Source organism: Pinus tabuliformis, chromosome 5_2, assembly GCF_031772625.1.
Source record: "Pinus tabuliformis cultivar Carrire ecotype Pingquan chromosome 5_2, CPIR1, whole genome shotgun sequence".
Classification (NCBI taxonomy): domain Eukaryota; kingdom Viridiplantae; phylum Streptophyta; class Pinopsida; order Pinales; family Pinaceae; genus Pinus; species Pinus tabuliformis.
The window spans coordinates 976,891,909-977,036,087 of NC_142306.1; the positions used below are offsets into that span (position 1 = coordinate 976,891,909).

Below are 144,179 nucleotides of genomic sequence, written 5' to 3' on the forward strand. Positions count from 1 at the left end.
TAGGCACTGCAAACCTTTTAGAGGCCTCCAAATGAAAAATAAAGACCACCATTGGATTCATAAGGAAGTAAACATGAAATTTTGACTATTGGCACACCAAAATTGGGCAATTTGATAGGGAGAAATGGCCAAAAACACCTCAAAATCACATTTCTGCCCTCTTTTTCAGCTAGGTGTTGCGCAGAGGAGAAGTATTGGGAGATTGATTTTTTTAGGACCAAATCTTATCATTTTTTGGAACAAAGTACACTTTTGGAAACTAGATGGGACAAGCTTTCCAATGAGCTATCCTGAGCTCAATTTGGACATCGGTAACCCCTTCAAAACACAACTGGAAGATGGCGCTACGCATAGACCAAAGGTGTTGCGAATAGACCACTGGCACTACGCATAGACCAAAGGCATTGTGCGTAGACCAGTGGCACTGCAATATGACCAATTGCCTGATTTTTCACTGTTTTTCTCCAGATTTTATTTTCATCCTTGGAAATCAATTTTTTACTGATGTAATTGATGTTGTAAATGTAATTGTGGTCTTTTACTATTACCTAGGAGTAAATACATTAGGTAAATAGACTTCATCAAGTCAAATGAATTAGTTTCAATGTAATTAGGGAGGAGTCACTCAGAGCTCCCTACACTCTAGGTATCGGTTCATACTTTTGTGGATCTCTTCCTCAACTTAGGGATTCGACCCCTGAGGATGAGAGAAGGTTGTTTTGATGTCTATATCTTCCATTTATTCACTCTTTTCAGAGGTTGGACTTATTTGGATGTTGTATTAGTGATCAGAGACACTATTGTATCATATTTCGACCGGTTTTAATAGATGAGTTGAAGTTATTTCTTTGGGATACATGTGGTATGGATGTTTACCATTGTTTCTTCTTTGTTATCATTTGTATGAATGTTTTGTAAGCTCATAAACCATGTCATGTCTATTATATGGTAATTTTCAAGTTGATAGGAAAAATACATGCTTGTTTATGCTCTGTTTTGGGAAAGTTATCATAATTTGTCCATTTTTCTTTAGTTTAGGAAGAATCATCTCATATGCTCTTACTAACTACTCATTAGTCTTAAACCATCTCACCAAAACACCTTTTAAGTGATAAGCCTCCTTCCTACCTTACCCCTTTGAATGTATGCAATCATATCTTATTTTCCCTGACCTAGCCCCTTTGACCTAATATCCTCATCCAACATAAACCCACCAAATCAAATCAAAACAAACCTTTGCACTTTATACCTATCCTAAAACCCTAATCCATCCAACCCTCTTGGTTGTGATTCTATGGAGAGAGACCTCTTCGACTTGGTAGGGCTAGCTACCAAGTCAAAAGGTTGGTTTGTGGTTACCTCAACTGGACTCTTCCTCAGCCTCGGAGATCTGGATTAGTGATAACAGTTGGTCGCTCCCTTGCCCATAGCATAAGAGCAACTATGACCCAAGAGTCCTAAAATAATAATGGAGCCCAGGGACACGCTGTCTGAGTGGCTAACTTGTCTTTTGAGGGTTCTATTGATGATGTTTGATGTATGTATGGTCTGTTTTCGTTGCTTCCACTTCCTTAATGTGACTTAGGAGGTTGAATCATATCATAGTGGTATCTCGTCACATGTTTACCCCGATTGGTTGGTTGATTGGGTAGATGTGGGAGGAGGGTGTTACAGAGTGGTATCAGAGCATGGTTCACCCCACAGACTGGATGGGTTATGGGTTGGTCATGCATGCATGTCAATTGTATGTGTGTCTCTTACACTTATATACTTATTTTAATTGCTTGATATCGAATTAGGGTTGTGTTATGGTTATCATCAAGAATTTGTTATTGATTTCATGAAATGTATTTGAAATGAGTATGTGACAGACTATGTATGGATTATATGTCTCTTACATGTTGATTTCATGAAGCCTACTTACATCCTTGTATGTTAGGTTACATTTTTGAATATTTTGATTACATGCATCAATATTGTAGGTTGATTACAAGAACTAATCGATTATGTTCGACTACATGGAGTTATGCGTATTTGTAATTGGTTTGGAATTACTTATGCATACTATTGTTGCATGTGGTAACGTGTACAATGGAGTAATGGTTGTTGTCATACATGAGGTCACAACATGCATTGTTGATATGGCCTTTCATTGATGACTAGATCTTAGTTAAAATAATGTTTATGAGTTGATACATTTACTCGCGTATGTCTATATGTTGTTATGATTATGTTATACATGTATCACTCTAATTTCGTAATCTTCCAGACAAGTATCATCCCCAAGCTATACTAAGGTATGTTGGTTTTTTGCGATTTGGTTTATCTGACATATTATGCCTTGCAGTAAGAAATATCAAATGGATAGCAAGATGGTTGACTACTGAGACTCTCCCTACGAATCCAAAGAGTAGTATGGTGTTGGGAAACCTTATGAATTGGTAGTTACATTGAGAAGTTTAAAGGAGGAGATAAGGAGTTGTAAGGAAGATAATGACAAAATCATATAGTCATGGGAAAATTTAGCAGAGGTGAATTCAGTAATACTTCAGAGCTTGTCAGATTTGCAGTGATAAGGACCACTACGGATCAGTCATGAGAAGGAAGATAGAATTAATGGGGAATATGGTAGTAGATCACATGGTGTTCATTGATCAGATAGAGATGATACAGTTAGAGATGGCAGATTATTGGACACTCTGGAGAGGAGGAAGGATAGACAAAGATATGATTCTAGTTTTGATTCATATAGGGCACTATGATCGTCATCAGTATCATCCTTATAGGAGGAATGATAGGGGATACTTGCTGGATGAATTTAAGAAGGCAAAGCCACCTACTTTTGATGAAGAGATAAAGAGATCAAGATGCAGAGGCATGGCCTCTTGGTATGAATAAATTCTTCAGGTTGCATGACTACTCAGAGAACATGAAAGCTAGAGTGGCTCCTTTCAGTCTTAAAGGTAAAGCAGGCATCTCGTGGGAAGATGTGAAGAATGTCAGAGATGTAGATGAGGAAGATCTAACTTGGAGTGATCTTGAGCAGTTATTAAAGAAGAAGTATCTGTTAGAGAGATACTTCGATGACAGGGAAAAATAATTCTATGAACTAAAAATGGGATCCATGACAGATGATGAGTACACTAGTAATTTCTTGGAACTGTTGAGGTATGTGCCTTACCTCAAGGAGGAGAATGCTAAGATTTAGAGATTCATTAATGAACTATCGGTTGCATTCAAAGACATGACTAAATTCGATGAACCTAGCTCATTGGAGGAGGTGATTCCAAAGTTAAAACATTGCTATGAACAATCAAAGCGCATAACTGAGACTAACCTAGAATGGAGAGATAATGTAAAGAATAAAGGAAAATGGGATAAAAAGTGATCAAGGCCACAGGGTATAGACAACAAGGAGAATGTCTCACCACTTAAGAGGTTCAATGCATCAGATAGAGGACAGGGACATTGAGATGAAGAGAAGAACAAGGATGGAGGTTAGAAGCCCATAGAGTGTTGGACTTGTGGCAAATATCATCGCAGGGAAGTTTGTCCGTAGAATTAGGGTGGTAGACCCTATATATACAGTGCACAGGAGGCAAAGACTGTTGGAGATGTTGGCTAGAGCATTCCTTGTATCTATGCAGGCATTGACAACAAGTAGGCAAAACATTAGGCATCTATCATTGAGATGGACGGTAAGCTTTGTGATCAAGTAATTTCTATTTTGATTGACCCTGGATCTAATTATAGCTATGTTAGTCATGATTGGTGGATAAGTGTGGTTTTAGTAAGGAATTGCATGCAGAATCTTGGTTACTATAGTTGGCTACAGGTACGAAGAAGCGAGTTCATCATTGGGTAAGAGTTGCGTATTTGACTTAAATGGTATGCCTACAGAAGCATTTGAAATGTTGGACAAATGATACATTAGGCCAAGTGTATCACCTTGGAGTGCACTGGTCTTGTTTGTGGGGAAGAAAGATGGTACCTTCAGATTATGCATTAATTACTGGTATTTGAACAAAGTGACTATTAATAACACATACCATTTGTTGAGGATTGATGACTTGTTCGACCAGTTGAAGAGAGTAACAGTGTTCTCGAAGATTGACTTGAGATCCTGATACCATCAAGTATGCATCAAAGAGAAGGATATATACAACATTGCATTCAGGACCAGGTATGGGCATTATGAGTTTATTTTCATTCCATTTGGCTTAGCGAATTCTCCATCTATGTTCATATGTTTGATGAATAATGTGTTGCATCCATATTTGGATAAGTTTGTTATTGTGTTCATTGATGATATACTGGTATATTTTAAAAATGAGGAAGAGCATGTCGAGCACTTAGTAACATTGTTGAGGTTGTTGAGAGAGCATCAATTGTATGCTAAGATCAACAAATGTAGTTTCTTTCAGGCGAAGGTACACTACTTGGGACATGTTGTCTCCAAGGAGGGCATTCCAGTAGATCTAGAGAAGATAAGGGCCATCATGGAGTGGGTAGCTCCTAAAAGTGTGGATGAGGTGAGACCTTTCATGGGTTTGGCAGGATACTATAGGAGGTTCATCAGGAACTTCTCGCAGATTGCTTACCCCATCACATCATTGCAAAGGAAAGGTAAGTTTGAATGGACTGAAGAGTGTGAGGCTAGCTTTGAGCAGCTTAAGCAGTTGCTAATGCATGCACCAGTACTATAGATTGTAGATTCGGATAAGGAATTTGTGGTATGCACAGATTCTTTCAAGAGAGGTCTTGGTGGAGTCCTTATGCATGACAGAAAGGTGGTATGTTATGAGTCCCAGAAACTAAACGAGCACGAGAAGAACTATCCCACGCATGATATCAAGTTAGCAACGATTATACATGCACTGAAGATGTGGAGGCACTACCTTCTTGGCAAGCGGTTTGTGCTTATGAGTTATCAAATTGGGTACATGCAACAGAAATAAAAACATCAATATGCATTAAAGAATAAAGAGCCAAGTGTAACACTTTTCATGGGAGCGGGAACTCCCAACAATTCCCCAACTTCCTTTATCAAACTGTGATATGGTTTGCAACAAGAAGTATAATATTACAACAGTTGGACAATCACAGAGTGTGCTAGGGAACTCATCCAACATATTTATTTAGTTATGCAGCTCAACCCTACACCTACAACTTGCCCAAAAATGCCAATAATTTTCTCTCCAATAGAACCACTCGGTTTTTCTCAAATAGTCCAGGCTCATTGAGCAAGCCTCGCCTTCTTCCTATGTCCCTTTGCTACATTCTCTGCGTCGTGTGACCTATACTTGGTTTTTCCTGTGATATCGCAGGCTCACCCTTGTGACCTATTCTATGATTTCTTCTTGCTTGGTCGAACTTTCTTGATTTCTCCAACTTGTCGAGATCCCTTTTACGTATGCACATTGTATCTCCTTCTTTTTTTGTGGGCCAACACCCCTTTACTTTTGAGTCGACCATTCTTTCTTGTGTGGGAATCCCTTCATAGGTCGACGGGCCCCTAGGTCGACCTGCCTTTAGGTCATGTGGGCGCCCCTTGTTAGGTGGGCACGCCCCTTCTTCAACGCTCTCTCATTGTTTGCTTCGTGCTACATGCACATCGTACTTCTGTGTTGTCCACTCCACCGCTTCCCTGTCATTGCATCGCCCTTCACTTTCCAACTCTCACCCATTGTGCCTCGTTACCTATCCTGCACACTAAGGTTCTGCCCATCGCTACACCCGGGCACCCAACCTTGGTACGGGCGTGCCCATGGGTGTGGGCTTGGCATGTCAAGTTGATCGCTATGTTATGTGTGCGCACCCTTCATGCGTCCTCTATTATGTTGTGTTGTGTGCATTCGGTGCAGCGCTTGACACCCTGCCCTTAAGCACGCAAGCCCAGGGTGTGCGCCCTTCCAACTTTTGCACACTGCCTTGTGGACCCAGGCACCCTTCATTTGTGTGGGCACACTCGTTGCATGTTTTGCACTCCAAGTCTTCACCAAGTCGTTCCTCGTCGCATGGGTGGGTGCCCTGCCTTGTGCAGTCGTACCTCATCATGCGATCTCCCCAACTCAATTCCATCTCATTTTTTGGCCACTTAAAGTGTCCATGGGTCGTCATGGGCATCCATTGGCCTTGGTACAAACTCGAGGTCCTAATATCCTCCCCCACTTTGAAAATGTTGTCGTCGTCGACAACACCATCTTATCAAACTCCTTTGCTAAGTCTTCCATCCTCATCACAACAATCAAATAGCTTCACCTACGACTTTCTCCATGCCCATAACTTGTCACAAACCTACAAGAACATCATGTGTTAGATCCCCTTGTGTTGGTGTCTATCAAGTAGCTAATCTGACCATAACACCTCCTCCACTAGAACGCATGCATCCTAGCATCATCACAACTGTCATCACATCCTGTTGTCATCGCAATTGTCATCCCTTGCTCCCGTGGAATGTCTTACATAGGACAAATGGGTAGATCCTTTAAAGCTCATCTCAAAGAACATATGGTTGACACCTGTCAGGCCAGGGTAACTACAGAATGGGCAGAGAAAAACTGATTGCATAATTCATTAGCTAACTATCATTTATATACATAAATGGGACGGATCAGTTCATCTTCTTGATGACTGTTCGCGTTCCAGTTCACCCATTCGTTGATGATTAGGTGTCAACATTCCCCCCCTTAATCTGAAGGGATGTTGGTGAGTCCAAGCATCGTTCTGAATCTTTCAAGCTTTTCTCTTCCAAGCGCTTTGGTGAAGATGTCTGCAATTTGCTCGTTTGTGGAACAATGATGGAGATGGATTGTTTTGGCCTCAACATGATGTCGGATCAGATGATATTTAGTATTGATGTGCTTAGTACGATCATGGAACTTTGGGTTCTTGGCCAACTTTATTGCAGAGGTGTTATCAATCATGAGTGGAGTTGATTATATTTGTTTTACCTGCAAATCTTCAATAATTTTCCTAAGCCACACAATTTCTTTCGTTGCTTCAGCTTCTGCCACATATTCTGCTTCTGTTGTGGAATCTGCTGGTACTGATTGTTTGCGTGATCTCCAGGAGATAGCTCCTGATCCAAGACTCATAGCATATCCTGAAGTAGATACCCCAGTTTCTTTGTCTCCATCGAAGTCTGAATCAGAGTATCCAATCAAGTTGAAGTCGTCCACCTGTGTATACTTGATTCCAAGGTCTTGAGTTCCCTTCAAGTACCTTAGAACTCTTTTTGCAGCAGACCAATGTCCCTCACAAGGCTTTTGCATAAACCTGGAGAGGATTCCAACAGCAAATGAAATGTCTGGTCTGGTAGTAGTGAGGTAGATGAGACTTCCTACAAGTTGTCTATACTTTGTTGCATCCTCAAATTCCTTTCCTTCAATAGATGTGAGCTTCAAGTTTTGTTCCATTGGAGTAGAAAGAGGATTGCACTCTGTCATGCCAAATCTGTTTAACAAATCTCCAATGTATTTCTTTTGAGAAAGAAATATGGATTTTGGATGTTGGGTTACTTCAATGCCAAGATAGTAATGAACATAGCCCAAATCAGTCATTTCAAAACTTTTTCCTAATTCTTTCTTTATGGATGCAATATAGCTTTCATTGTTCCCTGTCATTAAAAGATCATCTACATATACCACAAGATATACAACTGTTTTGCCAACTTTCTTGACAAATAAAGTTGCATCATCAAGATCAAAATGATTGAAGTTGAGTTTCAGAAGATGCTCAGTTAGTTTTTCATACCAGGCTCGTGGTGCTTGTTTGAGGCCATACAAGGACTTCACAAGTTTGCATACTTTATGTTCATGTCCTTTCACAGCGAATCCTTCAGGCTGGGACATAAAAACATTCTCTTTTAGATCTCCATTCAAGAATGCAGTTTTTACATCCATTTGATGGACTTTCCAACCGTTCTGAGCAGCTAGTGCAAAGAGTGTCCGGATGGTGGCCCATTTTGTTGTGGGGGAAAAAGTTTCCTCATAATCGACCCCTTCCTTCTGTGCAAAACCTTTTGCCACAAGCCTAGCTTTGTGCTTGTCAAGTGAGCCATCAGCTTTGTATTTGTTCTTGTAGACCCACTTGCAGCCAATTGGTTTGGTTCCAAATGGAGGATCAACCAGCTTCCAAGTGCCATTCTTTATGAGGGCATCATACTCCTTCTGCATCGCTTCTTTCCATTCATCATGAGAAGCAGCTTCTTTGAAGGAAGTTGGTTCAAAATCTGTAGACAAGTTCAATTCACAATCATAAGTAACATCCATATCAACAGGTGAATTAGAGTTATCTACATCACCTCCATCTTGTCGGTTTGTATTTCTGGTTCCTGTTTTTCCAATTTCATCAGGATGAACACTTTCAAGTGTCTTTGTCAGCCACTTTGGGGGACCTTTCTGAGATGGTCCAGGCTGCTCTGTTGATTGAGTTGGGTTTGAATCAAGATTGAGTCTCCCAATTCTATCAATTACATCATTTAAAGCATCATCCGTTGTTGGAGTGTCATGCAGGGGAGATTGTTCTTCAGAAGAAGATTCCACATGTTGATCTAGTATAGGAATCCCCCCTTCAAGAAGTGGAATCTGATTATCAAACTCTTGGAATGATTTCGGCTTTGTGAATCTATCCAAGCGATCAAGTTGCCGCTAAACAACACTGTCAGATTTGGATGATTCAAGAAAAATGACATCTCTAGATACAACAAACTTTTTATTTACTTCATCATAAAGACGATATGCTTTAGATGTGTTTGAATACCCCAGGAAGATACACTTACGACTTCTAGCACCAAGTTTGTTTCTATGTACCTTTGGTATTAAAGCATAACAGGTGGAACCAAAGATCCTTAGATGTTTTACCGAAGGAACATGTCCATACCACAATTCATAAGGAGTTTTGTTTCTTATAGCACTAGATGGACATCTATTCTTTATATATGCAGCACATAGAACAGCATCAGCCCAAAACATTATCTTTACATTTTTGAAGAAAAGCATGGATCGTACCATATTCAAAATTGTTTTATTCATTCTTTCAGCTACACCATTCTGTTGAGGATTATAAGGCACAGTTGTTTGATGTTTAATCCCATGTTGGGGAAGATAGTGTTCAAATTCATTTGATGTATATTCTTTTCCATTATCAGTGCGAATAGACCCAATATGAGATTGTGCATCATTTTCAATCCATTTATGAAAATTCTTGAATGTTTGAAAAGCATCAGATTTGTTCTTCAATAAATAAACCCAACACATTCTGGTGTAATCATCAATAAATGTCATGATATATTTATTTCCATTTGCAGAAGGAACAGGCATTAGACCACATAAATCTGAATGAATGAGTTCAAGCTTCCTACGTGCTCTTGAATGTGAATCATGAAAAGACTGTTTGCTATGCTTTCCTAGAATGCAAGCATCACATTGCTTATGTTTTCTAGGAATTGTAGGCAAACCAGCAACACCATTTTTCTTCAACAAGCGGAGACTATCATAGTTTAAATGTCCAAATCTAGCATGCCATAATAAACTTGACGAAAGTGTACCTTCTTCATGATGAGAAATATATGAGAAATGTTGTGCATGAGCAGAGGTTCCTTGCAGTTTAAGAAGTCTTTCTTCTTCTATACCCCTCATGACAAGTGGGTGGTCAGATGCCTTTCTTACCTCAAGCTTTCCATCAAACATATGAATGGAGTGACCTTGCTGGCGGATGTGGACCAAGGACAGCAAGTTTCTCTTGAGCTGTGGGAGATATAGAACATGATCCAGAAGAAAGTCCGGAAGACCAGGCAGTTTAAGCCTGATTGTGCCAAGCCCTGATGGCTTGATTTTTGACTGATCTGCAAAGTATACTGCTCCATCAACATTGTCAGTAAAATCTTCAAAAAAATCTTTCCTATGAGTCATATGACAGGTTGCTCCTGAATCAAGCAACCAATCATTTTTCGAAGAAGCAAGTGAAGCATTAAACAAATCTTCATTTACTCCAATGTTACATTGTGCCTCAATATAGTGAGCGTATTCAGGTGCTTTACCTTTGTCTGTGTCATCAGTTTTACCTTTCTGCTGGTTTCTTCTCTGCTTAATTTTGTCCCATGGTAGCTTGCATGTAGAAGCATCATGTGATCCATTTCGTTTGCAGCGAATGCAATGCAGATCTGCTTTTTCACCTTGAGAATGTCTGCCCCCCCTGCCTCTGAAGTATCTTCCTCTTCCTCTTCGTCCACCTCTTCCTCTTGTAGAATCTTGAGCAGGATGCTTTTCTTTATGAGCAAGGCAAACAGTCTCTTCAGAAGATTCAGGGACTGTTTTCTTTCCAAAGGCTTTCTCTCTTTCAGCAAACTTTTTCACAAGAGACTCAAAGGTTATGTCTTTAAGATTTCCATTTGCTTGTAAAGACTCAAGATAATTGGAGTAGGTAGGATAGAGTGCTTTGAGAAAGGAAATAAGAGAGATATCCAGCTCAACCTTAGTGGATTTAATATCATGCATTATAGACTTTATTTCAGATGCAAGAGCAAGAGGATCATTATTTTTCAGTTCAAGAGTGAAGAGTTTAATCATGAGCTGAACAACTTCAAGTGCAGAATGTGAATCATAGAGTTCTTTCAGCTTTTGTAAAGCTTCAAAGGCAGTGGAATAGGATGAAATATGACGACTTACTTCTTCATTTACAGATGTTGCGATCAATGCATAGGCTTTGCTGTTCTTGTTTTCCCAAATGACAAGTTCTTTATCTGATGTAGGCTGCACAGGGTCTTTGTCTTCTTCTCCGACACACACTCCCTTCCACAACTCATTGTAGATGAGGGTGTGTTTTACCATCTGGGACCATTCAGGATAGTTCTCCTTTCCAGTGAGAACTATTCCTACCATAGAAATGATTGAATGCATTCTGTAAAAGAATGTCTCTGCTAAAAAAAACTTATGTTGATAAAAAAAACTTCTGCTAAAAAAATCCTTATGCCACAACCTTATGCACTTTATTTTCTTCTAACATTTGATAGAAGCATCAGCATTTCTTATATCACTGCAATATTACTATGTTTTGAAAAATGCGCAATGGATCACTTCAATATATCACTTCATTCTATTAATATGTCACTTCAATATATTAAAAATGCGCAAGGGATATATCACTTCAATATATATATCAATGCAAAACTATTATGAAAGCAGCGCAATATATAAAACTTTTGAATGATACAAATGTTTTGAACAATACTGAACACTTTCAACTATCCCAGCAGCTTCGTGTCAAGAATGCATGGAAAACGACCCTCTCGATCCTTTCCACTCCAAGTATAAGCATCTCTGTGGCATAGATGATATTGCATACTATAATATTCAATGTCTATACAGTTGACAGCTAATAACTCGTTTCAAATACATAGATGATAATGCATACAATAATATCATCTTTATGAATCACATACAATATCTTTATGCAGACCTATCCGAGCCCCCTCAGTAACCAATATCTTTATGCAGATCTATCCAAGACCATGTCAAGGTTATATACACAGAACAGAGATCAAATGAATGGATACCATGTGATGTCCAAGTCGCAACACCTCAGGCAGAGGCTTACCAGGCTGGGGACACGTTATACCTCCTCGCAGAAGGAAATGCGTTGTCTCGTCGGTGCTCATTCACTGGAGCTCTGGAAAAGGGTTACGGCTATCTGAGCATGGCTGTAGTCACGAGATTGACAGTATCTGGCATTTTGGTATCTTTTCGTTTTGGTCGGAAGCTAGCTTCGAGTCTTTGCATGCAAATTATCTCGTCTTCGCGGTGAATATCTGAACAATTCAGGCTCAATTCCAGCGTCTAGAAGCATCTATCGGCTAATAGGGATCTTACGTTACTGCAACCATGCCTTAGGACCGGAAAAAAAATCCTGGAAGCATTGGCGGCCAAGAGAAAGGCCGAAGCCGAGAGCGGAAAAAAGAAAAGGCAGAAAAGTTCTTTGAAGCTCTGATACAAACCGCCTACGAGCTTCTTACTGACAGAATGGAAATACAAGGAGTGTGTTCAACGGTAACCAGCATAACAAATAACGCAGGCGTTCAAACCGGGCAGTGCGCAGTCTCAGGCGTTCATGTTAGTCAGAGAGTGCAGAGATATCTGTCAGAGGAATATCAGACAGAGGCAGAGCAACGCAGGACAGAGGCATTATGGCAAACGTTCAGGCAGAGGCATTATGGCCAGAGGAGTTACAAGGATTCTGGGACCTGTGCTCTGATACCATGTCAGGCCAGGGTGACTCCAGAATGGGCAGAGAAAAACTGATTGCATAATTCATTAGCTAACTATCATTTATATACATAAAGGGGACGGATCAGTTCATCTTCTTGATGACTGTTCGCGTTCCAGTTCACCCATCCGTTGAGGATTAGGTGTCAACACCATAATCACACGGCTAAATCCTTCATCACCGAGCACTCCTGTAAGACCAAGTATCTTATAGTTTTGATAAAACCAAAATCATGGCCTCTGCACCCTTCCTTGCCAACCGAGTCATTAGGGAAGCCCTCGAAATGTAAAAGCATTGTAGCAACTTTAATCGGGATGATGGATATGATTTAAGCCACTCTTGAAACCCTCGATTCATTTCTTGTCCTCTAAACCTCATTCCCTTGTTTCAAGTTCTAACCCCTCTTCAATCCCCCCTGCCATATGTCTTTTTTGTTCCCATTTTAATTAATTTTAATCTTTTAGTTAATTAAAATTTAATTTAAATTAATTATGAAAAAAGAATATATATATATATATATATATAAAATTCAATAATAAATATTAATTTAATTTAATTCAGTGATTTTATTAATTTCCTTTCCTTAGTAGTCAACAAAAAAGAAGAAGAAGAAAAACGAGCAAAAAAAGAAAAATAAAAAAAGCTATTCTTTTAACTCCTTTATTAATTTAACTTTACCAAACTTATTTTACCATTACATTTTCAATAATTATTATAATCCATCATATTTTCAATTCTTCATTATTCCTTTTGACCAAAATTTTTCTTTAATATTCTTTGATTAATATTTTGTTATCCTTTAAATATAATTAGTCATAATAATTCTTTTCACTTATTATAAATTATTCATTAATCTAGTTTTTTCCAATCTTAAAATCATTTCTTTTATTTTTTATTTTTTAATTTAAACTTACCAATCTACTCACTATTATTATTCTATTGATTATTATATTTTCAATAATTATTATAATCTATTATTCATATTTAAAAAAAAAAAAAAAAAAACTTCATTAATTTCTTTTTGACTAATTTCCTTTTATATTTAAAATTCTTTTAATTTCTAACTTTAAATATTTTTGCATTCTCCCTTAAATTAATTTATTTAACTAATTCAATTATATTTAATTTTTATTTATCTAATTAATTGTTTCATTTTAATCAAATACCTTCTTATTTGTTACTATTTTCCTCCTATAACGACTATATTTTATCATCATCCTCTATTTATAGTTGTCCAACACTCTTCTCATCATCAGTAAGCTGCAAGCCCTTGAAGATGGGTGAAGGGTTCACCTGAAACGTTACATTGAGCATAACAAAGATTGTAACACAGCTCTCAGAATTCCTCATTATGAACAACGATCCTGTGAGTTAGTGACCTATATGAATGATATTCATTATGAACAACGATCCTCTGAGTTAGTGGTCTATATAAATGATATTCAGTATTGTCAAACAAAGATTATGGAACAACTAGCCAATATGCCCACGAGCCAATGGCGGACTAATGACGTTTGCATGAACTTGAGGCAAGAATGGCTAATGACGTTTGCATGAACTTGAGGCAAGAATGGAACACGTCGATTTCCATATGCACGAGCGACATGGCCCAATGGTATCTCCACCTATGAGTCCTCCTCAACAACCACCTTGATATGTCGTCCAGAGGACTATTTATTTTGTCTCTTTTCTGGCATGTATGGTTGTCTATCCCTCGAAAATAAAAATTCACTACAAAAAATTATACACTATATTCAGATTCTTCTAACTAATAAATCCGATCAAAATGAAAGTAAGAGATGTCATCTACAAGACTTTTACTTATTTTGTCTCTCTTTTGACATGTATGATTGTCTAGCCCTCGAAAATAAAATTCACTACAAAAAATTTATACACTATATTTAAATTCTCCTAACTAATAAATCTAATAAAAATGAAAGTGAAAAAGTTATTGAAAATCATTTTATATATTATATTAATTTTTTATATTGTATTTTCTTCGTCATAGAATTTTTTTTTAATTAAAATATGGTAATAATTATTTGGCTACGAAATAAAATTTAATAATATAGCTATTTTTCACTTAAAAAAATAAAAAATAATATAAACTAAATCCTTACACATCTCTCAAAACAATGAGAAATTTATTTGAAATCGAAGCCTAGCAAAAACGGAGATGAAATCGAAGCCCAACAACAACCACGGAGATCAATAGAAAAGTAATTAGTGTCTCATTATAATATAAGAATCACCCAAAACGATAAAAAAAATTGAAGCTCTAAAGAAATTTCCAAATTGATTCCTTCCGAGGAGAGTAGTTTTTTTCTTAATTATATCATAAATTTTAAACAAGAGTGTATATGATTTTTGAATTCAAATTTTTGTCATCTATATTTTGAATAATATAAAATATTTATATAGAAATCATATTATTAATATCGAGTTTACGTATTTAGAATTATTTTATGTAGTTTATTGTTAAGACAAGGTTTAAAGATGACAAAAGTCTAATTTTTAGTTTAAAAAAGAATGATTCAAGGGCATATAAGCCATCAAAATTACTGATAATCACATTCTGCTTGGACCACATTAGCGCTTAACATGACTGGATTTTTTCTTATAAAATTTTGAACCAATAACTTTCACATCAAAAAATAACATAATAATACACCCCATTACCTTATATTCTAAACCATAAACTTAATTTAATTTATTATTATTTATTAAAATATAGTTTTATTACATTAAAATATATTCCTTAAAACAAAATTTGTAAAAAATATATATATTTATATTCCACATTTTTAATTTATTAAATTAAAATGATCATTTTATTAGACTAAAACGTTATGCTTTAATGAAATTTATGGTAAACATGTGCTACTATTTTCTTAGTCCACATGGAAATAGGAAGAAAGACAACGTGCCGGGAAAGGCGTGGTCTATTTAGGCTTCAAATTTGTCATAGGGTTAAAACTGGTTTAAATTTTGATAAAAAAAATTTAAAAAATTTTGCCGTAAGAATTTTTTATTCAAATTTTTAATGTTGGAAATGGATTCAGTATTGGATATTCAAAATCTTAAAATTTGACTGCTATAATTGAAAATTACAAAAATTATTATTCATTTTATCGAAATCTACTAAAACTTTTACAATTTTCCGATTTTTTTTTAAAAAGCTAGATAGACTACTCCTTGTAAAATGTGCATTTGTCTAATTAGCAATAGGAATTGCCTGGAAAGTTATGGAAATTCGGGTCATATCTAGAGAAAATCCGGCAAAGATTTTAGTAAATCTAGTTTATAGTTGTTAAACTTCAAAATTTTAGGTGTTTTACATGTTTTTGATGGTGCTGAATCCATTTCCACCATTAAAAACACTATTCAAACACTGCCTCTAGAAAAAATTTTGAAATTTTTTTACCCACGTTTTAACTGTAAAAGCAATTCCTCCACCTCCATAAGTTCCTCCGCCTCCATGGACGACTCCGTAGGTGCCTCCGCCTCCGTAGAATGTTGGTGGGGACGCTGAGTATTAGCGCACATATAAAGATGGTCATGAAAACAGTTCATATTATTGTACGGTCCACGTTAAACGTCTCACGGGGCGGCGCCGGCCTCCAAGGGGCATATTGAGTGCCCGGGCAATTTAGTCACCGAATATCAAAAAGTTTTTGAAATATGTAAAACGTTTAATAATGAGAGCCCCCATTATGAATATTAAATTTAACAGGTGACATCAATTTGAAATTCCAAATTTACCTGTACCAATTAATAGGTTACACACAGAATCATCAAGTTGTATTTAAATAGCTAATCTCAGAATAGTTGCGGGCTCTTCGTTTTTACCAAGCCTGGAATTTGACGTCCGTATTTTTTATTTCAGAACGTATTTGACTGCAGGGAAAAAATCTTCCACGTCAGGTTCTCGTAGACAACGCGTTACGCTGGCAGCTGCACACAGTTTAAAATAAAAAGCTTTAACTGCATCACCATCCCACTGCCTACTACAGGGTACATACCATTGAATAATCCAGCTACCATCTGCCGGGCGCCACTCATAGCCGCTCAAAATTAAAACGACACTTGCAAATTGCAATCTGCTACTGCTAGTCACTAGTGCCGCTGCCGCTGCCGCTGCCGCAGACTGCAGTGCGTATTCTTCCAGCGTATTCTTCCAGGCTCTGCAGTGCGTATTCCTCCAGGCTCTGGTGAAGCTCAAGTTCTAATCTCGGAGGGTTCACTGGCGTTCAGACGTGGATCATGGATGTCAAGCTATAAACAAAGAACCAGCAGACAGGGTAAGTACGGAAAGCGATTTTTTTCATTTTTTCACAATATCACATGTAACGACAGCGACGGTCTGAAAGTGATTTTTTTAATTTTTTCACAATATCACATAATCTGTGTATCACCGTTGGTTTTGATTTGCCAAATTTGCGTGTGTTTGGGCTTGGAATACCGTCTGCGGCATGGCTTTTCTGTAAGGTTTTGTAGGAAGCGTTGTGCGTTATGGAATAATTTTTCCATTCTTTGCTTGTCAGCCACTGTAAAATTGTCAACGTTTTCCATATTGCATTCCAGAACATTGAGGCTGTCTGTTTGACTTAGCGTTACTGTGTGCTGTGGAATAAATTTATAAAAATTGTTAAAATAGAGTTTTATGTGATATTCGCATATTTAGTTACAAAGTAAAACGAAAAGTAAAAAAATACAGAAACGTCATCAAATTTGAAATTCCAGGCCTGGTTTTTACTATGGTTTTACCCCATTCACCTGACAGTGGACACGGCCCAGATTTTGACACCCATAAATTCATACACCATTCTGCAAATTGACATCATCAAATCTTCGAGAAAGGAATATTTTCAAAGCTGTCCGAATTTCTGGGATATTTTGGGGAGCTGCATCCTCGCGACTCGCGAGCGAGCCTATAAGAAAGGCAGGACCATAGGCCCAAATTTATGTGATTTTAAGCCGGATAATCGATTTATCAGAGATGCATTCAAGCATTGTCCACGTCAATTCGAAATGCCTTGCAACCTGCAACAAATGGAGTCGTTTAACGAGGCTAAGGAATTACCCGAATAGCCAAAAGTGCCTGGAATCTAGGCAAAAGAATTTCGGAAAATTTTGTAGACTACGGCGCAACAAATCAGTAGCCCGCCCATTGCCGAGCGGACAGGCGGGAGTACCTCCGATGGCGTCCTCATGCACACTGGGGCGCCACCTGGCGCGGAGGCTCGTTGAGGTTGGGGTCACTGACGTGTTCTCCGTCCCTGGGGATTTCAATCTCACGTTGCTGGACCATCTCCTGGCGGAGCCGGGCCTCAATCTCATCGGCTGCTGCAACGAGCTCAGCGCCGGTTACGCTGCCGATGGGTACGCGCGATCCAGAGGCGTGGGGGCTTGCGTTGTTACGTTCACAGTCGGGGGACTCAGCATCATCAATGCGATCGCGGGGGCTTACAGTGAAAATCTGCCTGTCATTTGTATAGTCGGGGGTCCTAATTCTAACGACTATGGGACCAACCGCATTCTGCATCATACCATTGGGCTGCCAGACTTCAGCCAGGAGTATCGCTGCTTCCAGACGGTCACATGCGCTCAGGTCTCTGAAATTCTGTAGTATGTCACGTTGTACACGTGAATATATAGCACGTTGATTACGTTCTTTGAGTAGGCCGAAGGGTTTTAGAATTTGCAAACTGTGCAGGTTATTGTGAATCACCTGGATGATGCCCAGGAGCTCATTGACTATGCGATTTCCACAGCTCTTATGGAGAGTAAGCCTGTGTATATCAGCATCAGCTGTAATCTTGCTGCCATTCAACATCCCACTTTCAGTGGGGAACCTGTTCCATATTGTTTATCGCCCAGGTAAAAAATTCACTGAATTTCAGTAATGTATCTCCTCTCCGCTTTTCGCATCCTAGATTTTATTTTCTGACATGTTTCGTCTCTCCGCTATAGGAGCGCCATACTTTCCCTAACTGACCTCTCGATTCTAGTGGTGTGTATTATAATTTTTTTGAATAAGGTTCATGGGTTTTACATTTTTTTAATAAGGATCATATCTACTGAATGTTGCTTTTGATGAAGTCGTACTTATGGTTGGTTTTGCTTGTGAGAGGTTGTTTATGTGGTCTGCAATTTCGGAATAGTTTGAAAATCACAGATTTTAAAATTTTTAAAAATTTTGACTGAAATTAAACCATTAAACTTATTCATTTAAATTAAATTTCAAAATATTTTAAAATTTATAATTAATTTTTATATTAAAATTTATTATTTTTTTTTTTTCAAATATATAGAACTTTTAATATTCCATCTCATCAAAATGTGTTAAAAATAAAGCAATTTTATTTAATCAAAATTTCAAAATATTCAAATTCTACCATCAGTTCTAATATTGAAGTTTTTAATATTTCATCTCATTAAAATCACTAAAAATAAAGTTATATATATTTAATTTATTTCTATTAAATTTTTAAAATATTTTAAAATCTACCATTACTTTTTATATTGAAATTTCTAATATCTATTTATTAGGGCATCTAATTTAGATATGTATTAGAAATAAAGCAATATAGATAATACTATGAAATATATTTGATATTATTCACATCAAAATGATTTATTATCTTTTTTTGTAAATTTAAATCTATTAAGTCCAAAAAATTAAATTATATCGTAATATCATTTACTCCAAATTACATCTTTTATAGATTTAGATTTAAAAATCAGGGCGAGTCATGGATTTTACTTTCTTACCCTTCCTCCGACAAACATCAATCTACCTACCTAGGCCATCCAACACAACAAAGAATGATATGTTGCTTCTTCGGATTGTTGAGAGAGTACCATTGCATCTGATTCAAACTCCTAATGTCTCTTTCACTATCATAATGATATGACTCATGATAGCACTTTTGCCCATAGATAGATGGAAAATGTTTTCTCATTGTCCTTTGCTTGGATAACATCCTCTGTTGGAGGTTACTTCAATGCAGCAAGGGAATGCCTATTGTCCTGAGAGGTTGAGGGGTTGGGAGATTGTTGTTGCCTCTGAAAGTTGCTCATCTTTTGACCTGCAGGAATTTTAGACTCTACTGCTACCTTCAACTCTCTCCAACCATGGTAGCTTCATTGCGGTACCTTATTACATAAAACCCCTTTTGAGGAGGGGCACACAATTTGGAGGTGCGCAAGCTTTTGGAAAATTCTACATCTAAATGGTTGGATATATTCCTTTCCTTCGCACATTAGGAAGGTAGTATTTTCGTAATCTAACGGTTGGATATATTCCTTTCCTTCCCACATTAGGAAGGCTTTGTTTGGTAAAACCTCACTAAGGTCCACTTCCACGCATATGCATACATAACTTACAAAACCCTTTGCCAATATGTCACTATCTACTTTGATATACTTGCCAATAGAGTCACTAAAGTCCTCTAGGATCTCTGGCATGATCCAATGAAGAGGAAAGTTTGGGACCCTAACCCAAATTGGAATAGGTAGGCACTTCATGGTTAGAGGATTAAAATCCAAGAACCATGGTTGATTTGAAAGACCTTCCCAGCCCCAAAACCAGGGCCCCAGATCAAAGAACTTATTCTGATTCTCCAAATATTTAAAATAAACCACTAAGTAACCCTTTAAGGAGAAAAGAAGATCTATGTTCTAGGTCCAATTCTGGTAAACCCATTCTTTGAGGGCAAATGATGAAGGCTAGAAGCCATTAAAACAACGTATAATGGCTCAAATTTCAAGATATGTTGATCTTTTCTTATGAATGCTCTCATTCACCTCTAATGTTGGGATATTTGAAGAATGTTCCACCACAAAAGCCAAACCAGAAAGTTCCTTTGCAATATGAGGATTTGGGTCTAGCTTTAGGGCTTCTTTGAAAGACATGGGTCGTGAAGAAGAAAAGGATCTGCCGCCCCTAGCACCTCATTGCGAACCTACAACAAGGGATATAAATGCATCATGTTTAATACTAGAGGCTCTTCGGTCACTTTCCAACTTCAACATCCTCCCTTCCAAGAGGAGTTTGAATGCTCCCACAGGTATACATGTATATTGTTGGATGTAGATGACAACAGAAGCTGTCATATCCTCCGATTTTTCCTTAAAACAAAAACAAAATCCGGTCAAGGATCTAACAAAGATGGAGAACATTTGAAGATCCTCAACCTCCACACCCCTCAGCAGACTCTCTGGTTGGATGCTTTTGTTAAATAGATTTCATACTTAACCAAGCCCCAAATTGACTTGTCTGTTTGAATATTTGACAAACACTTTATCCTTCCTGCAACCAAAAGTTTTACACAACAATCCAACCATCACTGATCTAAGAAGCAATGTGTCAATGACTAGTGGAAGCTATATTCCAGAAACTCTACAGTTTATCCATAATCCGCAATAAGAATCCCTTCTGGAAATTTGACAAACATATTGTAGGAAACCATCCCACCTATATATTTGATCAGTCCAAGTGCACTGAGAAGCACATACCACGCTTGAGAATATGGGCAGGTTGTAAAGAAGACGCTAAAACCTTGAACTTTGTGAAGCCTCAAGCTCCCATTAAGACCAAAACAGGACAACCTAACCAAACTTGTACCAAAAATTCCTCTAATTGCATCAGTGCCATCTCCTCTTCTTGGGCTAAAAATCTTTGCATAATCTGCCATACCCAGACCATAGGCATAGGACTATGGAAGGGAGAGAGACTTCTCCTCATCGACATCCAAATCTCTAGGATTGAATCGATGGAGTTGTTGCAGTTTGCAACATAAACCTTGTATACGATGTTCACCATGTTATATTTCGTCCAAGTATTTGATGATATAAGTGTTTTAGTTGATATAGCCCACGAGCTCATTGACTATGCAATTTCCACAACGCTTATGGAGAGTAAGCCTGTGTATATCAACATCAGTTGTAATCTTGCTACCATTCAACACCTCACTTTCAGTGGGGAACCTGTTCCATATTGTTTATCACCTAGGTAACAAATTCACTGAATTTCATTAATGTATCTCCTCTCCGCTTTACGCATCCTAGAATTTATTTTCTGACATGTTTCGTCTCTCCGCTATAGGAGCGCCATACTTTGATTCACTGCCCTACCTGACCTCCCGATTCTAGTGGTGGGTATTATAATTTTTTTTTATCAAGGTTCATGGGTTTTACATTAATAAGGTTCATATTTACTGAATGTTGCTTTTGATGAAATCGCACTTAGTGTTCGTTTTGCTGTGAGAGGTTGTTTATGTGGTTTGCGATTTCGGAATATTTTTGAAAATGACAAATTTTAAAATATTCTAAAAATTTGACTGAAATTAAACCATTAAACTTATTCATTTTCATTAAAATTTATAATTAATTTTTATATTAATTTCTTTTGGAATATATAAAACTTTTTAATATTCCATCTCATTAAAATGTGTTAAAAATAAAGCAATCTTATTAAGGTTTTATTCATTTAATCAAAATTTCAGAATATTCAAATTGAAGTTTTTAATATTCCATCTTATTAAAACCACTGAAAATAAAGTCATATATATTTAATTTATTTCTATTAAATTTTCAAAATATTTTAAAATCTACAATTACTTTTTATATTGAAATTCCTAATATCCATTTATTAGGGCATCTAATTTAGATATGTTTTAGAAATAAAGCAATATAGATAATACTATGAAATATATATGATTTATTTAACATTATTCACATCAAAATTATTTAGTATCTTTTTTGGTAAATTTAAATATATTAATTCCAAAAAATCAAATTACATCCTAATATCATTTACTCCAAATTACATCATTTACAGATCTAGATTTAAAAATGAGGGCGAGTCATGGATTTTACTTTTTTACCCTTCCTCCAACAAACATCAATCCACTTACTTGGGTCATCCAATACAACAAAGAATGATATGTTGCTTCTTCATATTGTTGAGAGAGTACCATTGCATCTTATTTAGCTGAACCTGTAATGTCTTTTTCGCTATCATAATGATATGACTCATGATTGCACTTTTGCCCATAGATAGATGGAAAATGTTTTCTCATTGTCCTTTGTTGGGATAACATCCTCTGTTGGAGGTTTCTTCGATGCAGCAAGGGAATGTCTATTGTCTTGAGAGGTTGAGGGGTTGGGAGATTGTTGTTGACTCTGAAATTTGTTCATCATTTGACCTGCAGGAATTTTAGACTCTACTACTACCTTCAGATCTCTCCAACCACGATAGCTTCATTGTGGTACCTTATTACATAAAACCCCTTTTGAGGATAGGCACACAACCTAGAGGTGCCCAAGCTTTTGGAAAATTCTGCATCTAAAGACAATATTTTCGTAATCTAATGGTTGGATATATTCCTTTCCTTCCCACATTAGGAAGGTTTTGTTTGGTAAACCCTCACTAAGGTCCACTTCCACACATATGCATACAAAACTTACAAAACCATTTGCCAATATGTCACTATCTACTTTGATATAGTTGTCAATAGAGTCACCAATGTCCTCTAGGATCTCTGGCATGATCCAATGAAGAGGAAAGTTTGGGACCCTAACCCAAACTGAAATAGGTAGGGACTTCATGGTTAGAGGATTAAAATCCAAGAACCATGGTTGATTTGAAAGACCTTCCCAACACCAAAACCAGGGACCCAAATCAAAGAACTTCTTCCGATTCTCAAAATCTTTAAAATAAACCACGGATTAACCCTTCAAGGAGAAAAGAAGATCTATGTTCTAGGTCCAATTATGGTAACCCATTCTTTGAGGGAAACTGATGAAGGCTAGAAGCCATTAAAACAACGTATAATGGCTCAACTTTCAAAATATGCTGATCTTTTCTTATGAATGCTCTCATTCACCTCTAATGTTGGGATATTTGAAGAATGTTCCACCACAAAAGCTAGACCAGAAAGTTCCTTTGCAATTTGAGGATTTGTTAGGTCCCTATTATACTAGTGATTCCCCCATTACTATTGTCGTTGTATCCCTTATTATTATTGTTGTGCCCCTATTGTCCCCATATTGTTATTATTGTGCCACATAGAATCCCTCTATTGTTATTTTTGTGGCTTTATATTATTATTGTTAGGTCGGCTTGGTTATATTGTGACCCCTTAGACTCTTATATATAAAAAGGAGGTTTTGTCATTTGAATCATCGGAGAATAGTTCTTTTGTGTAATGTAAAGGAGGTTGACCCCTCCAAGAGGCTGAATTATAAGGCATTGATCTATATTTTCTATCGTTTTGTGAGCTGGTTTCATAACATTTGGTATCAGAGCTTTGGATTATAGGGTTTCGCTGCTCCAAACAGGTTATCGTGGAATTTGCGCTGTAAATTTTTTTCTGTGATGTTTCAGACACTAAAAAAAAACTCAATTGGGTTGCAATCATTCTGAACCTCGGGTACGAATTTCAAAGATTTTGGTGCTATATTTGCGAAGATATGATCCGAGAAAGTTAGCCTTTTTGCAGCCTCCCGAATTACATTCCAAACAGGTGACCTGGGGAAAATCGTCATAACTTTTGTTTTGAGCATCAAATTGAAATTTCGTAAGAAGTTATAGAAAGAGGACGGACTGTAGTTTCCTGTGTATATTTTTCAGATACTAAGGTCAAAATAGTGACACGTGGCACTTCATACAATTTCTCTCTTCTGAAAAGGTATATAATCAGGTCATCTTCGGAGATTGTGCATAACTCTTTCTTGGAGAATCTAAATTTGATCAGACTGGTGGCATTGGAAGAGGACGTTGTAGAAATTTTGAATAATTTAACACATATTCAATGGAGATTATCCTGATCATGTACTAATGCGGAAAACATACACAATACATAAGCTCCTCTACGTTGATCAAGAATATAGCAGCATCAATAACAATAAAACATCAAGAGCATTCACACATTAACACAGTATGTATCACGGGGAAAGCATCTCGCTAAAAACCCCACACTATCTGTATATTAATGATTGAGTCATGTAACATTACACAGCATAATACTTCTCACAAGTATCTCCACCTCTGTTACACACAGTACAGCTCAGATATGATCTCCAAATCTCTTCCACTGCTTGCCTGCCTCCACTGCTCAATACCTGCTCAAGAACTGATGAGAATTGCTTCCCAAACTCGATTTTCACCTGCAAAATAGTCACTCACTCTTTGTGGACGTGAGCAAAGGCTAAAATGCGGGCCAAATACGTGAGCAAACTCATTGGCACACTCAATCCTTTGATTGTGCAAGATCTGGTGCACAACTATAGTCACAACTGATAGCAATCAGATTCTCTACCACCTGTCCCTGTTGAACTGAACATGCACTGACATGCAACTGAGTTAACTGATGTATTCTTTAGTTGTATTATGAGTTAATAATTAGTTTAACAACTCATCATTAGTCTATCTGCAGTTAGACTAACTACAACCAGTTTAACTAAGTTAAACTGAACACAACTCCATCAACTGTACCTCCAGTCCACTAAACTCTGTAGAAATTTTGAATAATTTAACACATATTCACAGAGATTATCCCGATCATACAATTATAAGCGGAACATGTATAATACATAATCTCCTCTACGTTGATCATCAATTTACAGAAGCAGAAACATTCATAGGCACACATAGAAGCATCAATCAAACTCATAAACACAGTATGTATCCCGGGGAAAGCATCTCGCTAAAAACCCCACACTATCTGTATATTATATTGATTGAATCATGTAACAATACAAAGCATAATACTTCTCACAAGTATCTCCACCTGTTACACACAATACAGCTCAGATTTGATCTCCAAATCTCTCCCGCTGCTTGCCTGCCTCCATTGCTCAAACCTGCTCGAGAACTGATGAGAATAGCTTCCCAAACTCGATTTTACACTGCAAAATAGTCACCCACACTATGTTGGACGTGAGCAACAGCTATAATATCATGAAGATACGTGAGCAAACTCATTGGCATACTTAATCCTTTGATTGTGCAAATCATCATGCACAGCTATAGTCACAACTGATAGCAATCTGATCCTCTAACACCTGTCCCTGCTGAACTGAACATGCACTGACATGCAATTGAGTTAACTGGTGTATTCTATAGTTGCATTATGAGTTAATAACTTGTGAATTAATTAATAACTAATTCACCCAACTCATCTTTAGTCTATTGATCAGTTAGACTAAATACAACCAGTTTAACAAAGCTAAACTGAACACAACTCCATCAACTGTACCTCCAGTCCACTAAACTCAACTCACTTGAGTTCTAACTGAAGTCATGCATGCAACAACTCAACTGACTCATAAGAAAAACCAATTTCCTTCTGACAGCTGCATGTGCCACTTCCGTAGCTCAAACTGAAGTGCTCCAAGAGAATAAGATTAAGTTTATAGTCCAAATATTATTGTGAGATAATAATATTTGACTTTTCTATTTTTGACTTTGATCACTCACACTGTGATCACTCACACTTTCATAAAAAATAGAAGTCCATCTATTTTTCCCAACTTGATCAATCATCCATAGACATGATCCATATGTCTAAAAATAGACATAGTCTAAAAATAGACTTGCGCCAAAAATAGCCTGCGGGCCCACTTAGTGAAGGCGACTCTTTTCACTAAGCTCCATCATCTTGTTGCACTCTCAACAAGCATTTCTTGTTGCACACTTTTCAACACTCCCTCTCAACAAGAAAGGCTTCCTCTCAAACCCGATCCTGTAACTCTGGAATGTTCTCCATGCAACACATTTGGCCGGTCCACTTGCTCTGTCATCAAAGTCTCTAACTGCTATTGCCTCTGTCAACTGAAACTCTGCATCTCTGTGCTCTTCAGTATCTGACTGCTCTAGCCTCTGTCACTTTGATCTCTGACTGCATCCGTGCTGCTGCTGGTTCTATCTCCCAGCATTGCATCCGCACTGCACCTCCCAACTGACCTCCCTGTTGGGATAGAAACATCCTCTGATGCTGAAGCTCTACCTGCTGCTGACAAGTGCTCCCTCTTTGACATCTGCGCTACTGCAACATCTCCATGCATCTCGCACCATTGCACACCTCTCTGTGCCACCTAGCACTGTGCAAAACACTTGTGCCTCTCGCATTGCTACAGCCTGCTAGCTATGCGCTGTCCTGGGATTCCCTGCACTGTTGCTCTCTCTACCGCTCCATCCGCATCTGTCTCTACCCAATCAGTCAGTTCCTGCTACTACACATCGGGGCTCCCGTAGCAAGGTCTCATCCAAGAGGTTGGGTACCTCAAGGATCCTGCCCCTCCTCCTTGGGACGATCAATCCACATCACCCCACCTCCTACCTGGAGGTATGGCTGCATGCGATCCTTCAGCCCACCTGGCTTGAAGTTTCCCCCTACTGGAGGTCTCTGCATGAGTAGATGTCTCTACTCGATCTCCTTTCAGCTTCCCCTGTTGTGGCTCCTCCACAATCTCCTGAAGCTGCTGCACCAATCGTGGCTCCTCCATAATCGTCTGAGACTTCTTCTGGCTCTGCATGTTGAGAGGTAATATACGCTCCCTCTCAACCACCAAGTCTCCATCAATTGCCTCGCTGCTCAAGGCTTTGCATGCATCTTGAACCTGAAGAGCATACAGGTTCTTGACCCGTGAACCCTCCTCATGACAACGAAAGCATCTCACCTTCCACTTGTCAACCTTCTTCCCATCACTGGAAGAATTAGATTCGGAAAGAGAAACCTTCCCCTTCCCCTTCTTCGCCTTACTCGCTAAGGCACAGTTCTCCTCATCATGCATAGATGAAGAACTGTCTCTGGTGCGCCGTCTAATCTCCTCCTGCATCAAATCCGACCATAGTCGTTCCCAATTTGGTAGTTTCTCCCTTCCATTCACCGAGTCCTGGTAGCTATGCCAACTCTTAGGAAGGTCAAGGAGTCCTAGACTCACCATCCTCATCCAACAGTCACCCCCACACTTCCCAGCTCATCTCGACACTGAGTGAACCTCGTGAGATACTGGGGCATACTATCTCCATTCTCAAACTGAATGTTTCTGAGTTTTATCTCTTGCTTTGGAATTAAATTCGAATTCCACCAGCACAAAACTCAACTGCTTCCGATCTAGAATTCGTGAGAACAAATTATTTCTTGTACAGAGATCGACTGTATGGGCATTCACCGGATATTTCACCTTCCAAAAGAAGGATGAATCCAGAGGCTACCTGGCCCGATTACAGACTCTGCCTGAAGAAATAGAATGTAACCACTTCCTGAATAGTAGATCTGATGATCGATCCTCGCTTGATATCCTGTAAAAATCTCTTCTACAAATCAAGCAGCTCCGATACCATGTAGAAATTTTGAATAATTTAACACATATTCACAGAGATTATCCCGATCATACAATTATAAGCGGAACATGTATAATACATAATCTCCTCTACGTTGATCATCAATTTACAGAAGCAGAAACATTCACAGGCACACATAGAAGCATCAATCAAACTCATAAACACAGTATGTATCCCAGGGAAAGCATCTCGCTAAAAACCCCACACTATCTGTATATTATATTGATTGAATCATGTAACAATACAAAGCATAATACTTCTCACAAGTATCTCCACCTGTTACACACAATACAGCTCAGATTTGATCTCCAAATCTCTCCCGCTGCTTGCCTGCCTCCACTGCTCAAACCTGCTCGAGAACTGATGAGAATAGCTTCCCAAACTCGATTTTACACTGCAAAATAGTCACCCACACTATGTTGGACGTGAGCAACAGCTATAATATCATGAAGATACGTGAGCAAACTCATTGGCATACTCAATCCTTTGATTGTGCAAATCATCATGCACAGCTATAGTCACAACTGATAGCAATCTGATCCTCTAACACCTGTCCCTGCTGAACTGAACATGCACTGACATGCAACTGAGTTAACTGATGTATTCTATAGTTGCATTATGAGTTAATAACTTGTGAATTAATTAATAACTAATTCACCCAACTCATCTTTAGTCTATTGATCAGTTAGACTAAATACAACCAGTTTAACAAAGCTAAACTGAACACAACTCCATCAACTGTACCTCCAGTCCACTAAACTCAACTCACTTGAGTTCTAACTGAAGTCATGCATGCAACAACTCAACTGACTCATAAGAAAAACGAATTTCCTTCTGACAGCTGCATGTGCCACTTCCGTAGCTCAAACTGAAGTGCTCCAAGAGAATAAGATTAAGTTTATAGTCCAAATATTATTGTGAGATAATAATATTTGACTTTTCTATTTTTGACTTTGATCACTCACACTGTGATCACTCACACTGTAATCACTCACACTGTGATCACTCACACTTTCATCAAAAATAGAAGTCCATCTATTTTTCCCAACTTGATCAATCATCCATAGACATGATCCATATGTCTAAAAATAGACATAGTCTAAAAATAGACTTGCGCCAAAAATAGCCTGCGGGCCCACTTAGTGAAGGCGACTCTTTTCACTAAGCTCCATCATCTTGTTGCACTCTCAACAAGCATTTCTTGTTGCACACTTTTCAACAAACTCAACTCACTTGAGTTCTAACTGAAGTCATGCATGCAACAACTCAACTGACTCATAAGAAAAACGAATTTCCTTTTGACAGCTGCATGTGCCACTTCCGTAGCTCAAACTGAAGTGCTCCAAGAGAATAAGATTAAGTTTATAGTCCAAATATTATTGTGAGATAATAATATTTGACTTTTCTATTTTTGACAGCGAGTCTAAAAATAGACTTGATCACTCACACTGTGATCACTCACACTTTCATCAAAAATAGAAGTCCATCTATTTTTCCCAACTTGATCAATCATCCATAAACATAGACATGATCCATATGTCTAAAAATAGACATAGCCTAAAAATAGACTTGCGCCAAAAATAGCCTGCGGGCCCACTTAGTGAAGGCGACTCTTTTCACTAAGCTCCATCATCTTGTTGCAATCTCAACACTCCCTCTCGACAAGATATGGATTATCAGCAACCCCTATCCTGCCTCGGTGGTACTCGAATTTGCTCCTGGTGAGAGCCTTCGTCAGAATATCAGCATCCTGATCCTCCGTTGGAATGTACGAAAGTAACATGAACCTCCGCTGCACACAATCTCTGATATGATGGTACCTGATGTCAATATGTTTAGATCTATCATGAAATACAGGATTAGCTGAGAGTTTAATGCAACTCTGGTTATCACAGTAAATCACAATAGGATCCAAATGAGAACCGAACAAACCAACCAGGATCTTCCTCATCCATATAGCCTCGCATGCAGCCAAACTTGCTGCCATATACTCGGCCTCCGCTGAACTGAGTGCCACAGATCTCTGCTTCCTGCTGTACCAAGAAACTGCTGTCGATCCGATACTGAAGACCCCTCCTGATGTGCTCTTTCTGTCTGTTGGGCTCCCTGCCCAATCTGCATCCGTGAAGCCACATAGCTTCACCTCATCCTCCTGTCTGTACCACAAACCATATCCCGATGTGCCTCTCAAGTAGCGCAATACATGCTTGCCCGCCTTCCAGAAGAGCTTGGTAGGCTTAACCATAGCTTGTGAAAGCTGGTTAACTGCATAGCATATATCAGGTCGTGTATTGACCAAATACATTAGCGACCCCACCAACTGTCGATAAACAGTGGCATCCACTTCTTCTCCCGAAGTGGCATCCTCCTTCCTCCAACCTCCAGGAAGAGGAGTATCAACAGGCTTGCAGCCATGCATGTTGAACTTCTCCAGTATCTCCCGAGCATACTTGCCCTGAGAAACAAACAGTCCACCACTGCGCTGCCATATTTCCAATCCTAGGAAATAGTGAAGGAGGCCCAAATCCTTCATCTCAAACTCTGTAGCAAGATCCTTCTTGCATGACAGTATCAACAGCTCATCACCCGTTAGAATCAAATCATCAACATACAGTACAATGATAAGCAACTTACCCTCCACCACAATCTGGTATAGGTTCGGATCCGCCTCGCTCTTGGAGAATCCAAGTCCTGTGAAATAGCTGTCTATCCGTGTGTACCAAGCACGTGGTGCTTGCTTCAACCCATACAGCGCTCTCTTGAGCCTGCACACATGCGACTCGCTGCTGAAGACTTCAAAGCCTTCGGGTTGCTCAATGTACACCTCCTCCTCAATGACTCCGTTGAGGAACGCAGTCTTCACATCCATCTGATGAATGTGCCATCCCATCTGCGCTGAGAGAGCAAGAATCGTCCGTATGGAAGAATACCTTGCGACAGGTGCAAAGGTCTCCTCATAATCGATCCCCTCAATCTGTGAAAAGCCTCGGGCAACAAATCTTGCCTTGTACTTCTCCACACTCCCGTCAGCTGCCTGCTTAACTTTGTAGATCCATCTCGAACCTACCACTGATTTCCCTTCCGGTCTAGGAACAATCTCCCATGCACTGTTTCTGACAATAGAATCATACTCTTCCACCATGGCATCTACCCATGCGGGATCCTCCACAGCTTCCTCGAAAGAGGATGGCTCAGTCACAACACACTTGCTCATAAGAGCCATGTATCCAGTGTACCGATCAGGTGACTGTCTCTGCCTGCGTTGGGCTGTAGGTGGTCCTACAACTTTCTCTGCATCTTGAGCCAGTCGCTCAACTTCTGTCAAGCGCTTTCGCCCTCTGATGGTTGGCGCTGCATGAGTGGTCTCTTCCACTCCATGAACCTCGTCCTGTGGCTGATCCACGTCCTGAAGCTCATCCTTAGGAACTAATAGCTCCTCATCTGCATGCAAGTGTAGCTCCCTCTCAAGCGAACACTTCATGGCTTTCTCCTCCTGAAATTTTATATCCCGTCGCACAACAGTTTTACCACTGTCTGGAAAATACACACGATAGTTGTGGGGCGTATCAGTGTACCCCACAAATATCCCAACCTCTGCAGTCGGTTCCAACTTCTTTCTGGCATCCTTCGTCACATGCATGTAAACGTTAGCACCAAAAATCCTCAAATGAGAAAGATCAGGCTTCTTACCAGAATAAGCCTCCTCGGGTGTACTCATGCCAAGTATCCTATGAGGACAACGGTTCTGCACATAAACTGCTGTATTGCATGCTTCCGCCCACAAGTGAAGGGGTAGGCCCTGATCATGCAACATTGCCCGTGCAGCACCCATAATCGTTCTGTTCTTCCGCTCAGCTACCCCGTTCTGCTGTGGGTTATGGGGAGCTATGAGCTCTCTACGAATCCCTTCTGCCTTGCAGAAATCCTTGAACTCGTCCGAGATGTATTCACCACCATTATCGCTCCTAAGAGCCTTCACCTTCTTCCCCGACTCCTTCTCGACCAGTGCTTTGAATTCACAGAACTTTGAATATGTCTCGCTCTTCTTCTGCATGAAGAAGATCCAGCACTTACGAGAGAAATCATCAACAAAAATCACATAATACTTGTGTTTTGCTGTCGAAGCAACTGAGAAAGGTCCACACACGTCTGTGTGAATTCTCTCAAGGATCGTCGTGGCGCGACTATCCTTCTCGTGAAAGGTGGCTTTCACAAACTTCCCCAAAGTACACCCCTTGCATTGATCTGACTGCGCAAGTGTGCCTTTAGGAAGCCCTGTAGTGATCTGCTGCAGTATCTTCAAGGCTCCATGGTGAAGGTGACCCAATCTCCTGTGCCACAACTCGCCATCATCCCGGCTCACCAATCCTTCTGCCTTGCCTGCCATTGCTGCGCATCCATCTACATGCAACTGATAAAGGTTCCTCACTCGAACCCCTATCTTCCGGGTCTCACCAGTTGTCTTGCTGCGCAGGAAGGCCTTTCCCTCGCTGAAAATAACATCATACCCCTTGTCTTCTAACATCGCCACTGAGATGAGATTCTTCTTCAATCCTGGAACATGCATGACTTCCTTCAATACAAAGGGTTTACCAGACTCCCTCTCAAAGGAAATGGTACCGATACCGGTCGCACTGTATCTACCATCATCGCCCATCTCGATGTGCACTCCAAGATCTTTGTCCTCCAAATCAGAGAACAAATCTCTATCTCCCGTCATGTGAAAAGACGCACCACTGTCCAGAAACCACACTGATCCCATCACACTTGAAACCAAGCATGCGATCAATGAAAAATCAAGCTCAAACTGAGAAGCTAAAGCCTCTCCCCCTGCAGATCCAGCAGCTTGCTTGTTCTTCTTCTTCTGCGGACAATTTGTGGCATAGTGTCCATGCTGGTGACAGTGAAAACACTTCACCTTGGACATATCCTGCTTCTTGCCTTTCGCACCAGACTGAGAAGCTTTCTTGCTCTTCCCTTTCTTTGCTTTGGCAGCCAAAGCACAATTCTCTTCATCAGATACCTTTGATGAAGATCCATTCTCACCTTTATTGTTTCTGAGTTTATCCTTGAGCGCCAGGTCGCTCTTGCTTTGGAATAACATTTGCAATCCGTTGAAAGACATTTTCAACAACACTGTTGCAAAATTCGAATTCCACCAGCAACCAACTCAACTGCTTCCGATCTAGAATTCGTGAGAACACAATATTTCTCGTACAGAGATTGACTGTATGGGCATTCACCGGATATCTCACCTTCCAAAGGAAGGATGAATCCAGAGGCTACCTGGCCCGATTACAGACTCTGCCTGAAGAAATAGAATGTAAACACTTCCTGAATAGTAGATCTGATGATCAACCCTCGCTTGATATCCTGTAAAAATCTCTTCTACAAATCAAGCTGCTCCGATACCATTTAGAAACTTTTTCTACAAATTATCTAGCTCCGATACCATGTAGAAATTTTGAATAATTTAACACATATTCAATGGAAATTATCCTGATCATGTACTAATTCGGAAAACATACACAATACATAAGCTCCTCTACGTTGATCAAGAATATAGCAGCATCAATAACAATAAAACATCAAGAGCATTCACACATTAACACAGTATGTATCACGGGGAAAGCATCTCGCTAAAAACCCCACACTATCTGTATATTAATGATTGAGTCATGTAACATTACACAGCATAATACTTCTCACAAGTATCTCCACCTCTGTTACACACAATACAGCTCAGATCTGATCTCCAAATCTCTTCCACTGCTTGCCTGCCTCCACTGCTCAATACCTGCTCAAGAACTGATGAGAATTGCTTCCCAAACTCGATTTTCACCTGCAAAATAGTCACTCACTCTTTGTGGACGTGAGCAAAGGCTAAAATGCGGGCCAAATACGTGAGCAAACTCATTGGCATACTCAATCCTTTGATTGTGCAAGATCTGGTGCACAACTACAGTCACAACTGATAGCAATCTGATTCTCTACCACCTGTCCCTGTTGAACTGAACATGCACTGACATGCAACTGAGTTAACTGATGTATTCTTTAGTTGTATTATGAGTTAATAATTAGTTTAACAACTCATCATTAGTCTATCTGCAGTTAGACTAACTACAACCAGTTTAACTAAGTTAAACTGAACACAACTCCATCAATTGTACCTCCAGTCCACTAAACTCAACTCACTTGAGTTCTAACTGAAGTCATGCATGCAACAACTCAACTGACTCATAAGAAAAACGAATTTCCTTCTGACAGCTGCATGTGCCACTTCCGTAGCTCAAACTGAAGTGCTCCAAGAGAATAAGATTAAGTTTATAGTCCAAATATTATTGTGAGATAATAATATTTGACTTTTCTATTTTTGACAGCCAGTCTAAAAATAGACTTGATCACTCACACTGTGATCACTCACACTTTCATAAAAAATAGAACATCAAAAATAGAAGTCCATCTATTTTTCCCAACTTGATCAATCATCCATAAACATAGACATGATCCATATGTCTAAAAATAGACATAGTCTAAAAATAGACTTGCGCCAAAAATAGCCTGCGGGCCCACTTAGTGAAGGCGAATATTTTCACTAAGCTCCATCATCTTGTTGCAATCTCAACAGACGTAGAGGGCTACTGTAGGTCGCAATTTCAGACTGGAAGATTTGAAATTACAGAGATACATCAGATGCAATATCGAGCTCCTACAAAGTGGAAAAAGGTGTATAGATTTTTTTAAAATTTTTGCATAAGCTTGGTTTGAAAAATTAGTTTGAAGGAATTCAAAGGGAATAGTGAAGAATTATTAGCATTAATTAATTCCTCGAAGAAAGAAAATGAAAAAACCTAGTAAGCAACCTGAAAGCTCTAGAATGACTCGTGAAGAAGAGGAAGAAATGCAACATGATATATCAAAATTACAAGACCAAGTACAACAAATTTCACTCTCACTAAAGGTAAATGAAGCCAAGATGAATGGCATGGAAGCTAATATGAATGGTATGCAAGTTAAGATGAATGTCGTAGAAGCTAAGATGGATGGCATGGAAGCTAAGATGAATGGCATGGACGATAAGATGGAAGAATTGAAGATAAATTTGAATAAGTTGCTATAAGAAAAGGTCACTAATGGTGAAAGGGTAGCAAAGGAAACTCATGATGAGAACAAAAGAAATGTTAATCATGATTTCATAGACTCTATTGTTGGATTGAAGACCCACCATATTCCAAAAATTGATATGAGGAAGTTTGATGGTAAGGATCCCATAACATGGATACTACAGATGGAGCAATTTTTCGATCTCCATAATGTGCAAAACACACAAAAGGTACGTGTTGCAACTTTATATTTGGAACCAAATCAATTTGTATGGTATCGATGGCTAAGCTCTCGTAAACAAATTTTCACTTGGGAAATTTTTACAAAAGAAATGACAACACATTATGAAGATACAAAAAGCAACACTTTTTTAGCCAATTGATAAGTCTCAAACAAAAGGGTTCAATGATGGATCACATCGAGGACTTCCAAAAATTGAACATAAGGGTAAAAGATATTCCAGAGGAGCATAGGATTGATGTGTTCATAGGGACTTTAAAGGATAATATCCAACATGAGGTTCGCTTTTGGGAACCTGATTCATTGGAGAAGGCATTCAGGTTAGCAAGAAAAATGGAAAGAAAAAGTATGGCAACCAGGAAGCCTACCACTCACAACTATAAAGATGGAAGTGTTGTTGCCCCTAGCCTTCCACAACCTATAAGGTTGACACCAAAACAATTGGAAGAAAAAAGAGTAAAAGGGCTTTGTTACAGTTGTGATAGCAAATACACTAAAGGTCATAAGTGTGCTGAGAAGAAATTATTCTACATAGATTGTGAAGAGGAGGAAGAAAAGGAACAAGAAATGTCAAAAGAAGAGGATATACTCTAGGAACAAACCCTGCATAAAGAAGAAATGAATCCGACCATATCTTGTAATGCATTGGCTGGAATTACCACTCCTCAAACTATCAAGATGGAAGGACATATCAAGAAGAAAAAGGTAATAATGTTGATTGATTCAGGAAGTACCCACAATTTTATTCATTGTAAGATAGCAAAAGAATTGAATTGCTTCCTATATCCGGCACCAAAGTGTCAAATGATGGTTGTAAGTGGAGGAACCATAAATTGCTCTGGAAAGTGCCATAATATTAAGCTATCCATGGGAGAATATGTATTGAATAGCCTGATGCTTTCCATTCCAATGGAAGGTGTTGATGTTGTACTAGGAGTCCAATGGCTACAATCCTTGGGTAAAATAGCTTTTAATTTTCAAGAACTTTTCATGAAATTTTCTATGGAAGGAAAGGAAGTTGAATTAAGGGGTATTGTAGGGAAACCGGGAAAGATAATCAGCTCTAATGGTATGACAAAGCTTCTAAAAAAGGAACAACGACGAGTAATTGCACAATTATGTTTGCTAGATGTTTCCACATCAAAATCATCTATTTCTCAAGATCTCCAAAAAGTCTTGGACAATCATTCCAAGGTATTTGAGACTCCCAAAGGTCTCCCACCTATTCATGATCATGATCATGCTATTCATTTGATTCTAGGAAGTGTTCCTCCAAACATCAGGTCATACAAATATTCCTATGCCCAAAAGAGTGAAATTGAACGTATGGTTGCAGAAATGCTAAAGGCTGGTATAATTCAACCTAGTCAAAGTTCTTTCTCTGCTCCTGTAGTATTGGTGCACAAAAAGGATGGATCATGGCACATGTGTCTAGATTATAGGGAGCTCAACAAGCTCACTATTAAAGATAACTTTCCCATTCCTGTCATTGATGAATTATTGGATGAATTGCATAGATCAATTTACTTCACCAAGTTGGATCTTCGTTCAGGATATCATCAAATCAGAATGAAGACTGAAGACATTCTAAAAACAACATTTAGAACTCATGAGGGTGATTATGAATTTTTTTTCATGCCTTTTGCCCTTACCAGTGCACCTTATACATTTCAAGGTTTGATGAATTCCATTTTCAAACCCTTCCTTAGAAAATTTGTGTTAGTATTTTTTGATGATATACTAATCTACAGCAAGTCTTGGAAGGATCATGTTGAACATGTTGACAGGGTGCTACAACTATTGGAGGAGAAACAATTATATGCAAAAAGCTTCAAATGTTTATTTGGAGTGCAAGAGGTGGAATATCTGGGTCATATTGTATCTCATGAAGGTGTTAAGGTAGACCCTAGCAAAATTAAAGCCATTAAGGAATGGAAAATCACATCCTTAAAGCATCTGCGAGGATTTCTTGGGTTGACAGGGTATTATCGCAAGTTTGTTAAGAATTATGGGAGAATAGTAGCACCTCTAACAACATTATTGAAGAAAGATGAATTTTCATGGACTCCAGAAGAAACAAAGGCATTCAAACATTTTAAAGAGGCAATGTGCCAATCACTGGTCTTAGCTACACCGGACTTCACAAAAACCTTTATTGTGGAATGTGATGCTTCAGGAAATGGAATTAGTGTTGTTTTAATGCAAGACGAAAGACCCATTGCTTTTGAAAGTTGTCCAATCAAGGGAAAGTATTTACACAAAGCTATTTATGAGAAGGAAATGTTGACAATACTACATGCACTTAAGAAATGGCAACCTTACCTAATGGGAAGACACTTCAAGGTAAAAACGGACCATGATAGCCTTAAATACCTTTTAGAACAAAGATTAACCTTTGAAGAGCAACAAAAATGGGTCACAAAGATGTTGGGTTATGACTTTGAAATCATCTACAAAAAAGGGAAGCAAAATGTTGTAGCAGATGCACTGTCAAGAAAGGATGAGGATGTGGAAGCATTGTTGTGCGCCATTTCTATTATCCAACCAAATTGGATAAACAAAGCAAGGGAGGAATGGAAGAATGACGAAGAAGCGTGGGCACTTATTCGAAAGTTACAACAAGATTCTAGTACATCTGATACATTTAGCTGGAAAAATGGTTCGTTATGGTACAAAGATCACTTATACCTCTGTAAGAATTCCCAACTCAAACAAACGATTCTTATGGAATTGCACACTTCTCCCTTAGGAGGGCACTCAGGATTTTTAAAAACTTACTACAGGGTTAAGAAGGAATTTTTTTGGGATGGCCTTAAATTGGATATTCAAAAGTTTGTGATGGAATGTTTGGTTTGCCAACAAAATAAAGTTGAAACAATTAAGATCCCAGGCCTATTACAACTTTTATCCATTCCAAACCAACGTTGGGAGGAGGTTTCAATGGATTTTATCACAGGTTTACCCAAGTTTGAAGGAAAGAGTGTCATCATGGTGGTAGTTGACAAACTTACCAAGTATGCACACTTTTGTGCATTATCACATCCATTTAAAGCCAGTACAGTTTCTACTGCATTTATGGAAACAATTCAAAAGCTACATGGAAACCCAAAGATTATTGTAAGTGACAGAGATCCCATTTTCACTGGAAATTTTTGGACAAAATTATTTTCTTGTCTTGGTACTCAGTTAGCTTATAGCTCATCTTATCATCCTCAATCTGATGGGAAAACTGAGATAGTAAACAAATGTTTGGAAGGATATCTTCATTGCTTTGTATCTGATAAACAGACACAATGGGTCAAATGGTTGCCTTTGGCTGAATGGTGGTATAACACTTCCTTCCATACTACAACAAAAATGACCCCATTTATGGCACTTTATGGATATCATCCACCATCCATCACATCATATTTAAGAGAAAATTCTAAGGTTAGTAGTGGAACATCACATCAAGCATCAACAACAAGTTCTCCAACTCTTAAAGGATAACCTCGTGTTGGCGCAGAATAGAATGAAACAACAGGCATATCAGCGCCGCAGCGAAAGAAGTTTTGATGTAGGTGATTGGGTATTCCTACGGCTACAACCATATAAACAAATGTCCCTCAAGCAAGCTAAGAAGGATAATAAATTATCACCAAAGTATTATGGTCTGTACAAGGTGTTGCAAAAGATTGGTACTATAGCATACAAAATTGGAGCTTCTTGCAGCTTCTCGAGTGCACCCAGTTTTCCATGTTTCATGTTTAAAGAAGGTTATAGGCGACAAGCTCCCAGTTCAAACAATATTGCCAGAACTTGATGAGGAAGGAAAAATTATATTGGAACTAGAAGCAGTCACAGAGACAAGAACTCGACAACTACGAAATCGATCAATTTCGGAGTATCTCATCAAGTGGAAGAACTTATCTGCTGAAGATTCCACATGGGAGGATGAGAATTTTATACAGAAGCATCCAAAACTACTCAAACGTTGAGGATAACACTTTTTTAAAGGAGAGGGGCATGTTAGGTCCCTATAATACTAGTGATTCCCCCATTACTATTGTCGTTGTATCCCTTATTATTATTGTTGTGCCCCTATTGTCCCCATATTGTTATTATTGTGCCCCATAGAATCCCTCTATTGTTATTTTTGTGGCTTTATATTATTATTGTTAGGTCGGCTTGGTTATATTGTGACCCCTTATACTCCTATATATAGAAAGGAGGTTTTTTCATTTGAATCATCGAAGAATAGTTAATTTGTGTAATGTAAAGGAGGTTGCCCCCTCGAAGAGGCTGAATTCTAAGGCATTGATCTATCTTTTTTATCTTTTTGTGAGCTGGTTTCATAACAGGATTTGGGTCTAGCTTTAGGGCTTCTTTGAAAGACATGGGTCATGAAGACCCCTAGCACCTCCTCACGAACCTACAACAAGGGATATAAATGCATCATGTTTAATACTAGAGGCTCTTAGGTCACTTTCCAACTTCAACATCCTCCCTTCCAAGAGGAGTTTGAACGCTCGCATAGGTATACATGTATAGTGTTGGATGTAGACGACAACAAAAGCTATCATTTCCTCCAATTTTACCTTAAAACACAAACAAACTCCGATCATGGATCTAACAAAGATGGAGAACATTTGAAGATCCTCAACCTCCACACCCCTCGACAGACTCTCTAGTTGGAAGCTTTTGTCAAATATATTGCATACTTGACCAAGCCCCAAATTGACTTGTATGTTTGAATATTTGACAAACACTTAATCCTTCCTACAATTAAAAGTTTTACACAACAATCCAAGCATCACTGATCTAAGAAGCAATGTGTCAATGACTAACGGAATCTATATTCCAAAAACTCTGCAGTTTATCCATATTCCGCAATAAGAATCCCTTCTGGGAAATTTGAAAAACATATTGTAGGAAACCATCTCGCCTATATGTTTGATTAGTCCAAGTGCACTTAGAATCACATACCACACTCGAGAATATGGGCATGTTGTAAAGAAGATGCTAAAACCTTGAACTTTGTCAAGCCTCAAACTCCTATTAAGACCAAAAGAGGAAAACCTAACCAAACTTGTACCAAAAATTCCTCTAATTGCATTAGTGCCATCTCCTCTTCCTAGGCTAAAAATCTTTGCATAATCTGCCATACCAAGACCATAGGCATAGGACTATGGAAGGGAGAGAGACTTCCTGCTCATCAACATCCAAATCTCTAGGATTGAATCGATGGAACCGTTGAAGTTTGCAATGTAAACTTTGTATACGATGTTCGCCATGTTATATTTCGTCCAAGTATTTGATGATATAAGTGTTTTGGTTGATATTATAGTTGTTTCATTATTAATATCACTCATTGTTTTGATGGTGTTTCACATTAGTTTTCAACTTCTTCTTCTCTTTTTTTTTAAGGAAATAAAAATGGAACATTAATTTTTACCTTTGTATACCTTTTTTTTCACAAAGCTATCATGCCTTTTAGGGTGGCTATTTAATTTTGAATATGTTTAGTTTTTGTTTTGGAGTATTGTTTGACTTGTAATTGTGCCTTATGATGTATGGACAATCATGCTAAAAACCATTTTTCCATGTTGCATCAATTTCACATTAATATTATTGTCTTTATTTATTTAATTTTGAGTAAGTTTAGTTATATTTTTTGGAGTATTGTTTGACTTGTAATTGTGCCTTATGATGTATGGATAATCTTGCTAAAAACCATATTTCCATGTTGCATCAATTTCACATTAATATTATTGTTTTCTATTTTAGTTAGTGTAGTCACTTTTCAATATTTGTGATAATTGTGAAATATATATGGTTTGCATGGTCAAAATCAAAAATTTTGACAATTTAGAGATTGGCTTTAAAAATAATTTAGATAATTTAGAAAATATAGAAATTTCTTTTAGGTTCTTTGTTCATGATGTGTAGTATTTTATTTCTTCTCCATATTAATATCACTTAGTTGATTTTGAGTTTGATGTTATGGCTTCCTTTAGTACTAATATTATTGACAATTGTCTTATTATTGGCATTAATATTTGCCAAACCTTTTAAAGAGTTTACGTATTAGTTTTTTCATCATTATTAATATATCATTTTGCATTCATATTCACTATATCTATCATTTTTTGCAAAATCTAAATGTCATGGTCACTACAAACATTTGCATGAAATATATTATGATTTATGAATTAGTTTTTAGTTGATTGCCAATATACTAATATGTGATTTGTAAACTTTCATGGATATTCCATTGGAACAATTTGACACAACATATATTATAACATTTCAAAATATTAAACTATGCAAACTAATCTTCCTTATGTTCTAAATTAGTTAATTACTAGCTTTGCTTGAATTTATGAAATCACTGAAATATGAAAATGAGAAAATGAAAGAACAAGCAGGTGTAGACACCATCCACAGAAATGAATACATGATTTATCATAGGAAACAAGATTTATCATGTGAAACCCAATACGAGAGAAACCCTAGCTAGAATGTGAGGTTTATGCTCTTTCTATTTGCTTCAATTATGAAAATGCACATAAAAAGGAACGAGAACTTACTATGGAGTTACGTTTTGACATTGTGGCCTAAATAATTGCTATATATTCATCCTTCTCCTTTGTTATGCTCTTAAAATACCACTCCTAGATGTTTTTCTCTACTTTGGAACAAGTACAATGCTAAAGAATGGAACCCTTTCTCTTCCAAGCAGTGCAATACTTAACATACATTGAAAATTATCTAGTTTTAGGGTTTTGACTTCCTCAACCCTCAATTGGTGATAAGTTTGGATCTTCCAAATCTTCTTGAACGTCCACACATGGTTAACCCCATGTATTTGAGTAATGGGAGCTAATGTGACATCCATTCATATCATGGAAATTAACAAGGTAGGTCAACTTGCAAGAGACATAACTTTTAAATATGAGCTATGATTGAGGTAATTCTTGCACCATTGGAAAGGTCTTGATATGTAGAATAGAATCATGGGGCTCTAGTAGTTTTCAAACCAAAAAGTTTCCATTTGATGCCTCAAAATGGCTCCAAAAAGTTTCATACCACTGTTAAAATGGCCCTTCAATTTGATTCCTCCAATTTTTTTCACCCAAAAATTAAATATAGATGAAAAATTGTATGATGATCAAATTCAAATCATACCACCCCATTTATGGAGGCTTTTGGTCCCCAATATATTTAGAAAATGATGTAAAACAATTTTTGCTCTAACTTCTGCTTGGAGTTCCATTTTTCTTTGCTTGGAAGTTGTTGTTTCAATCAAATTTATCAAATGTCATACCACCCCCATCTTGTATTTCTAAACTTTCTCTAGTTAGTAATAGTGGGTGCTTGCAAAACATGTATTATTACTTTCCTTTATTCTTCACTAGGAATTTATACTCATTAAACACATCTACTCACTTCAAGTTTTATAGAGCAAGAATAATGAGAATAAGAGTGATGACTGTGATAGGTGATAAAGTCAAGGAAGGGGTTTTCTTGTGCCCCAAGAAGGGTCTCAGGTAATGGTGATACCAGATTACTTTTTTCTATTGAATCATAACCAACATCCCCATCTCTTTGAGAACAATGTCCCCCATATTAGCTTCAGATAATTCCGAATCCATATATAGATCAAATGCTTATTGATATAATTCTAGAGCAAAAGAAGCATAGTGGTGCACCTTGTTACAACGTATCTTCAAAACTTTGTCACATGTGGAATGTTGTATTATAAGAGTGTTGAACATAGATCAAATTTTTATCACATGTCTTTGGATGCTTTAGATTGTAACCCCTCAAAAGTTGCACTAAAATCTTGTTGACTACTTTTGTCTACCGCTTTGTCTATGGATAGTGTTGGGTGTGGGATCCCCCAAGGGTAGTTTTGGAGCTAAAAGCCCATATTTTGGCCAAATTTTTTAATCCAAGTGTAAAGACTCCGCATTTTGTGGTCATGGAGTGTGTAGGTGTTAAAGAGTCATAGGGTTGTCTGCCATTATTTTGGAAATGTCATGTCAGTTGTAAGAGATCTACCCATGGTCTGCGGATCATGGGATTGTATAGAAAGAGATAAGATCTAAGTAGTTAGTGGCATCGACATCTAAGAGAGTCATAGCTTTAGAGAAAGAAGTCTAAGTCTTGGGTTGTAGCGTAGATAGAGGCTTTGTAGTTGTGTGCGCAAAGGCCTAGAAGTTCACAGCTGAGTGCGTGGACCCCTGCAACTGAGTGCGTAAGGTAGGTCGAGTCTGTAATTGTCCGGAATTATCAATAAAGAGAAGTATTCTATACTTTCTGTGTCTCTATTTCCTGTTTATGCATGTGTTTATGTTGGGTATGAATTTCACTTATAATTCTTATATGATGCGCGAATGTATGTAAATGTGTTGGTTAAGTGAACGCAAGTAAGAACATCTGTTTACGCGAAGCTAACTAAGATCCGTTAATCAGATAAGTAGAACACTTAGCCTAGTTTGGGAGATATCGCAGTTCACTGCACTAGCAGCATGCGCGAAAACCAATTGTATCATTTCACGAAAGCACTGAAGGGTGGGACAAAGGGCTAAGAAACATGCACGAAGGCAGGTATAGCTGGAATAAACTGACATCACATCCATCTCAAGGGTGCAGAAACTTGGTTCCAATATCTCCCCATACTGTTTCGGGTGAGACTTCAGTCCGCGCATTGTGGGATGATGCCGAAAGGGCCAGTAGTGTAGGGATTTGTTGGCTAAATAACGCTAAACTTGGGTCAAGCCCCCTCAAGCCAACAAATGGTTCTGTTGCTGGGACCAAAATCTGCATAAGAGATGTGTGATGTCGTATCACTGGAATCTAACTAAGAAGGAGATTGGATACTGGTTGGATAGAAAGATCCACGAATATGCGACACAGGAGAACAGAAACCTGTGACTGTTAAAAGAATAGTGGTTGGACCGATACCTGTATAAGAAGATCCACAAAATCTTTTTCGCCTCCTTTCCAGTTGAGTTGTATGAGTGGATCGCGAAGCTAGTAGATAGCCAAGGAAGGTGGAAACTTGACGGTCATATTGTGTGGACCCCAGAGCTAGTGCGAAGGTTAGAAGCATCAGAGGATAAGATCACCAATGCTTTCAATCATTAGCTTGATCACGTCATAGGAGGATTTGTGATTGAATTCGCAGTCGACACCTTAGTCAGCTATAGTGAAGCAGAGCGACGTTTTTTCAAAGGACTGCGAGGTAAGTACATAAAATATTTGAATACTTGGATTAAAATGTTGTTGTGGGAAAAATAGGTTATGCAACTACCTTGATGTTCAAGACTACGTGAAGCAGAAAAACCTACAGGAATGAAGGAAATAAGGGTCCGGAGTATAGCCCCTTGATTTCACCTCCGTGAAGAGACGAAGAAGGAATAGCAAAGGTTTCTCCGCAAAGTGCTATTTAGTTAATAAGACAAGGATTCCCGCGAATACCACCTCCACCCACACACCCTTCGACTTCACCGCCATTGCCTCCAACTTCACCCGTACCACCTCCACCTCCACTGCGATTCAGTATGGCAAATACAGTGAAGTTGCCTTTGTTCAAAGGCTTGGGAAATGAGGACTCGGACCAATTCTGGTTCGTTGTGAGGGCTGTATGGGAAGCTCAAGGTGTTACAGACGATTATATAAAGAAAGCGACACTAGTTAGTGCTCTGCAAGATCGCGCGCTAACCTGGTATATTAAGTACTCTAATGATAACCCGAATGCTGGAGTAGCAGACATCCAAGCAGCACTAAATAGGGAATTTAACAGACCTAAATCTTAGGCGCAGTTGATTGTGGGATTCAAAGGGATCGCGATGCAACTAGGAGAGATGCCTTAGGAACTAGATCAAAGGCTAAAATGTAAAATCTGTGAAGCAAATATGAATTTGACAGATAGACAGCACCGCGAGTGGTTTCTAGCTTAGCTACTACCACACTTAAGGAGTGTGTTGTCGCAACAAAATATAACAACTCAAGAAGAGGCCTTGGAGATTGCCATGAGACTACATGAGACTCCAATGCAGGATCCTAATCTAGGAGTCTAGCAAGGTGGATGAGGAGCTAGTAGAGGTTGAGGATAGTTGATTTGCTACAATTGCGGAGGACCATGACACTATCTCCACAATTTCACTAATCCAACGCGTCCGTCGTGCAATTATTGCACACTGTTTGATCATGAAACAGAAGATTGTCCTACGTTGATAGCTAGGATATGTGAAAAAGTGGCTCTACCGCCTCCCTCGACTCAGAACCTACAGATGATGAGGTCTGAGTTGCGCGAGGAAGATCCGAACATAAATATAGTGCTCCGGAGTGGAATCAAGACAGGAGATGACAAGGGAAAACAGCGAGAAGACAGTACATGGGTTCGCAAAGCCCTGGCAAAAGATGTTGAGTTCAATTTGGAGCGCACTCGTGAAGCCTTCATGGAAGCTAAGAATAGCTTCGATGAGGCCTCCACTTCAGGAAGCAAGGATAAGCCTGAGCCAGAGATGGACCCCTCTATGCTCACAACTTTCCTGGAAACCTATATGAAGTTATTATGCCACAGTAGGGCTGTAAAAGGGCTACAAGAACTCATCAATAGATGCGATGGCACTGTGCCCGGTGAGTCGCGTGGTATGAAAGATTGGTAAGCATAGAACAAGGACGGGACAGGAGATGCAACTGATTGCACCAAATAGGAAAGTATGAAATGGATCAAGTCATTTTGGACTTGGGGTCAAATGCGAATGTCCTACCAAAGCAGACTTGGGAGCGAATGGGGCAAACTGCACTACAATGGTTCTGATTCAGCTAAGGATGGCAAATTAGTAGAAAATCATACTCATGGGGTAGCTGCAGGGGGTGACTGTGGATATTGAGGGAGCGAGCGCATTGGCAGATTTTGTAGTAATAGAGATAGTAGATGACAACAATCCCTACCCCGTGCTCCTGGGAATTGACTGGGCTACTGATATGAATGGGGTAATCAATTTGGAGAAGCGAAATATGATCTTTGAGAAGAAGTCGCTACGCATAATAATACCCCTGGATCCTGCTGAAGGATCGCACTATACGGAACCAGTCCGCGATTATGAAAGTGATGACGATCTTGACTACATCTATAAGATAATAGCGCGAGACCAAGACTGGCTGAATCCCACCGCGGATGGATGGATTACGTGGGATCGTGAGAGTTCCTGCACTTCGAACTCTGACGAAGGAATAGAACGCTGGAAGAATTAGTTACACGAGGTAGCTATGTTGAATTGCAACATGATGACCCGGTCGTTGCGTTGTGTGTCGCCAGAGGTAAGAAATCTGCCTATTTATGATTGTCTAAATGAGGTAGATATCTGTTTGGATGCATTTGAAAGGGAGGTGCTAGAAAAGCAATGCTTCCAAGCCTTGGACTGGGCACTGCATGCTACGCTCGCAAGATGGTGGGTTACACACAAGGGAAGCTTTGATGATTGGTGCGAAAGTAGGAGGATGATGAGAGCATGATTTTGGAAGCCTAAGATGTGACCGATAAACAAGTATGATGGGCAAGATGATCCGTGCGCATAGTTGGCCAAAGTGGAGAACTATTCCACCACTGAGCGCGAGGGGCTAGCTATGGTGTACACTACTTGCTAGGAGGCCACTTTAAGATGTACACGGATCACTCCATGTTGAAGTACTTGGTCAATAAGCCTATGTTGGGGGGGCAAATCTACAGGTGGATCTTATTGTTCCAAGAGTACGATTTTTAAGTTGTTGTGAAGCCTAGACGATTGAACGCGGGACTAGACCATCTGTCGCGCATCGAAACAAGGGAGGAACCTACTAACTTGGAAGAAGGATTACCTGACACGCAACTATTTCCAGTGCATGTCGCAGATGGTAATTTCGAGGATATAATACACTTCCTAACAACTGGAACTGCATCGGAAGGATACTCTATCCAACAAAAGAAGGAATTAGTGGTGCACACGGCAAATTTCTTTGTCATTACTGGGCATCTATATAAGATGGGGACTGATGAGATATTGCGACGGTATGTACCTGAGTTTGAACGAAGCAGCATCCTCGCAGATGCTCATGGGAGCATCGCGGGAGGACACTATGCAGGGAGGGCAACCACGCAGAAGATTCTACGTGTTGGGTTGTGGTGGCCAACCCTTCATCACGCTTGAAAAGCATATTGCAAGGCATGTGATGTATGTCAAAGAACAGGTAGGCCATCGTGGAGGGATGAAATGACTTTGAATCCACAAATGACGTTGCAACCTTTTGATAAGTGGGTAATATATTTTGTAGGACCCATTCAGGCACAAGGGAAGACAGGGGCGAGGAGGTACATTATCATTGCGACCGAGTCTTTGACTCATTGGGAAGAAGTGCAATCGGTGAAGGATTGCACGGGCGCGACAACCATGAAGTTCCTATTTGAGCATGTATTGACGCGATTTGGATGTCCAAGGATCTTGATGAGTGATTGTGGTACACACTCCCTGAATAAGACGATTAATGCACTAAAGGAGGAATTTCAGGTATATCATCAGAAGAGCGCACCTTATCACCCACAAGCTAATGGGATAGTGGAGGCATTCAAAAAAGTGCTTGAAAATGCGTGGACCAAGGTTTTCAATGCTCAACGAAGTGATTGGGACCTATGCATACCTGCAGTATTGTGGGCTTTTCGAACAACATGCAAAAAGCTGACGGGACAAACCCCTTTTAGGCTTGTCTATGGTGTGGAAGCCGTAATGCCCATGGAGTACATTGTGCCTAGTCTACGTATAGCGGCGCTCATGGGTATGATAGATCGTAGAGCCCTGGAAGAGAGGCTCGCGCAGTTGGATGAGATTGAAGAAGAGAGATTTTTGGCTGGATTTCATCAACAGGTCCAAAAGCAGCGCGAAAAAGCGTGGCATGACCAACATATTAAGTTGCGCACCTTTAAGGTGAATGACTTGGTGTTGTTGTATGACAGTAAGTTTGATAAATTTCCAGGGAAATTCAGAATGCATTTGTTGGAGCCCTATGTTATTAAGGAGATTACCGATAGTGGCGCGGTCTAGTTGGTTAAGTTGAATGGAGATCCCTTCCCAGGAAAGGTGAATGGCAATTGATTGAAGCCATACACAAGTGGCTCGGCCATCTGACTATGTGATAGAAGAACAGTCTTAGTGCTCTAGGCAGCTGAAAGGAGGCGTGGGACTATAAACTACATTTCCCGCGTTGGGAAGCTGCACGATTTCAAAACTGCGCAAAGCAGGGAAGTGTCACAGGGTCCACGACAACACGAAGGCAGCCGCGCTACTCGTGGAAATATCACATAGGTCTGCCAGAAAGTGACTGTTAAAGTCATTGTTCATGATTTGATGGTCGGATTGTGGCCAAATGGAGTGGGCGGCAGTTATTTAAGGTGAAATTTATGGGTTAGATTCTTGAAAATCTATTGCCAATATAGCATTAATGGGTCAAATGTGGGGGGAACGGTTGGATTTGAATTCAAAAGGCCCTATAAATCACAGGTGGCTGTCCAGCGAAAAACACTTGGCATTTTGAAAATTCGGTTGTTGCACTATCAGGTGTGTATAGACCGTGCGAATTTTGAGGCTTTGAGATCAAGTTCTGCGTTTGAGAAATCACCAAAGGAGACGCAGGACCTCCTTAATAGACTAATGTCGACACCCACAGAAGCCGCGCAGGAAATTGAGGTAGTAGAAGCTGTCGCAGAGAGTGCCGGAGTGGTAGTCGAAGTCCCTAAATCATCCAGAACATTGAGACCAAAGAAGGATAAGTAGACTATGATACCGGTGCACGTCTCACCAAGAAACCCACAGAGGACCAAGCTCACTTTTCATGAAAAGGGGAAGGCCATTAATCTGGAGGCAGATGAGGAAGAATCTGAAGAAATCCTGGCGGATGAGGAGGATTTGAAAATGGAAGTTGAAACCTAAGGTGCAGACCTTATTACCAGGTTACCAGAATATGTTCCTCCATGCAAGGGCAAAGCCAAGGTGCCAAAGGACATAAACGAGAGCAAGAGCTCCCTGCAAACTCCGTTGCTCTCGGATGACATTGTTTTTGAGGCGCTGCACTTCGGGTGGGTTCCTGTACTATCCCGCATTTATCAACTGAGTAGCTAATGCGCTGATGGATTGACATGACTGCTGGAACGATCGAATTAGAGCCGCGGATATGGCTCAAGGGTGTAGAGAAAGTCAGGTTGCTCAACTTGCTCTGGGTACAACATTACCACTGTGCCCCAGTGACCTTCTTCGTCATCAGGCAGCTGCTCTACTGAAGGGTGTTTGTGGCTGGAGGAGCCCATTCCCATCATAGACCACTTGATCCATCGGATCACACGGTTGCCTTACTCATGAGAGGATCCAGCCAATATATCAAAAGGAAAAGGTGGTGAGTTGGCCCTCGCGGAAACTATGAAGAAGAAATTCAAGTTGGAGAAGAAGAAGCGGGGATATGCCATCTCCAACATTAACAACCCTACAGTTAAGGTAACAATGCAAATATTAGCAGGGAAGGTGATGCGGAAGTGCCACGTGGATGAGGTGCCCATGCTTGTGATTGCATTAGCAACCCAATGCACTGAAGGAGTCCAGTTTAACTAGGAAAATGATCTATGCGGTGAGTTCCTTGTGAACTGTCGCGAGGCACAAGAGCAGGGCAAGACGTTCCACTACACGTGGCTCTTACTGTCGATTGTGCTGGTGGCATGGGAGCTGCCAGAAGAAAACCAATTCCCTTCGATCGCGCTGGACCTTCTAGAGGCAGCGAAGTATGCTTCGCTGTGGGCAACGAAGGACGGGCAGTGTATAAACGAAAGCAAGATCTTTTGGATCTTGATGGAGATGAGTATCCGAATGGGGATTAATCATAAGCCGCAGTTGTTGCCCATAGTATACGCTAGTTTGGAGAGTTCAAATCGGATTTCCACCGTGTCTTTATCAGGGTGCAGAAGGACCCTACAAAGACATGGCATAACTTACCATATCTAACAACTGATGATGTTATCTTTGCAGTCCTTGAGTCTTGGTTGCTGGAGTGGCGCGTTGCAACAGGCTTCGTGGTGGAAATGGACAAGTCTATCGCGTAGCGTAAGAAGGAAGAAACAAAACTCTGAATGGCGTAGCTAGCTGAGAAGCGCAAGAAAGAGGAAGCAAAGGCTAAGACCCAGGTAGCATGTGATGCCGCGAAATTGGCCGAACAACAGAAGATAGGAGGAGAAGAGCGTAAAGGACAGAAGTCACCTTTGCGCAAGACTAAAGTAGAAACAAAGGAGCCAACAAAACAAGGTGGCGCGGACTCGTAGACAATGTCCACCCAACTCAAGCATCAACGACTGCAAGAGAAGGCAGTGCCACGAAAAAAAACCAAGGCGTTAAAGACATCCTTCGACCTAATCAACATCATTGAGGGGGATTTGCACGATATTGGAGAAACAGTGAGGGATGTCACTATGGAGGCCCTCCAACAGTTCAAAGAACAACAACAATTGGTATTAGGGGCTCTCTAGATAGAGCTGCAGGAGTTGCAGGCTCACACTCCACCAGCCTCACGATCGACACTTCAGCTGCCGAAGAGATGTTGCGCATAAGGGTGATCAACATGATACTGCTACCAGATGGGGCACTTACTACATAAAATGAGGCCGACAGGTCCACGGTCAGCAGCCTGAAAGGGGTGGGATTGAATCTAGTCGCACTCCCTCAAGAGACGCTCGACCTCTTGTAGGATGGAGTCACCACGGAACTTAGGGCCCAGGAGAGTCACACTCTACAGGTGATGAGCGAGCAACGCATCAATATTGAGCAGTTGGGCCTGTAGCACAACGAGGCAGTGTAACAAAATAAGCAGATCATGCAGGTTATGGAGGAAGCCTGCCAAATGGTCCCGGAGTTGGACATTCAGGCAGAAGAACCAATTGATGCGCGCGTCCACAAGTTGGCCACAGGTGTGCGTGATGCTCGGATATAGATGGTTAGGATTTAGTTGGAGTTGAACCTACAGATCACAGACTTGTAGTTAAGGGCTCAGCCTTCAACTCCACCAGAATTCAAGGAATAACGTGCCATCGCTGTTACAACAACAATAGCGGCGGTTGACAGTGTAGTAGCAGACTGCACGTGACTCTTTGAATAGTCATTCGAGGTCTTGACCACCCTGTTGTAGGACCCGAATGTAGAGCGCCTGGAGACAGAGGCGCGGGAGCTACAACAAAGGTATGGCGAGGTCAAAGGGACCACGCAGACAGTCGCCCTCACATAGAGGCTCGCATGGAAGCAGGGGCAAAGGCACTTAAGGAACAGGTGGATGTCGCTCAACACAAAGAAGTGGTCCTACAAGCGCACCTACAACCATGGATAGACGAGGCATATACGATCACAGCTTCCATTGAAGGAAAGCTCGCGAAACTGTAGTCAACTCAACAGAAGATTCAGGGTAGCAGTTCAGTGTCAGTTGCCGAGCAGAGAGTGGAAGAAGTCCAGTAGGCATCCACTCAGTGCGTTGCCGAGGTTGCGGTCATCCAAACAGAGCTGGGAGGTCTTCATGCTAAGATCTCCATGCCTGCAGAGTGAATTGAGGGCGAGTCACAATGTTTGTGTTGGGGATCGGTTGGGCATGGGATCCCCCAAGGGTAGTTTGGGGCTAAAAGCCCATATTTTGGCCAAATTTTGTAATCCAAGTGTAAAGGCTCTGCATTTTGTGGTCACGAAGCGCGTAGGTATTAAAGAGTCATAGTGTTAAGTTATGGTATGTTCTATGCTTATAACAGTTTACTTCTTTTTCTTATTATATTCCACCGATTAGCAATCACATGTACATAAAGTAAAGTGCAGATAGAACATTAAACGATCGACAGAAAATAAGCCAAGACAAGAGACACAAGATGTGGCGGCTAGCTAGGGACAAACCCCACAATGTGTGGGGAAACCCTTTGATCAAATCTTCTTTTATCTTCAATAATTCAGCAGAGAGAAATAGTACAATAAATCTGATTCATATCAGCAGTAGCAAACCCTAGATCAGTAGCATTAGCATTAGCGGCTTCATTATCAAACTAGGGCAGACCATATCTCACAAACCGACCGTCGGATTGACTTCATTCCACCACCAAAAATTTCGGCTTCCAGAGGAGGTTCAGATGAACCTACAGTGCAGTTCAGATGAGGAGATCTTCTAGGCCACGCAAGTCAATCTTTACTTCTGCAGTTGCAGCTTCAGTTTCAGCAGTTTCCGGCTTCAAACTAGGGCAGTCGATATCTTGCAAACCGTTCGTCGGATTGACTTCATTCCACCACCAAAAGTTGCGGCTTTCAAAGGAGTTTCAGATGAACCTACAACGTAGTTCAGATGAGGAGATCTTCTAGGCCACGCAAGTCAATCTTTACTTCTGCAGTTGCAGCTTCAGTTTCAGCAGTTTCCGGCTTCAAACTAGGGCAGTCGATATCTTGCAAACCGTTTGTCGGATTGACTTCATTCCACCACCAAAAGTTGCGGCTTTCAAAGGAGGTTCAGATGAACCTACAACGCAGTTCCAAAGAGGAGATCTTCTAGGCCACGCAAGTCAATCTTTACTTCTGCAGTTGCAGCTTCAGTTTCAGCAGTTTCCGGCTTCACATGTGTGAGAGAGAGAGACCCATTTCAACGCAGTAGAGAGAGAGAGATGTGATGAGATGAGTGAGTCCAAATGAGGAAAAGTCCTCTTATATTTATACACAACGTTGGTGGGTGAATAGATGCGACTGTTGGGCTTCTGAGCCTACATGAGTTGTAGGTCGGCTTGATAATAATTCCATAATCAAAATAAATTCATATCTCCATGAATACTTATCGGAATTGGATGATCTTTATATCAATCCTACACCTCTCGATGAGAGGAATCTAATAAAAATATTATTAGCCATGAATAAGATGACTCACATGAAGTTTTGCCCTGGTTGCCAATTTTAACACTCCCTCTCAACCATGGAGAACTTCATCTGCAATCTGTCTATCGGTCGTTACTATTCATCCATCAAATGCACTGCCCTGTACAGCCTGACACTTGCCCTACTCTGCTCTATTCTCCCTGTTCTGCTTTGTCTTGTTCTGCCCTGCACTGATCTGTACTGTTTTGCTCTGTTCTGCTCTGCTCTTGCATTGTTCTGTTCTGCTCTGCTTTTGTCCGAATTATAAAGAAGAAGAAATGATCGAGGATGTATCATACTGACTCAAATTCAGTCTCAGAGAATGTACCACTGGTCCCAGACCAGTCTCAACCAACCCGAAGTTAGCATCATAGTGAGTACAACTCCACTGGTCCTAGACCAGTATCATCCTCCACTGACTCAAAGTCAGTCTCAGAGTATGTACCACTGATCCTAGACCAGTCTCAACCGACCCGAAGTCAGCGTCATAGTATGGTACAACTCCTACCACTGGTCCCGGACCAGTATCATTGATCCCAGATCAATGGAGGTCATCCTAGGGTAGGGAGTACGGTAGTTACAATGATGCATCCATCGGTACTACTATGGTCCCTAACTTCATTTCCTTGCTCATTGATCAGATGAGAGGTACTTCCCATGAGTCCCAGACTGCATGGGTAGGATGCCTCGACAGGAGAACTAATCAATCCTGTCCTCACAGGAGAACACATCAATCCTGCTACAATTGCCATGGAGAACACATCAATCCAGGCTGCCATGGAGAACACATCAATCCAGGCCTCACAGGAGAACTAATCATCCTGCTACACAGGAGAGCGAATCATCCTGTTCCACAAGAGAGCGAATCATCTTGTCCCACAAGAGAGCGAATCATCTTGTTCCAGTGTGCACCACCAGGGGAGGGTGAGTCACCTTGTGGTCATATGTTGCTCCAGTAGGAACTGCAAGCCCTCAGAGCTCCCAGAGCTCAATGTATGGAACATGCAGGACCCTTGTACAAAGGTTTCTTGTCGACTCCAAGTTGCTTGGGAAAATCACAGATTAGATCTTTCCTTGGGGCTTTGACAAGGTGTATCAACCTGTACATCATCTTAATGCGATGGAGCCTCCTTGCTCATCAAATTACCATATCCCAAATGATGTCTATTTGCTGGAGCAATCGAAGAATATAGGATTCCTCAATAATCGAATCCCACCTCTGGTTGTTATAGAGAATCACAGTGGTATCCAATGTAAATCCAAACAGCTCACTGAAGAGCTTTCGCAACCAGACTGCCTCACACGAGGTCATGCTAGCAAAAATATATCCTGATTCGACGGTGTTCAAAGCCACCGACTTCCGCTTCCTGCTCATCCAGGATATCGAAGCAGATCCCAAGGTGAAACAGCACCCGGAAGTGCTCTTACGGTCCACCACACTGCCTGCCCAATCAACATCAGTATATCCAAGTAGTCTCACATCTCTGACAGTGTATCTTAATCCATGAGAGATAGTGTCTTGAAGACATATCAGAAGATTCCTGGCATCAATGCAATGAGGCTCAACCAAATATGAGCTCACAGTGCTAACTGCGAAGCATATGTTCGGACGGAGGTTCACCAAGAACATCAATGTGAATGAGTTTTTGAAACTCAGAGGCATTTCCCAAGTTTGGTCCGACATCACTACCATATAACTTCTAAAAGTTAAGATCCTCGAGGTAGTCACAGGCTTGCAGTCCATCATACCGAATCTTTCCAATATGTTTACCACATATTTTCCTTGAGATAGGAAAATATCCCTTGGCTTCTGCCACACTTCAAGTCCTTGGTCCTTCATTTCAAATTCAGAAGCCATCTCCCTCTTACATTTGTGAATGAGAGGGTTTGCACCTGTTAGAAAGAGGTCATCCACATACAACACCAGTATGAGAGGCTTGTCATCTTCAACTTTAAAGTAAAGGTTAGGATCAGCTTCACTCCTAGTGAATCCTAGCTTCATCAAGTAGCTATCGATCCTCTCATACCATGCTCGGGGTGCTTGCTTCAGCCCATAGAGAGCCTTCTTCAACCTGCATACATGAGATTTTCAATCATAAATCTCAAATCCTTTAGGTTGCTCCACATAGACTTCTTCTTTGATAGAACCATGCAAGAACCCGGTCTTGACATCCATCTGATGTAGTTTCCATCCTTGTGAAGCCACAAGGGCTATGATCAAGCGAATGGTCGTATATCTGGCAATAGGTGCAAATATCATAGTCTATACCTTCCTTCTGGGATAAACAACGAGCAACAAAATGAACCTTATACTTTTCCATACTTCCATTTGCTGCATGCTTTATCTTGTAAAGTCATTTTGAAGTAACAATTGTCTTGTCCAGGGTCTAGGAACTACTTCCCAGACATCATTCTCCGTAATAGACTCATATTCTATGGTCATAGCATCCTTCCATGGTTAATGCTTGACGACATCTGAGAATGATGAAGGTTCATTTTGTATGATCGTGCTCATGATGGTTAGGTATCCCTGATACCTGTTAAGTTTCTTACTTTGATGGAAGGTTCCTTAGGGTGCAGCATGTCCTTCAGCCTCATCAAGTATCCCCCTAAGCCATGAAGGCCTCTTCCTAGAAGAGGAAGGCTCATGTGGATGAGGATCAATCGGATCCATGGGTTCTTCTACAGCAGGCATTGATTCATCATCCTTTTCTTTCGGTTTCCTGGTGTCAGCTTCTTGAGAGCTACTCAAAGTCAGCAGATTGTCCACCTTGCTGAGAGCCATATCTTTGTCAAAGGTGACATCATGACTAATCACGACTTCCCTTTGACCGGCGGTGAACATTTCTTCAGGAGTTTAGGAACCCAATGCTTGATGAGGGCATCGAGCATTGATCATGCCCATAGAAACTTTGGAAGTATTTGATCATGTAGCATGGCCCGGACAGCTTCCATCATCATGTGGTTCTTCCTTCCCACCACACCATTCTGCTCAGGAGTATGTGGTGTAGTAGTCTCCCTCTTAATCCCAACCTCAGGTATGCCTGAGTAAAACAATTGTAATATATCGGAGGTCTTGGCTTTGGCTTGAGGGGAATGGTCCCCTTTTGAGCTTTCCTTTGGCACATCCCGGACATACACCTTCTTTCTCTACTTGGAATTCGGGCATCCTTGTTACCATCTGTCTTACATCGGGTAGAGCTTTGTAATGAAGGTGGGCAAACCTCCGATGCCAAAGTTCGGACTAAAGAGTTGTGTCACAAGACATGACACCTAGTGGACTTCCATCGACCTGATATAATGAATCAAAACTAAACCCAAGAGTAAAGGCATCTTTAACATTATTTTTCCATATACATACCTTGCCATTGTTGAAGGTTACCTGGTAGCCTCTGTCTTCCATTGCCAAGATGGACACTAGGTTCCTTTTGAGGTCAGGTGCATTTAATAAATCCTAGAATTTCTAGCCTTCTTGAATGCTTGTCCTCTTCCTTGATTCCCAACTCTCCTCTTACCTTTGCTGTTGAATTTGTCATTCCTTTGATTGCCATCAGAGGGATTTTGATCATCATCCCAGTGTAAGTACTTTCTATCAGGGCACTTCCTTGCATAGTGGCCTGCCTCATCGCAGATGAAACATCGTCCTTTTCTTCCACCCTTAGATCCATCCTTTCTTTTTGATTTAGACCTAGAATTATTTCTTCTCTTAGCATGAGAAGAGAAAGCAGCAGGAGGACCTTTAGGCATGGGCATTTCTTGCTCTTCTTCCCTTGTTTCTCCTTGAATGCATCTAGCCATTAATTCCTTGAAACCAGGAATTACATTATAGTTCAGAAGAGTAGTCTTGAACACATACCATTCAGATGGTAATCCTCCGAGAGTTATGAGTGCCATTTCTCTGTCAGTAATGGTTGCCCCAATAGATAGGAGATCGTTCTTGATCTCGGTGATTCTTAAGAAGTATGCTTGCATACTTTCATCTTTACCCTTCTTGATTTCTCTCAACTTATTTCTAAGAAACAAAACTTGATTTGCATCATTAACTTTAAATAAACTCACCAGTCTGTCGTAGATTTCCTTGGAGGTGTCTAGATCAGAGATGTAGGCCATCAAGCGCTTGTCGATAGAGTCCCGGATGATATTCTTTGTTTTGACTTCTCCATTTTTCCATTTGTTCCAGGCAGCAACAGATGCATTTGATGAAGGCTCAACAATATTGCCTCTTACATGGTCCAGCACTCCTTGATCTTCAAGGGTTAGATCGATAAACATCTTCCATCCGTGATAGTCAGCTTTCTCAGGAGCTTGTCTTCGGCAGGAAAGAGAGTTGAGGACCCCATAGTTCTTTTAGGATAGCCTTGCCAATCTTCTCTTCAATGATTGCTCTTGCTCTTGCTCGGGCTTTGTCTTCACCTCAGCTCTGATACCATGTTAAGTTATGGTATCTTCTATACTTATAACAGTTTACTTCTTTTTCTTATTATATTCCACCGATTAGCAATCACATGTACATAAAGTAAAGTGCAGATAGAACGTTAAACGATCGACAGAAAACAAGCCAAGACAAGAGACACAAGATGTGGCGGCTAGCTAGGGACAAACCCCACAATGTGTGGGGAAACCCTTTGATCAAATCTTCTTTTATCTTTAATAATTCAGCAGAGAGAAATAGTACAATAAATTTGATTCATATCAGAAGTAGCAAACCCTAGATCAGCAGCATCAGCATTAGCGGCTTCATTATCAAACTAGGGCAGACCATATCTCACAAACCGACCGTCGGATTGACTTCATTCCACCACCAAAAGTTTCGGCTTCCAGAGGAGGTTCAGATGAACCTACAACGCAGTTCAGATGAGGAGATCTTCTAGGCCACGCAAGTCAATCTTTACTTCTGCAGTTGCAGCTTCAGTTTCAGCAGTTTCCGGCTTCAAACTAGGGCAGTCGATATCTTGCAAACCGTTCGTCGGATTGATTTCATTCCACCACCCAAAGTTGCGGCTTTCAAAGGAGGTTCAGATGAGGAGATCTTCGAGGCCACGCAAGTCAATCTTTACTTCTGCAGTTGCAGCTTCAGTTTCAGCAGTTTTCGGCTTCAAACTAGGGTAGTCGATATCTTGCAAACCGTTCGTCGGATTGACTTCATTCCACCACCAAAAGTTGTGGCTTTCAAAGGAGGTTCAGATGAACCTACAACGCAGTTCCAAAGAGGAGATCTTCTAGGCCACGCAAGTCAATCTTTACTTCTGCAGTTGCAGCTTCAGTTTCAGCAGTTTCCGGCTTCACATGTGTGAGAGAGAGACCCATTTCAACGCAGTAGAGAAGAGACTCATATCTGCGCAGTAGAGAGAGAGATGTGATGAGATGAGTGAGTCCAAATGAGGAAAAGTCCTTTTATATTTATACACAACGTTGGTGGGTGAATAGATGCGACTGTTGGGCTTCTGAGCCTACATGAGTTGTAGGTCGGCTTGATAATAATTCCATAATCAAAATAAATTCATATCTCCATGAATACTTATCGGAATTGGATGATCTTTATATCAATCCTACACCTCTCGACGAGAGGAATCTAATAAAAATATTATTAGCCATGAATAAGATGACCCACATGAAGTTTTGCCTTGGTTGCCAATTTTAACAGCTTGTCTGCCCTTATTTTGGAAATGTAATGTCGGCTGTAAGAGATCTATCCATGGTCTACGGACCATGGGATTGTATAAAAAGAGTTAAACTCTAAGTAGTTAGTGGCATCGACATGTAAGAGAGTCATAGCTTTAGAGAAAGAAGTCTAAGTCTTGGGTTGTAGCGTAGGTAGAGGCTCTGCAGCTGAGTGCGCCAACCCTTGTAGCTAAGTGCACAGGGGGACGAGTTTGTAATCATATAGAATTATCAATAAAGAGAAGTACTCTACAATTTCTGCGTCTCTATTTCCTGTTTATGCATCTAGTTATGTTGGGTATGAATTTCACTTATAATGCTTATATGATGCGTGAATGTCTGTAAATGTGTTGGTTAAATGAATGCAAGTAAGAACATCTATTTACGCAAAGCTAACTAAGATCGGTTAATAAGATAAGTAGAACACTTAGCCTAGTTTGGGAGATATCGCAGTTTGCTGCCCTAGTAGCGCAAAAGTCCCTGAACAGTAGGTTAGGGTTGCGCTAAAACCAATTGTACCCTTTCGCAAAGGTATTGAAGGGTGGGACAGAGGGCTAAGCAACCTGCGCGAAGGTAGGTATAGCTGGAATATATCGACATCACATCCATCTCAAGGGTGCGAAAACTTGGTTCCAACATCGCCCCATACTGCTTCGGGTGAGACTTCAGTCCGCACTCCGCGGGCTGATGCCGAAAGGGACAATAGTATAGGGATTTGTTTGGCTAACACACACTGAACCTGAGTCAGTCCCCCTCAAGCCAATAGATAGACTGTTGTAGATTTCTTCAACTTAGTGTCCATCTTCTCCCAAACTGTAGTCTAAAAGGCATTAAGGAATCTAGTATCCCCGTCTAAGATGATGTTCCTATATACCCCAAAAGTGCATCCATGCCCATTCAAAAAGCAGGTTTGATACTTCTTGTCAAGGAAAAATAATGCACATCTTATTGGCCCTATCAAATAAATATTTATGTTCATTCCAATTTGTTGGTAACCACACACGAAATCCATGGAAATGCTTTCCCAAGGTTGAGTGGGTACAAGTAAAGGATGGTATAGACCTTGCCTTCTATTACTAGGCTTGCTAGTACAACAAAGTATGGACATTTTACTATATCATGATACATTTTTTTTGCATTATGAGTTTGTACACATACCTTTGTAAGTTAGCAACTGTCTTCCCAATGCCAAAATGCTCTACAACCTTTGAGGTGTGAGCTTCTTTGATAAGTTGCATTCTTTCATCTTTATGAACAACAAGCTCGTCTAGCTTGTAGAGTAACTCATTCTGAAAATGATAATCATCCTTCTTGGCACCTTCTTCTATATGAATCTATCCCTGTAGTTGTTGAAATACCTCTTTGAACTCATCTTCTACAAATGCTTCCTAGTATGCATCATGGGTAAAAGGCTCCATGTGCATAAGAATTCCAGAAGTTGTAATTTGGATGTGGGTGGCCATGAAAGCATGTCTACCAACTTATTAGTGTTTCCCTTCTTATACTTGATGAATAGATGAAATTACCACAAATACCCCAGTTATTTGTAAACTTGGTTTGTTGAAGTTTCCTATGGCCTAGAAATACTGTGGTGGCTAATGATTTGAGTGGATAATGGTTTTCTTTCCCGTCAAATAGTGCCTCCACTTATTAATAGATTGAGGTAGGGCATAGAGCTCCTTATCATAAGTAGGGTAGTTTAAGACTCTCACATGAAACATTTTAGAATGATAGCATATCAGCTTACTTCCTTGCATCAATACTCCTCCGAATTGCATTTGTCTCCACTTTGAAAGGCTTTTGCAAATTTGGCGATGTGAGAAGTGATGCTAATCTTTCATTTCAGCTCGTTAAAAGCATTTTGTTGGTTCTTTTTCCACTAGAAAGTCTTATTTCTTGTTGTTATGGTGTCGAGTGGTGTAGCTACTACTAAAAATAATGCTATGAACTTCTGTAGGTACTGTGCTACCCCAACAAAGCTCCTAACTTCAATGAAATTAATAGGAACAAGCCATTTTATGATGGCCTCCATCTTTACATAATCTATCTTGATTTCCCCTCCACTAATTAAATACCCCAAATACATCAATGGCCACAGAGCAAACTTATATTTCTAGTTGTTAACCAACAACTGGTGCAAAAAAAAATACCATTTTATCCAACAAAATAGCTCTAAAAAATTTCAAACTCCAGTTTTTTTTAAACTGACATCTACACTAACCTACCATTAAATTGGCTATACAAGTAGATTCCTTTATTTTTTATACCAAATAATATCTAAATAAATGGCAAATTGTATTATGATTTAATTGAGATCAGTGTGCATTTATATTCACTGTATTTCGGTTACCATTTCCTATAAAATTTAAACGTCACAAAGTGGATGAAATATATCATACTGATGTTGGGATTATCTTAATTTGTTCTCATTTATTGAAATCTGGGTTTCGTCTCATTCTTTACTCGCAAAACAATAAAGTGGAGATTTTGCAGTGTTGTTCTACTGCCTTAGCCAGTACTTGAATTGCATCATTCTATTTACAAGCATTTCATTTATTTGGCAAAGATGGTATTAAACTGTTAGGAATCTGTTGTCTGGACTTTCTGAGCTTCATTGAATGGTTTTGGATATATTGAGGTTCTTAGTTCAAAAGAAGTTTTGGATTGGGCCACGTTTGATAAGTTCATAATTTGTGGCGGATTCAACCTGTGCTAATTGTCCATGTCTGATATTACTTGGAGTTGATTTTCAATATTTTTTCGCAAGTTCATATGGGGTTTCCAAATTTAATTATGGCTTTAGGTGTGAAATAATGAAGTTCTGGTATGAGCCGTTGATCTTTAATTAACCTTTCTTTCTTGGACATGGTTTCCTTTGTACTATATCAATTATGTAGGCTAAGCAATCAGAAAACTTTGGAAGCTGCGGTGGACATTACAGTAGAATTCTTAAATGCAGCAGTGAAGCCAGTGTTGGTATGTGGGCCAAAGATGAGGGCTGCTAAGGCAAAAAGTGCATTCATGGAATTAGCAGATGCATCGGGTTATCCCGTGGCTGTATTGCCTTCTGCTAAGGGAGAGGTCCCAGAGACCCATCCTCATTTCATAGGGACTTACTGGGGTGCAATAAGTACTTCGTTTTGTGCTGAAATAATTGAGTCCGCAGACGCATATTTATTTGCAGGGCCTATTTTCGATGACCTTGGTTCAGTGGGATATTCATTACTTTTGAAAAAAGAGAAAGCTATAGATGTGGAGCCTAACAGGGTGACGGTCGGAAATGGGCCTAGTTTTGGGTGTGTGTTGATGAAAGATTTCTTAGAAGCCCTGGCAAAGAAGGTGAAACACAACCCTACATCTTTCGAAAATTATCGGCGTATTTTTGTACCCGAAGGTGTTCCCTTGAAAAGTGCACCAAATGAGCCCTTAAGGGTCAATGTGCTATTCAAACACATTCAGGCAAGGCATTAAAGAATCTAACCAGATTCTGAAGTTGAATCAATCAGACAATTGTCTTTTAGTTGGCGTTGTTCTTATAAAGCACATTTGCAGCAAGATTATTGTGGATATTCACTGGTATAAAATGGTTGGTTGCAGGGCATGCTAACTAATGAAACTACTGTAATCGCTGAAACTGGTGACTCTTGGTTCAACTGTCAGAAGCTCAAATTGCCAGAAAAGTGTGGGTAAGTAGTCTGCTTGTTGCCAAGAGGTGGAAACTTATTGGTTATTGAGTATTACATTTGCTCAGTGCTTTTTACAATATTATGGCACATCATTTCTGGCTGCAAGGTTTTGTCTATGAAACAAAAGTACCCTTTATCCTTTTGAGCAAATATGAATAACATAAGCCATCATTTCTGGCTGCAAGGTTTTGTCTATGAAACAAAAGTACCCTTTATCCTTTTGAGCAAATATGAATAACATAAGGAAATGTTAAGGTTCACTCTGTTTGGAATGGTAAGGGCAGGAATGTAAGTTTTCTCGTCTATTAGTCTCTTAGCTTGTGCTTAGAAAATTTCGGAAGGACTAAATGTATAAGTATGCCTGATTTTTTATTTTCAAGTTTCTTGCTAATAAATGTTACTGTTAATCATAACAAAAGAACACTAACACCAAAAATCCAATATGACTGACGAAAGAGAAATGCTTTTTCTCTGATGCGAGACCTACTGTCATGGTGCTCTTTTTGCAGGTATAATTTTCTGTATATTTGCAAGCTGCTTGTTTCCTGTACTAAATGTGTGTTTGGCAGGTATGAGTCCCAAATGCAGTATGGATCAATCGGCTGGTCTGTGGCAGCAACACTGGGATATGCTCAAGCAATTCCAGAAAAGCGTGTAATTTCATGCATTGGTGATGGAAGCTTCCAGGTGCAGATTGCAAGGATTTTTCTTTCAGATTCTGTAATATTGTTTTATTTAATAACAATTACTTAGTACTGATGTCTATAAGATTTGAAATATTGAATTCTATTGGAATTATATGTTTCCTCCAAAAATTAGTCTGAGTTTTTATCCCTAAATATATTCTTCCTTATTTGAACAGGTCACAGGCCAGGAAGTGTCTACCATGATTCGATATGGGCAGAACAGTATCATTTTTCTGATTAATAATGGAGGATACACTGTAGAGGCTCAAATTCATGATGGACCATACAATGTTATAAAGAATTGGAACTACACCGGTTTAATAGATGCCATTCATAACGGTGAAGGGAAATGCTGGACTGTCAAGGTATTTTTGATCTATATTCATAGCATAGCTTAGCCGACCCTTTTACAGGGGCTTCTTGTTTCTCTTGTGACATGAAATTATTTGTGAATAACGTATTGTGTTAGTATGGTTGTTTGTCCTTTTTGCCATAGGCTAAAGGCCACTTTTTAACTAGCTCTTTTTTCTTAAAACGGTCACTTTTTAACTAGCTCTTTTTTCTTAAAACATAACATTCGGGAGTTTTTTTTTTGTTTTTTTTTTTTTGGGATAATTCAGTAGTTGGTAAAATTGGATATTATCTTTTTTACCATATTTCAAATCTTAGGGGACATTTTTGGCTTCTTGTGACAAGGCTGAAGGAGTAGGCTCCCCCACTTTAGTGAAGTCTCTGCTCTTGCTAAGTGGTTAGAGGCTGTTTGATATACTCATGGTCTTATAGTTGCCCCTTGTGATAATGCTCAAGGAGTAGGCTCCCCCACCTTCCTGGAGTCTTCATTCTTGCTAAGTCATAAATTCCTGGTATATTTGGCTTACACACTGTTGGATATACTCTTCGTGTTTTAAGTGCAACAGCTAGATGGATATACCCTTGGTGTTATAATTGCAACAACTAGATGGATATACTCTTGGTATTATAATCACAACAGGTAGATATACTCCTAGTATTTAATATATACTTTTTGTGCCATAATCACAACAACTAAATTTAATCTTTAAGCCTCCCCCAAATTACTCCAACCAGCACAAGAAAAACAGTAAAAGAAAAACTTATCTGCAGTAGACTAGGACTATACTTAAAGAGACGTCCCTTTTAATTGTTCAGAACTTATCCTTCTTGAGGAATCTGTTATGCTCTTGACGTTACAAACAGATCTGTCAGCGGCAGGGCGACAGTAATTCTTTGTGGAACCTTTTTAATTATTACTTTCACTAGCTGTTTCTGTGCTTCTCAGCCCATTGAGGGACTAGTTAAACAAGAAAATAACTTGCGCTGAACTAGTCCATGGTGCTGATTTTCTCAAACAAATTAGAATGATCTTAATCTGCTGGTTTCTTTTGTTGATTCTTGTCAGGGTGTTTTCTGTTCTCGTCATTCCGACATGGTTTTATATCATGCCAATGCTTCAGAAAATGTGGAATTCTTTTCCAGGATGACCCTATTAGTCTGTTTTTGTTGAAACATCTCAAACAGGATCTCTCAATGCTGGTTTCTTTTGTCGATTCTTTCGATGGGAGTTTTATGTTCTTGTCAGCTCTCCCTGGTTTAGTATCATGCCAACACCCTAGAAAATGCAGATGTCCCAATTACTCTTTTGCTGAAATTTCTCCAGCATGATCTTACGCTCCAGGATTTTTTTTCTTCTTATTATGGAAATATTTTGTTCTTCTCAACTCTGCATGGTTTTGTATCATGCTATCAATACTTCAGAAAATGTGGACCTTTTTCCAGGATGCCAGTGGCCATTTATCTGTACAAAGTATTTGTTTTATTATTTAAAAGCAGCGCTTCTTTCTGTGCAGGTTAAAACGGAAGAACAGGTTGTAGAGGCTATTAAAGATGCCCTGGGACCCAAAAAGGATTGCTTATGCTTCATTGAAGTTATTGTACACAAGGATGACACGAGCAAAGAGTTGCTTGTGTTGGGGTCCAGAATCGCAGCAGCAAACAGCAGGCCACTGAAAACACCAAATCCTCAGTAGGGAGGCTTCGAAAAGACCAGCAATTGGAAGCAATTTCTATTGAAAAAAAGATTAACTCACACAAATTGCAGAAAAACACATATAAAAACCAGAGACACAATATTGACGGAAAAAGGCTGAAGCCTCATGTATTCTCTCACTCTCATTCTTACATCAAAATAATTGAAATAGTGTTACAAATAAATAGATGAGAGACAGTGTTCTCAAGATAGTGCGTGCTATCTTAGACACCTTTGGTTGAGATAATTTCTCCTTTGGTTGAGATAATTTCTCACCAGACACATCAATATAGGAGTTACCTAAACTAACTCCTATCTTAGAGGAACAATCCAAGAGTTAGGCACAAATTCCTAACTTGGAATTTTTAATTAATTAATTTATTTTTGGATTTATTATTGTTTTATGAGAGAGTCTAACATTCTCCCCCTCAATGATAAATCCAAAAATAAGAACGAGAACCATCTTCCAAGTTCTCATGTTGATCTTCAAAAACATTGCCTGAAAAAACCGCCAAAACTGGATGCTGGAAAAAACTCAAATCTGAAGAGAACATGAATCAGCTGCATGCTTGATTAATCTCTGAAGGACGCTTGACAACTCCATCATGTGCCAAGCCGCAAAAGGATCCAACTGCCCTTTGCTTGAAAACAGCATCCGGTGTCCACTGACCCAATTTGATGAACGCCCACTGGCTGATGATGTCGAAAAACAACTCAATGTTGCTTTTGCTATGATGAAAGCTGCTCACTGCTGCTTTGGCTGTCGATCGCCCACTGGCGAATTTGCTGATGTTCACTGCTAATGACAAATGCCCATTGGCTGATGAAGATGCCCACTGGCTGCTGATGAAGATACCCACTGGCTACTTCGCTGATGTTGTTGAGACTTTCAGTCTGACAATCACTTGTCAATTTCATTGACATTTTCCCCCCTTTGTCAACTGAAAGGAGAGACAATCTTCGCCAAAATATATTTGAACTCCCCCCCTTCAGGTGTAGGAGAGTTTCACTGTTGTACTCCCTCATTTAACTGCATGAGAGTACCATCATCGGTTCACTGCTGGCTGCACTATGTGTGAATGTAGTCGGTTGTAGAACTGAGACAACCGTTTGACTGTGGATGACCATTCCCAAGGATCGATCCATTCATAATGTATCTTCAATCTGCCTGATTTTTGTTGATTGCGACATCTTTCTGAGGAATGATTCTGCTTGCCACAATGGTGACAAGGATGGAGATCAAAACACTGATCTTCCATATGACCGGTTCTTTGACAATGAGAACATTTCGGTTGGACTTCAACTTCAGATTGCGTGCAATTCTGTTCGTCTGCAACTTTTTCAGAACTTGTGGAGGTGTGTTGTTCAAGAAATCCTGCACTCACAAACTTAATTGGCTTGGAATAATCTGGGATATGTAAGTTGGTGTCATCAGTGCCATATCCTAAGCCTCGTCGATTCTTGTTATTTTGAATCTCTTCCCAGGGCTTGATGAGGGGTTTGGAAGAAATTGGAATTTGATCATGAACAACTTTGACACTTGAAGTTGTTGGGATGAATGACTTATCATCTGGATGGTTCAAAGACTTGAAAGTATCACTCTTTTCTTGCAATTCATTCCTTTGAAGTTGGGACTCAAGTTGAAGAAACTCAATGGTTTCATGTGTTTGTTGTAGATGCCGTGAAATATCAGCAAGAGTTTCTTTGCTGATGTGCACCATGTCTTCATCACTGGAGATGATCAAACTGTGAAGAATGTTTAACAACTGAATATGTTGCGCCATCTGAACTTGCTCACTTGAAATCAGGCTCTCTTGTTGTAGATGTCGTGCACTTGATTTTGTTTCACTTTACTTAAATGACAGGCTCGCTTGCTATGGGACTTGACTGGCACGCTCGCTTGATGACGATTGCGTTTGTGTGAACGCACACTTGAATGAATAACCACGCTCGCTTGATGACGATTGTGAACTTGTTTCATTATTGGGATGTCAATGTTTTTCTTTCGTCTTGTAGGATTATATGTTCTAATCACCCTGTATATCTGAGTTTGATTTTCCTTAGATCTGAGGTCGAGGTGAGGTGTGGCCCTTCACTAGGCATACAGCGGCTACTCCATGTGCTTGGGTAGCATGTTTATTGTCGAGCTTTGCTAGAGAAGTCTCAGGCTTTTTTAAGCATTATGAATAAAAGAACAATAACAAGTGTTCTTGGTTATGGTTTTTAGATGATAATAATAATAATAATAAGTTAAAATTATAATTTATTTATTTATTTATTTTTAAGATTTTTAATGTTTATTGTGGATCGATGTTTATTTATTGGCCATTTAGTTTATAGTGTTGCATTAATTAGTAGTAAATGAATTGTTTATGGAGTGAATAATCTCATCGGCATGGATAGAATTTACAAGATATTTTGGCACCAAAATTTTTGTGAATATGTATGTTGATATTGTGTGCAAGTCTTTTAGGTTAATGTGATAGACACACTTTTTTCACTTTAATACAAATGTTATTAATGATTTTGGTGTAATGTTTTGTTTGTTATTTTTGGCTTATGTGCATTAGATATAATTGAGCCTAAAGGTTCATTCTATAGCCCTATGAGAGGATGTGTGAGTTTGTTCTTGCTCAATATGGAGTTTACACATGTCCCTTTTAAAATAAAAATAAAATACATTTTAAATAGAAAAATAATATCAGTTATAATGACCATGTTATGATGGTTGAAGAAAAGAAAGGGAGATGTGCACATGCACGGGAGCAAAAACCCTAGCCCTCATGGTAAACCCTAACTGAACCGCAGGCGGTGCTTCTCCCATGGCGGCCCGGGCCCGGCCGCCTGACAGTTGACGGGCTATTTTTTCACTGTTGTCCTCTAGGGATCGGATCGACACCATCATCCCTCCTTCCGCGGTTTCTGCAAGTTCTGTTATGGTGTGTCGTCCGTTCCTCTCACCAAAAACACCCTCTGTTTGCTGGCGGTTCCGAGACCATGGAAGGGGTGGACAAAACAAAGGACCCTCCGCATCATGAGGTCAACCGAAGCTCTTTTCGTGCCGTGTCAATTCCGGGACAATCTGTTATTTCTAGACGCCCTTTGTCATCCTCCTTCCCTATGGTCGGTAGATCATCTTCCTCGGTCCCCCATTCCCCTCCTGCTCACCTTGACAATGCCCAGGGGCCAGACTATCCACCCCTCTCCCCAGATACACTGAACCTACTGGGTTCTTGCCTGCAAGCATCACCTACCTTCGATGCGCCCCCTTCGCAACTCCCTCACGTCTCCGCCCCACCTGGATTTGCAACTGCCCCTGGTCCAACACTTGAGCCTTTCCCTCCTAACTCTCATCTCTTTGTTGACCCATCGAACCCTTCTCAGACAAACCCTAACCCTAGCACCCCCATCCGTTCCGGTTGTTTCAGATCCCCTATTCCTACCCCCAAATCCACCCCCTCCACCCCGCAGACTGTTAACCAAGGCATCCGAGGTCTGCTAAAAGACTACCCGATGGCCAGACGCTCCGACAAGCAGAAAAAGGGATGCTTTCTTAGGGCGGGAGACATGGATATCAAGTTGGCTCTGGGCGAGGATCTCACAATGGGTGAAGTAGATAACACTGCAAAGAGGGTTTTGGTTGGGCGTGTTCGAGGTCAGTTTTACTTTGTAGAAAGGCTTCGCCTTTAGACGAAAGAAATATGGGGCTCCCTCCTCAAAGAATTACCGATTATCCATGTACTGGCGATGGGTTGGTTCACTTTTCGTTTTCACCCAGAGGAATACACGGACTGGATTCTCTCGAGGTTCTGACACATTGAAATGGCGCCAGTCTTGCTGAAGCATTGGGACCCTTCGATCGATCCAGAGCGTGAACAGTTGGGGGCAGGCCCTATTTGGGTTTAGCTTTCGAGACTCCCTCTGCAATATTGGACCCCCACCATCTTTAAGCGTATTGGAGACGCATTGGGGACCTACCTGGACCACGAACAGACCTTCAAATCGACTGGGATTATGACCATGGCCTGCATACTGGTTCATTTGGACACTCGGGTCGGGCTGGACAAAACCTAGTCTATGAATGTGTGCCCCCTCCTCATGAATTCGCCTACAGCAACTAAGGGACCGATGCACAGGCAATTCGAAGAGCCAATGGTGGATGTGCTACCCCCAGATCCGGAAGGTACAAAGGAAGAAGCCGAGAATAACTCCAGTGCATCCCAGAAGCGGCCTTTGTCTCCTCCAAAGACCAGATCCAAATTTGCGGCGAAAGTCGCACCTTCTTCGGGTACTGTCTCTGCTCCCAGTTCCTCTGTCTTGCATTTCAATCAATTATCTGTGTCTATGGTTTCGTCTTCTGCCCCCATTTATGATTATACAGCCCCTATTTCCTGCACTATTGCTCCCCCTCAGCCTATTTTCACTACCACTCCCCCGTCGACTACTGGACTGGACGTACTCCCTTTGCCATATGAATTCATCTCCCTGGGCCCTCATGCCTATAATCTCCGCCCCCGTAGGCAAGCCACTCCAGACACGATGGGACTGGGCATAACTCTTGGAACCATTGACCATAAGCCCTCTCGAGGCGCCCCTCCAAATTAGCCAAAGCAATTAAAATAGCAAGGGATGACGTTGCCCAGGGACATAAAAATACCATCAATTGGGTGCTTAGAGCAGCAGACACCCCGACCAAGGTTTCCAAATGAAATTGCTCTCCTTTAACTGTCGAACTGTCGGGGCCTGGCTAGCCCTCAAAAGACTTCTGAGTTGTGAACCTTGTGACATCATTTTCCTTCAAGAGACCTTGGGACCATCTGAACGGATTGTAAATATTCTTCTGGACATCATGCCTGGTTGGTACTTTCAAGCTATGGATGCAGCTCGCTGGTCTGGGGGTCTCGCCCTTGGAATCAATCCTCAGACCATCAAGGTGATTGCCTCTTGGGGTGGACTAGGTTTCCTGGGCATGGACCTTATAGCAGTGGCCATGAGCCAAACAAATCCATATAATAAATATTTATTCCCCCTACCAAAATAGGATACACTTCTGGAATCATCTCTTGGATAACTCGATGATCACTTCCTCAACCATTTTGGGGGGTGACCTAAATTTCACCATTGGTTATGAAGAGTCTTGGGGTCATCACTCACAATTGGACTCCCTCTCAGACTAGCTAAGTTCATTGCTAGAACAACATGGAATCATAGATGTTCCCATGAATAAGAAGAAGCCTACCTGTCACAACAGAAGGACAGGGGAAGCTGCCCTATGGAGAAGATTGGACCGGTTCCTTATCCACGAAGACCTATTGCCGATTTTTTCCATCTTCAGACAATGGGTGGGCTCTGGAGGAATATCAGACCACTTGCCTATTTATTTGGAGCTAGCAGGGTCCTCTATCAAGCCTAGAGCCCCCTATAAGTTCAACTCGACCTGGCTCAAAGACCCTAACTACCTAACAATGGTCATTGGCTACTGGAGGTCTCATCCCCTCACATCTGGTCGGTGGAAGGTTGTGGGTTTTTGCAATAATTTGCACCATCTCAAAAGACTCTCGATTGATTAGGCCAAATAGAAGAAAGCCAGGGAAGACCTGGCTTTATCTAACCTTGAATCCCGGATTGCAAATCTCACAGATGAGCAAGGCAATAGTTACATCTCTATTGACACCAAAGCCCATTTGGTTGAGTTGGAAGCCCAGCGATCTATGATACTATTGGCCTGGGAGGAAACTTGGCGGCTTAGAAGTAGGGCCATTTGGATTCAAGCGGGGGATGGAAACGCTAAATTCTTCCACAAATTCGCTAATGGAAGGAGAGCCAGCAACATGATCTGGCAGCCTCCCACTAACCATGGCTCGCTAGCTAACACTCATGCTTCGTTGTCCCAGCTTGGTGTCTCACATTTTAAACATTTGTTCAAAGCTCCACTAGGTGTTACACTGCCAGATATCATTCAGACTGTGGGGTTTTTTCCCAGGTTTGTGGAGCCAGACCTTTTAGTAGATCTCATAAAGCCTGTCTCTCCAGGGGAACTGGAGAGCACCTTGAAATGGTTTAAAAGAGATAGAAGCCCTAGACCAGACAGTTAGCATGTGGAGTTCTACCTGAATTTCTTTGATATCCTTGGTCCTGACCTTCTTACGGTTTTGGAAGAAAGCCGGACTAGTGGTAGACTACATGACCCTATCAACTCTACCTTCATTGCCCTCATTCCCAAATTGGACTCACCCCTTTCTTTCAATGACTTTCGCCCTATATCCATTTGTAACTGCGTTTACAAAATCATTGCCAAGATTATAGCCAACCGAATCAAGCCCATCCTCTCGAAGCATATCTCCCTGAAACAGTTTGCTTTCCTACAAAATCGGCAGGTTCATGAGGCTATTGGCTCGAGTCAAGAGGCCATCCACTCCATTAAGTTGAAAATCCTTAAAGGAATGATGCTTAAAATCGACCTCTCTAAGGCTTTTGATAGGGTCAGTTGGCTATATCTCAGAATGTTACTCACCCACCTGGGTTTTCCAGCTGTTTTCATTAGATGGATTATGTGTTGTATCACATCAGTTTCTTTTGCTATATTGATCAATGGGTCGACATCCCATTCCTTTCGAGCCGAGAGGGGCCTCAGACAAGGTTGCCCCCTTTCCCCCCTACTCTTTCTCTTGGTTATGGAGGGCCTAAGGAGAAAGATTCATGCGGAGAAGGTGGCTGGGAATCTAAAAGGTCTTAAGATTACTGATCAATGCTCACTCACTCATCTTCTCTTCGTGGATGATATCCTCATCTTCTTGGATGGCAACATTCATGACTTAATTACCCTCTCTGGATCCCTGAGACTCTTTAGCTTGGCCACAGGGATGGAAATTAATCAGGCTAAATCCACCATATCCCTATCCAGATGTACCATACAGGAAACCAATCTGGCTATCCAAAGCTTCCCATTTCAAATACAAGCCCTCCAAGATGGCATGAAGTACCTGGGCTTCAAGATCAAACTAGATGGATACAAAATAGCTAACTGGACCTAGTTAATCGCCAAGATTGAAAGAAGAATAAATTTATGGAGTCACAGATTACTGTCCAGAGCAGGAAGATTGGTCCTTATCAAATCTGTTCTTGAGGCCACACCTGTTTATTGGATGTCCCTAGCATGGATCCCTCAAGGAATAATTCAAAGGATACAGAGAATTTGTTGCAATTTCTTATGGAAAGGAAACAAAGAGGGGAAACCATATGCTTGGGTCAAATGGAGTAGTATAGCCATCCCCAAAAAATGGGGAGGGTGGGGGCTAAAAAATTTAGCTACTTTTGCCTATGCCCTCGCTGCAAAATTGGGGTGGCTACTCAAACAAAGGAGTCTATGGACTGAAGTGATTACTTACAAATACATATGGCCTATCCCACTATTAGACTAGATCAGATTACCCTCCTGGAATAGAAAGAACATCTCAGTGATCTGGAGGGTTGTGTTAAATACTCTCCATACTATCGGAAAGGGTCTAACCTGGCGGATTGGCAATGGAGAGGAAGCCCGGATTGGTTTAGACCCATGGATTAGCTGTGGGAACACTCACCTCCTCCCACAACCTCTAATAGAATTTTTGAATCAAAAAGACATTTTCTCAATTGCTCATATTGGTGATCCTCAAAACACTAATGTTTTTTAGCAAGCTTGGTTGTCTGGGATCACCTTAGATATCCTGGATAGATGGTTTCGGGAGTGGGATAGATACATAAGAGCCCTAACAGAATCACATGTTAGACTGAGGGAAGAGCCGGATGAACTGCTATGGGGACTAGCACAGAATGGAAAATACTCCCCTAAGGAGGGGTACTTAGTAATTCACTCCAGAAACAAACCTAAAGAATGCCAAATCTAGTGGAGGAATATCTGGAAACTTTGGGGACCTCCTCGATCTCGCCCACTAATGTGGAACATAATTGAGGATAAAGTCCCGACTGGTACCAATCTTAGGAAACGGGCTTTCCCAAGACCTACTTGGTGCGTCCTCTGTAAACAGGAGGAGGAATCAACCAACCACCTCTTCCTTGTCTGCCTGGAAACACAGATAGTCTGGGCACAAGTCCTTCAACTCCTTAAGAGAGCATATTTATGGGCAGGAGAGGATGTGAAATCAGCCTGGAATAATTGGTGGAACAATACAACCAGCCAGAAAGTGAGGAACCTACCTCGCATTGTCTCCTGGTACATCTGGACCAGTGGGAACAACAATATATTTCAAGGCAAGCAAATGAATAGGGCACTGATTATCCCAAAAATATGTTCGAGCTTCCTTGAGATCCCGAAGGATATGCAAAATACCAGGACAAGACACATCATCCCTGAAGTAATTGATAAAGACTAGTTGATTCAAAAAATATTTCAACATGAGATTTAAATAAACTATTTGAAAATCTATGTTAACTAATTTATCTCATATCAATTTTTTATATATTTATATAGAAAAATAATTGTTAAAGGAAAATCTTTTAATTTTGTATATAATAAAATATTCAATGTGTGTTATCAATAAAATATTTTAGTGGGAATTAATATTGACATATACTTAAAAATATATTAATAATGAAAAACCATTTTAATTTGCACATTATGTAAAATATTTAATGTCAACTATGTATATATTATATATTGTTTTAAAAAAATTAGGTATATATCATGAAAAAATAAGTTTTATGATTAAAATGTTTAAAGTAGTCTCAATATTTTACAGTTTAGTTCTCTATATACTTTATATAACATTTAAAAATACAATATAAACAATGAAAAATTATACATTGTATTTTGCACTCTAAAAAAGTTTGCATGTGAAAAAAATTGATTTAACTCATGTTAGATTAAATAGATCTATACTTATTGATATCTACAATACTACTATTTTAAAATAACAAATTTCTATATTAAGATTTTATTATACATTTACATTATCACTATTATTTATTTGTTTCTAGTATTGTTAACGATCTCATATACATAACAATGATAATGCAAAGGTTTGGCATGTATGTTTCTATGTATTAACATTAACATTGTTGAGGACTTTGGCAATCTCATATGCATAACAATGGTAATGCAAAGCTTTGGCATGTATGTTTCTATGTATTAACATTAACATTGTTGAGGGATTTGGTGTCATGGTTTGTAAAGTGTTTTTGAATTGTACTTTTGATGTCTACAATTTTTCTTTTTTTTAGAGGTTGAGATTTAGTTTTATATTAATGTTTATTTATTTATTTTTATCAATTATATTTTAATAACTTATAAAGGTTATTATTTTATCTCTTTTGGTGAATTATTTCATTTATTTTATTGAAATATTAGAAGAGATGGTGAAATTTAAGATATATCTATTCTAATAAATGTTTTAGTGGAAAATTCTTGTTTTGTTGGTTAATTCAGTTTTTTGGTAAAACTTTGAAGATGGTTTAACGATTTACTTTGATATTTTTGTAGCAATGTTGTGTGCAATATCATATGCATGGATGAAGTTTTTAATTTTTTTATTATCAAGATTTTATAATTTAAAGATTTTGGGAGAATGGTTGATTACTAGTTATTTGAGCACACCTTTAGTTGTTTGAGCACAACTTTTGTTAATGTCTTTAATAGGATGTGGAATGGGGTTGATTAAGGGTATCTTAAGATGGTACAACCATGAGTTTTGGTAGTTCACTAGTGTAGAATATTTGGAAAAATTAGTGAGAGCTTTTTTTTAATTTTAAAAGTGATGGATGATTTTTCAACCATGATTATAACATTTGGAAAATATTGTAAAAGTTCCTTTTCAATGTTTAAGAAAGATGGATGATTTCTTTTGGGCCAAGGAATTGATGATTTTTAAAAAATGTCCTACAATGATAATGATAGTATTTGTCCTACAATTATAATGATAGTATTTGGAGTTTCACAACCAAGAAATGATGAAACGATGCAAGTGGGAATAACATTTGGAGCCTTAAAACTACTTAAGGCAAGATAATGTAATGGAGGATATATGGTTAGAAGAAAAGGGCTCTTAAGAAGCAATAACGCTTTTGTTTAAAAAAATGATAAAAAAGAAAAATATTAAAATTGGGTTAAGAGCTTTGTTCTAGGAATTGGATGGATTGGAGACAATGTAATGAGTCATTTTATTTTTGTATAAAGTTATATGGTATTCATAGATATCATGTGTTGACAACATAATGGAAAATCACAAGTATTATGGGCAATTAGTTTGAAAATATATATTTGTTGGAGAAGGTTATTTATAAAAGGGTATCAAACGACTTTTCAATGTGGGTGATATAGTTTTGTATATTTCAGTGTTGTAGAATATTTGGGAAATTGGCTAAGGGGGTTTCCAACTATTTATTTGAGAAACTTAAAGTACTTTGATTTTGTAAAATATTTGGAAAGTTGTTTAGGGGCTTCTTTAACTTTAAGAAAATTGAAAATAGATTAATGGGTTTTAGGAGGATCTTACAATTGGTAATGAAACAACCAAGAAATTATTTATGAACATGCTAATAAAGTATGTGGGAAAAGTAATTATATGTGGATGAAGTTGATTGCTTTAAAGACTTCTAAATTTCCAAAAATAAGATGATTTGAGTGGGAATATATAGCTAGAAGAAAATGGATACTAGGAAGCAATAAAACTAGTTTTGGTATTGAGACTATGCACCCTAGGTAGTTTGGAGGGGGAATCACTTAGATTTCGTCATTATACTTCAAAGGAGTAAATATGGTATAGTTGGAGTAAGTCTTCAAAGTGTTATTAGTTGATTTTAAGCTCTGATTTTATGTATTTTATAAATCTTGTTTAAGGTAGAGTCGCCAAGCCAAATCTGGGGCTGATTTGTTGAGGAAAGGGGGTCGAGATACCATTGTTAAAGCAATGGTTTTCTGAGCTACCAAGGGTTGAGTTTCCAATTAAGTCTAAAGGTCAATTTTATTATTAAAGAAGGCCAAATACACTTGTTGAAGTTGTTGGAAATAATACTGAGAGGGGGGGGGGGGGGGGGTGAATCAGTATTATCTAATCAATATAACTTTTTCATTTCCATACTCAGATTCATATACACTACTTCAATTAATGATAACTGTGTATATACACAACTGTGTTTAATGAAACTAGCGTATATCCAGTAAACTTATGATTCAATTAGTTGATCTTCAATGAGTGCATCAGAACATTATTAACCATATTAACAGTAAACAGGTGCAGTAAAACATAACAGATCATCACACATAAGGAGCATACATGAACACCATGATATAAGGTGGAAACCCAATGTGGGTGAAAACCACCTGTTGTAATTCATCTCTATCTTCTTTTAATAAGAAAACTTCTTTTTAAAATAGTACTGGTGCAGTCTTATACCAGTACGCAGGCTTCTACCTGCAGAAGGCTACAACCTTCTCTCGTTCTCCAGACTCTCCTGAAAGGGAGCTACAACCCCCTTAGCTCTTGTACTACCTGAAGTACTAGTACGTAGGTGCTGGCCTACAGAAGGCTACAACCTTCTCTTTTCTTCCAGGGACCACGTTTCATAAATTTTCAGACTGGATCCATAAATACAAAACAATCATCACTGCAATACAATCATCAACTTATACCTGCATCATCAATCACTAAATCACCCAATACTGAATCACTGAATCCCTGTCATCAGAACACAGTTACCAGAATACAGACTAGAGCCCAGAACTCTGCAACAACCACTAGAACCAACAGCAACCTGAAACATCAAATATCATAATGCATACGCTACTTGACTGTGTCAAAACCACGTGTACATGCGCTTTCACCAGAGAGAACCCGCATACAGATCTAAAGATAATTACTTATACCTTCGATGTTATTTCCAACTTGATTCAGATCGAGCCAAGCATCACAAACCCATAACCAGCTTACTGGATCTCCACACTTCATCAGACACTCATTACTTGCACACCTACCCTTGGCCTAATGATCTTCTCTTTATATAGGTTTAGGCTTCTCTCAATACCATGGTCCAAAACCATGTAGAAATAATACCTTGGACCCAATACCTGGGGTCAACACTTCGGACCAAATACCACGGACCAATATCGAAATACCATGAACCAAATACCACGGACAAATGTACATGCCTTTCTTTTTGTGAACCTGCGTGTGTACGCATACGCACCTTTTGTTCTTCTAACTTGCGTGTATACGCACTCTCATCAAGGTTAACCTGCGTATATCTCTCTCTTGTCCTGCTGTACTAAGATCTGTCCTCTGATTGAGTTGCCATCACCTGTATCATACCTCTGAGTGAATTGCCATTAAGGACAACACTTGTATCATAATGCCAACAATCTCCCCCTTTGGATTTGATGGCAACCACCACACCAAGTCACTCTCCCCCTTTGACATCAAGGGTAAAGGGTGGACCAAGATATTCTCTTCTTTGATAAACCTTCCGTTGTCCATGCTCCCCCTGAGTACATGCTGAAGTTTCTTATTGAGCTCCCCCTTTGTACATGCCAATTTGTACCAATCCGTCCATGCTCCCCTTGAGCACATGCAAGGTCTACAAAAGCATAACATAACTCTATACATACATTGCCAATGACCTTCCTAAAGATACATACATACATCAATCTCCCAAACAAGTGGGGATACACCATTTTTTACTCAAACACAAGAACCATTACATCATCCATCCCATGCATAGTGGGGTAACAAGATACATTATATGACTCACAAGACCAGGGACCTAAACAAGACCATGACAGTTATCAACAGCTATCATACACCATATCAGCATCCAGTTCTGTAACCTGCAATACCATTCTTTTGATCAAACAACAAGATGTATCATTTAGCCACATAAGCATCATCACCAAAGACTTCTAACCATAATGCCGACAATGCATTATTTGAAGTATACGCTCCCCCTGAGCCTGTGCCACCCATCATATACCATGACCAAACCATTTCCTAAGTCTTTTCTGCTGCCTTTTTCTTCTGAGCTCCATATATGTGACTCTGCAACCTCTAGATCGCGTATATATGCGACTTATCTTCATTATATCAGCGTATGCAAAATGGAATACTGAAGGTCTTCACTTTCAGTTTCCCCTGTGTCTGTTATGTCAGCTAACTGAGTTATGTCACACCTTTCTGTATCTAATTCTGTCTTCTTCAATACCTGGAATTGTGATGATGTATAATCCTCTTGCTTTGGAGTTTGAATTTTGCTCCTGTGTTCCCTTGCTTTATGTCCAAACTTGTTACATGCATAACATCTTACATGATTTATGTTCCTTCTATTGCAATCAATTGCTTTGTGGCCAAACATATTACATGCAAAACAATATCCTTTGAAGTACCTGGAATGTGATGATCTTGTGTGACGGTCTTGAACCATTCTACTTCTGCATCTGGTTGCAACATGTCCAAGATTATGACATACATAACATTGAACATTAGTAAATGGAGGAAATAATCGTCTATCACTTCCATAGTTAGGAGTAAAGGATTTTCTTTGAGGAATTTCTTTCCTTGGCTGTTGATGAGGTTGTCCTCTCATCTCCTTGTTGAGCATTTCAGAATTCTTATTAGAGTTCCTTGCCTCACCTTGTGAGCTAGATTCACCTTCAATAGATTCATAAAAGCCAAGACTAGTTTTGGTAGTAGGGGATCTTTGACTAGCAAGAATGTCATCCAAAATCTTAGTACTATCTTGAAATCGTAACAGTTTATCCTTTTCTTCTAATTTACTTTTTAAGATATTTACCTCAACCTGATGTTGTTCTTCCTTTTCCAGATACTGCTTCCTTATGTTTTCTTCAGCTTTTCTTCCTTCTTCCACTTGTTGCCTTAATTTGATTACTTCATGTTCTTGTTCTTCAAGAGCTTCTTCATTCTGCTTCTTTGATTCTTTAAGATCTTCTTCTAGAGAGAGGATCTTCGATTCAAGTCTCTGAATTGTTATGCTCTGATCTTTTACTATATCCTACAATCGCTCCCCTACTCTAGTTACTAACTCCAACTGTTTTTTTAATCTGGTAACTTCTTTTGGTTCTATGTTCTTATTTTCATATGCCATGAGAAGTCTAATATCTTCATCACTATTGGATGAGTCATTACTTTTATCATGGATATAATAACTTCTATCCGACATCTTTCCTTTGTTATGAGGGCATCTAGCAGCGTAGTGACCAACTCTACCACATGAAAATCATTTGAAAGGTAGCTTACCTTTGAACCTTCCAGATCCTCGTTCAAGATTTTTGATAAAATTTACCTCATCTTCTCCTTTTGAAATATGTCTTGATTCATTTTTTGACACTTCGAATGTAGCTTCTCTCATATCTGATGGTCCTCCTTTCCTCATCTCAAAATCAATTAAGATTCCGTGAAGTTGCGACGTAGTGATTTTCTGCAGATCCTCCTCTTCTTCTATCGCAGAAACTTTGGAATCAAATTTAGCAGACAGGGATCTTAAAACCTTTTCAACTAAGACAACTTCCTTAAATTGTTCACCCAGATTCCTCATGCAATTGACAATCTCATCTATACGCAGAAAGTAATTAGCTATGCTTTCATTACTATGCATTTTAAGATTTTCATATCGTATTTTGAGAGTTTGAAGCTTTGCTTGTTTTACCTGTTCATCTCCTTCGTAGCTTAGAATGATTTTGTCCCAAATTTCTTTGGCTTATTTGAAATGCATGACCTTCATAAATTCTGATTGTGACAAACTTCCCAATAAGACAGTAACCGCTTTCGCATTGAGTTCATATTGCTTTCTCTCTGTTGTATCTGTAGGAATTGCTAATGGATATGTGTATCCTCCTTCCACGATTCCCCAAACATCCGTTCCAAGCGACTGTAGATATGCTGTGGTTCTTATCTTCTAGTGGACAAAGTTGCTCCCATCAAAGATTGGTGGCCTGATGGATGCCTCTCTTTCTTGATTAGCCATTCTGATGGATCTTTCCTTCAAGTGATCAAGCTTCTTCTAAAGGACCCGCGCTGATACCAATTGTTGGAAATAATACTGAGAGGGGGGGGGTGAATCAGTATTATTTAATCAATATAACTTTTTCATTTCCATACTTAGATTCATATACTCTACTTCAGTGAATGATAACCGTGTATATACGCAACTGTGTTTAATGAAACTAGCGTATATCCAGTAAACTTATGATTCAATTAGTTGATCTTCAATGAGTGCATCAGAACATTATTAACCATATTAATAGTAAACAGGTGCAGTAAAACAAAACAGATCATCACACATAAGGAGCATACATGAACACCATGATATAAGGTGGAAACCCAATGTGGGTGAAAACCACCTGCTGCAATTCGTCTCTATCTTCTTTTAATAAGAAAACTTCTTTTTACAATAGTACTGGTGCAGTCTTATACCAGTACGCAGGCTTCTACCTGCAGAAGGCTACAACCTTCTCTCTTTCTCCAGACTCTCCTGGAAGGGAGCTACAACCCCCTTAGCTCTTGTACTAGCTGAAGTACTAGTACGTAGGTGCTGGCCTACAGAAGGCTACAACCTTCTCTTTTCTTCCAGGGACCACGTTTCATAAATTTTCAGACTGGATCCATAAATACAAAACAATCATCACTGCAATACAATCATCAACTTATACCTGCATCATCAATCACTAAATCACCCAATACTGAATCACTGAATCCCTGTCATCAGAACACAGTTACCAGAATACAGACTAGAGCCCAGAACTCTGCAACAACCACTAGAACCAACAGTAATCTGAAACATCAAATATCATAATGCATACGCTACTTGACTGTGTCAAAACCACGTGTACATGCGCTTTCACCAGAGAGAACCCGCATACAGATCTAAAGATAATTACTTATACCTTCGATGCCATTTCCAACTTGATTCAGATCGAGCCAAGCATCACAAACCCATAACCAGCATACTGGATCTCCACACTTCATCAGACACTCATTACTTGCACACCTACCCTTGGCCTAATGATCTTCTCTTTATATAGGTTTAGGCTTCTCTCAATACCATGGTCCAAAACCATGTAGAAACAATACCTTGGACCCAATACCTGGGGTCAACACTTCGGACCAAATACCACGGACCAATACCGAAATACCATGAACCAAATACCACGGACCAATGTACACGCCTTTCCTTTTGTGAACCTGCGTGTGTACGCATACGCGCCTTTTGTTCTTCTCACCCGCGTGTATATGCGCTTTCATCAAGGTTAACCTGCGTATATCTCTCTCTTGACCTGCTGTACTAAGATCTGTCCTCTGATTGAGTTGCCATCACCTGTATCATACCTTTGAGTGAGTTGCCATCAAGGACAACACTTGTATCATAATGCCAACAGAAGTTGGTTGTGGACATTTACACATACTTAGCCACAAATATCTTGTTTGAAGGGGTCGTGTTACAACCATTTTTGAGAGGTTGAATCCCCTTTGTTTAAAGGGGAATATATCAATTTACTAGAGGGTTGAGTTTCCTTGCCAAGAAGGTCCAAGTCACAACCACGTTGCAAAGTTTGAGTCACTATCAAATGAGAAATGAGTTTGTCCATCAAGGGGATCAAATCTTGTTAGTTTCTTGAGGTTGATTTCCTTTATATTATGTTGGGTTGAGTCCACTATTCATGTATTTTCTGGTGCATGAGTTTTGTTCTAGATGTGGGGATCATGGTGCATATTTGTTGGGTTTTGTGGCTGCCTATGAATACTGAGCCAAGATCCTAGTCTGAGCTTATTTATTGATCCAATACTCTTCATTATGGGTTGTCATTCATCATTGGAAACAAACTGATTGATCCATGTGGATCCCTAATGGGCCAACAATCGAAGTCTTCAAATCTCAACGAAATCAACTTTAGGTCGAAGAGCTCATCGCCAATATTCCAATGACGCAAACGATGCCTCAATCTTATTTTGTATGCAAAAGTTATGCCCAATCAAAATTTTGGTCAAACTTAACCCAAAGGATAAATCTAGCAAGTAGCTAGACAAATTTGGAGCAGGGCCCTAGTTGGAAGGCTGAGAAAATTTAGCAGCTTTGGGGCTAAGTTTAGTGGATCTCTAGATAAAATTGGTAAACCACTACATTTGGAAAAAAGTCTAAACATGGCGACACCCCGCTAAATTTAGCGGCAGTGACTGGGCGCTAGTTGGCCCAATAGAAAAGGGCCATGTGTCCCAATCATCTGGTGCCATGTGGCACTCATTTGATGCCCAAAATGGCTTGGTCACTAGACAAGTTTTAAATAGTGGTTTCCAAAAAAAATGGTAGAGTTCAAACGTATTATGATCGACGGTTAATGTTTATGGCAACGATTATGGTGGTACCCAACCAGATAGGCATACGATTATTGGACGACATTTACAAATGTATAATGGGTGAACAAATCCAATAGGTTGTTACAATGGTTAAAATAAAATAATATGGTTGGTGGACTACCAAGTTGATGGTCACGCCAACCAACCGCCAACTAATATATAAACATAACCGACGATTCAGTTTGGCATAACGATTACCGACAATCAAATTTGGTTAAGGATAGTTGAAGGTTCACTTAAAATAAGTCGTGGGTCGCAAATGGTGGAGGTCACGATGATATTATATATCAACAACAATTTAAAAAAAGCGTTTTAACAGGTTGACAATTATGCCAGCGATTTTTTAACTTTGTTATATATAATATGTGTGTGTGTGTGTGTCCCGATGTGTTTTGAACCCATGACCCCCACTGGGGTCAACGCTTTTAATATAGCGCAAGTGTTGTTGGGTCAAATACCTAGTATTTGTTATGTCTGCCACCAAAATCATATTTAAACCAACATTCTGCCATTAGATAGGCAGCAGAGGTTGAACGAATGCAAAGCCAGTGAGTTGTCAAAACCAAGTAGAGTGGAACTTCACGCGATAGGAACTAGGAGATGAGTGGAACCTTGTGTGGGCGAGCGGATCGAGGTTGAATATTCCATAGAATATTCTTTTTGATGTTGTAGAAGAACCTAAAAAATTCCCTAAGGGGCTAGAATTGACAGTGTCAGAATGGGGTCGAGTTTATAATCATTTTAACTAGAATTTTTCAAGAATCTCAATGGTGTATTATGTTTTTGCATTTAAGCAGTGAATTTCAAGGGTCATGGCATAAACTCGCATTCTTCATTAATTGTTGGGCATGAAGTTGGAGACAACAATGAACCTTTCAGAAGTTGGTCATGTTTACAGTCTAAAGTCTCAAAATGATGAGATGAATTTGTTGGTGCTATGGTTATTGTGTTTGGAACACTTGAATTTCAATGTAATGTCACCTCCTATCATATCTGCTCACTTTAACCGGCTTTCTTAGGGTAGACATGAGCTGAGGAACTACTATAATATGATCAACCTCCTATATCACCTTAAAAAAGTGGAATCAACAAACCAAACACCTTAATGAATTTCCTATTAGATGCTACAAGACCCCCAAGGGCTGAACCACCCTTCTAGGTGTCGATACCTTGAGTTAAACCTCTTTTATTAGTGCCCTAATCTCCCAGACTCTAACACAAAATTGCCTAATTTATACTAAAATCCTCCAGTCACATAGATGATTCCTATAAGGGGAACGACTGTAGTCTTTTACACCCAGTTCTGTGTCTACGACTGCGAGATTTAAGCCAATTTTTCACGATACGATCTAGATCTCTGCCCGGAACTTAATGAAACTTTATAGAACCATGAATGACACAAGGATAAACCATTCCATGCAAATATTATACAAGAATTGGACCTAACAAGGCCTAGCCATGACAGAAATTTCATCAAACAGATTAAGAAAATGAGATCTACAGGTCATGAATGCATATCTAGACATAGAGATCTGGAACTTATCTGAGAAACATGAATAAGGTCTAATTCCCTCTCACAATAGCTTCCATAACATCCATTAGGTAATGCATTCATTAACCAAACATTCATTCATTAAAATATGATAAGAGCCATACTTAAAACTTATCATATAACCATGCTTATAATGAGCATATAACCAGGTAGAAAATAATGATAGATCAACCATTAAAGCCACACAATAACAAGTATAATTACCCATCAATGAAAGAGAAACTTAGGTCTTATTAATCATATGCAAAATTAAACCAAGTCAGGGACTTACATGTACCACCCGACCATAAATTGAGCTGAACCCAATCTTTCTTTTAGACAATCACCCCCATGCCATATTCCAAGCATGAATGTGGGATCTCATGGGATAAAAAAATCCATAAAAAACAAAGGGAATCCATAGGTTAAACCACCTCCACCCTCACACTACCATGATCTCACCTAAACCAGTCTTGAGATCATAAAACCAAGCCGAAATTGGATGTCTCATAATTCCTTCTCCATCCCTTGAGGAATTTTCCTATCTATACCCACCTGTTGAGGGCTTCCCAAAGAAAAACATCTCCACCCCCAACTCCTGGGACTTTTCTAAGACCACCTCACTTAGATCGAAAACCTTCCGGAAATCTATAGCTCAACTGAAAAGAATCCCATCACACCATAACTATTCGGAAATGGAAAGGCAAGGCTAAAACCACTATTGAAACCTGACAAAGTCCATGCCAATGACAACAAATGAACCAAATACACACATGCATATACCATGCATGCCAAAAAAAACTAGGTAATCACACTTGCAATCTGTTACCTACAAGTATTCTCATTGAAGCTTCCTAATCCAACTTTTCCTTGCTTGATCTTTTCTTTCCTTTCCTTTCCTTGTCCTTTCTTTTCTTTACGTGTCATTCCTTTTCCTGCTTGCTTTCCTTCTCTTCTTTGAGACTAACCGCAAAAATGAACTAAAAAAAGGCTACCAATTGATCCTCAAAGCCTTTTTATCATTGAGGCCTATATTTTCTTCATTTTCCATTATTTTCCTTCATTTTCCTCCTCACATGAAACATGTGACCTTTCACCTTCCTTTTCTCCTAATTTCCCTTAATTTCATAGATAAAATGTCAAAATTCCTTTTTTCCTTTTCAAATCCTTTTCCACTGCCTTTGTCAATTTCCCCTGAGACATAACAAACAACAAGTGATGCCCACTAGGATGATTTCCCCAAAATCCAGCTTGGAATACGTGTCCCATGACCTTAGTCTTATTTTTTCCTTTATTAAATTTATTACATGAAATTTTAGCCTGGGGTTGTTATAGACCCATCCCCCTTAGGGGAACACCGTCTTCAATGTTCTATGACACCTATAACCAGCAAGACCGCTAGAAACCAAAACATACTACCCATGGAGCTTTATAACATAACTCGTTGCAATATTTACAATGACATCTCGCTGAAAACATGGCAATCATACCATTTACTGGAGCTTTATAACAAAAATCATTACTGTATTTATGATAACAACCACATATATTTATGCACATTTTCTTCAATCAACAAATAACCATACTGTTCATGGAACTTCATAAACCAAACTCGATACAATATTTACAATTATATACACATATGCACATTTTATCAACCAGGAAATAAAAGGATACGATGCCCATATTAGCAACAAGGGAATCCATAGGCTCACATCTCCACCCTCAAACGTAATACCAAGATTCACCTACTTCTGCGGAATTCCAAAATCCACTACCAAAGTCAAACTTGCATCCAATGTCCAGTGTTATGATCCGTGTGTTATGATCTCTCGGTGAATAATTACCGACTCATTGTTCCAAGGCACACTCCCAATGTGCATCTGATTCTATCTGGCAATTCTAATGACCAAAACAAATCCATTCCCCAACCTTCCCTTCTCTGCTACACAGTCCCTAGGGAAGTCTGTTCACCCCCTTTCGTGCAGTCACTCACCTTCCAAGTTCCTCGACATCACCTATCCTGAGAGATCCATCCCTTGGCAAGGTTTCTTGGCATCAGAATGTCCAAAAACCAAGGTATATCCCTAACTGAAAACCATCATATTGGTCATAGCATGCTCATGGCAATCAATGGAGACTATTGGTACCAATGTCCCACAATGGCCCTGCTCTTGAATTCTTTACCAACATACTGCTACGTGTTCTAATTCCTTTTCCCATTGCTGCTAATCCTTGCAGTCAGTTTCAACCACCCAAACCAGGAATTTTCCATGTTTACATGTACCAAGAACATAATTTCCATTAGAGTAAAAAGTAATTGAAATAAATTCAAATCATATATCATTGAGGTCCCATCAATAAGGTACACCTACAATTCTGTTTACTTCCTGTCACAACAAGTCAAAATAGCTCTTTGATCAAATCATCATGTATAAACATAACACATCCAGTAAGCTCACAACGAAACCATCATAATCAAAACCATATATCACATATAACCATCATAAATCAGAGTCATAGATCACATGCGTTATTAAAAACTGAAGTAAAATATTGATACTTATCTTTCAATGATTCTTTGCTTCTACCTTTGTTCTTTATCCTTTCAATACACACACTAAATCAGTTGCCAAATCCGTAAAGCACCCAGTGTCTTATCTTTAAGCAACAAGGGAATATGGAGATTAAATCGCCTCCTCCCTCAATATCAACAACAAGGGTATCTTGAGACTAAACCACCTCAACCCTCAATATCAACAACAAAGGCATCAAAAGACTAAACTGCCTCAACCCTCAACTACAACAAGGGTATCCCGAGACTAAACTGCCTCAACCCTCAATATCAACAACAAAGACATCTAGAGACTAAACCACCTCAACCCTCAATAGCAACAAGGGTATCCCGAGACTAAACCGCCTCAACCCTCAATAGCAACAACAAGAGCCAGACAATACCGTACTTTCCTGTCCCATCACATTGTACAACACATACACATACAGAATGTACCACAATACATGCACCTACACCCAGTGTACAACTCCATACATACATCTACAACCATTGTACAATGAAACATATACACCTACACCCGGTGTACAACGCAACACATACACCCAATGTACAACACAATACATACATCTATACCCGGTGTACAACACAACACATACACTTACCCTTGGTGTACAACACCACACATACACCTACACCTGGTGTACAACACACTACATACACCAACACTCAATGTACAAAACAATACATATACGTACACACCATACCAGAACACAAATACACATGTAACGATACAACGACTACACAATACTTATAACACCATACCAAATATACACAACACAACATGTACAACGTGTACACAATACTACATGTTCACAACGCCACCTGCACAATGTGTACACAACACTCAATGTACATAGCACCACAGACACAATATGTACACAACACAACATGCACGACATGTACACAACACCAGCTGCACACAACACCCCATGTACAACATGTACACAATTCCATATGCACATAGCACCACATGTACAATTATGCACACAATACCACATGTACATAGTACCACATATACAATACACACACAACACCGTATGTACAAAACACTGCACATAAAACATGCACACAACACTATCTGCACATAGCATTGCATAAACAGCTTGTACAACATATACACAATAGTGTTATTGTACATCCAAAAATTGCATTGTCTCTACCAAGCAACCTTACTTCTAGTGCCTTATCTATGCTTGTCCCAACATGTCGTAGGTCACACTGCTTTCAATCCGTTGATGTATCCTTCAATGTTGCTTGTCGGTAACATAAAAATAAGGACAGTACAAGCACATAATACCAAATCATATCCACATGATATTGACCTCATAAATTTGTCAGGGATACTCTTCCCACTTAATTCGCCATAACCAAAGACCTTTCATGCCATTCACCCCCATAAGAAATCATTCCTCCACAAGAATGATCCTAACAACCCTGTCAGATAATGACATACATGCATACATGTATACATATATAGACATCAACTCAATCATAATCACAACATACTTACCATATATCACAAGGTCAAGGTTAAAAGAACTCCCTTTATCTGTGCACAACATGCACAACATTGAGAACAACAATTCCTAATATAGACAAGGCATTTGATGCCTCAAATCCATTTACTTTTCCTTTCCGGTTACCTTTCTCATGATTTTCCTGCCACCATCAATTTACCCCAATGGACCCAACTAGTCCAACTAGTTGTCACATTATTGCCTTCAGTATCCCTTATGCATGCATCAGGCTTCATCCGAGTCACACATTACCTGTTAGGTTTCATTCAATTCTCCCTGAGCTCCATTAACTTTCCTCTTCCCCAACTAATTCCCAAGACTCTCAAAACATAAAAGGCAAGACGAAGAAGAATACAAGAGAAAACCGTGAAAAACCAACAACAATATGACACCACAAACAAAGTGTCAATGCCTTGCACTGGACATAAACAAAACTACAAAATACAAATCACAAGGCATCGAAAGAAAAAAACTAACAACAAAAACCATGAATCAATACCCATGCGTTCCCCATGCTTCCAAGGGAAATCTCAACCTGAGCCTTCTTCAAGATTCATGGCGGTCTCTTTTACCATGCAATCGTTGCATCATACTTCCATAAACACACAATTATTAGTGCACAAATAAACATAACAATATACCACTTACCTTACCTCGATGTATTTAGCATGTTGACCTGTACCTGAACATGTACACCTAACATCTCTCAAGGGATTCCAATTCCTTAACGAATCCAATATGAGCCACACTAATCAACTAACATCTATCATGCATATAATCACAACAACAATAGAACGAAATACATGTATATAATCTTAATGTATATAACAACCATTAACCAACATACATGGATGCACAACATACAAACTTGAATGATGATCTGCTCTTATCACAAGATCTAGTGCTGCAACCTTGCTCCGATGATCTGCATCTCCTGCTCTATCTTGGAAAAATTGTTAGCCTCACAACATACCGATAACACCATAATGACATATAGTACATCCAAAAACCTTAACCATAACAATGCATGCATACCAACATGTATCTAGCCCATCCATTCCAAGTATTGAACCATGCTCTGATACCACTCTGTAATGTTGCCTCCTCTCATATCTGCCCATTTTAACCAGGGAATTCTGAAGGATTTAGACATGAGCTCAGGGGATACTATAATATGATTCAACCTCCTATATCACCTTAAGGAAGTGGACTCAACAAACCAAACACCTTAGTGACTTCCCTATTAGATTCTACAACATCCCCAAGGGCTAAACCACCCTTTCAGGTGCCAAGACCCCGAGTTAAACTTCTTTTTTCAGTGCCCTTAATCTGATAATGAGATCTAAGACAATTAATAAGGTATTACAAACTCATGTGCATGGATTTGTCTATGTTATTTTATGCAATGGATCGATAAGATTGCAAAATACACAAACAATGAAGCAGTAAACAAAACATAATAGACAACACATAACACAACAAATTTGATGAGGAGTTCATCCAATACTCCCGGGCTACATCTCCTGGTCAGCCTTCAGTGGTGGCCTCTTTATTATGTCTTCAAGTAGAGTTTTTACAACATTGAGCTCAATTTGAGCTTCACACACAATAGATGCAACAATAAGAGCTTTGCTTGAACCTATCAAGCTTTCTATGAGTACACAGACTCCCTCAACGCTCTCTGTCTCTATCCTAGCTCTATCTCGGCAGTGCCTTCAATACTGCCTCCCTGCGTTTGCTCTTTGTCTGTGGCTTTAAAGCCAATCTAGGCTATGTTTCTCCTTCTTGGCTTTCTATCTCCCAGGCCTCTGTCTGCTTCGAATCCCCCTTCCAGCGTTACACAATCATTTCATAATGCCTAAAGGGGAGGTGGCCACCTATTCGGCAATGTGAGAGTGCCTCAGTCCCTTGAAACCCTTCATAATTCCAAACACAGTCGTTTTCTGTTTTACATAGGAAAAATGCATCCCTGACTGTGAAATTCCCCAAAACGTAGTTCATTTCGAACTTCAAAAGTCCTTAAATCCACCCTATTCTCCTATCGGGTCCGCCTGTAAGTCGCCATCGCATGTTGTAATGGTCCTGCTCCAAATTTCCCTTTGTATTTTTAAAACACGTTAATACCATGAAAATAACGTAAGAAATAGCTTATGGCGGATATAAAAATATATATATTAGCCTTAAGGAACCCTTTCGGGTCCGGCTTATCGCATCGACCTTCATCCTTTGCATTTCATTTAATAAATGAAAATTGCGAAAATACAATAAAAATGGCTTTGCTTCGGATCTCAAATCTTATAAAATAATATCGATAAAACTGTCGAGTCTGGTTCATCGGATCACATATATATATATGTGTGTGTGTGTGTGTGTTCGCCCTTCTGCATGGCTCCGATGCGACTTTGTGATGCGATTAGTCGCAGTCGCAAGTCGCAAGGGCCTCGGGTCATGGTGAGTGCTGCTATTGCAATATGTCGATGTGATACGGCGGTGCAACGTGGGCCATCGATCTGTGTGCTTGATCGATGGTCCTCGTTGACCTCGCTGATCGCTATCACAACACACCTGTGATCTCTGCCGATATCTGCCGATTGCTGCTACCGATTGCGATTCGCTGATCCGACGGCCCCTGTGCATTCATTGTTGCCACCGCCTATAGCTCTGTATTTGATGTTTTCTATGTATTTTTGCCTCTCGATAGTGTTTTTCAAGCTTTTTAATAGGTTTTATCCTGCTGTTTTCTTTGGTCTTTGGCATGATTTTTCGAGTTTTCAAGACTTAGAGAGTGTTCTTGAATCCATTTGGATCATGCCTTCCCACTGAAAAAGGATTTTGGACCACCAAAAGTTGGTTTTCAAGCATCGCTTAAGTGAGGATACAGCTGCCTCACTTGCCCAATCTCCATCCATTTGGCACTGCTGGGTTTTGAACCTTTGAGCCTGATCCTAAGGTACTCCACGTTCCCTCTGCACGTAGTCCTCACCTTCCTGTCCAGAACTGTATTTTCCTGCAACTCATTGAGGTATTCAAGCAACAAATCATCAATGGAAGGCAATTGACTTTGCTCTTCGGGATCTTCAATTAATGAAGGTTCAAACAGTCTTAAGTTTTTTGCATTTACCACTAAATATATGTACATGTATGCTGGCAAATCAAGGCAGAAAGCATTCTCACCAATTTTCTCAAGTACCTTAAAAGGCTCATACCTTATTGGCTTCATCTTCTTTCCTTCACCTTGCATTATGTCCTTGCTAATATACAGCCAGACTTGATCACCAACTTGGACGCTATGCTCCACCAGATGTTTATCATGCCTTGCCTTGTATTTGGCTTGGCTCTTTTCTAGTTGTTCTTGCACTGCCTAGTGTATTTCTTAGATCTGTTCAATGAATCTGGTTGCTTTGTCCACATCACTGTGTCTAGAAACTACTATGTCTTTTTCAAAGACAAAATCCAAGGGAGACCTTGGTATAAAGCCAAAATAGGTCTCAAAAGGAGATCTTTGTGTACAAGAATGTTTAGCACGGTTGTAAGCATGCTGCACATAACATAAATGTTCATCCCAAAGCTTGGGATGCTTGCTGCAGTAACCCCTGAGCAACTGGATCACTGTCCTAATGACCACCTTTGTTTGGCCATCTGTTTGTGGATGAAAGGTTGTGCTTTTCTTCAGTCTGGTGTCCATTAATTCCCACAGACTTGACCAAAACTTCCCAACAAATCGGGAGTCTCGATCAGATACTATGGAAGTGGGTAACCCAAAATGAACCCAGACATGTTGGAAGAACAATTTCGTTGTTTTTTCAACTGTAATCTGTTTAAAATACACATTTTGCTGAACCTGTCCACAATAACATATAAATAGTCATGTGCCTTTCTAGATTTTGGCAATCCCCCAACAAAGTCCATGGAAACACTTTCCCAAGGACGGGAAGGGACTGGGAGTGGAGTGTACAAGCCTAATTTTCTATTGTTGGGCTTGCTTTTAGCACACATGGTACACCCTCTTACATATCTAGAAACTGCTTCATGCATTCTTGGCCAATAGCAGTATCTTTGCAGCTGTGCAACTATTTTACTTACACCAAAATGACCTGATATCAGAGAAGTATGTGCCTCCCTAATTATGTTAACTCTTTCTATTTGTGGAATGCATAGCTTTCCCAAATGATACAAGAGCTGGTTCTTAACATAGTAATTCAGTTCTTCTACCTTTTTGCCATTACTTAAAGCTACATATACATCTTTAAAGTCTATATCTTGAGCATATTGTTCAATGTAGCTTTCATGCATTACTGAGTTATGCTTAAGTATAGTAGATTCATTTATGATTGGTCTGGACAACATATCTGCAAATTTATTGTGTATGCCCCTTTTATATCTGATGACTAAATGAAACTGTTGTAGGAAACCCATCCACCCATAGTGTCTTGATTGCTGCAATTTAGTTTGTGAGTGCAAGTACTGAAGTGGCTGATGATCAATATGTATAATTGTTTCTTTTCTCATTAAGTAATGTTTCCACTTTTTCACACTCTAGACTAATGCATACAATTATTTATCATATGTAGGATAATTAACTACTGTAGAATTAAAAGTCTCAGAATGGTAGCATATGGGTTTACCATGTTGCATCAACACTGCTCCCATGGCAGAGTCACTGGCATCGGTTTCGATCTCAAATGGTTGTTGAAGATTTGGCAATGCTAGTATTGGTGCTATACTAATTTTTTCTTTCAAGGTGTTGAAGGCTTTCTACTGTTTTCCTCCCCACTGAAACACCTTGTTCAATCCTGTCAAAGCATGTAAGGGAGCTGCAATTAAGAAAAAGTTAGCGATAAACTTTCTCCAATATTATGTTGCTCCTAAGAAACTTCTAACTTCTGTAGCAGACTTGGGTTTAGGCCAGTTTAGAATGACTGAAACCTTAGAGGGATCTATCTTCAATTCACCACCCCCTACAATATGACCCAAATAATTCAAATATGTTTTGCCAAATTCACATTTTGATAATTTAACATAGAGTTTTTCTTTTTTCAAAACATCCAGAGTCTGCTTTACATGCTTTAAATGTTCTTCCCATGTTTTACTGAATACAAGAATGTCATCTAGATATACAATTACAAAATCATCAATAAAAGGCCTAAGTACATCATTCATAACTCTCATGAAAGTGGCAGGAGCATTAGTCAAGCCAAAAGGCATAACCAACCATTCATACAACCCTTGCTTTGTTTTAAAAGTAGTCTTCCATGCATCTTGCTCTGCTACTCTGACCTGATGGTAACCACTACGCAAGTTCAACTTGGAAAAGTAAACAGCTTCCTTCAACTGATCCAATAGATCATCAATGCCAGGAAGGGATAATGATTCTTGATCATTATTTTATTTAGTGCTCGGTAATCAATACACATCCTCCACGAACCATATTTCTTCCTCACCAATACGATTGGAGATCTGTATGGTGATATGCTTGGTCTTATGAACCCTTTCTCGAGTAGCTCCTGTACCTGCTTCTTGATCTATACATTCTCTAAAGCAGATAACCTATACATTCTGATGTTAGGCAATGGAGCATCTTGCTGCAAATTAATATCATGTGCAATTTCCCTCTTGGGTGGTAGACCTTTAGGTTCTTGAAATAAGATATCATTTTTTGAAATATGTTTTTCTAAATCAACGTGTTGTTTAGCATCACAGCCTTCAAATACATTGGTTTTATCAGGTTTCTTTTCCTTTACAACCATCAGAAAAAATTGCTTGCATGAATTTACAATTCTTTTCATCTGCCCTGAGTTTATGAGAGTATAGTTATTCTTAAGTTTATGAGCTCTTACAATATATTCGATTCCATCTCTAACAAGTTGATACTTATTTTCAGCTCTATAGAAAATGGCTTTTCTATCATACAAGTAAGGACTTCCTAAAACAATTCCACATATATCCAGGGGAATGATATCTAACTCAACCTCATCTACAAATGTTGACCCAAAAGAAAACCTAAGTTTACATTGTCTAGTCACTTGTAGCTTTGCTTTATCACAGTCCCAACCTAATGGATATGGCTTCTTGTGAGGTGTGGTTAGTAATCCTAGCTTCTTTACAATTGCTTCAAAAATTAAGTTTACTTGTGAGCCACTATCAAATAAAGTATCAATCTTTTGATGCTTGGAAATAACGCTAATATGAAAAAGCTCATGTCTTTTCCTCTCATTTTCTTCACTATCAACAGTTTGTGCAAAATCACTAGTAGATGCTTCAGAATTTTTACCTTTTATACCTGTGGCTGCGATTGTTGTTTCTTCACCTAAGTCTGACCCCAAATCTTTTTGTATAGTAGCAGCAGTCTTCTTCTTCTTGCCATCGAACTTCTTGGGTTTTAGCTCCAGATGCAAAGACCAACAATGTTCATCATCATGTCCATCCTTCTTGCAGTGAGTGCATGAAGGTTCAGCCTTCTGTACAGAATTTGCCTTCTTCTCTTTCCATTTCTGCTTCCTCTTTTCCTTGTTCTTGCTTATAATGGGTTTTGATGATCCCCCAATCTCTGGGTTCACATTCTTGCCTCTAGCCTCTAGGTGGGTAGCCTAGATAGATACCTCATCTATGCTAGTAGGGTTAAACATAAGAATGGTGTGCCTCAAATACCTGTGTAGACCACCTATATACTTCAGCAAAGTTTCAGGTGAGTCTAAAGAAATGCCTAGAATCAAAGCTCTTTTTATAAATTCTTGGGTGTAGCTTTGTACACTTTTCCCTTTTAATTGGCGTAGAGTTTGCCAACTCATCATAGCTTGCTGCATATAAGCTAGTGGATAGAATTGTTTTTTAATTGCAGAAACAAATTCACTCCATACAAAAAGAATTTTACCATGCTTCTTCAAGTCATCTTGTGTACTGCCTTCCCACCATACCAAGACAGTTCCTCCAAGGCGTAGGCTAGCCAGCTGAATTTTACTCATGTCTGAATCAATGCTCTGCACCCTGCAATACACATCAATCTGCCTAATCTAGTTATCTAGCTTCTTTGCATTTAATTCTCCATCATATATTGGCAAATCAAATTTAACATCTAATTTAATCAAAGATGTTTTCTTCTTTTTATTTTCAGGGCTATCAGGAGGTGTGGATAGAGGAGCCTCTTTTTCTTTCCCTTTGCCTTCAGAATGGCCATCTATAAGAGATTCTTTTGTTCCTTTGTCTTGTTTGGAGGTTGAAGAATCTGCACGTCTACCTTTCTTAAATTTTCTATACATTTCTTCTACCATGGCTCTCATGGTCATGAAACTGTCCATGAACTGAGAGTCTGATTCCAAGGGATTTCTTCTGCCATTTTTCTCCTAGGATAGACTCTACCAATTTTTGGGTTAGTTTCAACCAATTCTCCTTCTCCTAATTCGAGCTTTGACCCAGTTATCATTCACTAATCCAGCACAAGCTTGTCTAACCTTAGTAAACCTAAAGCTCTAATACCACTTGATTTGATAATGAGATCTAAGACAATTAATAAGGTATTATAGACTCATGTGCATGGATTTTTCTATGTTATTTTATGCAATGGATCGATAAGATTGTGAAATACACAGACAATGAAGCAGTAAACAAAACATAATAGACAACACATAACACAACAAATTTAATGAGGAGTTCACCCAATACTCCTGGGCTACATCTCCTGGTCCAGCCTTCAGTGGTGGCCTCTCTATTATGTCTTCAAGTAGAGTTTTTACAACAGTGAGCTCAATTTGAGCCTCACACACAATAGATGCAACAACAAGAGCTTTGCTTGAACCTCTCAAGCTTTCTCTGAGTACAAAGACTCCCTCAATGCTCTTTGTGTCTATCCTAGCTCTGTCTCGGCACTGCCTTCAATACTGCCTCCCTGCGTTTGCTCTCTGTCTGTGGCTTTAAATCCAATCTGGGCTGTGTTTCTCCTTCTCGTCTTTTTGTCTCCTGGGCCTCTGTCCACTTCGAATCCCCCTTCTAGCGTTACAAAATCATTGCATAATGCCTAAAGGGGAGGTGGCCACCTATTTGGAAATGTGAGAGTTCCTCGGTCCCTTGAAATCCTTCAGAATTCCAAACACAGTCGTTTTCTGTTTTACACAGGAAAAATGCATCCCTAATTATGAAATTCCCCAAAACGCAGTTCATTTCAGACTTCAAAAGTCCTTAAATACGCCCTATTCTCCTACCGGGTCCGCCTGTAAGTCACCATCGCATGTCGCAATGGTCCTGCTCCAAAGTTCCCTTTTTATTTTTGAAACACATTAATACCATGAAAATAACGTAAGAAATAGCTTATGGCAGATCTGAAAATATATATATTAGCCTTAAGGAACCCTTTCAGGTTCGGCTTATCGCATCAGCCTTCATCCTTCGCATTTCGTTTAATAAACGAAAATCGCGAAAATACATTAAAATGGCTTTACTACGGATCTCAAATCTTATAAAATAATATCGATAAAACCGTCGGGTCTGGTTCATCAGATCGCATATATATATATATATATGTGTGTGTGTGTGTGTGTGTGTGTGTATGTGTGTGTGTCCATCCTTCTGCATGGCTTCGATATGACTCTGCAATGCGATTAGTCGCAGTCGCAAGTCGTAAGGGCCTTAGGTCGTGGTGAGTGCTGCTATTGCAATCTTTCGATGTGATACGACGGTGCAACGTGGGCCATCGATCTGTGCGCTTGATCGACGGCCCTCGTTGACCCCACCGATTGCTATCGCAACACACCTGTGATCTCCGCCGATATCCCCCGATTGTTGCTGCTGATTGCGATTTGTTGATCGGATCTGGACCGTTGATCGGCCAGATCTGATGGCCCCTATGCATTCATTGTTGCCACCACCGATAGCTCTGTTTTTTGATGTTTTCTATGTATTTTTGCCTCCTGATAGTGTTTTTCAAGCTTTTTAACATGTTTTCTCTTGTGGTTTTCTTTGGTCTTTGGCATGATTTTTCAAGTTTTCAAGACTTAGAGTGTTCTTGGATCCATTTGGATCAGCCCTGATCTCCCAGATGCTGGCACAACAATTCCTAATTTTGATAGAAACCCTCCAATCGCACACATGATGCCAACAAGGAAACAATTGCGGTCTTTTACACCTAGTTTTGTGCCTACAACTGCAGGATTTAAGCCACTTTTTCAGGTTAGGATCTAGATCTCTGCCCATAATTTAATGAAACTTTCCAAAACAATGAATTACACAAGGATAAAGCCTTCCACACAAATATTAAACAAGAACTAGCCATGACACAAATTTCATCAAACAAATTAAGAACATGAGATCTACAGGTCATGAGTGCATATTTAAACATAGAGATCTGGAACTTATCTGAGAAACATCAAGAAGGTCTAATTCCCTCTCACAATAGCTTCCATAACATCCATTAGGTAATGCATTCAACCAAACATTCATTCATTACAATATGATAAGAGCCATACTTAAAATATGTCATATAACCATGCTTATAACCAACATATAACCAGATAGATAACAATGATAGATCAACCATTAAAGCCACATAATAACAAGTATAATTACTCATCAAGAGAAGAGAAACTTATATCTTATTAATATTATGCAAAAGCCAACCAAGTCAGGGAATTCCATGTACCACCCGACCATAGATTGAGTTGAACCAAATCTTTCTTTCAGCCAATCACCCATGTGCCATATTCCAAGCATGAATGTGGAATCTTATGGGATAAACCAATCCATAAATAACCAAGGGAATCCATTGTTTAAACCACCTCCACCCTCACACTACTATGGTCTCACCTAAACCGTTCCCGATATCACAAAACCAAACCGAGGTTGGATGCCTCAGAATTATTTCACCATCCCTTGAGGAATTTTCCTGTCTCCACCCACGTGTTGAGGGCTTCGCAGAGAAAACCGTATCCACCCCCAACCGTTGGGATTTTCCTGAGACCACCTCACCTGGATCCAAGACCTTCCTACAATCCATAGCTCAGCCAAAAATAATTCCATCACACCATGGCTATCCAAAAATAGCAAGGGAAGGCTAAAAGCATTGTAAAAACTCAACAAAGTCCATGCCAATGACAACAAATGAACCAAATACACACATGCATATACCATGCATGCTAAAACTATCTAGGAAATCATACATGCAATCTCTTACTTGCAAGTATTCCTGTTGAAGTTGTCTGATCCAACTTTTCCTTCCTTGATACTTGTGTTCCTTTGCTTTCTTTGTCCTTCCTTTGCTTTCCTTGTCCTTCCTTTTCCTACTTTCTTTCCTTCTCCTCTTTGAGACTAACTCCAAAGTTGGACCGAAAAATGGCTACCAACTGATCCTCAAAGCCTTTTAATCATTGAGGCCTCTATTTTCTTTATTTCCCATGATTTTCCTTCATTTTATTGCTCACATGCAACCTGTGACCTTTCACCTTCCTTTTCTCCTAATTTCCCTTATTTTCATAAATAAAATGCCAAAATGATTTTTTCCTTTTCAAAGCCTTTTCCATTGCCTTTTCCAATTTTCCTTTAGGCATAAAACACAAAAAGTGATGCCCACTAGGATGATTTTCCCAACATTCATCTTGGAATACGTGTCCCATGACCTTGGTCTTATATTTTCCATTATTACATGAACTTTTAACCTAGGGTTGTTACATTCAAGTCACTCCCAGTGATGGATATATGATGATGTATTTTTCAATGTACTTTCCTTTTATTTTGTTGAGATGAATGAAGCGGCTTCCCCACTATTGAAGTAGGGCCCGAGGATGTAGTCCATACTGGATAAACTCCATCATCAAACTTTTGTGTGCATTTTCTTTATGGTCTCTTTTATGTTGCTTCTTGTTTAAGTGTTTGTACATGATCTCTCATGCAATTCTGCTAACATCAACTGATGAAAATATCTTGGATAATGCTAGTATTAGAGGAATACCTGATCAAGTTTGGTATTAGAGTGGTTTTCTTGCTGATGTGAATTGCGAGTGTGAATGATAGGCAGAGATTGGACATGCAACAAGAAGAAGGAAACTGGAGAATGACAAATATGTTTACATGGATTTCTACCAGATGGAAAATATGGTAGATATATTGTTTGTAGCTTATGAGAAGAATATGTTAAAGAAGGAAAAGAAGAAGAAAGAGAGAGTAGAGGACGATGCTTTGGTAAATGGAGAAGAACTTCTATCTCCATCTTCAAGTGCATGTTTTTTATTCTTCATCTGCTCATCATCACTAGAGCATTTAAGCAGAGAATGTTGAATTGAGGAGACTGCCACAAGAAGCAGAAGAGGAGAAGAAGATATTGCAACTTCAGTTACAAGCCGCAAAAGAGATATTTGTAGAGTTGCAGTGTATCAATGAAATTGACTCCAAAACCATAGAAGCAAGAGAGTCTTCAATGAACGAGTCTAAATTAGTACAGACTGAGAGTGCATCACACCATTCCAGTGATTGTGATTGCGGTTCATCTCCAAAGGTAGGTGAGTATTTCGAAGGAAGAGCTAAGGAAAATTCTCCTCACCAGATTTGCACCAAAAATAAACATTCAAGTTATAATTATTCCAATGTTCCATTTTATTACAAGAGAATTGGAAAATAAAGTTTATGGCATAGAAAACCATGTAGATTTTGTGGTTTGAATAACCATTTTTCTTCCAAGTGTTGGAAAAGAATGTTACTTAGGAAGGAGACACAAAATAAGGTCAAAAAAGTATGGAGGAAGAAAAACCATTGCAGTCATTGCAACAAGGGTGGACATTAGAGATCCATGTGTTGGAAGCTCCATCGAGAGCTACACCCAAAGAAGGAAAGGGAGCATGTGAAAGAACTTGTGAAGGAACCAACCAATGAAGTAGATCAACAAGGAAAATAGTTAAAGAAGGAAATCACATTAGCCTGGTTGGGTAAGAGAGGAGTAACCCTTTTAAGTATTTTAGCATGGCCACCATTGTAAATCACATGTTGTGAAAATGTTTGTAAAAGTGAAGAATGTATAACATCACTTATATATGAAACATAGTGATATTTTGGCCTTTAGTTGGATAGCATGGGGTATGGTTTTCGTTGTAAAAATTGACCATGAGTGTGTTATAAATTCATGGAAATTATGGTCTTGTTTGGAATCTTGCAATTTGGACATGTATTAGTAGCTACAGATTTGCATATGGATACACGTGTCGGTTTCATTTTTCCTAGTTCCAAAGTTCAAAGGTGAAGGAAGGGAAAGGTGTTTGTCAGAGACATTTGTTATGCAGATCGAGATTGTAATACTTCTTATACTTTTGGAAGACCAAAAGTCCTTCAATGGGGAGGAATGATCCAGGTGGATCCCTAATGGCCCAAAAGTCAAAGTCTTTATATCTTAGTGAAATTAGCTTTAGATAGAAGAGATTGTTTCCAAGATTCCAATGTTGCAAATGATGTCTAAACTTGGCCCAAAAGATAAATTTAGCAAAAATTTTGGAACAATGTCATATTTGATAGCCATGCCAAATTTGGCAGATTGGGGGCTAAGTTTAGCGGAACTCCAGATAAAATTGGCAAACCACTACACTTGGTGGAACCTCCAAACATGGTCACACCCCACTAAATTTGGCGGCAATGATTGGGTGCTACATGGCCCAATAGAAAGGGGCCATGTGGCCCAATCAGCTGGCACCACGTGGCACCAATTTGATGGCCAAAATGTCCCAATCACCAGACAAGTTTGAAATGTCATTTTTGAAATAAATTACAGAGTTCCAACATATTATGACTGGCGGTTAATGTTTATGGAAAATGGTTATTGTTGGGTAATTTAATTGTGAGTTAAATTACTTGCGTTAAATGTCAATCTAAGTTCGTATACTTGTAAAGTACACTTTCACATTATATTTTAGGCAATGAAATCTCAATTAAAAAAGAAATTAACCTATGGAAATGATTGAAAGACTCAAAGAAAACCGATTAATGAAAATATCTAAATGAGCACGCACACACACACACACACACACATTCTTTCTCAAAGACTATATCTATCAAAACATCAAATTCAAAACTTGAAAGAAACAAGTTATTCTAATTCTATACTATGAAAGCTTTTTGAAATTCTATTCTATCCAACATAAAGGTAAATCCTATTCTATTGGACTCAAAAATAAATATGATCTATTGAACTTGAAAGAAATTATAAATTATTGAATTTGAAAGAAATTCTGATCTATTGGAAGCAAATAAATTCAAATTAAAATGCCTAAAGCCTATTGATATTACTAATGTGTGCATACTAAATAGAGCCAATCATAACTATCAAATTATTGATGAATCTGAAACTAAGAAACTTAAATGAAATGAGCATAAAAGAACATAAAAAAGTGCATAGAAAACAAAGCATCTAATCAAAAGACTTGAAATAAAATTTGCAGAAAATGAACATAAAAGAAACTAATCTATCTTGCATAAATGAAACACTAAAATACACTCATACTCATCAAGTGGCCATCATGAAGTGCATGAGAGGTGGAACGTTTAGGAAGAAAAACACAATATCTCATCATAAAAGAATAACCATATCAAAGGATTGTATTAAAATCAATAGTATTCATAACATCATGCATAAGCATAATCAATCCTTATCATTCCAAATCTTAACATTAAAAGATGAACATATGTTAGGTCACTATACTACTATTGTAGCCCCTTATTGTTATTAGTGCAACCCTCTTATTGTATTTTTGTGCCCATGTAGTCCCCATGTTGTTATTATTGTGCCCCATAGAAACCCACTATTGTTATTGTTTTGCCCCTACAATATTATTGTTATGTAGGCTCTTATTATACTGGGACCACTCAGACTCTTCTATATAGAAAGGAGGTATTGTCATTTGTATCATCCAAGAATTGTTCATTTTTGTAATGTAAAGGAGACTTCACCCTCGAAGAGGATGATTTTTAAGTCGTTGATCTATCTTTTCTTCTATTTTGAGATTTTGGTGCATAACATTTAGTATCAGAGCTTTGGATTCTAGGGTTTTGCTGCTCCAAACAAGTCATTGTGGAATTTGCACTATAAAGTTTTCTCTACGAAGTTTCAGAAGCTAAAACAAAAACCCATTTGAGATGAAACCGTTCTGAACGTCAGGTCCAAATTGCATATCTCGTCGTGCTATATTTTTGAAGATATGATATGAGGAAGTTAGGGTTTTTGCAAGCTCCAGAATTCCATTGCAAATAGGTCTTCGTGAAATTTTTGCTATACTTTTTTTTCTAGTTTTGCATACTCTAAAATTAAAACCCATTTAAGTCGAAATCTTGGTGAAGCTCGGGCCCAAATTTTAGATCTTGTTTCACTATATGTTCATAGATATGGTCTAAGACATGTAGGGTTTTTGCAGACTCCCAAATTACATCCAAAACATGTGACATTTGGAAGATCATCATAACTTTCTCTCTAAGCATCAGATTGAAATTCGTAAGAAGTTATAGAAAGAGGACGAAATTTACTTTTATGTATCTTGTTTTAGGTCTGAAGGTTGAAACAGTGACATGTGGCACTTCGTACAAGTTCACTCTACTAAAAAAGTATATAATCAGGTCATCTTAGGAGATTGGGCATAACGCTTTCTTGGAGAATCCAATTTTGATCAGATTGGTGGCATTGGAAAGAGGATGTAGATGGCTACTACAGTTCGCAAGTTCAGACCTTGAAGATTCGAAATTTTAGAGATACAATAGATTCAAGATCGAGCTGCTAAAAGAAAGAAAAAGAATGAATCGAATCAAGAAAATAGAAACACCCAGTAAGCGAAATTGGATGGATGATTTGAAGAATGCAATCGAAGCTAAGATAAATAGTTTTATAAGTGCCATGGAAGCTAATATTGATGGTAGGGAAGCAGACTTGAAGAAATGCATGGAATATTTGAAGAAATACATGGAAGGTTTGAAGAAAGGTGGGACAAAGCTACTACAAGAAAGGCCTCCTAATGACGAAAAGGTAGTAGAGGAAACTCATGATGAGAAAAAAATAAATGTTAATCATGATTTCATAGACTTTAACATTGGATTGAAGACCCAAAATATTCCAAAGATCGATATGAGGAAGTTTGATGGTAAGGATCCCATGACATGGATACTATAGATTGAGAAACATTTTGATTTACATGATGTGCAACTGTTACAAAAGGTATTTATTGCATCTTTATATTTAGAACCAAATCAATTTTTATGGTACAAATGGATTTGTTCTTGTAAACCACTTGTCACTTGCTCAATTTTCACAAAGGAAATGATAGCACATTATGAGGATACAAAGAGAAACACCTTCTTTAGGCAATTGATAAATCTCAAACAAAAGGGTTCAATGACAGAGCACATTGAAGACTTCCAAAAAATGAATATAAGGGTAATTATATTCCAGAGAAGCAGGTGATTGATGTCTTCATAGGGACTTTAAAGGATAACATTCAACATGAGGTTTGTCTTTGGGAACCTGATTCATTGGAGAAGGCATTCAGGTTGGCAAGAAAAAATGAAGAAAAACTATGGCAACAAGAAATCTTACCACTCACAATTATAAAGATGGAAATGTTGTTGCCCCTAGCCTTCCACAACCTACAAGTTTGACACCACAAAAATTGGAAGAAAAAAGGAGAAAATGATCTTTGTTACAGTTGTGATAGAAAATACACTAAAGGTCATAAGTGTGCTGAGAAGAAATTATTTTACATTGATTGTGAAGAGGAGGAAGAAAATGATCAAGAAATGTCAAAAGAAGAGGATATACACCAGGAACCAACCCCATAGAAAGAAGAAATGAATCCGACCATATCTTGTAATGCATTGGCAGGAATTATCACTCCTTAAACTTTCAAGATAGAAGGACATATCAAGAAGAAAAAGGATAACCTCACTTTCGCGCAGAATCGAATGAAGCAACATGCAGATAAACATCACAGCGAAATAAGTTTTGATATGGGTGACTGGGTATTTTTATGACTACAACCATACAAACAAATTTCCCTCAAGCAAGCTAAGAAGGATAATAAATTATCACCAAAGTACTATGGTCCTTATAAACTACTGCAAAAGATCGGTACTATGGCATACAAATTGGAGCTTCCTGCATCTTCCCGAGTGCCCCCAGTTTTCCATGTTTCATGCTTAAAGAAGGTTATAGGTGACAAGGTCTTATTTCAAATAATATTGTCGAAACTTGATGAGGAAGAAAAAATCATATTTTAACCTGAAGCATTCACGGAAACAAGAACCCGACATCTACGAAATCGATCAATTTTATAGTATCTCATCAAGTGGAAGAACTTACGTGCTGAAGATTCCACATGGGAGGACGAGAATTTTATACAGAATCATCCAAAACTACTCAAGCGTTGAGGAAAACACTTTTTGAAGGAGAGGACATGTTAGGTCCCTATACTACTATTGTAGCCCCTTATTGTTATTAGTGAAACCCCCTTATGGTATTGTTGTGCCCATGTAGTCCCCATGTTGTTATTATTGTGCCCCACAGAAGCCCAATATTGTTATTGTTGTGCCCCTACAATATTATTGTTATGTAGGCTCTGATTATATTGGGACCACTTAGACTCCTATATATAGAAATGAGGTATTGTCATTTGTATCATCCAGGAGTTGTTCATTTTTGTAATGTAAAAGAGGTTGCCCCCTCGAAGAGGCTGATTTTTAAGTCATTGATCTATCTTTTCTTCTATTTTGAGAGTTGGGTGCATAACAACATAGCTCCCAAATTTTACACCTCTTTGAGAGGAGAAGACACTCTTATTTATATAAAAACTAAGACAACTAATTCATAAATGTAGATCCACAAATCTCTCCTAGACCACAAATATTTCATGTGGTGACAACCATTTGTTAACATCTAACAACTAGCATCTCATCATATCTTCTCACAAATATCTCATGGCTTTGATAAGAGACACTTATGAAAACTTCCATGATTCTTCTCCATAAAATGTGTTTGATCAATGATCTCAAATCTTCCTCAAATCTTCAATATTTTGAAGAGGAAATTCGAATTTGAGACTTAGAGGCCAGATATGACTTTGATAGAATCTTCAAATATCCCTAGACACATCACAGAACTCATCCAAGTTTTATATAAGTGAATACATGTTATTTTTGTAATATTTAACCATAAATTCACTCAAAATACAAAACTACGTGTATTGGAAACTAATATGTCCAAACCCATATTTAATTATGAAGATAGTCTTAGTGCATTGTTATGGAGTCACATAATATGGTAAATATAGAAGGAAAATGAAAGAAAAGAGGGTGAAATGGATGGCATTTTGGAGACCCAACATCCCCCCAACTAAAGATGTTGCATGTTCTCATGCAACTTTGCATTGATTGTCATGGATAAAAATCATCTTATTTTTTGTATCTTATTTTCTATGGCCTTGAGGTGTACAAGATTTGTCAATAAGTCATTTTTGTGACTTTGAGATGCCTCCAAGGCTTGCAAAGTTTTCTACAATTATTTCTTTTCTCAAGAGCTTACTATTGTTGTGAGTCTTCTTTTTCTGAAAGATGTCTAAGTGGAAACTTTTGTGGTTGGTTCTTGTATGAAAACCATAAGTATTTCAAGTGTTGTTTCTTATGTGACAATTTTTTTCTTTTATTCTTCTTCTTGCTGCAACAAAGAGTACTTGAAAATGCATTCAAAATGAAGACTAGTTCATATACATATCAATCAATCCTTGTCCATAATATGAATATTTTAAAAGACATCCATCTTTGAACCTGTTGACCACACATATATGAACTACCCAATATGCAGAGTGCATGTCAGTGGATGATAATTTTTCAAAGTCATCACCATCATGCAACTTCCAATTTAGCGTTGTAATCCCAAACTCTGCGACAGTGTGGGCCTTTATTATAAAAATGATTTTAGTGTGACTATGAAGCCATGTAAAAACATCTAGGTAAGCCTTTGATTCTTAGCAAAGAGTTTCACTGTAGGGAGCTTTTTTTTCTCTGCCATTGTTAGCATTTCTGGACCCTTATAATTGACAAATTTTTTCTCCCACACATCCCCCAAAGCTAGAGTGGGACTTGATGGTAATGTCTCAGATCTAGTCCTAGTGTTATCGAGTTTATGTATTTTTATCATACTAGATCATCCATCTTGTGTCACAAAATTTGTTAAGTCTAAGAAGTCATGTGTCAATTGTAAAATCCCCCTTCTAATGGGATGTCTATGTAATATCTTGATGTAAAACATGTTGTCTAGAAATATTTTTAGTGGATGATTACTCATAATTAGACATCATCGCCAAAATATTTTTTTAGACCCACTTTGAGGGTGGAAAATATGTATAATCTCCTCTTGAGCCATTTTATTTATTTCCTAGCAAAAAATCAAAATAAAAAAGAAAATTAATTTGCCATAAATTAATAAAAATAAATAAAATGAGAAAATCAAATTCTCTCCAAATGGAAAAATAATAAAAGATTACTGAGATTTTTTTTCAAGGTAAAAAATATGAAAGACTCATTTCAAAGGTAGAAAGTCCCAATTCAAAAAGTTAGTTGGGGCGAGAAGGATTATTTTCTTAAGAAAAATAAATTTCTGGGTCAAGGTGGATATTTGAATGTGAGAATTACAATAATTGTATTTTTGGAAGATTCTCCAATGGTCGAAAACCACCTAGAAGTCAACATTTGGTCCATCCAGCCTAACAATCAAGGAAGTCAAATTCATTTGGAGATTTATGCACTAGTTATCAAGGGATCAAATTAATTTGATATGGATCAAGCCATGGATCAAGGAAACTAGCCATTATTTCCACTTGGAGGGGTTTGATGATCTCATTTTCTATATAAGAAAATTATTATGTTCTTCATTATATCATGTAGTCATCAGAGAATCTTGATTGAGCTCTAATTCAAGCTCTCTTGGTTGTAATTTTTTTGGAATAATAAAACAAAAGCATTTGGGGGTTTATTCATGGTGGTGTTCCTCTTCTATTTCTTGTTGTAATGTTTTCAAGATCATGTTCTTAATGCTCTATTGAATGATATTTCATAAGTTATTATTTCATTAGACAGTGGTTGGATTAAATATTTGCACAAGTATCTTGCATCAATAATGAGGTTTAGAAAAGCATTCTAACTTGATTGATCTAGCGAGTATATCTATATCTTTAGGGTTATGATGTGTATCTAACCTCTCTTTATCTAAAAACTTGATCTTAAGCGTGTAGAGATCTTATGATATTCAGATCTTGGACATGAGGGGAAGTCTTCGGTTAGACCAACCAACTCCTAAGGAAAGAAGTTTAAGAGTCAATTGTGTTAAATTTTAATGTTTATCTAATGATTTGTTTTGCAGTGCTCTTGGCTATTACTCACCCATTAAATTATTCCGTTCATCTATTTCTATCTATTGTACAATAAATGAATAGATATGCTTAGAAAAGCATAATAATAATTTAAAATTTTCCAAATATTTTCTAAAGTCTTGTATATAGATCTATTGTCATTGTACATAGTTTTCGTCTATTAACTCTTGATTGGTGTAGATCTAACATTAGAGGATTGTTGGAGATTAGGGGTTGAATGTATTTTGAGGATCATAGGTTTCCTCTATTAACTCTTGATCGGTGTAGATCTAACATTAGAAGATTGTTGGAGATCAGGGGTCGAATGCATTTTGAGGATCAAAACCCCCTTGCAAACCCTTCGAAACCTCTAATAACTACACTAGGGTTTGGAATGCGCTAGGGTTTCGAGACCTTTTCTTTAGTTTCACTTGGGGTTTCATGTTAATTTTCCAGACCTAACCTTTGTTGTTGGAGAAGTCACAAGCATAGAGGCCTTTCTAGCCTCTTGAGGAAAGGATTTTAATTTTATATTTTGGTTTTCTCGCTTATAAAATTCTATTGAAAAATATTTGGGCTACCCCAGTCTTTTAGGCACTGAAGCATTGAGCCGTAAGCTCTTTAGGGCTTGATTTTGTTCTTGTGTCAAATGACTAACTCTTGAGGCCTTTTGCAGGAGAAATTGTTTCTTCTTGAAGGGGTATTCCTTCGGATTTAAATTTAAAACTCTTAAATCTCTCAAAATGAAATTTTGATAGATCTGTTATCCTTTGAAGCAAAGGGCTTTAAAATAATTTAATTTTTTGGTAGGCCGCAACCATTAATTCATCAATGCCGCCTTGAATCATTTAGTTTTCCACAAACCTTTCTGGGAGTTGTTTTTCCTTTAACCGAAAATTGAATGAGGTCGTCCTCTTCTCTGGTGTGAAATGCCTTCTTGCCTAGAGGTCCTACAAAAGATAATTGGGACTTTCTGAAGAGTTAGAGCTGGGATATTCAACGAATAAATTGCATAAAATTTTGTAAAATTTAAATAAAATATTTTGGTTATTTTCTTAGATAGCCGTGAACCCAAGAGGAAGCCTCCTGATTCTGGTATGAATTCTCTAAGACTGTTACTCTGTTATAATGGTTTTGTATGATACTTGATATTAAGGAATGCGATCGTTCAAAGGGCAAATTTAGTGTTGGAGGGGTGGCATTATTGCAGAAGTGGTGATTTTTTTTTATAGGGAATAGAGAGATGTGGAGATATAAACCCTGGAGGTAGAGACAGTAGGTTGGGAAAGCAAAGAAATTGATGGTAAGGATGAAGCAATTATGAAAGTTTATTTTGTTTAAATGGTAATTAGTTATTAAATTTATATATATATATATATATATATATATATATATATGGAATAAAGTTTCTAAAATTTTAAATTTAATTATTAATAATTATTAAGTAGATGATAGAGATTTAATTTTTATGAAATATTTTAGAATATTTTTTTATAGTAATTAAATTTATTTCAAAAGTAAATATTTTTTTTTTCTTTTTTAATTAAATTGGTTTAAAAAATACCATATAAATAAATGTCATATGAAATGAGTTATGGTTTTTTGGGCATGTGATATTGATAAGCCATAGTAATGGCCAATAGTAATGTAACAAATCTTATTTCCAGGTAAAAAATTTCATGGTTATTCTGTGGAGCGAAATTTCTATAGTTAAGAATCTTATTCTATGTTTTTTAATGTATATATGTTTAGCTCATATATTAATTCTTTTATGATTAATAATTATAATAATTTAAAATAGCATTATAATTTAGTTAATTTCTATGATTTTTTACAATTTTGACAATATGAGATATATCATGTAGTAAATGTTTTTATGCTTATTGATATTTACTAATCATTTAGTTTATATGACTTAGCTAGTACTAAAAGAAATTTGCATTGAGTGAATAATGTCATGTGCACAATAATTGTGACATGGGAGGTTTATAAGATATTTTGACACCAAAAATTTTGGTTTTGGGTATATGTCTTCTAGGTTAATGTGATAGGCATGTTGTCTCACTTTAATACAAATATTATTGTATTAAAGGTTTTGGTGTCATGCTTTTGTCACCTATCTTTAGCTTCCCGTCATTAAATCTAATTCACATTTAGAATTCTACCATTTTACAATACCAAATTTCTTTGTTGGAATTTTGTTTTACATTAACATTCTCATTTTGTTTATTTGTTTTTATGTTGTTAACCATCTCATATGCATGATATTTGTAAAACAAAACTTTGCAGTATAAAATAATGTTAATATTGTTGAGGATTTTAGTGCAAAGTGTCTTGTATTATTTAGTTAATGTCTACATTACTTATATGGTATATTTTTAAGTTGAAATTTAATTTTATATTAATGTTTATTTATCTATTCTCAAAAATTATATTTCAATAACTTATCAAAGTTATTATTCTATTTTCGTTGCTCTATTTTATTGGTGAATCATTTCATCTATTTTGTTGAAATCACTCAAAGCGATGGTGTAGTTTAAGATAAGTCTATTCCAATAAGTATTCAGGTGGAAAATTCTTGTTTTGTTGGTATTCTAAGTTTTTGGAAGAGCTTTGTGGATGGTTCTACAATTTGCCTTAATATTTTTGCTTAAATTTATTAGCAATATTGTGTGCAATATTATATGCATTGATGAAGTCATTGATTTTCTTGATCAAAATTTGTCAATTTAAATTTTTTGGGAAAGTTGCTAGTTATTTGATCACACCTTTTGTCAATATCCCTCTTAATAAGAATGGGAATTGGGTTGATCAAGTGTATCATAAGATGGTACAACCATGACTTTTGGTAGTTTATTGTTGTAAAATATTTGAAAAAAATGGTGAGAGCTCTCCTAATTTTCAAAAGAGGCGGATACATTTTTTTTTAAGGCGATTCATGAGTTTTAAAAAGGTTTTACTAATTATAACATTTGGAGTTTTGCAACCAAGAAACTCTCTAGAGACATGATGGAACACTACCATGAAAGAAAACTAATATAATATTTGCTATAAATTTCTAAAATCAAGGTGATGCAAGTGGAATAACATTTGGAGTTTTAAAACTACCAAAAACAAGATAATGTGGGTGAGGATATATAGTTAGAAGAAAAGGGCTATGTTGATGGGCCAAAATGTATCACTAACGACTAAGGGGTCTCCCCAATGTGAAGTCCCAATGAGACCTCACACCGTTTGGGACAGGAGCCCCATCCGGTATGTGGGCTCGGCTGCCACCATGAATGTTTTCTACTCTTTGTTATCAAATGAGAAGGTTCCAGAGTGGGGCGAGAATGAAGTACTCGGGCACCAAAACAAAATCAGTCCAAGATTGACAAATTGCAGAAAGAAGTTTAAACAAGTCACAACAACGATAAGAAGAGATAAACGATGAGGGCGATTAGTGAGCTAAAACCCCATCGAACGTAATAAACAGGAACATGCCGGAGGTCACTTGCGAAGTAGTTCACAATAGGTCATTGACATGGCAAGGAACAAGTAAACACAGATTCGAAAGTGAAACATACACGCAACCACTATGTATCACAACATAACATCTTGCGTATATGAAAGCACACATACAAATATGGTGAGGTACTAGAAAGCTAATACGACGACCATGAGTGAGCATGGGAATCAATGCCAAAGATAAAAGAAAACATCTTATTAATATGCTGCAACTTCAAATACATATCATGCAATTAGTCAATACCTAATATTGGAACATGGGTTGTTCATACCATTGCCCGATGTCAAAACCCTAACCCTACTGCAAACCCACTCTCCTAGCTACCAAGAGCTGAGTGGCCCTAACTCTCAAGCATCAATCAACTATCTATATTAGCCTCAACTCAAGTGCTAAAGTCCCTATAAGTGAGGGATGAGGGCACATTTATAGAGGACAAGTGACCATTCACCTGCGTGACCTTTGGCCTTCCCTCTGTAGAAATTTCTCTATAGATCAGCTAGCTCTAATACCATGTAGAAATTCTGCAAATTCTCTACAAATCTCGCTCTAAGACTATGTAGAAAATCTGACTGTAGATTAACCCGATAATGCAATATACCAAAGCAAAATACTATAATCTACTTCTACTATCAAACTTGCGGAAGCTTAAAGATTGAGCAAGATCGAGCTAAACACATATAACCAGAAGAAGAAGAATCAATGCACATGAAACACAGAAAATACTCAAGGGAAAGCCTTAGCGAAAAACCCCACTATCTGTATTATCATACAAGGTGGAAATACATTAGAATTATACAAAGCCTTAGTTCTTACAGCTATCTAGCTCTCAGTACAATCCTCTTCAATGCTCACAGGCAAACAAATCTTCTCACAAGCCTTCTCCTCTGCCCTCCAAGCTCCTATTTCCTTGTGCAGTTTCTCCTGGGTGATCCTCCTGTTACCAAGTGGAAGACTGATCTCTCACACTGATCCTACACCCTGTCAGAACTGCGCAATCCTCCTGTGCATTAATCCTTTTGCATGCATGAGTTTCCTTTATAGGAGAAAACATGCAACTGATAGTACATTTTCCTTGACATTTAGCTCAACTGGGTCTTTCTCTGAATAAACATCCATGAGTTTCTGATGAGGGAATCTTCACTTATCTCGAGTACACTAGTTGAGTGCATGCATGCATCAACTGATTGATAACTCACAATTAGTTCCTCAAACAGTTTGGAACTAATTTAACTGGACTTAAATCAGTAAACTGAGCTAACTAATTACAACTCAAATATAACTCAATCTTATCTCCTTAATTAAGGGATAATCTCCTTAATTTAAGGGATAATTGTTCCATGACTTCAGAAAGACTGCTAACTTGAATTTCTCCAGCTAATTAATCCATAATGAATTAATTAATTATTTTTCAAGCAGCTGGTGAGACTAAATTAAAATTCAAGGACAAATTAAAACTGGAATATTCTGGATTCTATTTTTATCATTTCTTGTTGTTATTTTCAACACTCCCTCTCAACAAGAAAGGAATTCAACTTGATCTCGATCCTGAACCTTTGGAATGTTCTGCATGCAACACTTCTCTCTAGTGTTGCTGCTCCAGCAACTCCAGAAACAAAAGAAACATCCAACCTGAATCAATATGATGCATCTATCATCAAAGTCTCTAACTGCTATTGCCTCTGTCGACTGAAAAACTCTATGCTTCTGCTGACTCAGCCTTTCTGCATTGTTGTCAATCCTTCTCCGTGCTCTTCAATATTTGACTGCTCTAGCCTCTGTCACTTTGATCTCTGACTGCATCAATCTAAATGATTCCTCCCACTAATATGTACTTTGGGCTCCCATAGCAAGGTACGATCCATGAGATAAAACCTCTCAATGGACCCTGTCCAATTGTAGCCTTCTTGAGACTATCACTTCACATCGCCCCACCTCACACCTGGAGGTGTGGCTACATGTGATCCCTTTGCTGACTCTAATTGTGGCTCCTCCACAAACGCCTGAGACTTCTTCTGGGACTGCATGTTGAGAGGTAATGTACTCTCCCTCTCAACCACCAAGTCTCTAACATTTGCCTTGCTCCTTAAGGCTTTGCATGCATCTTGAACCTCAAGAGCATACAGGTTCTTGACTCGTGAATCGATCTATTTCACCTGTCTCGTGGTGATGTGTCTAAGGAAAACATTTCCCTTACTGAAGACAACATCGTAGCCTTTGTCATACAACATTGCAACCGATACCAAATTCTTCTTCAGTCCAGGCACATACTTCACATCTGTCAAGGTGATAAGAGCTCCATGCTCCCTCTGAAAAGCAACCGTGCCCACTCCTGAAACACTATACCTTTCATCGTTCAAGGCACTGAATAAACTTTTATTGTTGGTCATGTGGAATGAGGTTCCACTGTCAAGATACCAACCACAACCCATCATCGATGACACCATGCATGCGATGAGGGTAAAGTCCATTTCGAATTGAGAGGCTAATGCCTCACCTTCCAATCCTATCGAGGATCCCTTCTTGGACTTCTTCAATGGGAAATTAGTCGCATAATGTCCCATCTCGTGACAATTAAAGCATCTCACTTTAGACTTGTCATCCTTCTTCCCTCCATGAGAAGAATTCGATTCGGAATGGGACACCTTCCCCTTCCCCTTCCCTTTCCTTGCCTTACTCGCTAAGGCCAGATTTTCTTCATCATCATCCTTGGATGAAGAACCATCTCATGTGCTCCTCCTGATCTCCTCCTGCATGAGATTCGACCACAGTCGTTCCCAATCTGGAAGTTTCTCCCTTCCATTCACAGAGTCTTGGTAGCTATTCCAGCTCTTTGGAAGGCTAAGGAGATCGAGGCTCACCATATCATCATCGACAATATTTATTCCCACACTTCCAAGCTCATCTCTACAGGTGGTGAGCTTGTTCAAATATGTGGAAATAGAATCGTCGTTCCCCATCATGATTCTTCGAAGCTTATTCTTGAGCGCCAATTTCCTCTGGTTGCTACTGTTCTGGTAGAGGTCCTTCAATGTCTTCCACATTGAATATGGAGTATCCTTCCCATGGAGATTCGAGACAGTATGGACTCGAACTCCCTCAAGGATGATCTGTCTCGCCCTCGCCACACACTTCTTCCATTCATCCAACTCTTGTGCATTACTTGAACCTAGCTTTGGGATTTATTGATCAATGAAATCCTTCAAGTCCTTGTCTTCTAATACAACCTCCATGTGATCTTTCCATGCTATGTAATTCGAGCTGCCTTCCAAGGCATACTCAAGTCTCAAGCCATAGAACGCCATTGGCCAACCTTGAAGTATGATAAGAATTCGATTTGCACCTGCAACCTCGAACTTCAAACTTCAAATTCTCTTCTCCGTATACAGTTCACAGCTCCGATACCATGTAGAAATTTCTCTATAGATCAGCTAGCTCTGATACCATGTAGAAACTCTGCAAATTCTCTACAAATCTCGCTTTAAGACTATGTAGAAAATCTGACTGTAGATTAACCCGATAATGCAATATACCAAAGCAAAATAATATAATCTACTTCTACTATCAAACTTGCGAAAGCTTAAAGATTGAGCAAGATTGAGCTGAACACATATGACCAGAAGAAGATTCAATGCACATGAAACACAGAAAATACTCAGGGGAAAGCCTCAACTAAAAACCCCATTATTTGTATTATCATACAAGGTAGAAATACATCAGAATTATACAAAGCCTTAGCTCTCACATCTAGCCAACTCTCAGTACAATCATCCTCGATGCTCACAGGAAAACAAAGCTTCTCACAAGCCTTCTCCTCTGCCCCTCCAAGCTCCTATTTCCTTGTGTAGTTTCTCCTAGGTGATCCTCCTGTTACCAAGTGGAAGACTGATCTCTCACACTGATCCTACACCCTGTTAGAACTGCGCAATCCTCCTATGCATTAATCCTTCTGCATGCATGAGTTTCCTTTATAGGAGAAAACATGCAACTGATAGTACACTGTCCTTGACATTTAGCTCAATTGGGTCTTTCTCTGAATAGACATGCATGAGTTTCTGATGAGGGAATCTTCACTTATCTCGAGAACACTAGTTGAGTGCATGCATGCATCAACTAACTGATAACTCACAATTAGTTCCTCAAATAGTTTGGAACTAATTTAACTGGACTTAACTCAGTAAACTGAGCTAACTAATTACAACTCAAATAGAACTCAATATTATCTCCTTAATTAATGGATAATATCCTTAATTTAAGGGCTAACTGTTGCATGACTTCACAAAGACTTCTAACTTGAATTTCTGCAGCTAATTAACCCATAATGAATTAATTAACTATTTTCAAGTAGTTGGTGAGACTAAATTCGAATTTTAATTCACAATTTTAATTCAAGGACAAATTAAAATTGTAATATTTTGGATTCTATTTTTATCATTTCTTGTTGCTATTTTCAACACCCTCGTGCCCTTTCAACTACCTTCATGCCTCTTGAGATTCCTCACTACTTTCTCATGCCTAAAGCCTAGTACAGGCTTAGTTTCTCTCAGCTTAACTGTTGACATCATAGGAGAACATTTACATTATGATAAAAAGAAGAAGAAGATGTAGAGGGTTCTTGTAGACCCTAGAGTGCTTGTCACCAAGGCGGTTGCTAGAGTACAAGAAAAAATTGTGTGGTTCTTTGGCTGCATGGAATTCCATTATGGTTGCCATTGTGTCTCGATCAACTATTCTGAGTCAACTTATTTACTGGTCGGGCATCCTAGCTGCAGGTCTTCCCACAAGAAACCCTAAATCTCTCCTCATAGGTTAAGATCCTTGCTCTCTTGTGCCCTGTAAGATAGAAACCATAGTTATACACGATGATAATTGAAGAACCACACCATAATTTTCACAATAGATAAATAAATAATCACGAAAAACTGAAATCAACTTTGGACCCCTAGATAGTCCTATCCTGTGCTACAGTGCAGTCAATTAATGTGATCTTTATGGGGTGTTTCTAGGCTACAAAATGTTTACAATAGTTCCTTAAAGAACTATCCATATCTCTCCTTGCTCTGATCAATGATCAAGAGGTGTTTTAGGGTGAAGGACCCATGGCATTTGTTATCTTCTATAGAGAAAATGCAATGCTAAGAGGCATATAGCTTCCCGGACTTCAAGATCCAACATTGTAATGCATGTGGCCAACTCCCTTGAATTGATGTTGGATGACTATGGAGGTTTCTTCTCAATGCCATATATGTTCATCCACAATACAAATATTACAATAGTCAAAGGGAATGGAATTCCATAAGAAAAACTGGTAATGTAACTTCCACTATTCCTAATAAAAGACAACTTCATCAAGAAGACTGTTGCACAACCCTTCTATAACTCCCTTGTCATTTAGACATTGATAATATCTCCCTTTTCCATCGGTAATGATATCCAGGAGATGATTTGTAACCAGTGCACCCATGTAAATGGGCGGAAATTGTTTCTCCTTTATTTACTTCATGATTTCTTTTGTCTCATGGTTTTTGCACATTCTCATCATTATTTTAAGGGAAAAAATGCATAATGCTCATTTTCATTGCCCCACGCAACATCTTGAAATGGTTTGAGAAGACCATATTCAAATCAAATCATGTCATCTTCATGACCCAAGCATGAACCCCGTAGCCTCACAAATGTTAAATCAATCGCATTTGGAAATGCGACTTGAAGAAGTACGACAACCTCATGATCTGTTGAATAAAAAGTGACCTTTGGGAGAAAAGTTGATCTGTGAGGTAGTTTGCGACTTATGAAGGTTGCATAGGTGCGTTACAATGAAGTCGCATATTCTTGTTGCTTCCTTGAGGTATAAAAATGCATTTGTGCAACCCCGATGGAAATGCGACTTACCAGAGGTCGCATAGTCGTGTTGCAGATAGGTCGCTCACTCTGGCTGCTTCTTTGAGGCTATAGAGTGCGACTATGCGACTTTGGTGGAAGTGTGACTTACCAGAGGTCGCATAGTCACATTGCAGATAGGTCGCTCACTCTAGCTGCTTCTTTGAGGCTATAGAGTGCGATTATGTGACCTTGGGAGAGTTCACAATTTGACAAATGTGACTTGATGGGAATTTATGACATAGAGCTTGTAACAAAGAAATTACAACTTGTGGGGATTTCCTTTCCGTTCCATATATTTTAATCTGGGATGGGCCTTCAATTAGATATCAATGGCTCTATACAACCCATCATCCACCGGACGTGCATACTTTCGCATCAATTTAGCAATGGTTATGAATTTCAAAATCTTGAGATTTGCAACTGGTGCTATTTTTTCTAAGTAGTTATCCAACAACTTGGAAATTTGATGATGGCAGCCCATGAAGGAGAATCAGCCAAGCCACCAGATTCGTATCCACCCAAATTTGAATCCACTACATCCTGATTCTCATCTTGTTGTAAACAAATTTCATAATATTTTATGCACTGCATCCACATCGAACCGAGTATCCCTGTTGTGCAAGGAAGGGATTAGCATATCCTCGAGGCAGGCACATTCGAGCTAATGCCCAATTCTTTTCCCTAGATCCAACTTGCAACAAATGGTGGTATCAAGCATCACAGTAGTACGAAGCAAGCCGAAGGGAAAGGTGATGGGTATGGCGTTTTTCTCTATAGGCAAGAAATTCACAATAGTCTCCACCATGATTCTCTGTTCGTGATGCTCCAAGGTAGCAACAAGGCTAGGCAACTTTGTCCGACCAGAAGCATCACATTTCTTGGAAAGCTCTTTCAGGGCCTATTTGGCATAATGCAAGAGCGATTTCCTAATTCTCTCATGCTTTATGCCTATGGATTTCATGGCCAATATTAATTTCTGATACATTTTAATGCCAAGAACTGACAAATCTTCGATCCACCAATCTCCGCCTGAACCGTTCTGTTGACAATTCTTGCTCTGCAGCCTACCAGAGCTGCTGGAATCTAGACGTGACAGGCTCGATGCCATCTGCTCCCTACAGGCCTTTGAAGTAATTGCATCAACACATTTTCTTACAATTTTCAGTTCCTCTGCAAGGGGGAGCAGATTCCCACAACTGTGTATAACTTCGGTAGATTTTTCAAGGATTTGGGCCACAACTTCGTTAAGATAGGCATTTATGCGAGCCATTAGGTTTCCTTTTGTGTATTCCTTAGTCATTTCAAGATATTGGGCAACACAGTGAAGATGGGCCACATTTGATGAGGTGATTTCAAAGTTGATGCCATCGCTGAAACTTTGCTGCTAATTCAAAAGTGTTTTCTCTACCAGATAAGTCAGGGAAATCTAGCTTTAAAGTTTCGCGGTCTCTTGCATTTGCTACTAGATTTTAGGTCCGCCTGCTCTGTGATACCAATAGAAACTTGTGCAATGCAAGGCACCCTCCATCGACATCTATAAGAATGTCACTTGGAACATCTGAAAAGAAAAAAAAAAAAAAAATCATATGTCCACTTTTTGATGTTGTTCCTTTGGTGTGATTGACCGATTCCTAGAGCTTGTATGGGACTATCTTTCCAACTCGCAACTTATGTTAGAAACCTTTCAATTCTGCATTTAACATTACCTTTTTGGAAAACAGTTGCCTTGTTGGATATGTGCCCGAGCCACCTCTCCTTCATCCCTGCAGAGAAGGTGAAACAAGCCAATCACTTTACCCCAACAACATACACATGTATATATTTGCACGTGGAAGCATGGAACTTGATGAACACAATGGAAATAACTCATTAACGGAACATGCATCCCAAGTATCCCAATTTAAGGTGTCATAAATTGTATGGTTGAGTGAATTATGCTTTCATTTGGAAATTAGCTCAACATTCAAGCACCTTAACAGGCTTATTAATTACAACTGATCATGGTATTATATGAGGCGCAAGGTAATCTCCTACTCATAGGATAGACGCCTAGGAATATCTTTGTTAATACGCATCTGAGGGTGAGGACTAGTTTAGAACAAGGTTGGACCTTCAATCACAGATTCCAGAGTTATCATTATGCAAGGGAAAGATATAATTCCCACAGACCCTATCGCACATGTTGAGGGGAAGGGTCTGCCAAGGGCCTGAGGGAAATGTGCTACTATGACTCCCACGATGATACCATGTGATTCCAAGGAGAGTGCACCCCTAGAGGCATGCGAATTTGGAGAAAACAAGGGGGGGAACACTCTTATAACAATCTAGGGTTTTTCCCAAACCCTAATATTTTCAATCTCATAGGAAGCCACCTTGAATGCATGCTTGTTCAAATACAAGACCTCCACTGATTGCGACGTGTATCATGCAAAATTGAGCTTTAAAATCACGAGAAAATCTTAATGAAAATGAAATCACTAACCTTCGAAACCTTAATAGCTTAGGGTGAGTGGTGGGGTACCCAAATTTTGAATATGCCCAAAAATTTGGGTGATGTTGTAGTGGCTACAACAATTGGCGAACCACTGGTAGAATCCATTATCTCTGTCAACATCCCTGTAGTAGTTCGAATGCGAATAATGATGCAAGGGAATATTGAACAGATGTTATGGGTTCCTCTTGCATTGCCACGACCTTTGTAGATATGCCTTCCCTCATGCCTCAGCTAGGTCTTGCTAGTCAATAAACACCCAATTGACAGTTCAGACATGTAGGTAGTTGATGATAATGTAAAGAATAGGGTAGAGGCCTTATTGTATTCAGAATTTTAAAAGTAATTTTCCGATGTTTCTCCATTGCCAGCGGGCCAAGATAGTACCCCGGTGGAGTCACTTCAAGCAATCACAAATGTTGCTCGGTTTCCAGCGAGCCTGGTCAGTATCCTGATGGAGTCGTTGCATTACCTCTCTGCGCAGGAAGCCTTTCTCGATCCTTTACCCTTTATTTGGTTTCATTTTCTTTTACATGTGCATTTGCACTTATTTCTGGGCATTCATTGCGCTAGGGTGGATGAGGGATCCCAACTTATTTTACAAGCAAGAAAGGTTGTTTCTTGTTTGACAGAAAATCAGAGATATCCCGATTTAGGTTTGTTGTCATGCCAGGCTTCCACATCTCATTTGCAGTGAGCAAGTGAACAACGAACACAAGTCATTGAAACAATCAAGACCATGTTGAGCATGAGTTTTAGGTTATGGGTATAGGTCGCTTAAATTGATTAGGGTTCCTCATGAGCAATCTATTCTTATTTTTCTTGTAGATAAATTAGGTTCGCAGGAGAGATATCCAGGATGCAACTTTGATGAATGGCTCCTAGATAGGCTACTCATTGGTGTAACCATCACAACTACACACCATCATTAGGGCTAGGGTTTTGGTTCTAGGGTTATCCAACAGGTGTGAAGATGTTGAAGCAATGCACTTTAAGGCTGGAGCAAGGGAAAAAAGGTGCTATAAATCTATTCATGACACCAAATGTTTGAAATCTTCAAGTTCATGAAGGCTCATGTGGCGGTATGCAACATATGTGAAATTTCTAGGCTAGGTCAAAGGTGAGTTTGCTCCAAGCAAGAAGGAAAGTGTGTGATGCAATGCAGCAGACACAGTTAATGACGCAATGTAATGCTATGTGCATAAGAGATCAACTAATTTCAATTAAAGGACCACTGCAATGCATATGCAAAGATTTCATGAATTCTATTCAACAACAAACAAATGCAAGGACATGAGTGCAAAAAGAAACAAGCAGGGAACTAACTACCTACAGTAAAGAAAATGAAGCATGACAAATTTAAATCATAAAGAAAATTCTAATCAGTCGACTAATAAGAAAAACTAAAACCTAACTAGTCTAAACCCTAAATCCTAATTTAACTAGAGCATAGGTCCATTTATGTGAAATCAAACTTCCAATGTAGCCACCGTAGCAGTGCACAACTTGCAAAAACAAATATGATGGCAATTAGAATTTGTGGAAAGAGTTGTGCAAAAAATAACATGCTCACCTTTAAAGCATGCACCACAGAAAGAATATCTCGTCCACCTACAAGGAAACATGTCAGAGAAGAACTTTCAAGGCAAACTACAACCCAATCCTGGTAAATCGAACCACAAGCGTGAAATTTATAGTCATCCATCCATAACATACATCTGTTTATGCTTAACCCTAAATCCAATGCAAGTAAGGAAAGATGTTGTTGGCTAGTAAAGGAATCTGCTAGATTAATCTGATCTGCAACCCTATCATGATGTAGAGGATGATCAACTTGATAATCCTGAAAAGAGGGGCCTCTGTCGAGTGTCACTGAGATCCTTGAGGATTCAAAGACAGAAACCCTAGTTTGAAATTGTTCATAGACTTCATCAAGGACGTGAGGACCTGACATAACCATTAGCAGAAGCTGTTGTGCCTCATCGTCCTGGTCAACCTCTGAACCTTCAAATGAAACACCATCAAATATTTGTAGCTTCGTAAGGTTTTTATGTGAGTGCATATGGTTATCGTTGGTTGTGACCAGACAACTATCAGTGAAAATATTTTGGATTGGATCCATTGTCTGAATATTGATAGATTGGCAGCTCAACAAATGAGATTCTTTAGATTCTAGAGAATGAACTGAATCAACTGCAAGAGTGTCAGGAAAAGGGGAGATCAAGCGATTGGCACCCTCCCATATAGGAGATTGTAAGGTATCATTTGATTATGTATGTTGACCGACTGTATTGGCTGAGAGACAATCAAAAATATTTGAGACAATGGCCAGAGCACTCCCTTCAACAAAAAAATTAAGATATAGAGGTTGATGTGCATCAGTTGAAAGGTGATGGAAATATTTGCTCAGAGAGACATTACTCAAATCATAGGGTTTCCAAGCTGAGATCGCATTCGGCTAGAAAATGTTGTGAGCAGCGTGATGTGCAGAAACCCTAATTCGACTTGGTTCAGGGGTCTCATCAGGAACGTGAGAACCTGACATAACCATCAGTGGAAGCTAAAGTGCCTCAAATTCCTGATGAGTCCCTAAACGTTCGAAAGGTGGGTTATCAAATTATGGGTCTTCATGGGATCAACAACCAAATAAGTAGGAAAATCACTAGAGGCGTGAGTGAATATATTTTCGGTAAAATGAGAATTGCTAAAAAAGAGATCAATGAGAGACCCAACTTGAGCTAGGTGAGATGCATGGCCCTCTTCTTCACCTGTTAAAAATTGCGAGTGGCAAAGATCAAGCATAAGGGGTTCAACATCTGCATACCTTGACCATGAAACATCGCCCCCATGTACATGATTACAATCAACATGAGCAAGATAAAGGTGTGAATGATCTGAAGGAACCATCGATGTGGTAGAGCCATGGACTAAATCAGGGTAGAATGGATGCACAGGGTTAGATGAAGGAGCACCGATCGGAACTGGACTCATATCCTGCCCATTTATGTTCGCCAAAGAGAAAGACGAATTTACAAGCCTGATACGTTCTGTGGATTTGATAAGACAGTCAATGTTACTCAAGACAAGACCAAATCCATCATGCATAGGTGAATGAGATCCCAAGATATAGTGCGACATATGTTGAATGGACTCGATCAGAAGAGATGTTATGTGATTTTCATATTCAAGACCAAAAGAATGTATGAGGGATTTAGAGGCAAGACCATCAGATCTGTTTCCCAGAAAGCATTGTTCATCGTTTGAACCATTTACAGTCACAATATTATTATGTAACAAGTCAAGAGGAGGATGAGAAATCCCACAAACAGTAATCTCTTCCTCGGGGGTTTTAGGTTGTTCCAAATTTAAAGAGATTGGCAAAAAAATTACGGGTCGAATATGGACACTTTTTAATCTACAAATTATGATGATACTCATGTGAAACAGGACTTGTTTCTAATCGAAAATGTTGTAAAGAAACGAGAACCAATCGTTGAAAATTTATATTCAAATACACCCAGTCAGCATAACTTTCAGGAAATTCAAAGCAAAGATGCACATATCTGAAAGAAAAATCCTCTAAAGTTTCCTCAGGTTTCATCCTAAGCTTCCTCTTTAAAACATCTTGAAAATCGTACTTGTCAAATGCTTGTTGGAGCTTACCGACGAGTTGCTCGAACGAATGAGTGGATGCTGCTGGCAACGTGTGGCACCATTGCTTGGCGTGACATTCAAGGGTGAGGGAGAAAAACACACAAGAGAACTCTTCATCGCCGATCTCAAAAGATTCACAAAACTCGAGGAAATCAGAAATGTGCTTGATTAAAGGTGTTCCATCTTCACCATCAAACTTTAACTGAGACAAGTGATGGAGTTTCTCCTGGGGGATGGAAAATCAAAAAATAGACAAACCAGATAAACACCCTGGGAGCAAGATTCTGGTCGGAGCCATTGACAAATATGAGACTAAACTACAGGCTCCAAGGGCTCAACTTGTCACTTGGCCCTCCTTCTAGCACCAATTTGTTGACAGGCCAAAATGTACCGCCAACAACTAAGGGGTCTCCCCGGTGTGAAGTCCCAATTAGACCTCACACCGTTTGGGATAGGAGCCCCATTCGGTATGTGGGCCCGACTGCCACCATGAATGTTTTTTCTCTTGGTTATCAAATGAGAAGGTGCCAGAGTGGGGCGAGAATAAAGTGCTCGGGAAGTGAAACAAAATCAGTGCAAGATTGACAAATTGCAAAAAGAGGTTTAAACAAGTCACAACAATGATAAGAAGAGATAAACGATGAGGGCGATTAGTGAGCTAAAACCCCATCGGACGTAATAAATAGGAACATGTCAGAGGTCAATTTCGAATTAGTTCACAATAGGTCACCGACATGGCAAGGAACAAGTAAACACAGATTCAAAAGCGAAACATACATGCAACCACTACGTATCACCACATAACATCTTGCGTATATGAAAGCACACATACAAATATGGTGAGGTACCAGACAGCTAATACAACAACCATGAGTGAGCATGGGAATCCATGCCAAAGATAAAAGAAAACATCTTATTAATATGCCGCACCTTCAAATACATATCATGCAATTGGTCAATACCCAATAGTGGAACATGGGTTGTTCATACCATTGCCTGATGTCAAAACCCTAGCCCTACTGCAAACCCACTCTCCTAGCTACCAAGAGCTGAGTGGCCCTAGCTCTCAAGCATCAATCAACTATCTATATTGGCCTCAACTCAAGTGATAAAGTCCCTGTAAGTGAGGGATGAGGGCACATTTATATAGGTTAGGTGAACATTCACCTACCGTGACATTTGGCCTTCCCTCCTACCTTTTAAGCTACCTTCATGCCTCTTGAGATTCCTCACTACTTTCTCATGCATACTGCCTAATACAGGCTTAATTTCTCTCATCTTAACTACTGACATCATAGGAGAACATTTACATTATGATAAAAATAAGAAGAAGATGTAGAGGGTTCTTGTAGACCCTAGAGTTCTTGTCACCAAGGCGGTTGCCAGAGTACAAGACCAAATTGTGAGGTTCCTTGCCTGCATGGAATGCCATTGTGGTTGCCATCGTGTCTCGATCAGCTATGTTGAGCCAAATTATTTACTGGTCGGGCATCCTAGCTGCAGGTCTTCCCACAAGAAACCCTAGATCTCTCCTCATAGGTTGAGGTCCTCGCTCTCTTGTACCCTGTAAGACAGAAACCATAGTTATACACGATGATAATTGAAGAACCACACCATAACTATCACAAAGATAAATAAATAATCACGAAAAACCGAAATCAACTTTGGACCCCTGGATAGTCCTATCCTGTGCTACAATGCAATCAATTAATGCAATATTTATGGGGTGTCTCTGGGCTTCAAAATGTTTACAATAGTTCCTGAAAGAACTATCCATATCTCTCCTTGCTCTGATCAATGATCAAGAGGTGTTTTAGGGTGAAGTACCCATAACATTTGTTGTCTTATATAAAGGAAATGCAATGCTAAGATGCATATAACTTCTCAGGCTTCAAGATCCAACACTATAATGCATGTGACCAACTCCCTTGAATAGATGTTGGATGACTATGGAGGTTTCTTCTCAATGCCATATATGTTCATGCACAATCCAAATATTACAATAGCTAAAGGGAATGGCATTCCATAAGAAAAATTGGTAATGTAACTTCCACTATTCTGAATAAAAGACAACTTCATTAAGAAGACTGTTGCATAGCCCTTCTATAACTCCCTTGTCATTTGGACATTGATAATATCTCCCTTTTCCATCGGTAATGTTATCCATGAGATGATTTGTAACCAGTGCACCCCTATAAATGGGCAAAAATTGTTTCTCCTTTATTTACTTCATGATTTCTTTTATCTCATGGTTGTTGCACATTTTCATCATTATTTTAAGGGAAAAAAATGCATAATTCTCATTTTGATTGCCCCACACAACATCTTGAAATGGTTTGAGAATACCATATTCAAATCAAATCATGTCATCTTCATGACCCAAGTGTGGATCCAACAGCCTCACAGTCGTTAAATCAATTGCATTTGGAAACGCGACTTGAAGAGGTTTGACAAATTCATGATCTGTTGAATAAAATGTGACCTTTGGGAGAAAAGTCGATCTGTGAGGTAGTTTGCGACTTATGAAGGTCGCATAGGTGCATTACAACGAAGTCGCATCTTCTCGCTGTGTCCCTGAGGCGTAAAAATGAAATTGTGCTACCATTCGATGGAAGTGTGACTTACCAGAGATCGCATAGTCACCTTGCAGATACGTCGCTCACTTTGGTTGCTTCTTTGAGACTATAGAGTGCGATTATGCGACCTTGGGAGAGTTCGCATTTTGAAAAATGTGATTTGATGGGAATTTATGACCTAGAGCTTGTAAAAGCGAAATAACGACTTGAGGGGATTTCCTTTTCGTTCCATATCTTTTAATCCAGGATGGGCCTTCAAGTAGATATCAATGGTTCTAGACAACCCATGGTCCACTGGGCATGCATATTCTCGCACCAATTCAATAATGATTATGAATTTCAAAAGCTTGAGATTTTCATCTAGTGCTATTTTTGCCAGGTAGTTATCCAACAACTTGGAAACTTTGATGATGGCATCCTGAGAAGGAGAATCGGCCAGGCCACTAGACTTGTATCCACCCAAGTTTGAATCCACTGCATCTTGATTCTCATCTTGCTATAAACAAATTTCCTAATATTATATGCACTGCATCCACATCGAACCGAGTATCCCCACTGTGTAAGAAGGAAGGGATTAACAAATGTTCGATGCAAACACGTTCGAGCTGACGCCCAATTATTTTCCCTAGATCCAGCTTGCAAGCAATGGTGGTATCGAGCATCATAGCAGTACGAAGCAGACCGAAGAGAAAGGCGATGGATATGGCGTTTTTCTCTGTAGGCAAGAAGCTCACAATAGTCTCCACCATGATTCTCTGTTCGTGATGTTCCAAGGCAGCAGCAAGGCTAGGCAGCTTTGTCCGATCATAGGCATCGCATTTCTTGGCAAGCTCTTTCAGGGCCTATTCGGCATAATGCATGAGCGATGTCTTGATGCTCTCTTGTTTTACGCCTATGGATTTCATTGCCAATATTACTTTCTGATACATTTTAACACCAAGAATCGACAAATCTTCGATCCACCAATCTCCACTTGAACCGTTCTGGCTACAATTCTTGCTTTGCATCCCACCAGATTTGCTGGAATCCAGATGTGATAGGCTCGATGCCATCTTCTCCCTACAGGCCTTTGAAGTAATTGCATCAACACATTTGCTTACAATTTTCAGTTCCTCTGCAAGGGGGAGCAGATTCCCGCAACTGTGTATAACTTCAGTAGATTTTTCAAGGATTTGGGCCACAACTTCGTCAGGATAAGCTTCTATGCGAGCCATTAGGTTTCCTTCTGTATATTCCTTAGTCATTTCAAGATATTGGGCAACACATTGCAGATGGGCCACATTTAATGAGGTGATTTCAAAGTTGATTCCATCACTGAAACTTTGCTGCTAATTCAAAAGTGTGTGCTCTGTAGGGTAAGTCAGGGAAATCTAGCTTTAAAGTATCATGGTCTCTTGCATATGATACTAGCTTTAGGGTCTGCCTGCTCTGTGCTACTAATGGAAACTTGTGCAATACAGGGCATCCTCCATCGACATCTATAAGAATGTAACTTGGAACATCTGAAGAAAAAAAAAATCATATGTCCACTTTTTGATGTTGTTCCTTTAGTGTGATTGACCGATTCCTAGAGTTTGTATGGGATTATCTTTCCAACCCGTAAATTATGTTGGGTCCCTATAATACTAGTGATTACCCCATTACTATTGTAGTTATACCCCTTATTTATATTGTTATGCCCCCATTGCCCCCATATTGTTATTAATGTGCCCATAGAATCCCTCTATTGTTATTTTTGTGGCTTTATATTATTATTGTTAGGTCGGCTGGATTATATTGTGACTCCTTAGACTCCTATATATAGAAAGGAGGTTTTGTCATTTGAATCATCCAAGAATTGTTCATTTATGTAATGTAAAGGAGGTTGCCCCCTCGAAGAGGCTGAATTCTAAGGCGTTGATCTATCTTTTCTATCTCTTCTTGAGCTGGTTCCATAACATTTGGTATCAGAGCTTTGGATTCTAGGGTTTCGCTGCTCCAAACAGGTCATCGTGGCATTTTCGCTATAATTTTTTTTTCTGTGACGTTTCAGAAGTCGCAAAAAAAACCCATTTGAGAAGAAATCGCGCTGAACCTTGGGTCTGAATTTCAGAGCTTTTCGCGCGATATTTTCGGAGATATGATCTGAGGAAGTTGGTCTTTTTGCAGACTCCTGAATTACACTCAAAACAGGTGACCTGGGGAAAATCGTCATAACTTTCTTTCTGAGCATCGGATTGAAATTTCGTAAGAAGGTACAGAAAGAGGACGGACTGTAGTTTTCTTTTATATATTTTTCAGAGTCAAAGGTTGAAACAGTGACACGTGGCACTTCATACAAGTTCGCTCTATTGAACTAGTCTATAATCAGGTCACTGCGGGAGATTGTGCATAACTCTTTCTTGGAGAATCCAATTTGGATCAGACTAGTGGCATTGGAAAGAGGACATAGAAGGCTACTATAGGTCACAATTTCAGAACTGGATGATTCGAAATTACAGAGATACATCAGATTCAATATCAGGCTTCTACAAAGTAAAAAAAGGTGTGTAGTTTTTTTTTTTTAATTTTTGCATAAGCTTGGTTTGAAGGAATTCAAAGGGCATAGTAAAGCATTATTATCGGTAACTGATGCCCCGAGGAAATAAAATACAAACACCTAGTAAGGAACCTGAAAGCTCTAGCATGACTCATGAAGAAGAGGAAGAAATGCTACATGATATATCAAAATTACAAGAACAAGTGCAACAAATGTCACGCTCACAAAAGCTAACAGATGCTAAGATAAATGGCGTGGAATCTAAGATAAAGGGCATGGAAGCTAAGATGGATGATCTGAAGGCAGATTTGAGGACAGATTTGAAGACAGACATGGCAGATTTGAAGACAGATTTGACAAATTTTCTACAAGAAATACTTACTAATGGTGAAAAGGTTGTAAAGGAAACTCATGATGTGAACAAAAGAAATGTTAATCATGATTCCATAGACTCTAATGTTGGATCGAAGACCCACCATATTCCAAAAATCGATATGAGGAAGTTTGATGGCAAGGATCCCGCCACATGGATATTACAGATGGAGCAGTTCTTCGATCTCAATAATGTGCAAAACACACAAAAGGTACGTATGGCAACTTTATATTTGGAACCAAATCAGTTTGTATGGTATCAATGGCTTTGCTCTCGTAAACAATTTATCACTTGGGCAATTTTTATGGAAGAATTGATAGCACATTATGAGGATACAAAAAGCAACACTTTTTTTAGCCAATTGATAAGTCTCAAACAAAAGGGTTCAATAATGGAGCACATTGAGGAGTTCCAAAAATTGAACATAAGGGTAAAAGATATTCCAGAGGAGCATAGGATTGATGTGTTCATAGGGTCTTTAAAGGATAATATCCAACATGATGTTCGACTTTGGGAACCTGATTCATTAGAGAAGGCATTCAGGTTAGCAAGAAAAATGGAAAGCAAAATTATGGCAACCAGGAAGCATACCACTCACAACTATAAAGACGGAAGTGTTGTTGCCCCTAGTCTTCCACAACCTATAAGGTTGACACCACAACAATTGGAAGAAAAAAGAGCAAAAGGGCTTTGTTATAGTTGTGATAGCAAATACACTAAAGGTCATAAGTGTGCTGAGAAGAAATTATTCTACATAGATTGTGAAGAGGAAGAAGAAAAGGAGCAAGAAAGGTCAAAAGAAGAGGATATACTCCAGGAACAAAGCCTAGATGAAGAACAAATAAATCCGACCATATCTTGTAATGCATTGGCGGGAATTACCACTCCTCAAACCATCAAGATAGAAGGACAAATCAAGAAGAAAAAGGTAATAGTGTTGATTGATTCAGGAAGCACCCACAATTTTATTCATTGTAGGGTAGCAAAAGAATTGAATTGCTTCCTATATCCAGCACCAGAGTGTCAAGTGATGATTGCAAATGGAGGAACAATAAATTGCTCTGGAAAGTGCCATAATATCAAGCTATCCATGGGAGAATATGTATTGACTAGCCCAATGCTTTCCATTCCAATGGGAGGTGCTGATGTTGTACTAGGAGTCCAATGGCTACAATCCTTGGGTACAATAGCTTTTAATTTTCAAGAACTTTTCATCAAATTTTCTACGGAAGGAAAGGAAGTTGAATTAAGGGGTATTGCAGGGAAACCAGGAAAGATAATCAGCTCTAATGGTATGACAAAGCTTCTAAAAAAGGAGCAAAGAGGTGTAATTGCACAATTATGTTCGCTAGATGTTTCCACATTAGAATCATCTATTTCTCCAGATCTCCAAAAAGTCCTGGACAATCATTCCAAGGTATTTGAGACTCCCAAAGGTCTCCCACCTATGCGTGATCATGATCATGCTATTCATCTGATTCCAGGAAGTGTTCCTCCAAACATCAGGCCGTACAGATATCCCTATGTCCAAAAAAGTGAAATTGAACGTATGGTTGCAGAAATGCTAGAGGCTGGTATAATTCAACCGAGTCAAAGTTCTTTCTCTGCTCCAGTAGTATTGGTGCACAAGAAGGATGGATCATGGCGCATGTGTCCGGATTATAGGGAGCTCAACAAGCTCACTATTAAAGATAAGTTCCCCATTCCTGATGAATTGATGAATTGCATGGATCAATTTACTTCACCAAGTTGGATCTTCGTTCAGGATATCATCAAATCAGAATGAAGATTGAAGACATTCCGAAAACGGCATTTAGAACTCATGAGGGTCATTATGAATTTTTGGTCATGCCTTTTGGCCTTACCAATGCACCTTCAACATTTCAAGGTTTGATGAATTCAATTTTCAAACCATTCCTTAGAAAATTTGTGTTAGTATTTTTTGATGATATACTAATCTACAGCAAGTCTTGGAAGGATCATGTTGAACATGTTGACAGGGTGCTACAACTATTGGAGGAGAAACAATTATATGCAAAAAGATCCAAATGTTTTTTGGAGTCCAGGAGGTGGAATATTTGGGTCATATTGTATCTCATGAAGGAGTTAAGGTAGACCCTAGCAAAATTAAAGCCATTAAGGAATGGAAAATCCCCACATCCATAAAGCATCTGCGAGGATTTCTTGGGTTGACAGGGTATTATCGCAAGTTTGTTAAGAATTATGGGAGAATAGCAGCACCTCTAACAACATTATTGAAGAAAGATGCATTTTCATGGACTCCAGAAGCAACAAAGGCCTTTGAACATCTTAAAGAGGCAATGTGCCAAGCACCGGTCTTAGCTACACCGGACTTCACAAAAACCTTTATTGTGGAATGTGATGCTTCAGGAAATGGAATTGGTGCTGTTCTAATGCAAGATGAAAGACCCATTGCTTTTGAAAGTCGTCCAATCAAGGGAAAGTTTTTAAGAAAAGCTATTTATGAGAAGGAAATGTTGGCAATACTCCATGCACTTAAGAAATGGCGACCCTACCTAATGGGAAGACACTTCAAGGTAAAAACGGATCATGATAGCCTTAAATACTTTTTAGAACAAAGATTATCCTCTGAAGAGCAACAAAAGTGGGTCACAAAGATGTTGGGTTATGACTTTGAAATCATCTACAAAAAAGGGAAGCAAAATGTGGTGGCAGATGCACTCTCAAGAAAGGATGAGGATGTGGAAGCATTGTTGTGCGCCATTTCTATTATCCAACCAGATTGGATAAATGAAGCAAGGGAGGAATGGAAGAATGACGAAGAAGTGTGGGCACTTATTCGAAAGCTACAACAAGATTCCAGTACGTCTGATACATTTAGCTGGAAAAATGATTCGTTATGGTACAAAGATCGCTTATACCTCTGTAAGAATTCCCAGCTAAAACAAAAGATTCTTATGGAATTGCACACTTCTCCCTTAGGAGGGCACTCAGGATTTTTAAAAACTTACCACAGGGTTAAGAAGGAATTTTTTTGGGATGGCCTTAAATCAGATATTCAAAAGTTTGTGGCAGAATGTTTGGTTTGCCAACAAAATAAAGTTGAAACAATTAAGACACCGGGTCTATTACAACCTTTATCCATTCCAAGCCAACGTTGGGAGGAGGTTTCAATGGATTTTATCACAGGTTTACCCAAGTCTGAGGGAAAGAGTGTCATCATGGTGGTAGTTGACAGACTTACCAAGTATGCACACTTTTGTGCATTATCACATCCATTTAAAGCCAGTACAGTTTCTACTGCATTTATGGAAACAATTCAAAAGCTACATGGAAACCCAAAGATTATTGTAAGTGACAGAGATCCCATTTTCACTGGAAATTTTTGGACAGAATTATTTTTTGTCTTGGTACTCAGTTAGCTCATAGCTCATCTTATCATCCTCAATCTGATGGGCAAACTGAGATAGTAAACAAATGTTTGGAAGGATATCTTCGTTGCTTTGTATCTGATAAACAGACACAATGGGTCAAATGGTTGCCTCTGGCTGAATGGTGGTATAACACTTCCTTTCATACAGCAACAAAAATGACCCCATTTATGGCACTTTATGGGTATCAACCACCATCCATCACATCATATTTAAGAGAAAATTCTAAGGTTCAGGCAGTGGAACATCACATCGAACATCAACAACAAGTCCTCCAACTCTTAAAGGATAACCTCGTGTTGGCACAGAATAGAATGAAACAACAGGCAGATCAACATCGCAGTGAAAGAAGTTTTGATGTAGGTGATTGGGTATTCCTACGGCTACAACCATATAAGCAAATGTCCCTCAAGCAAGCTAAGAAGGATAATAAATTATCACCAAAGTATTATGGTTCGTACAAGGTGTTGCAAAAGATTGGTACTATGGCATACAAATTGGAGCTTCCTGCAGCTTCTCGATTGCACCCAGTTTTCCATGTTTCATGCTTAAAGAAGGTTATAGGCGACAAGCTCCCAGTTCAAACAATATTGCCAGAACTTGACGAGGAAGGAAAAATTATATTGGAACCGGAAGCAGTTATAGAAACAAGAACTCGACAGCTACGAAATCGATCAATTTCAGAGTATCTTATCAAGTGGAAGAACTTATCCGCTGAAGATTCCACATGGGAGGATGAGAATTTTATGCAGAAATATCCAGAACTACTCAAGCGTTGAGGACAACACTTTTTTGAAGGAGAGGGGCATGTTGGGTCCCTATAATACTAGTGATTACCCCATTACTATTGTAGTTATACCCCTTATTTATATTGTTGTGCCCCCATTGCCCCCATATTGTTATTAATGTGCCCATAGAATTCCTCTATTGTTATTTTTGTGGCTTTATATTATTATTGTTAGGTCGGCTGGATTATATTGTGACTCCTTAGACTCCTATATATAGAAAGGAGGTTTTGTCATTTGAATCATCCAAGAATTGTTCATTTATGTAATGTAAAGGAGGTTGCCCCCTCGAAGAGGCTGAATTCTAAGGCGTTGATCTATCTTTTCTATCTCTTCTTGAGCTGGTTCCATAACAAATTATGTTAGAAACCTTTCAGGTCTGCATTTAACATTACCTTTCGGGAAAATGGTTTCCTCGTTGGATATGTCCCCAAGCCACCTCTCCTTGATCCCTGTAGAGAAGGTGAAACAAACCGATCACTTTACCCAAACAACATACACATGTATATATTTGCATGTGGAATCATGGATCTTGATGAACACAATGGAAATAACTCATTAAAGGAACATGCATCCCAAGTATCCCAATTTAAGGTGTCATACATTGTATGGTTGAGTGAATTATGCTTTCATTTGGAAATTAGCTCAACATTCAAGCACCTTAATGGGCTTACTAATTACAAGTCTCCTACTCATAGGATAAACGCCTAGGAATATCTTGTTAATACGCATCTGAGGGTGAGGACTGATTCAAAATAGGGTTGGACCTTCAATCACATATTCCAGAGTTACCAGGATGTAAGGGAAAGATATAACTCCCACAGACCCTAACGCACATGCTGAGGGGAAGGGTCCGCCAAGGGCTTGAGGGAAATGCACTGCTATGACTCCCACGATGATACCATGTGATGATGAGGAGAGTGCACCCCTAGAGGCATGTGAATTTGGTGACAACAAGGGGGGAACACTCTTCTAACAATCTAGGGTTTTTCCCAAACCCTAATATTTTCAATCTCACGGGAAGCCACCTTGAATGCATGCTTGTTAAAATATAGGACCTCCACTGATTGCGGCATTTATCATGCGAAAATGAGCTTTAAAATCATGAGAAACTCTTAATGCATTAATGAAACCACTAACCTTCGAAACCTTAATAGCTTGGGGTGAGTGGTGGGGTACCCAAATTTTGAGTATGCCCAAAAATTTGGGTGGTGTTGTAGCGGCTACAATAGGCTCTTAGAACGCAAGGCTTTTGTTTGAATATATATTTAAAATTATAAAGAAGAAAAATATTAAGTTAGTTTAGGAACTTCACTTTAGGAATTGGATAGATTGGAGATATTGTAACGAGTCATTTTATTTGTATATAAAGTTGTATTAGCTTCATGGATATAGCACGTTGACAATATAATGGAAAAGCAAATGTATCTTAAGTGACAAGTTTGAGAAGATATTTGTTACAGATGGTCATCCATAAAAGGGGCATTAAGTGACTCTTCAATGTGTGTGACATTTGTCGGGTGGATCAACTATCCTTTTAATTCAAAACCCCTGATGCAGCTCACACATAAATTGTTAATTTGGGTAGTTTTTTGTTTCAAGGCTATCATGAAAAGTATATGCAAGAACATATGGAAACCAGCACTAATAAAATCTCAAAACCAATCATTTTAATGTCACTCTTAGGACTCATAACACATTTTTTGTCACACCCCAAACCTTTCTCACACTTGCAGAAAGGAAAGACACACAGTTGCAGAATAAATCACACTTTATCACATTATCACTCTTATTCAAAAGAAACAAAACTCCTGGAAACCATTCAAAACTCAAGCAATTGTTGAGACTCCCATTCAATAAAATAATCAAAACAAAGGACTGTAACAGAAATCAAATAACTATCACACTAATAAAGGGACCAGTCCAAGATCTATGCCATTACACAATAACAAAGGTTGGAATTCTGAAACTACTCAATGCATGGACAAGATCTATAACAATAACAGTAAATCATACATTAATAACAACTGAGATCAAATAAATACATTTCTATAATACCTCTCTAACTAGTCATCCCTGCTAAGAAGGAGGACCCTTCCCTCCTAGCAGGGGCTAGTAAATTACAAATAACACAATCTAATAAAAGGAAAGGTATGTAGACACAAATGATAGAGATTTGCATTAATGAAAAGTTACAGTACAAGATTACAATGTTGATACTCCCTCCTCTAATCTCTTTCTATGCATGTCTCATGGAAAGAGAGTATATTCTTTTATAATTTCAACATACATTCCTATTTTTGAAAGGCAAGATCATCACGAGAATCTCTTGATTCTCATGTGATCTAAATCGAGAATATACAATATCCATCTTTTAATAAATTATCTTAGTTGAAAAGGAACTATAACAACTTTTCTAAATCACAATGATTTATCAATTGAAAATCCTAATTGTTTCAAATGAGTCGGTTGCACTTTACATGAATGTCTTCGTTCAATGATCAAGTTGGTTTTGACCAAGTGTTTGTCCAAATTAGTGTTCATTACTGAGCATGGGAGAATAGAGTATCCAAAATAAGCTCATCTTGTATTAACAGTGTTAGCAGAGTCTTTGTTCAATCCTTGGGGAGGAAAAACTGGGAGATATTGTCCTATAACAACATCTCAACAAGCCACACAACCTTAAACAACCCTTCGTCTATTCATTAATGAAATAGCCTAAAGCAGTTAGCTTCTATGTCAAATTACAAGCAAAATTAGATAATAAGGATGACATATAGAAAGGAAACATACTTTAGTTAATGATGGTTGTCAGCGTGATAAGGCATGGCTTTAAGAGTCAAAATGGTAAAAAAAGGTAAAGACAATATGTGCAAAAAGATGTCAATTTTGTGTTCCAACATCTTCCCCGACTTAAACATATGCATATCCTCATGTAGACCCTTATAACTGGGTTCCGATATACTATGAATGGAACTTTAAAAATTCAAATGTCCCTGTTATGTCTTCAATTGGTGCTATGTACCCTCCGGAGACAAATAATTCCACTTCCCACAACTTATCATCTATCAAGTACGGTTGCTAATACTTGTAAAAATGGAGCCAAATAAGGGGAAATATGAACCTGGCTCCATACCAACCAGGCCCTCTGTGCTGACATGCATTCAATCGTACCTCATATACCTTTTTGTTTTTCCTCGCGCAAGTGAATCTCTAGATGCTCTGCCTTCAACAAGCTTCAACGAGTTTCATTCCTTCAACTTGGCTTTGACAGTGTTATTCCCGCTTAGCTTTGATGCCTTGGATTTGATGACTCTACCCTCCCACTTGGCCTACTGTTGAAGGAATCCAAGTGGGAATAATCCAAGTTGAATTTCATTGAAGGTAAAGTAGAGTTGTTAAATCCAAATGGGAAAGCCGTCAAATCCAAGTGGAATAATACGAGGACAAGTGGGACTAATACTAGTTGAATTTCGTTGAAGGTATAGTAGAGTCGTTAAAGCCAAGTGGGAATAGAACTTTTTGAAACTCGTTGAAGGGAGAGCGATTAGAGATTCACCTGCACAGGAAAAAAGGGTATGCATGTCAGTGCATAGGCAAGAGAAGATAAAATGATTTATTGTTGGTAGAGACACACTCATTTATTTGGAGAAATAAAAATATGTAAATACCATCCAAATAAATTGGACAAGATAAAAAAATTATTTTAGACGTTGTATATTTATTCTATGAAAATAAAAAAAAAAATTATATTTTTTTGGTTAGAAGTCTTTCATTGAAAATGAAATAATTATATTTCTTTGGGTTAAAGTATTTTTGGAGAAGATAAAATAATTATATCTCGTCAGAGAAAATAAAAATAATTATATTTTGTGAGCAAAAGTCTTTCTTTGAAGAAGAAATAACTATATTCATTTTGGTGAAAGTCTATTAAGTTAGAGTCTTTGTGTATGCTAAGAAGTGGCTTCAAGTAGCCAATGTTTTTCTCCTATTCCTTCAAAAAAAAAAAAAATTATGAAATGTGGTCAATAAAAATGATGAACTTGTTGAAGGCTCAATATTTTTTCTATTATTTATCTCCTCGAGATCAAGAACTAGTAAATGAAGCATATGAATAGGCCCTAACAAATGCTCAGAGAAATCGGTCGAGATAAAATAGAATGAAGGTATCAAGACATCTCATCTCATCCAAAATGCATAGGACGAAACCATATTCCCCGAGATTTCTCTTATGAAGTTCTCTAAAAATGCTTGGAATTCTTGGAGAGCGTCTATCAAGGTACCACCAAAGTAAAGATAGTGAAATTGTAAACTTTGTGAAGAGACTTTAAAAGTATAGTAACGAAAGAGTTGGAGTTGATAGATCAATTCAATACTTCACACGAGTAATGACCATTGTAAATCAGTTGAAGATGCATGGTGAAGATGTGTCAATCCGAAAATAGTTGAAAAGTTTCGAAACCCTTTCCAAAAAGTTAGACTTGGTGTTTGCAACGATCGAAGTAGCAAAAGATCTTAGTAAAATCTTTGTAGATGAATTGATGGGGTCGCTTCTCTCCCATAAACCAAAACCAATAGAAATGACAATTCCTCTCTTGAAAATGCATTCAAGAGTCAAGTTTCTCTTTCCAAAGGTAGAGGAAGAGGCAATGAGAAAGAGATAGAAAAATAAACAGAAAGAAATGGAAAAAACTCACAAAAGTATGATAAAACTAAGATAAAACATTATTATTGCAATAATCTAGGTCATTGTGCAAGAGAATGTAGGAAGAGAAAAACTGATCTAGAAAAACAAAATGCCAACTATACAAATACCTCTCAGAACATTGAACTATTTTTGTCCCTTGTCATGTTACCCATGAAACCTCAAATGATGCATGGATTTTAGATAGTGGATGTAGTAATCACATGACTTGAAATATAGATTTGATTTCAAATTTGGACAAGTTAGTGAACATAGAAGTTAAACTAGGCACAAACTCTATTGTTAATGTTAAGGGTAAGGGAGTGGTCAACATCATGACAAAAAGGCCGCCAAAAACACATACTTGATGTGTTCTAGGTTTGAAACATAACCTGATTAGTGTTGGTAAAATCACTCAAAAGGGATATAATGTTGTCTTTAAGGGAGAAAGATGTTTCATTTATGATAAGCCTCATAGTAATAAGTTAATTGTTAAATTTTATATGACCAAGAATAAGATGTATCCACTTGTTATGACTTTTGACAAACATGATACTTCATCTTCCTATAAGGAAACCTACATGGATGATTTATGGTTATGGCATTCTAGATACAGTCATCTTAATTTCCATGGTTTGAAGTTATTTCAATAGAAAAGGATGGTAATACATATTCCTTCCATCCATGAACCAATCATAACTTGTGAGAGTTGCATTATTGCAAAGCAAACACAAGGACAATTTCCCTAAAGGTGTAGACTATAGAGCAATGAATCCCCTAGAGCTAGTTCATACTAACTTCATTGGACTAATGCAAACTTGATTTCTTGGAGGAAGCTATTAATTTCTTCATAGTTGATATAACAAGAATACTTGAATGTACTTGGGAAAAAAAATCAAAATCATTTGATATGTTCAAGGAATTCAAAGCACTGGTTAAGAAGTAGAGTGGCTAGCAAATTAAAGCGTTGAGATCTGATAGAGGAGGCAAATATGATGCAAATGAGTTTAAGGAGTTCTGCAAACAACAATGCATCAAATGAAAATTCATGACTAGATATACACCATAACGTAATGGTGTAACAGAGAGGAAAAACAAAATTGTCATGAACATGGTGAGGATATGATGAAAGAGAAAATATTTTCATGTGACTTTTTGGGAGAAGAAATAACTTTTTCCATATATATTTTGAATAGGTCACCCGCAATATGTGTGAAAAATAAAGTGCCACAAGAAGCTTGGTCAAGTAAAAACCCTTGTGTAGCACACTTCAGAGTTTTTGGTTTCATGGCTTATGCTAACGTACCTAAACAATTGAAATCGAAATTCAATAATGGGAGCGAGAAATGTACTTTCATTGGATATAATGAATAGTCGAAGGCCTGCAAATTATACAATCCAATGACCAAGAAAGTTAGTATAAGCATAGATAGAGAATTTAAAGAAGAAGAGGCATATAACATAAGTATTGACAAGCCCAATGAGGCCATAACCATTAGGATAGTAATTCCACATTCTAAAGAAGAAGAAAAATTTGACCAGAAAGGTCCATAGGTGCAATCATCAGATAGGAACACTCCATTGAGGACTCTATGAAATTTAACTCAAGGAGAACCATCAAGTTTTTATATACCGAGTCCTCAATCTAGACTTAGTAATTAAGAGTGAACTTCTATAAAGATGAGAGATATGCAATGTATGTAGTAAGAGTTAGATTCTCATTCAAATTATCAATTGTTCACCTATCAACACACATTTTTTGAGAAATCAACCAAACATGAGCAATGGAGTAAGGAAATGGATGAGGAAACAAATTCCATTGAAAGAAAGAAAGATAGGATCTAGTTAATATACCCAAAGGAAAAGAATGCATTAGAGTAAAATGGGTTTATTAAACAAAGTGAATGAAAAGGGTAAAGCCAATAGATATAAGGAAATATTAGTGGCAATGGGGCTTTCACAACAACCCTGGATTGATTTTGAAGAAACATTTGCACTTATTGCCAGATTGGGCACAATACAAAAAAAATTAGCATTGGATGCCAAAAACAAATGAAAGATATATCAAATGGATGTGAAATTTGCATTTCTAAATGAAATTTTACAAGACAAAGTTTATGTGCAACAGCCACCAAGTTATAAGATCTAAGGACATGAAGAGAAAGTGTACAAGTTAAAATCTCTTTATGGGTTGAAACAAGTTCTAGGATCTTAGTAGAATAGGATATATTTGTATATTATCAAAGAAGGTTTCAGAAAAAGAAACTGTGAGCCTACACTTTACACGAAGGTAAATCAACTTGGTCAAATATTAATTATTTGTTTTTCTGTCGATGATATAATTTATGCGGGAGATTTTTTTAGTAAAGGACTTTAAATATTCTATGAAAAAGGAGTTTGAGATGATTGATTGGGATTAATGAAATTTTCCTTAGCATTGATGTAAATCAACTAGAAGATCAAATTTTTACAAGTCAAAAAAATATGCATATGAATTGTTAAAAATATTTAGAATGAAAGGTTGTAAAATAACACCCACAATTGTAGCAACAAGAGCTAAACTTATCAAATAAGACAAAGGTGTAGATATATATCTAACAACATTCGAGAGGCTAGTTGGCAATCTCATGTATCTCGCAATGACAAGACTTAATATTATGTATGCAATTAGCTTGATTTTTAGATTTGTGGACATTCCTAAAGACATGCATTAGTATGTTGGAAAATGTATTTTGAGATATATTACAGGAACAACATGATACAAAATTTTATATTCAAGGACAGGGAATGATATTTTGATCAGCTATACAGACAATGAATTTGCAAGTAGTCTATATGATAAGAAGTGTACTTCAGGATATGTTTTCTAGTATGGTTTAGGGGTAATGTCATAAGCATCTAAGAAGCAATCCATTGTGACACTCTCATCCGCAAAGGCTGAGTATGTAGCAACAACATAAAAAACTTGTCAAGTAGTGTGGTTACGCAGAGTTTTTAACGATAATCAATAAAGAAAAGAAGAACTGACTCTAGTTTATTGTGACAAGAACATTGTCCAAAAACCTTCTTTTTCACCATAAAAGCAAGCATATAGATTTTTAGATATCATTTTATTAGAGCGATTGTAAATAAGGGTGATGTTTACTTGGAATCATGTAAATCACAAGACTAATTGGTTGACATATTCACCAATCCATTAGCAATAGATGCTTTTGAATTTCATAGGAAGAATTTAGGAGTGATAGATGTTGAAGTATTCAATAGATGTAATTAAGACGGAGAGTTAGAATAATAAAATTACACCGTCAGATAATTATATATTCTACTACAACATTCAGTTCAAATATAGATAGTTAATGGGCAATTACACCATTGTAACCTGTCATTTTATGAATATAACAAAGAGATTAGTGTTGTGGGATTTGGAGCATCATTTTTTTAATTTTTATTTGTGAATGTGCATGTGTGTGTTTTTGTAGCAACAACCCATAATTCATGTTTCTCTCTCTTCACTGGTAGCTTAGCTTTGATACCAATATGTTAAATAGAGACAAGAATTACAAGTTGTTTCTATAGCCACACACACATGCACATTCACGAATAATGCTCACCATCCCACAATATAAATATCTTTGTTGTATTCATAAAATGATACCTTACAATGATGTAGTTGTCCATTACCTATCTAGCTATTTGAACTAAAGGTTGTAATAGAATAGTTAATTAACTAGTGGTGTGATTACAATATTCTAACATTGTATATAAAGACCATCACACACCTATTCACAGATGTAGGGTAGGCATAATGAAAGGAAGAATAGGAAAAAAGGAAAAGAGTAATTATCCTTTGAGGACCGTAATTAATATTAAGAGTAATTCCATTGAACAGTTTGAGATTATAGCTTTATGTTAATTGTTCATTTCAGAAATTAAATGGGTATGAGCAAAAATAATTGTTTGATTTTGTTAATGTTTGTTAGATTTTCTCAAATATTTTGGAGTCTACGATTCAATTTCTAGAATATTTTAAAATATGTAATGAACATATGCTTAGATGGTTAGCACAACAATAATACTTTTATTTTGGTGATTTCTTCAATATTTAAAAATCTACAATTAACATACACTTAGATGATTACCATGACAAACAAATAAGGACAACCATATCTAATAACAATTTTCCCAATTATTAACCACAACAATATGGATTTCCATCAACCTGTGCATCTTTCATTCAAGATTTCCCCTTGATTGTGTCATGATATTTAATATATCTTTGCTTTAGCATATCCCAATGTTGCATGCTTATATATAAATAGATTCAATTATGGGAAAGTGTACTCCTTATCTAAAGATTAAAGATGAAGCTTGAAAAACGATGAAACAATGTAGATTATTTTGAAAACACAATGCACAAAAAATTACCTCTATCTCAGCAAGGTCTTGTCGATCTACATTACATCAAATGAACAATTGTTAAACGATGGAATCATAAAAGTGATTACTTTCACGCGTTGTGTTTCCACAACATGCATATCTTATAAATGCCTTCTTGCCTTTTCCTATAAAAGCAAATTTGCACACTCATTTAAGAAATATGAACCCATAAGACATGGAGATATGGATTGAAGGCTTTCCAATCACTAAGCATGTAGACTAAACACTCAATTTAAATAATAAAAAAATAGTATGTTTTTCGATGAGCTTTTGTCTAAAATTTTATTATAAATTTAAAAGAATCATTGGCATTGTATATTTCAATGATTGAGATTGTACCTACATGAATTAAATGTTTTTTTATATCACTAAATTCATTTATGTATATAAAATTACAATTTGAATAATGAAAAATTCCAATTTCATTCACAATAAGATTTTATAATTCTAATTAATTAGGAAGTCCAATTTTATTTAATATTTAGACATGTCTATAATTTATATATATATATATGAATTTATGAGTAATAATTATTTTGAAAAAAAATGAATAAGATTTTGATTTACAAAAGATTACAATATATTTCTCTTTACCACTATAAAAATATCACATCCCAAATCAATAAAACAAAACCACATTTTACATTAATTTGTCAAAGCAATTAGAAGGGACCATTCACATGCATAATTGGTGTTAAAGAATGACCTTGAAACTATATTTCCTTGGTTAAAAGTTCATCTCTTTGGTAGGTAATAAAATAGGTTAACAATGTAAGAATGAGAGGCATATGACATGAGGAAAACTTTATTCCCTTATGAATCGCCAATTAGCCATTTTAGCCTGAGTTGATTCCCTTACATAATGATGAATCAATTTATATTATGGATAGTAACTAATAATAATTATTCCTACTTTTGATGATTAAGTTATTTTTTTCAAAACTATTTTAAATTGTTTATTTATCAAAAATATCATCAATAATAATGTGTAATTATACATTTATTATTTTAATTATTTATGAATGTGTATTAAAATGGTTTTTTTTAAATATATATGGCTGCTCGATTTAGTTTTCCCATTATATCATTAATAATTAGGCATTTCAATCTCTTTGACCTATCATAAATAATATAATGGTTTTGGATATAATGTATTAGTTTTGAATTTAAAAACCATTTGTATTTAATTATGTTTAATTATTTAATTATTATAATTTATTTATATTATAAAGTAGATATTTTATGGTAATTTGAATATTTTGAATATTTATAAATATTATTTTTTAATGAATAAATAAATCAAGATTAATTAAGCATGAGTACATAAAGAGGATATGATAATACAAGAAGTGAAAAGTGTGGTGTTTAAGAATATTTTGCATGTCTAGAATTATATATGGTTTTTCTATTCTTTTTGTCATTAACTTTTACTCTATTAAAGCTAACTTATAGTTTAATTTGGAGATAATAGGAATGGATGAAACCAACTCTTAGATTTAATTGGTCACCTATTACATTTTGATAATTTTGTCCTATACTAAAAGGAGTTCGTTTAAGACTCTTATTTTCCATCTTTTACTTATGCAAAGAACAAAAAATTGAATGGAAAAAAGAACATTGGTTTTTAGAGAAAAATGGAAAGGAGAGTTTTGTTCCAATATATATATATATATATATTGGAACAAAACTCTCCTTTCCATTTTTTAGAATATATATATATATACTATGTGATGGAACAACCATGAATGTCTAAGCCATTAACATTTTTAGAAGAGCAAAAAACTAAGAAAAATTCTATTGGATTTAATGGACAACAGGTTGGACCTTTATATGCATATATTGAAGAGAATTTGAGGGAGGGACTCATGAGATATTATTAAGCGATACAGGAAGAACACAATAAGTATTATGGTTAATAAAGTGTTGTTTTGTCTAGGGAATTGCTTGGTTAGTATTCTTCTTGCTCTTGAGATGGAGAGATTGCTAAGAGAACTCCATGTTTCTCTTTTTCGTCTCAATAATATCATAACCTGGCTAGGGGGTGATGGCCATAAAGGACTATCTATGGTTGGGAGGAAAATTGTTTTGTCTCAATCAATGACTTAGCATTCAATATTCAATAGAAATATATACTTCAACTTTTTAGCAATTCTCATTATTTTTGATATCACAATTTTTTTGTTGTGTGTTGTAATGTTGTTGTTGTAGTATATTTTTGTTATTGTCTTTCATTAATCTTACACAATAATTTGTAAAGCATTTTTCATAGTTTTTATACTCAACAACTCAATAGTTTTTTAATCTTTTAATTAAAAAATAGGTTGTTTGATAATATTCCATAGATTGAGTGTTTGGAATAAACTCTCATTCTTGTAACAATCATCCTAATGTCAATTGCAGATTCTAGAATATTCATAAAAGACAATGAACATGAGCAACGTCAACTATTTGGCTTCGATCATGTTTATCAAATTTACAAAATATTTTGAATCTACAATTAAATTATACTAAAATTATTATATTTTTTTCTTTATCATTATTTATTAAATAATAATTCCACTATATTATCT

At 38.3% G+C, this 144,179-nt stretch overlaps 1 protein-coding gene and 1 pseudogene across 3 annotated transcripts; one reads left to right on the forward strand and one right to left on the reverse strand.

Moving 5' to 3' along the window:
- Positions 1–16,359: 16,359 nt before the first annotated feature.
- Positions 16,360–65,038, forward strand: LOC149162547 (pyruvate decarboxylase 1-like). Of its 3 annotated transcripts, none has more exons than XM_089435736.1 (8): positions 16,360–16,565; positions 17,008–17,875; positions 17,981–18,144; positions 61,449–62,010; positions 62,149–62,237; positions 62,807–62,924; positions 63,100–63,288; positions 64,789–65,038. In XM_089435736.1, exons 2-8 carry the CDS (start codon positions 17,264–17,266, stop codon positions 64,966–64,968), a joined length of 1,914 nt encoding a protein of 637 aa, XP_089291862.1. In that variant the 5' UTR covers positions 16,360–16,565; positions 17,008–17,263; the 3' UTR covers positions 64,969–65,038. The 3 variants fall into 3 exon arrangements, with proteins under 3 accessions (XP_089291862.1, XP_089291861.1, XP_089291863.1); XM_089435735.1 differs by having other exon boundaries at positions 17,048–17,875; XM_089435737.1 differs by having other exon boundaries at positions 17,062–17,875.
- A 51,899-nt stretch (positions 65,039–116,937) lies between these two features.
- LOC149162548 (BTB/POZ domain-containing protein At5g48800 pseudogene) lies at positions 116,938–118,264 on the reverse strand (annotated as a pseudogene).
- Positions 118,265–144,179: the final 25,915 nt, after the last annotated feature.

Bases quoted from the DNA above. Each gene is read 5' to 3' on its own strand.
- LOC149162547 (XM_089435736.1), top strand. From the start codon at position 17,264: ATGCATTCAAGCATTGTCCACGTCAATTCGAAATGCCTTGCAACCTGC. The intron at 17,876-17,980 runs GTCTCTGAAATT...CAAACTGTGCAG, and splicing joins AGACGGTCACATGCGCTCAG to GTTATTGTGAATCACCTGGA. The intron at 62,238-62,806 runs GTAAGTAGTCTG...TGTGTTTGGCAG, and splicing joins AAATTGCCAGAAAAGTGTGG to GTATGAGTCCCAAATGCAGT.